The sequence below is a fragment of the Lissotriton helveticus genome, chromosome 4_1, assembly GCF_964261635.1.
Source record: "Lissotriton helveticus chromosome 4_1, aLisHel1.1, whole genome shotgun sequence".
Taxonomy (NCBI): Eukaryota; Metazoa; Chordata; class Amphibia; order Caudata; family Salamandridae; genus Lissotriton; species Lissotriton helveticus.
In genome coordinates, this window is record NC_136063.1 from 409,517,070 (window position 1) to 409,661,248 (window position 144,179).

A 144,179-nucleotide genomic window follows, 5' to 3' on the forward strand; every position below is an offset into this window, starting at 1 on the left:
TCTCTCCAATTACTGCTTTGTAACTCTTTTTCCTCATCTCAAGGCTAAGATGGGTTAGTTGTGTTAGTATCCCTAGGCTCCTCCTCTAGGTCCCTTGTTGTTTCTCTTCACCCATCCCTTAATCCCCCTCACCGGCTTCTGAGGGTCGGGCACTTTCAATTCAGTCTCTTTCGTTGATTCTAATGCCATATTCACCAACAAAATATCCAAGGTGTCCATTGGTGATTCCTTTAGTTGACTACCCAAAATGCGTGCTACCACTGTCCTGTCTAATGACTGACGTGATATATTCTCAAATTCAAATGCGAAGCCAAAGGAGAAAAGCCAGGAGTAATATGTTTTTCATTGCCTTAGCTTATCAATTATAGGCCGAAATTCCTGTCGTCCAGCTAGTGTGGTCATAGCATGTCTTGGAATAAGGAGAAATCAAATACATTGTAACTTATTTGAGCCTTTCTCCTTGCAGCTTTTAACCCCTTTGCCTCGGGGGTATTTCCCCCACAGCGCGGGGGCGGGTGCCATGGCGCCGCAGTGCTCGTGATGAGCCCAGCTCGTCATGACTCACAGCAGAGCTGTGCTCATGACGAGCTGGGCTCGTCACGACTCTGTCCACTGATTAATTCTCCCGCACAGGCGGGGAATCAATTGCGCGTGTGCAGACCACGACCGTTATGACGAGCCCAGCTCGTCATGAGCACAGCTCCACTGTGATTCATGACTAGCTGGGCTCGTCATGAGTTTAGAAGAGGTTAACACTTTCTCTTTGACTTGGCAGTCACATCATTTTGCCAATACATTGTGAATCTGCTTGCTTCTGCGCTTCTTCATGGTCTACCTCTGCATACACTGTCTAGAGCACGGGTACTCATAGTACGGCCCGCAGGCCGCTGGCGGCCTGGCAAGCCTTCCTTGGCGGCCCGCGGACCTTGCAGTCATCGTGCCCGTGTATTTAAAAAAAATGTAATAGTGTCTTCAAACACTGCCGGGTGCAGCAGCGCGAATCTAAGAGACACTGCTGCTCTGTTGGGGCCAGCTGCCGGGTGATTCCAGTGATAGTCACCGTGGAGCTGCAGGGGCCTAAGAAGAGGTGAAATCAAACAGAGCTTCATTAACGTGCAAATGGTCTTTTGAAAGACCTGTGAAGTGCTCGGTGCGGCTGTGTGCCTGCCCGGGAAGCTGTCTCAGCCCGGGCTGACACACAGGCAGGCTGAGATAAAGGGGGTGACTGAGGAATTATTTGAATCAATGCACTGTACCATATTTACTTGTTTATTTATGTGTTTTGTATCATGGCCGCAAGTCCCCCTACTATTACACTTGAACACCCACCAAGTCATAGAGGACTACAGATTCTTGGGTGCCATGCTCCCACCTCAAGGCATCCCAACGGATAGAAGCATGCAGAAGGTCTCATGCTGCTGCTGCTGCTTGGTGATCTTGTGTGGAGGCATCAGGAAAAGCCTCCTGTAAAATAATTGTTTTCAAGCTCTTCTTGGAGGCGAGCAAGCTGGGCAGTCTACAGAGCCAGTGGTCCTAATATTTGGGTATGGACAAGAGTAACCTGAATTATCTGCGTTATTGGCAACCAAAGTCCAGACATCAGAGAAGGTGTGATGTGAGTGGAAGAGCTTCTGCTAGGGCAGAGGGGGGAACATCCTTTACAACGCAACTGTTACAACGAAGTACCTTTATGACGCAACCATTACAACGCAACTTTTACAACGACTTGCGCTGGGGGGCACTCTAGGATAGGGAATAGTTTCCAACACCTTCCCTACTATCCACGGGGACTGGAGTTGGAATAGTAAATTAAACTATTCACTATCCAGCGCCCCCCAACACAAGTCGTTGTAACAACTTGCGTTGTAAAACTTGCGTCGTAAAGGCATGCGTTGTAATAGCATGCGTTGTAACGTCATACATCCGGCAGAGGCATGGATGCATGAGAGGACGAGGAGAATACATATCTTGGGGGCAGCACTGCGGGGCATAGTCAGTGCAGGAATCTAGTCGAGGTGCACAGGGTCAAACGCTAGGTAGAGTGTGCCCAGGTTTGAGAGAAACTCGTTCAGATCGTAACACTCTTAGATCACAGCAACAAACTAAAGCCTGTAACAACCAAAAGGGCAAAATCAGATCTCAGAGAACTGGTGCAAGCAGCAGCAAAGTAAAGCACAGTCTACATACAGGAGTAAGTAAAAATACTGTACAATGTTTGAAGCAATATAAGAGGAAGAAGAGACACAAAAGGTTCATTTTCGATGTTCCCCGAAAGTAAGAAGGGTACATTTATTCTGTTTCAAAGAGTTAGGCAGTTTCAGGTGGTGACTGCAGCACCAGTAAAAGATGGCCGTGTGAGGTTTACTTTTCATTAATGTGAATCTCTCTAAATGGGAGTGGCATAACAAGCCTGAGGCCTTGGCTCGGTTGCTCCTCTGGACTCAAGCTGCTCTAAGCCGAGGCCCTAAGGCTTAGGGCCTAGGCTTAGAGCAGCCGAGAGAGGGAGGGAGACAGAGAGAGGGAGGAGGGAGACAGAGAGAGGGAGGGAGACAGAGGGAGGGAGACAGAGAGAGGGAGACAGGGGGCGACAGACAGATGGAGACAGAGAGAGGGAGACAAACAGATGGAGACAGAGGGAGGGAGACAAACAGATGGAGGGCGGGAGAGGGAGACAGATGGAGGGAGGGAGACAGAGGGAGGGAGGGAGACAGAGAGAGAGGGGAAGGGGGAGGGAGGGAGACAGATAGAGGGAGACAGATAGAGGGAGACAGATAGAGGGAGACAGAGAGAGGGAGACAGAGAGAGGGAGACAGAGAGGGAGACAGAGAGAGGGAGATAGAGGAATGGAAGGGGAGACAGAGAAACGGAGGGGGAGACAGAGAGGGAGACAGAGAGAGGGACAGAGACAGAGGGACGGAGACAGAGGGAGGGAGACAGGGGAAGGGAGACAGACAGAGTGAGAGACAGACAGAGGGAGAGAGACAGACAGAGGGAGAGGGAGTGAGACAGTCAGAGTGAGTGAGACAGAGGGAGACAGGGAGAGAAAGAGGGAGAGAGAGGGAGAAAGGGAGTGAGAAAGTCAGAGTGAGTGAGACAGAGGGAGACAGGGAGAGAGGGAGGGAGGGAGAGAGAGCTAGAGAGATGGAGGGAGACAGAGAGAGAGTTAGAGAGAGAACAAGAGAGAGAGAGAGAGAGAGAGAGAAAGAGTTGTGTGTATGCCGGGTCTGGTGGCTCAGTGGACGAAGACATCCGCTGCAGGGACCTGTGATCAACCTCATGGTCACAGTTTTTGTTGTAGCTCTAAGCCCGCTCCCTCCCCCACTGACCCCGCCCCCACTGGTGGGGCCCTCAGACACAAACCACACTGTAAATTTGGCCCCCGAGAGAAAGTTTGTGAGTACCCATGGTCTAGAGAAACCTGACCTTGGCCGTCTCCCAGTAATGCAGACAAGAGAACTACCATGAATGTTTCCAAGTCTTATCCTTCAACAACTTCCTGGAGGCCCTGCACTCTAATGGTCTCCCTCCATGTACATTTTTCAAGGTCTTCCATTTTCTTAGTAATTGCATCATTCTGTGATTGTAAGTTAGTGAGTCCTTCCTCCAGAGTTGCGCCTTTGTCTCCAGCTTCTTGATGCGCCCCTCTGCCTCAACAACATTGGTACTAGCGGAGTCTACATCAGCACTCAGCACTCAGCACTGCAGTTATTTCTCCTAGAGAGGAATGGTATAACCTCATTTTTAATATCTGCCTTGAGTCCTTTTCCCAGCTCATTTTTAAATTTGCAGGATAGCAAGGTCAGCTTTCGTCAGAGCCATGTTGGGTGATTCTTTTGTAGTTTGAGCTCTGATGGTCTCCTCTGTTTCTAGAGTTCCTTCACGGCTAATCCTAGTTGACTAAAAAAAAACTGTGATTGTCCATTGTATGTATGTCTTATGCGGCATGGACAAGGGTATCTCTTCTATCTGTTTTCACAGCATTTAGCATATTTGGCCTTCAGAGTCCAGATTAAAGGTTGAATGCACTCAGCAGTTTTATTCAGTTCTCTGATCTGGCATAAAAGGCAGCCATGGTAGGCTGTGTGTAGGTGCCATGCCATCTGAAGATGTATTAATCAGGACACTATGCCCCGGGTCCCAGTATGTGTCTAGACATTCCTTATTCTCTGCTCAATTGGTCAGACCCTTCATGAGGTCACTGTCTATCTAAGCAGCACTGCTATTCATCTAGTTATTTAAATAAGGACTTACTCAAGCACCTCAGTGCCCTAGAGATCTTAACATCAGAGGTTGGGCAAATCCTTAAACTGTTGTGCACCTGCCCTTCTTCCTTCCCTGTCCCTCTGCCAACCCCCAAGCCTCTGTGCCACGATCAACTCCGAATGCGGGGTGCTCCAGCATCAGTCCGCACCCCCCCTTCATCTATTCTCCTTCCTTTGCATCACAGGTGGTGCTACTCATTGGGTCTAGGGGCTAAGGGGCTCAGCGTAGGAACCTTTCTCTCCATACCCCCACCAGTCTCTACTGTCCCGGGCCCTCACAAGCATCTTCCCAATATACCTGGCACCATATTGGCAAATATCCCAGGGGAGAGTTAAGCACCATTGTGCTTCTTTGCGATGTCAGCTCCCTTAAATAGCACTCCACTGTTAACCCACTACCTTTCAGGAACCAGGGCCCCCACGTTATAATGGAAAAGGGTCCCAGCTATGATATTCACAGATATGGTGCCAGTCAACAAGGGCTACCCCAGAGGACATTCAAAACACAGCCATCTTAGCCTGCATGACGGCACAAGAACAATAAGGGTTTTTAAGGGCCAAAATTAATAGTTGAAGGTTATTTGATTTGTTCAACCATTTGAACCTATTGATCTTTGTACTCATTGGAATCATTTCAACCTCTGACTGAAGTTGGCAGTCTCGACTTACAATTGAGAAAATTAAGTTTCACTTTTCTACCATTGTGGACGTTTGCAGATCTATATATTACCCTTAATTCAGAGCCTTGTTCTAAAGCTAACACATGTATCTCTGCATACTCAACTACTGAACTAGCAATGCCTCAACGAAATGTCTTTTAACCTTCAATTAGTATTAGAATATTGGAATTTTGGGACCTCCATTGAAGACCATGGAGTAGGTCCGGATTTATGGCTGGTATAAGCCTTCTGCTTCTACATTCCAATGTTTGTCTTTATGCTTCTCCCTTTAGAACATCCTATCCTCAGTGAGTGGAATGTTCTAATAGCCTTAAAGCCCATCTGCTTCAGACTATCCAGGGTTGTTAAAGGCCCTCTCTCTCATTAGAAACTCATGTTAAGGGACTTTAGCCACTGGTCCAGGCCTCTGCATCGGGCTATAAGGCTATTCTGATATTAAGGGTGAAGCTCAGCTAATATGAACATTTAAGCCAGTCTGGATAATCATATTGTAGAGAGAGAGAGATAGAAGATTGTGCCCTCTCAATTTGTCAATGTTAGTGCAGAATAATTATCAATCGTTCCTGGACCGCAGAGACTAAACGCCTTTCGAATTAGAGAATCACAAACATTACTACATCATGTAATGAAGCTCTGCCTTGAAAAATCCCTTGGCCGATGGGCCACTAGGGCAAAACACGTGTCGGCTGTTTTTCTCACTATTCCTGTTCTTATTTCATGTAGGAAATACAAATAAATACTACGCACATGAGAAACATCAAAGAACAATTGATAATTCTTCTGCACTAACGTTGACAAATCTAGAGGGCACAATCCTCTATCTCTCTCTATACATAACCCATAATGGCTCTTGGGTGAAGCCATTTGTGAGGAATGTGCCACCACTATAAAATTGGATCCTGACAATTGTAGCACCAAAGCCCAGAAATCTCCACCCATTACAGTTACCTATGGATGATCATATTGTAGTTTGCACACATCATGACCTGTGGTTAATAGGAATAATTCTCCACTTAAATATTAAATAATGATTGAACCTTTCACAGAGCCTTACAGTCTTTCTCAAGGCCATTCACAACAATCAAATGAAACTCACGTTAGCTATTCTCATCTGATTTACTTCAGTGCTAAGGCCAATGAGCATTTGGCTAAAAATCCCAACTCCTATGCTTTATGACCCTTCACAAAGGAGGCTAACCTGAAGAGAGGTACCCCCAATGTACCCTTAAACCTTCACGATAAAACCAAATAAATCCACGTAGATTCATCATGCCACATATAACTAGGTCATTAGACAGGCAGTTCTAAACTACATCAAGGCATGATCTCCCAGGTGTCTTGGTGCTATATTTGCCTCCGGGAAACATAGGAAGCTGTTGAAGTGCCCTCTGTCATAGCGTTTGACTCATCTTGTTTTAGTTTCTGTCTTATAATATCCTCCAGATTCATTTAGTCTATGCTCCTACATCAATGCTTATTCAGACTGGCAATCTCAATCTCTCAAAAACTAAGAACATAAACTTTATTCTTAATATTTGACCATTGTAGATCCTTGGTATCTGAATAGTTGCAAGATTATCTTTGGACTTAATGTCTCCCAGTCAATTTATAAGTATAAAAAATGATAAAATAAGTCCTCTGCTAGGGTACAATTCTCATGCCTCATGGCCCTAGTTAAGTATATCACAGAAAGAGAGGAAATAGAATCCTGTTTGCCTTCTCCCTCCTCCTGCTTTGTCATCAGCCCCTCAAATCTGGGATTGGCATGGAGAAGATATGCCTAACGTGTCTGTCATCAGCCGGCAGTAGGAGTACCTGCAGGGCGGTGACGTGGGGAGGGGGAGGGGCAGGGTGGGGGGTAGTAATGTATGGAATAAGGAGCTTCCCAGGTAAGTAAAAATTTAAATAAATAAAACGAATTTCGTTGAGTGCACTGTATCTCCAAATGCGATGCAGTGCGCGCAACGAAATTCGTTTTATTAATTTAAATGTTTACTTACCTGTAAAACTCTGTAATCCATAAATTACTGCCCCTCCCCCTCCCCACGTCACCGCCCTGCAGGTACTCCTACTGCCGGCCGCGGCTGTCTGTCAAGTCCAGGATAGGTGACGTAAACATCTGATTGGCCAGAGACCTGAAAGTATGATCACAGTTATGTTATGTTATGTTATGTTATGTTAAAATGGAACTTTTATAGCGCAACGGCTACTCCAAAGGAGTGTCCCGGCGCTTTGAGCTCCTGACCAAAGAAAAAGAGCTGAAAAAACATAACAATAAAAGTAAAAGAGCAGGGGCCTAGAAGATGGGACAGATTATCCAGCGAATAGCCAAGTTTTTAAGTCTTTCCTGAAGGCAAGCAGGTTTGCGGTGTTTCGCAAAGACACCGGTAGAGTATTCCATAGCTGAGGGGCAAGGAATCTGAAGGACCGGCCGCCTAGCCGAGCCCTTTTAACGCGTGGCACCCGAGCAAGAGCCAAGGCTTCTGACCTGAGGGATCGTGCAGGTCGATAGAAGTCCAGCCTCCTCTGAAGATATTTGGCACCATTGCCATGCAAGGCCTTATGGGCAAGCGTCATGGCCTTGAACAGTATCCTCTTCCGCACCGGAAGCCAGTGAAGGGATACAAGGAGATTAGAGGCACTGGTGCGACGGTGTAGGCCAAAAATTGCACGCGCAGCAGCGTTCTGGGTGACCTGCAAGCGCTGGAGGAGGTATTCAGGCAGACCCAGATATAGGACATTTGCATAGTCCAATCTGGACCCTATGAGTGCCTGGACAGTGATCCTCCGATGTTCCACCGAGAGAAGGGGAAAGAACTTGCGTAGCATTTTAAGGATCCCAAAGCATGTTCCCGTAAGAGTAGAAACCTGGGATTTGAGCGAAAGCTCGTTGTCAATTTTAACTCCCAGGTTCTTAGCCCACTTAGAGGACTGAGCGGGAGGGAACATGTCAACAGGCCACCATCCCTGCCAATCTGGTTCCGATGGGCATCCGAAGAATAGTATTTCGGATTTGTCCGAGTTGCACTTAAGGCTGTTGTGTGAAAACCAGCTAAAAACAGCCCCAAGGCACTCACGGATCCTTTCTCCATCGAACTCTTCGCTCTTACAACAGGTGAAAAGGAGCTGGGTGTCGTCAGCATAAGAGACGATCCGGGCCCCGTAGGACTCCGCCAATGTCGCCAGAGGGGTCATAAAGATGTTAAATAGAGTGGGGCTCAATACAGAGCCCTGAGGCACTCCGACTCCCAATGGCGGCATCTCGGCGGACCCAGGTGGGACCCAGACCGTCTGCCGGCGGTTGGCCAGAAAGGAACAGAACCAGTTGAGCACCGTCCCCCCTAGTCCGATGTCATGAAGTCTAGTGAGGAGATCCTCATGGGGGACGGTGTCAAACGCCGCCGACAGGTCTAACATGACTAACATCACCCTGCCTCCCGTGTCCAGCACCTCCTTAACGATCTCCGAGACTTCCAGGAGCGCCGTCTCGGTGCTTAGGTTGGAGCGAAAGCCCGATTGGGATTCATGAAGTAATTCATTAGACTCCAGGAAGTTGGAGAGCACGCAGTGCACGTGCTTCTCCAGGATCTTAGTCAGTGCTGGAAGGAGCTATATTGGCCTATAATTGGAAGGCGCCTCTGGGTCAAGATTGGGCTTCTTGATCAGGGGGATGACCATGGCTTGCTTCCAGGCCTGGGGCAGGCAACCCTGACTCAGGGATAGATTAAGAATAGGATTAACTATGGGGTTGATGACGTCTGCCATTTTCGCTAGGAATTTTGCTGGGCACGGATCTAACGGTGAGCCCGATTTAAGGTTCCTCATCAAGGCTAAGGAAGTAGCAACCGGAAGGGAAGGGAAGTCTAGCAAAGCTAGGCCTGGGGGAGATAAAGAGACTGTCTCAGTCGGCACCGCAGACAAGTCATCTGGAGATCTCGACGAAAAAGAGTCCTGAATTTGCTTGATTTTGGTGGTGAAGAAGTTGGCAATAGTATAAGCCCAGGTCTCCACCGGGGCATCCTGAGTAGAGATTGACCGGGGGCTGGTGAATTCACGCACGATTGAAAAAATCTCCTTACAGGAGCTAGCTGCGCCTTCAATCCTCTTGGCGTAATAACATTTCTTGCCCTGAAGAACTAGTCATGAGTTCACTCCCGAGCCCTGTGTTGGGTTGTTCTGGTAGGTCATGGTTTGATGTACTTAACATTGGAACAGCAGAACTGCCTCTTGTAAATGGACAACTCGAGGCCATGCTTCTGCAGGTGCTTGAGGGCTTTCAGCAGCAGTTGCTCATGTTCCTTCAGGATTTTCTTGAAGATGATGCGTGTCATCAAGGTACTGTAAGACGCTGAAAAGACTCATGCCTCCCACTGTCTGTTGCATGAGCCTTTGGAATGTCGCTGGAATGCCAGCAAAGTATTGGGACATATGCATGAATTCAGAGAATCCCAGCGAGCAACTGAATACAGTTTTCCATTGGTTTTTCTTCCTCATTTAAATCTCAGGATACACTTCCGTAGATCAAATATGGAGAACCAGTGGCCTTGGGCGAAAATCGCAAAGACATTCTCTGTTAGAAGCTTCACGCGCTAGTAAGGGATTGTCCATTAAAAAAAATATATGGGAGCATAGGCACATTATCATTTCGTTATTTTTCTTCCTGAGTCCCATAAAGTAGGGGTGCAAGACCTTTAAATGACTCCTGCTGCATTGACACCCTCAAGATGCCTGTACACACCCTTCACATCTGCCAGCACAAGGTGTCCGGATCATTCTGTGAAGGAGATTTGATTCTTAGGGCTGTTAGTAGGTTTGACCGCTCCCCCTCTCCAAGGGAGAGAAGACGTGCCCGCGGAGCCAGCATCACCATCGGTTCTCCTCTGCAGATCCTGGCATCAGGGAGTCGACAAAGTCCTGCTCTCTGGGGTGTACTCAGCACTTCTTGTGCGGAGAAATGTGGCTTTAAGAAGGCAAGATTGCATTCATAGTTTTCTTATGAGTTCTGCAGTATAATATTTGATATGCTTTTAAGTAACCTAGCAACACACATACAGTAGAAGGGAAGACGCGTGCATGATCATCTCATAAGCAAACATGTTAATCTGTCACAAGGCCTCATGCGTTGTCCCTGTTGTTTCAATGCTATAAAAATGTGTGCAATTATTAATACTGTGTCGTGTTTGTTTAGTGTTTCAAGCAGGTAAATCATTTGGGCTATCTTTGAGAGAATCTTTAGGTAAATTTGTGTGAATGCAAACAACCCTTTCCAACTCTCAGGATACCTGAGGAGTGTTTCCTCGTGATACCTGTTGAATAATGCTGCCATGAGAATGCAAATGACATGGCATGTTCTACGATTTTAAACCACCCTTTCTGATTGTAAAGGTGTAAAGTGGCCGCTCTCATAAAAGTCTTAGACGAAGTGATGTAAAATCTTATAATAAACTGTGAAGCGAAATATAGACAATGTATTGACAAAGCACTGGCATCTCAGTGGGATCAGAATGAAACCTCCATGCTAAAACCACCTTGTCTAGCATCTCCATGGATGAGGCCTGACCTTTGACCTGCAAAGGAAATTTCGCAGCATCTTTTCCATTACATTGTCTACCTGTTCAGTTTTTGGGAAGGCGAGTCGATCCAGCGGTAGTCAATAGCACTAAAAGTTATCACCGAAAAGGGGAGGCATTGTACTATAATGGAAGACATTTCGAGGTACTTCTCGAGATATTTTAATCTCATAACTTCCATATGTTCGACGCGCCATGTGTTTATAATACAGTTTGGGTTTATTCCATATTCAGAAAATATCCTGTGTATTTCTTGCTTTCGCAGTGTGCCTTAGGGCACAACATGTAAAAAACCCAAGCAAAGCACTCATCCAGACATATCTGGACCATGTTGTCTAACCACGACCCATCATTTTTCAAACAGAGGTGAAATTGACATGTCAGTGGGAGGAGGAAGGAGGAGACCTAATGATATCTCCTCATTAACCAATGGGTTACCTGGTATTGTAAAACGTTTGGACTTGGAGAATGAGGAATGGATAATGTACGCTAGAAAGTACTAAGGGAGCTTACATTTCTCATGAAAAACAATATATTTATTCGCAGATGCTCTGAGCCCAGCTAAGAAAAATATGTCAAGCTTACAAAAATGTTATACAATTTAAAAAATGCCCGCAAGCAGATTTGGGAGTTTGTGCTACAAACAATAAAATATATGATTTTGTGCTTAGTGACTACGGTGGTTGGATACAATAGGCCGTCATATAGCCCTAGTGGGCAGGAACAGGGGTGGGAGCACACCGTTTCACCTCCACAGCAAGGTTTGCTCCTGGCATTATGGTAAATGCAATCTCATGTTGCTTGCTTTGCTAAATATTTACGAGTGTTTCGCCAGATAGTGCTGATCTCTAGACACGTGTTTCTGGTTCTTTAACCGTCATCAGTAGTGATTACAGGCTTAAAATTTGCGGTTTGCTGAGTAGGATACCAAACATCACATCAGGTCAAGTACCTCTCACTGGTGCGCAGGTGCTTCTTCTACGAGCTTGTCAGCTCAATGACTCACCGGAGTACTTTTAAACAGGTACAGGGGTGGGAGCACCCGGCTTCATCTCCTCAGCAAGGTTCGCCCCTGGCGTTATGGTAAATGCAATCTCATGAGTGAGGCATCGAGAACTGTGTGGATACAATGCTCATGGTGTGGCTCCAAGAACTTGACACAGTAATCAAGAGGAGCGCTACAGCAGACCACACGGTTTTCCAGACTGTGCAAAGTGCCCTAGATGAGGATTTTTAATGGTGCGGATGTTGTGTAGTTGTAACCCAACCCAGTGGCGGCTCCTCCGTTATGGCGGAGGAGCATCGCCCCACTGCTTCACAGCAGAGCCAACTTTAGAAACCTAAAATTGATAATAGCTTAGTTATTATCATTTTATGGTTCGTGTCCATCTGCGTTGCTGGAGTTTGGGTGGGAGGCGCTGCACTGCTCTGGGAGCAGGGGAGGAGTGGTTTGCCCACTTCTAGGTGCGCAATGACTGTTTGGTCTGCCCTTTCGGGTTGCCCAAAACAATCATGTGCACTTCACTGTTATCCAGGCAGGCTGCAATACAGCCCGCATGGGGAACATGCCCACCCCTCCAATCACAATGCTACATTGCAGTGTTGTGATTGGCTTAGGGAAGAGAGTCTGGCTGCCTGCTCCCTCCTCCCCTCCGCACGACACTACCCGCAACACCCTCCCCAGCTTCCCCTGCAGCCTCCCCTCACAGCCAACCCACGAGTCATGCCGTCTGCCCAACCTCAATATCCTGTTGGTCTGATTATCTATCTTGCTGCACCCAACAAGCCTGTCTGCACTGTCATATTCACAAAATATAGTGGAATCCTTGGACCTAAAAAAAGCTAAAAAGAACATACCTCGAAAGCCAAGTATGGAGGCACTGACAGCCCAAAGTGCTGTTGAATATTAGGTAGAGCAGGGAAAGGAAAGAGGAACAGAGAAAATGTACTCAAAAACCACCTAAGGATAGCTGGTGTCCCATCAATACACAATCATGTGCCCAGTGTCATCATCTGGGATTCCAAACAACCCTCTCCCGTCCTTCTTAATTCTCAGAGGGAAAAGGGAGGATGAGTTGTATCTTTCTGTGCGGTTCTCACAAAAAGAAAAGATAGATACAGGTGGTAATTTTACTTTAAGAATTAGTGATCAGAATAATTTCTAGAATGCAGTGCAGAAAACTGTGAAAAAGATGTGATTAAAAAGGATAAACAACAGAGATGAAATACAACCTTTTCTAGTACATTTGCTAACAATCTCTAGTATGGTCTCCTATTAAAAACAGTGTGAAGGTGAAAAAAGAGGAAACAGTTAGGATTTATTCACTGTTTCAATGGTCAACATGTTTCAGCCACTAGGATTACTCTCCCTGGCTTTCTTCAGGACCTAAACATACCTTTGTCACTGCAAAAACACGAAAAAGTCATACATACAATACTGATGCGCTTGTATTTGTATTCTAATCCTTGATGCAAGCATGATGTCTGGACTGCATCTAGTAAAAAATGATAAATGAACATAACATCTCTCAGTACATCATAGCTTTCCGATGTCATCATACCTAGTCAAAATTACTAGAAAAAACTTTATTGAAAAAAGGCTTACCATTGCTTCTCAAGGGATGTGCCTCACCTCTCTTGGCACCAGCTCAAGTTATGTTTAGAGGCCCCGCTCTGTGGGATAAAAAATCCAACAACACTAGTTTGTGGAAAAACATCAATATATGTAATTATTACTGTGTATTGTATGTAAAAAAAGAGACCGAGCATACTATTTAAAATACTTGTCACAATCAAAACTGAGTATAGACCCAGCATCCAAGCGTGAAATACCTGAAATAGGGAGTTGACCCAAAATCAGTATTTCCTTGGAGATTAAATGTTAGATAGTTATTAATTTAGTGTTATAGTGACCTATCTTGGGTTCGAAGAAAAAGGGAGGAACCCATGTATATGCCTTTTGTATGGGATCTATCGAGCAGTGTATCACTATCAAGGGTACTTTGTAGCATATGTAACAATCCTCATCCACAAGAACAACAAACATTATCCTGTAGATGAACCCTGCTATTCATTTAGATATTCATAGAGTAATACAAAAGGATAGATAATAGCTCGTCCATTGTCCCATTTAGTGCAATAAAGCCGCCGCGATTGACCCGCACGGCAGAAAAAGGCAAAGAAACTTCATCTTCCCGTTGCTATTGCAGGAATACACACTACTAGAGATAGGATAATAAACTACTTGTTCCTGCACTCACACGCATAGTATGTATATAGACAGCATGTTTTATTCGTGATACATGTCACCACTGGTGTCTCGTCAAAAGATAAGGTGCCGTGTCTAGAAAAAATGATAATAATAAGTCAAATAACTTCGACCTCTCTATCATCATAAAAACAGACATAGGCGGGTGATAACGCATATGTGAGTGTTTGTCCAAAGGTGCTGTATTAGACTTAGGGCCCAGAACACAACAAACTGCAATGGCACATTGCTGCCTTTGTATCTAATCTTGAAAAGGGCTGACTTGTAACAGAGTTTACACATCCTTATAATAGTAACAACACCAAATTAGTGATACCCCTTGCGCACACACAGGTCAAAATGTAAAAAGCCAAGATTTAAAAAAAGCAACAAACACACACAGCCACGTTATCTAACCTCACCTGTCCGTCGGTACCTCCAAGTGGAAATTTCACTGGAGTGGAGGTACCGGACCGGTCGGCGGGCAAACAATATATTGTGGACTCTGCAGGTGCTCGTCATCAGCGCACAATGGACGCATGCGGATGACATCATCTAAAAGAACAACCCGGCTGCCTGCTGCCGATGGGATTTGTAGTTCTAGCTAGAGAGCGAAAGTTAAGGATAACTGGCATTTGTGAGGAAAATAGTCAAGTCTAATCCATATCGATTCTAAATCCCTAGAGCACAGATGACACTGTTCCCCATCTTATGCCAACCGGACCAGACCAGTCGGCGGGCAAACAATATATCATGGACTCTAAAGGTGCTCGTCATCAGCGCACAATGGGCGCATGCGAATGACAACATCGAAAAGAACTACCCGGCTGCCTACTGCCGATGGGATTTGTAGTTCTATATGGAGAGCGAAAGTCAAGGATTACTAGCATTTGTGACGAAAAAAGTCACATCTAATCCATATCGATTCTAGATCCCTAGAGCACAGATGGCAATGTTCCCCATATTGTGCTAACCTTTTTCTCAAGTAGAGAGGCGGAAAAGGTAAATTTATACTGTTTTTTGTTAGCCTAAAAATGATGTCTGTTGGCCAAATGTCAATAGAGTTGGAACAAGGCTCATCTAGCTGTTAAAATCAGCCGTGCAATTTCATGAGCTAAGTTCCATATTTAAGGTTAATATTTGATGGCTACTACTTACAACCCTAACTGGAAATATTAACACAGCCAAATGAGAGTACATCTCATATTTATAACAACAGTACTATGTAGAAAAAACGCATATTGCTAAAGCTTTCAGACCAACTTGTGAGCAGAGTATCAATGGAAGCAACTATCTTTACATAAATGAAATATCTTCTGTTAGAATGAACATATGGCTTAACTAGAAAAATGTATGTCGAGCAGAAGAACAGAATTTTATCATATGAGAATGTATCATTGTGATTATCAGTATCTCTGTTCTGCTCTAAATCTCAGTAGTATGGCTTACAAGAAGTGTTCTGTGTGATTATAGACTCGTGTAGCCAAACTGACAAATGGCCTACAAGCCTCAATGGGGTTACCTAAATACTTATAGGCATTAGCAAAAGAAGAAGATTCTAAATACATATTGCCAATTCCATTGTAGAAAGCTATAGACATTCGTACATTCCCAGAAATTATCATGCTGGAGGCCACTTCATTAATCCGAAAGTGCCATCCAGGGATTCGCATCATTTAGACCTGTAGTGTCACTTGAACACCTGAAGACCCATCGTTGTTCTCGTTGGAGCAACAAAGTTGAGACATCGCTGATGTGTGATGGAATAAAAGGTTTCTCCAGTACTGTCCATGCAAAGTCTTCTGGTTTGTGATTTTTCTCAATGAAATGTCTAGTAAGTTTGTTCATTGTTTTTTTGCACCTGAACGTGCTCTTATGTTCCATCATCCGAAGTTTCACTTTTCTTGAAGTCATGCCCACATATTTGTTGTTGCAAGGGCACGCGATTAAATAGACAAGGTTTTCACTATTGCAATTCGTGAAGAACCTCTGTTCCCAAGGATTCGCACTTCCTATATCGACACGCATCTAAAACACCTGCATAAACGCTACATATCGTGGCCAACTGGCGTGCTCGGACCCCACTGCTAAGCCTCACGTTATTCGGCAACAGCCCCGGCAGGCTCCCAATACCAGTTTATTGATCATTTGAATTTCGCACCAAAATACATCTCCCCAGCCTACGTCGGGAGGCACCGGTGGGTGGGCGGTGAGCGACCGGCCTCCAACTTCTGCGCCATACTGCATCTGAAGCAACGACATCGTATCATACCCGACCACTCTATTGCTCGCAAACATGGGTAAACCGGACAGACAGCAATCTAAAATAAACTTTGAAGCGCGCAAAACCCCAAAAGGCCAGCCTGAACCTATGGACGAAGACACTGCCGCGGGGGACTCAGAGGAATGTAATATGGTGGACATCCTCAAGGCCATCAAAACCAATCTTCAGGATATCAATGGAAAGTTGGATGGCCTGACGGGGCGTATGGATAAAATGTCTGCCAAGATGGAGAAACATGGGGAAAGATTGGACGAGGCCGAGAAGCGTATCTCCACGGTGGAGGATGACACCCGCACCACCACCACCAAATGCACGGGCATGGAAAAAGTACTGGAAGTCATTAAGGCAAAGGCTGAGGAGTTGGAAGCGCGCTCGCGCAGGAACAATATACGCATCGCAGGCCTGCCGGAGACCACCAACACAGGGCGCATGGAGACATATGTCGAACAATTATGCAAGGACATATTCGGTGAGGATGCCATGTCACCTATTTTTATTATTGAACGTGCACACAGATCTCTGGCGCCAAAACCTCCAGTGGGCACACCTCCTCGACCCATAGTTGCACGCGTCTTGAATTACAGGGACAGGGACACCATCCTATGTCTCGCGAGGGACAAAGGCGACATCACCTACCAAGGTAATAAGTTAGACTTCTATCCGGATTACACGTTCGCAGTTCAACAGGCAAGAAGGGAATTCGCTGTTGCCAAGGCCAAACTTCGAGAATTGCAGATACCCTATGCCATGCTCTACCCATCGCGCCTGAGAGTTACATGGGAAGAGAAACCGGTCTTCCTAACAACACCTAAAGCAGCCATGGATTTCATCAAAAGAGCCACGTCCAAGGGTAGAAAGACAAATGGCAAGGAGAGACAACAGGACTCTGAATGGCGGTAAGGTGTCGACCTACTAAACTGAACTATGTGGTGAGCGACGTCCCGGATACAAGGCTCCCATCTCCCTAGCTTCACGGTGATAGCCATGCAGGATCATGTACACTCGGCGGTTGCTGGCACATAAACTATCCCTGCATGGGTGGTGCCTATCTGGCACCTCACTGCATTATCACGCTATTATGTTTCAAATCGCACCTCCCTCTTAATGTACATTGCGGTCTGCATATAGCTATGATGTGAGGGTGAACATGGAGTCATTCCGGTGCATGTATGGCAAGGAGGGCAACCGCGACTGTCACAAGGTATTTTCATACAGACATGGTCGCATTTTTTGCTCTGAGGGGTGAAGCAAGGTTTGTGTGCTCGTACACTGCTGGATCATCTATTCACATTTCAACCTACAATTTGCATTTTTGTAATTGATCTGCCCCCGCCCTTTTAGTAGGGTGGTGAATGTGTTTCCCCGGCCGACCTCCACATGGGAGTTCCCCACAAAGTTATGGTTATCGAAGGAGTTTTTTGGGGAATCTGGCTTCGGCATGGTTGGGTTGCTGAACTGGGTGGGTACGGGACAAGTTGGGGTTTTGTTCAACAATCACTGCCAGGATATTTAAGATGCATTGCTAATTCCCAATTTGAGTATCAAGTACAGAATATGTATACATGCAGGTTATTTGTGACGAGTACTCTGTCAATTGACCCTTTGGTGAAGCTATTACAGTTACATTACCTACAATCCCACAGATATGGCTGGCACTAGAAATTTGAACCTATTGTCTTGGAATGTACGTGGCATCACTAATCCAAAAAAAACAGACTGATTTTTGCGGGGTTTGACAGACATCACATAGACATCGCTCTATTACAAGAAACTCATATAGCCCCACCTATGTGCAGGAAAATCGGGACGAAATGGGCCGAATCCTGTTACTCCACCACATACTCCTCTTACTCCAGGGGGGTGATGACGTTAGTCAGAGAGGTATTAACTACAAGATTAATAGATCCATCCTAGATCCTAATGGCAGATATGTGATCATCTCTGGTGTGCTGAGAGGCCAACGCTTGACGTTAGTAAATGTGTATGGCCCTAATACAGATGCCCCTGACTTTTTTCAAGAGATTTGGAATCATATGCTGGAATTTGCTGAGACGAACATTATATGGGGGGGAGATTTTAACGTGGCATTAAGCGACTCACTAGACCGTTCTGGACCCTCCGTTGAACCACACAAACGTGCTAGAGGGAAAATATGGGACATAATGGATAACGTTCCCCTCAAGGATATCTGGAGAGTTAGGAATCCAGTAGAAACTGTTGCCACTCATGTCAATGTGACACACGGTAGCTGGTCCAGAATAGATTATTGTATGGGATCTGATAATGTACTCTTATGGACGAAAACACTAACGACACTACCGAGGACTATATCTGACCATAACCCGATCACATTGCAATTACAGATACCACATTACACGCCACCACCATTTCGCTGGAGATTTAATGCTAAATCACTTTTAGACCCACTATATGCAGACACCATTGCCACCGCAATCAAGGAATACTTCCAGTTGAATGTAACCTCAGTGGATGACCCAGGTATACTATGGGAGGCATTTAAAGTGACTTTGCATGGGGTTTGTATCAGCACCACAGTTGGGATACTGAAGGATATAAGAACCCAGATCACGAAATGCGAAGCCAAAATGAGAACACTTGAGAAGGAATATGAAAGGACACAAAATACTACTATCATGGGTGACCTTAGACAGATACATACTGAATATCAGACATATGCCACTGATGAACTAAAATATATCACTAAACGACCTCTAGCTAGGCAGTTTGGGGAAAGTGGTAGACCGGGCAGGGTACTTGCATCGAAAATCTGTGAGGGCAAGAAACTGCAAGCTATCACGCAAATACGTGATGCTGGGGGCACACTATTGACCTGATCGGAGGACATACTCCGCTGTTTTGGAGACAATTATAGCGCCCTGTATGAATCCAAGCACACACCACCCCCCGAAGAAACATTCGAATACCTGCGTGATGTTGCCATTGCTTGGCTCTCAGATCAACAACGTGAATATTTAGCAATGCCCATAACTGTGGAAGAAGTAACAGATATAATTAAGTCACTTCCTAATGGTAAAGTGCCCGGCGCAGATGGGTATACATGTGAATTTTACAAGACATACGTGGATATGTTAGCACCACATCTGGTAGCCATGTATGGTAACACCTTCGATCAGGGCACTTTGCCCCCATCGCTGCGTGAGGCCATGCTGAAAACGCTCTTAAAGCCTAATAAAGACCCAGATATCTGTGAATCCTATCGACCTCTATCTTTACTAAATGTTGACTCCAAAATACTAGCAAAACTACTAGCGGCCAGATTACAACCTCTAATGGCTAATCTCATTCTGCCGGACCAAGCGGGGTTCATACCCACAAGGGCAACATCCCACAACACCAGGACGCTGTTCGCTGTCTCCCATTACTTAACACCTAACACTAAGGCCGTAGCAGTCATGCTTGATGCCGCCAAGGCATTCGATTCGATCGAATGGTCCTATTTGCTCACAATGCTCAGACGTATGGGTTTCCCCTCTAGATTCATATCATGGTTCACTCTCCTCTACACCACTCCAGTGGCCAGGGTACGTGTCAATGGCTACATTTCCGACTCCTTCCAGATCGAACGTGGCACTAGGCAAGGGTGCCCTTTATCACCCCTATTATTTGCCCTTGCGCTGGAACCACTTGCATGTATCATTAGGCAGCCGCACAATCATTCAGCGCTTCATTTCCCTGGCCAGCCTTTGCATATATCCATGTATGCCGATGATATGCTTTTATATATCAGAGACCCCGATCAGAACATGAATCCATTACTCCGCGAATACATTAAATTCGGCAGACACTCAGACTTACAGATTAATTGGGATAAATCTTCCATAATCCCACTCACCGACACCACAACGCGCCACGATACAGACTTCCCGCTAGATTGGCACACCGACCCCATCAGATATTTGGGCGTGTGGCACAGCAGAGACCCCGAGGAGATTATCCGAACCAATTATGGTAATGTATTAGATAAGATAGCGGAGAAAATTGATAGGTGGATACAACTGCCACTGTCATTGGCAGATCGCATTGCCATAGTCAAAATGAATATCCTGCCTAAACTACTGTATATCTTCAACAATACACCGATCCCACCTCCAAAAGCAGTGTTCAACAACATAACTACGTTGGTTCTCAAACTCATATGGGCAGGTAAACAAGCGCGCATAGACCTGCGCACACTGACATTACCATATGAAAAAGGCGGCTTTTGTGTCCCAGACTTCTACTTGTACTATCTTTGTGCACAGGCGCAGTATGCAACATACTGGTACCACAAGGTCCCTTATCTGACGCATACAGCGGTCGAGGAGGGGGACGCCTCTAAGATACCACTAACAGGACTATTGGATTTATTTCACAACTTATTTGCAAGACAATGATGTCACTGACACACTGTGAATTTGAATATGCCAAGCATTGCACTGTAAAGGTTGAATACTTGACACAGGTACTATATTATACTGCCTATATTTGAACTGTACTGACCATAACGATTTTGTCTTTGTTCTTTTGTATCATACAAGATGGGATGAAGAATGCAGAAATGTACTGGTATTTGTTGTATTTCCATTTTTCAAATGGTTGTACTTTATTTGTTTCTGAAACACAATAAAAAGAATTTAAAAAAAAACTTTTGCTCTCTAGATAGAACTACAAATCCCATCAGCAGCAGGCAGCCGGGTAGTTCTTTTCTTTTCATCCTCATGCGTCCATAATGCGCTGATGACGAGCACCTGCAGAGTCCACGATATATTGTTTGCCCGCCGACCGGTCAGGTACCTCCACTCCAGTGAAGTTGCCACTCAGAGGTACCGAGGGACAGATGAGGTTAGATAGCATGGCAGCGTGTGATTGTTGCTTTTTTAAAATCTTGGCTTTTTAAATTTTGACCTGTGTGTGCGCAAGTGGTGTCACTAATTTGGTGTTGTTACAATCATAGGGATGCATAAACTCTGTTACAGGTCAGCCCTTTTCAAGATTAGATACAAATGCAGCGATGTGCCATTGCAGTTTGTAGTGTTTTTGGGCCGTAAGTCTAATACAGCACCTTTGGACAAACACTCACATATGCGTTATCGCACGCCTATGTCTGTTTTTACGATGACAACGAGGTCGAAGTCATTTGACTTCTTATTAACGTTTATTTTAGACACAGCAACTTATCTTTTGACGAGACACCAGTGGTGACATGTATCGTGAATAAAACATGCTGTCTTTATACATACTATGCGTGTGAGTGCAGGAACATGTAGTTTGTTATCCTATCTCTAGTAGTGTGTATTCCTGCAATGGCAACGGGAAGATTCAGTTTATTTGCCTTTTTCCGCCTTGTGGGCCAATCGCGGCGGCTTTATTGCACTAAATGGGACAATGGATCAGCTACTATCTATCCTTTTGTATTACTCTATGAATATTTATATGAATAGCAGGGTTAATCTACAGGTTAATGTTTGCTGTTCTTGTGGATGAGGATTGTTACATATGCTACAAAGTACCCTTGATAGTGATACACTGTTCGATAGATCCCATACAAAAGGCATATACATGGGTTCCTCCCTTTTTCTTCGAACCCAAAATAGGTCACTATAACACTAAATTAATAACCATCTAACATTTAATCTCCAAGGAAATACTGACTTTCGGTCAACTTCCTCTTTCGGGTATTCCACGCTTGGCTGCTGGGTCTATACTCAGTTTTGATTGTGACAAGTATTTTAAACAGCATGCTCGGTCTCTTTTTTTGACATACAATACACGGTAATAATTACATATATTGATGTCTTTTCCACAAACTAGTGTTGTTGGATTTTTTTATCTAAACATAACTTGAGCTGGTGCCGAGAGAGGTGAGGCTTATCCCTTGAGAAGCATTGGTAAGCCTTTTTTCAATAAAGTTTTTTCTAGTAATTTTGACTAGGTATGATGACATTGGAAAGCTTTGATGTACAGAGAGATGTTATGTTCATTTATCATTTTTTTCCTAGATGCAGTCCAGACATCATGCTTGCATCAAGGATTAGAATACAAATACAACAGCATCAGTACTGTATGTATGACTTTTTCGTGTTTTTGCAGCAGTGACAAAGGTTTGTTTAGGTCCTGAAGAAAGCCAGGGAGAGTAATCCTACTGGCTGAAACATGTTGACAATTGAAACAGTGATTAATTCCTAACTGTTTCCTCTTTTTTCACCTTCACACTGTTTTTAATAGGAGAACATACTAGAGATTGTTAGCAAAAGTACTAGAAAGGGTAGTATTTCATCTCTGTTGTTTATCCTTTTTAATCACATCTTTTTCACAGTTTTCTGCACTGCATTGTAGAAATTATTCTAATCACTAATTCTTAAAGTAAAAGTCCCATCTGTATCTATCTTTTCCGTTTGTGAGAACTGCACAGAAGGATACAACTCATCCTCCCTTTTCCCTCTAAGAATTAAGAGGGACGGGAGAGGGTTGTTTAGAATCCCAGATGATGACACTGGGCACATGATTGTGTATTGATGGGACACCAGCTATCCTTAGGTGGTTTTTGAGTACATTTTCGCTGTTCCTCTTTGCTTTCCCTGCTCTACCTAATATTCAACAGCTCTTTGGGCTGTCAGTGCCCCCACACTTGGCTTTCGAGGTATGTTCCTTTTAGCTTTTTTTTGGTCCACTGATTCCACTACGTTTTGTGATTATTAGAATTAGGGGATTGAATCCATCCAGGACTTTAAACATTCCCTCAGACCGTCCCTTCTATTATATTTGCACTGTCATATTGTCATCACCTTTGGTGGTCACTCATTATATAAGATCTAAGGTGCTAACGGATAGAGAAAACTTGCACTGCTGACGTCTTTGCTGCAACTGTTTTCTGACTGTAGGAGAACCTTGTGCTGGTGCTCTCTTTCACCTGCAGGTATGTACATATAAAATATCAAACATCTCAAAGATAAAATAAATGTGAGATAATGAGTGGGAAATGCACTATCATACTTTATGGAACCTTTAATAATTAATGCACTGCAGAAGTCTGCGTCTGTAAACAGAAAGCCAAGGAAATTAATCTTGGTTGGAGCAGTGGACAATAATTAAGGTGTCAACTCCTTTCCAGTACCATCTGTGTCACCTGGAAGCATCAAGTGATTCCACTAATTAAAGCTGATACCGGCTTCCGAGTTCCCTTTACATTTGCAGATTAACCGCTGTGCACATTTACATTTCTTTCAGGCAGCAGGCACCCGGGCAAGAAGGCTTGTTTAGCTATATGCAGCCCTCGGTTTCACAGCACAGGCGACTTCCTGCCATGATGCTGAAGCTGAAGCATTTCAGCTCTCGGAATTAACCATCCCGGGACAGTTATGTTTTCACAGAAAGTAGGGGAACTGTTTTTTTTTTTATTAAAAAAGTATGGGCACATTTAGCCCCTCTGTTCCCGTCCACTTCGACCACTGTGCTACTCATACTGTATCTGCATGTTAGTGAAAGTTGCTCAAGAATCTTTTCGTGCACAGAACCAAAAACGATTTGTTAACATTTATTTCCAAAATAATCTTGACCGCAGGATTTCCGCCAACCACCACTGCAAATATTGGGTTCCTACTTCTCTGACTTTCTCCGTAAAACGTGGAACTATGGAAACATCATCCCAGAGCTGCATTTGGTTCCCAGTCCAGCGCCCAGTATGTAGTTACATTTAAGAAAATGGACAATTACAACCTGTGTGCCATTTTCGTGATATACATGCAGGTGTGTAGCTTAGTCAATGAAATTCGGGGGGATGGACCTAAAATGTTCCAACTAAAAAAGCAATGGGCTGCAGGGTAAATAGGTAGGGTGATCAGAATTCTGGATGAGCTGTTTCCATGAGAAGCATGGGTCACTAGTGATTTCCATGAGGTGGGGCTCTGGGGCTGCTTTAGAGTTTGGCAGGCACTGTACCCTGTCCACCAAACTCAAGGACCATCCATCTGATTTTGAGTCAGGCAGACTGCAACATTTACACAGACTGAGTAAAATTTACTCCACCTGGGTAAAACTTCCTGTGACAGCCTGCCGGAGTAGGGCCATCAGAGGTAAGCCATCCAACCATCAACCCTATTTATAGTGGAGGTTCAGGTGGCCTTTTATTTGTTACTATCCGTCATTGCCAGGTTTATCCTGTATGACGGTTGGCTGTCATGTTTGTCAGAGTATTCCATCAAACATTTCCTACTTTGAGGAAAGCCACCATGATGGAGGTTCCTTTCAATGTATAAAGATGTCCGCTGGGCAGGTTGGACACCTCTAAATCTGGTGGGTGGTAGAGGTAAAATCTTTTGCCAGCCTGTCAGTCTTTACTTCGTCCACCAAATCCTAAATCTGGATCTATCTAGAGTGGCACAGTGGGCAAAAAACGATGGGATGGAATGCTACCCTGAGCGATTGCTAGTGGTTAGGCAATTCTATTACAGGACCGGAGGCTTCAGATTATGCTTCTCAATCTTTACTGCATAAAACACAGCAGCCAATGAAAATGTATATTTTCAGTAAACAATAACAATAAAACTTCATTACCCATGAACACCCATGAGTATAGGCACGCCCCCACAGTCCATAAGAACCCCTTGCGTGCTCCCATCCTCCTCTTTCTTTGCTGCTCACAAGCCAGAGTTAAGTGCACTTCCCTGTCCCCTCACTCTGCTTGTCGGTTTGGGGGTTGCTTTGAGGGATGTTTGATTAATTTTGTGTTATTAGGCATATGGGATTGCTGCGGCGCTGTCCGCTACATAATTGAGGACTTTATTGTGTATTTTCTGGCTCTGTGTTTGCTCCTACGTTTACTCGGTAGCGCGCGAGGGTTGCACTCACCTCGCCGTACTTTCATTCCTGGGCCGTGTGACACTGGGGCTGCTCTCGCTGGGAGCGCACGCACTTTCAGTGCGATTGCGACGGTCTTTGACCGGCAAGGGGCCGCCGCGTCTCCTCACAAGGGCCCGTTACCGGCAGCCTGGGGGCGCGCAGAGGCTCCCTGGTACGCCCTGCGTTCAGGCCGGGTGGCTCACGGCCGACGCGCGCGCCCAAAAGCGCTTACCAATTGGGCTAGTTTCTGGTAGGTTTTGGTAGCGTTTTGGGCGGCGCGCCTCGGCGCGTTTCCTTGGCTTTCAGGAACGCGCGTTTTGCACGTTCCACACACCGGCTTGCTCCTTGTTTGATCGCCAGGCTCACTGGTTGTACAAATTTTAGGGTCAGGAGTGGGCAAACGCTCCCTGTATTTTCAGGACCTGGGTCTCTGACTTTGCTGATTACAGCCTTGCTGAGGGGGTTTGGGTACAGTTGCCTGTCTATTGATTATTGTGTGCAGTGGGTTGACCCCCCCCACCACCCCCAAGTACTGCCAGGGTTATTCCCTTGTGTTCTCTTACCATTTCAACACCATGGAAGAATGGGTTCAGTACCCTGAAGAAGGAGAGGCAGATGGGGAGGAAACTAATGAAGGACAGCAGGAGGCTGTCCTGGAGGATAACATTGTAGAAGCTTTGGATGCCTCGGTTCAAGCTTCAGTTGATAAGGCCTTGGACAGGAAGGTCCCGCAGACTGTGCAACAGGCACTAGCAGTGGCCCTGCGCCCCATTCAAAAGCAATTGAAAGGCTTTGCTAAGCGCCATGGTTATGATAAACGCAAAAAGCAGAAGCGCGATGTTCCCTCTACCTCGGCTTCAGTTTCTGAGGGGCGGCAAATGTGGCCGCATGCGCAGTCCTTGGCTTCCCTGCCGGTTAAGGATGTCCCTACTCAGCCACGTTCTGGCGGCAAGGCGAAAAGTAAGCGTCTGGTTGTAGTGGACACGGATACCACCACCACCACGAATACGGATACCAATACGGACACTGATTCTTCGGAGGAGCAGCCTCCGCCCCCTAAGAAGGCCAGGCCGGCTCCCAAGACGGTGGAAGACAAGACCCCTAAGGCCTTTCACTTCGATCCTTCTGACATCGTTCACCCTCGGTCTTCGGACTGGGTTCCGCCAGCGGACGTCTCGGATTATATTCATGACCACCTCCGGAAGAGCTTCACTCGGGAGGTGCGCAACCGACTGCGGTCGGAATGCCCGCGTCCTGATATTCCGGACAGTGTCGCTGACACACCGGAAATAGACGCAAGTATGCTGACATTCCTTAAGAAATTTTCCAAGGATCCTAAGAGAGGGCTTGACAGGGCCTGGCGGGGCTGTCAAGACAAAATGCTTGATGTCATAGGGCCCCTAGCGAAGATCCTAGAGATGGCCTTAGCGGCCAAAGAAGGGGCGACTCCTGTGGATCCTGACATCTTGGCTGAGTGGACTCAGCGCGCCATTTGCTTTCTGGGTAATGCGAATTGCGCTGTCTCTTCGGAGCGGCGCAAATCCTTACTAATGCGCATGGACAGCAACTTAACGGAACTGGCGGAGGCAGAACCGGGCCCTCTGGCCGGTGGGTGTCTCTTTGGAGACAGGTTCGTGAAGGATGTCACCAAGTATGTGGGCACCTTCACCGCATTGGATAAGGCCCAGAGTGGTATTAAGCGCGCCCTCACGCAGGGTGTTTTCAACAGGGCCGGGCGAGGCGGGGGTCGCTCGTCAGGCCGAGGGTTCCAGAGAGGCTCCCAGAGAGGTGATTTTGGCCGCGGCCGCGGCGAGTGGGACTCTACCCGCGGAGGAACCTTCTACCCATCGCGAAGAGGCTTCAACAAAGGCCGTTTCCAGTCGGGAAACAACAGGGCGAATTTCAAGGCCCATCAAAGTTCCGGTGAGTCTGACAGATGTGTCTTTCCTTCCTTTGGGGGGTCGCACGCAGCATTGCCTGCAACAATGGCAAGTGTTGACTCAAGATGTTTGGGTCTTGCAGACTGTTCAGGGATTCAGGCTGGATTTCTACTCTCCTCCTGCGCAAGCGTTCCCCCCGCCACCTCTCCATTTTTCCCAACTAGATCACAGTTTTATAGAGGCAGAGGTGGCAGACTTGCTGAGGAAGGGCGCGATCGCTTTTTGCCAGAGAAGTCCTCGCGGCTTCGCCAGCAATGTCTTTCTGGTCCAAAAGAAGGGAGGTGGCAACAGACTTGTACTCAACCTCAGAGATTTCAACCAGCACCTGGTGTACAACCATTTCAAAATGGAGGGTATCCACATGTTAGCGGATTTGTTACAAGAAGGAGATTGGTTAGTGCGTTTAGATCTGAAAGATGCATATCTTTCTATTCCAATTTTTCCTCCACACCGCAGATTCCTGCAGTTTCAGTGGAACGGCCGGTGGTACGAGTACTTGGCTCTTCCTTTCGGTCTCTCCTCGGCTCCCTGGTGTTTCACCAAGGTAATGAAACCAGTGGTGGCCTTCCTCAGAGAGAGGGGTGTGCGCATGATCATTTACCTAGACGACATTCTGATCATGGCTCAGGACCGGTCAGTGTTGCAGCAACACTTGACCATGACTATTTCCTTGTTGCAAAGCCTGGGGTTTGTGATAAATCTAGCGAAATCAGTGGTGATTCCGGCCCAGGTGATAGATTTTCTGCGGTTCACGGTCAACTCCCTCACGGCGCAGCTGCTTCTTCCACAAGCGAAGTTGAGGGACCTGAAGAAGGAGATCAGGAAACTGTTGGACAGTCAATTGGTCTCGCTCAGAACCCTGGCCAGGATTGTAGGAGTCCTGGCGTCCTCTATCCAGGCGATATTTCCAGGTCCTTTGCACTACAGAGCCCTCCAACGTCTGAAGATCAGTCACCTTCAGAGGGGTCTCTCGTATACGGACTCAGTTCCGCTTACGGACGAGGTTCGGCACGAACTCCAATGGTGGCTAGGCCACGTGGATGCCTGGAACGGCAGAGCGATCTTCGGGTCGCGACCGGATGTGGTAATCGAGTCGGACGCCAGCAGATGGGGCTGGGGCGCGCGCTGTGGAGAGGTCTCCACAGGCGGCAGATGGTCATCTCAGGATCTGGAACTTCACATAAACTGTTTGGAATTACTGGCAGGATCGTTCGCGGTCCGCACGTTATCCCCGAAGCAGACATCATGTTGCATCCTCCTGCGCCTGGACAATGTGTCCGCAGTGAGGTATATCAACAAGTTGGGCGGCACGAGGTCGTCTCTTCTTGTCCAGATAGCCAAAGAGTTTTGGCATTACTGTCTGCAGAACCAGATATCAGTCATAGCGGAGTACATCCCGGGTCAGGCCAACCAAGTGGCAGACTGGCATTCCAGACACTTGAGGGATTACAGCGACTGGAAGCTGCTTCCCCAGGTCTTTCTCTGGTTGCAGGCGATTTGGGGTCCTTTTCAGACGGACCTGTTCGCATCCAGGTTGACGTATCAACTTCCCCGGTTCTTCAGCTGGAGACCGGATCCGATGGCAACGGCGACGGACGCATTTCTCCAGGATTGGTCGGAGGGGACCCAGTATGCATTTCCCCCCTTCCTGTTGATTCCCAGAGTAATGACTCATGTGATACGGCAAGCGGCGGAGATTGTCATGGTGACTCCGTGGTGGACATCACAAGCGTGGTTTCCCAAGTTGTTGCAGTGGAGCTGCGACCGCCCCCGGCTACTGCCGGATTTGAAGTGGTTGTTGCAGGGCCCTCGTCAGGAACAGCACCCGTTGCTGTTGGAGGGCAGATTATCCCTGATGGCATGGAGGCTTTCAGGGAACAGTGGCAAATGCCAGGAATTTCGGACAAGGCTGCTGACTTTATCAAGCAGGCTTGGGCACCTTCCACCAGGAAGCGATACTCCGCTGCCTGGAAGAACTGGGTGGATTGGTGCGTGGGACGACGTCTGGATCCCGTGGGGGCAGGATTACCCCAAGTGTTGAACTTTCTGTCCGAGAAGGCGGCAGGAGGCCTAGCGTATCGTTCGGTCAACAACTTTCGCTCAGCCCTCTCGGCGGGGCATGCCCTGGTGGATGGTAAACCAGTAGGCATGCATCCGGTTGTTTGTAAGTTGTTGAAGGGCATCAGGGTGGCCAACCCTCCCAAACCCAAGTATACGGGTTTGTGGGATGTCTCAGTGGTGATTTCTTTGCTCGACAGATGGCCGGTTAATTCTCTCCTGTCTAGGAAGCAATTGTGGGCTAAATTAGCCATGTTACTTTGTCTCTCCTCTTGCAGAAGATCTTCGGATGTCAGAGCGCTCGACGTAACAGGTAGAGTGTTTACCCCGGAAGGGGTTTCTTTTCATATTACGGGTCGTACTAAGACAATGTCTCGACATATATCTTATAATGCTTTTCCTGATAATGAAAAACTATGTGTGGTCCATTGTTTGAAGACCTACGAGGAATGTACGAAGGCCTTGCGGCCGCAGGGCTGTTCACAATTATTGATTTCTGTTCAAAAGCCCTTTAAACCAGTGGCGGCTGCCACTATTGCTAGATGGCTTCGGTTCATTATGAAGGAAGCTGGTGTTGATACAAATATTTTTGGTGCTCATTCAGTTAGAGGCGCGATGGCGTCCAAGTCATATGGTTTAGGATCCAGTATCCAAGATATTATGCATTGTGCAGATTGGTCCTCTGATTCAACGTTTAAGACGTTTTATTACAAGCCGGTGGGAGATATTACTTCTGTGGTATTTAATCAGCGTTAAACTAGCATAATCTGAAGCCTCCGGTCCTGTAATAGAATCAAAAATTTGCTAGCATTCGCGACAAGAATTTTCAATTCTATTAAGGACACGGAGGCGAGGATTATCCCACCCGGCTTAATGTACTGTATGTATTAAGCTTGCCCACCCTTTTATGCAAGAATTACGGGGTGTTATTTCCTTTATTTCAGGATCTGATAAGAAGTCGGATTGATCGACTCCGGATGTCAGGATGTTCCGCCTGAAGATGTTCTTCCACGTTGGAGGATTGTGACTGTTCAAGTTTTGTTGGACTTGTTTCGCCTCAAAGAAAGAGGATGATGGGAGCACGCAAGGGGTTCTTATGGACTGTGGGGGCGTGCCTATACTCATGGGTGTTCATGGGTAATGAAGTTTTATTGTTATTGTTTACTGAAAATATACATTTTCATTGGCTGCTGTGTTTTATGCAGTAAAGATTGAGAAGCATAATCCTCGCCTCCGTGTCCTTAATAGAATTGAAAATTCTTGTCGCGAATGCTAGCAAATTTTTGATTTGCAACCGTTCATCCCATCACTTTTTACTGCGTTTCATTGCCAGTAGTATGGGGTCGATTATGATGGCGGTGAATCCGCATCCTCTGGAACGGTGGAAGCCACCGCCGGCCCGGAGGATGCGGATTCACCGCCGCGGTCCCTGTCAACACCACCCGCCAGATTAGGATGGCGGTGGGATCAGCGGCAGGTCCGCCCGCCACTGATTCGCGGGGTGTAGACCGCTATTTGGTGGCGATGTCTGCAAGACACCGCCAGCCAAATTAGGAAGCGTGTGTAAACATGCTTTTCCGCTGCGGTTTTTCCGCCATGGAAAAGCATGTGGATCTTTGCTTCTGGGGGGCCCTTGCGGGCCCCCAGGGTGAAGGGGGGTGTGGGGGTGCACATGGGAGGTACGTATGGTACCCCCCTGCATGTGCATGCACTAAGCGTCAGGCACCGCGCGGTGCCTGCCGCTTTGTGCATGCAAATGCAATGCATGCATTTTTAACATTGCGGCGGGTGCTGCTTGAAGCAGCACCCGCCGCAATGTTAAAGATACAGGATGTGACCGCCAGGGTGGCGGTCACATCCTGATTGGCATGGAGGGAACCCCGCTGCCCTTGCGGATGGTCCCTCCACCTCAGGGGTGGCAGACGGACGCAAGTCCGTCCGCCATCCTAATCGACACCTATGTTTGGAAAAGCTAGACAGGCCCACCTTTCCAAAACTACTATTGCCAATATTTGTGAATCCAAGAAAGTAATACATTTGCATTCATTAAAAGAGTACATTTACGACTGCAAATTCACAAATTATTTGGTAGACCGTTCACTATATATATATTCAAGTTGATGATCCTAAAAATGAACAAGAAAAACCCTGTTGATGAAATCACAGTGACAAGAAACAAGAGAGACATAACAGACCCAACGCAGACCCAACCACCAAGCCAAGAATGCATTTATTTGGAGTGTCACACCTCAAACAATCCCCCCATCCTCACCTCTGTATACATGTCATGGCAAAAATTCCTTGCAAATACCTTTACCAAGTGAACATACAGGAACATCTCCTAGGCTCTGACCTGGTAATTTCACAGTTCGACAATCTGCCTTCTTTAAAGGGTATCTTGAGCATTGAACCCGTTTATTTTTGTTCAATAACTATAAAGTATGATTTTGTTGTTGACTATATTTTAACCAGTAGATGGCGCCAGTTCTGTATTACTGCCTTGAACGAATATTTCACTGTTGCAAGGTGTTAAACCAGTTTTATTTTGTGTTGGTGACCTCATAAGAGATCTACAAATGCTGAAAAGAATTATCATAAATATAATCCACAATCAAGTAACTTAATTTAGTGTAATGCTAAAAACATTTGACAAGAGTTAGATACGCGATAACATTCTGTTTCAATAGAAGGAGCCACGTTAGAAGATAACCCTTCTTTAAAGTCAGTATGTGACGCATTATAAATTAGACTCCGACTTCCGCTTTTTGGAGATAAAAAGGCTTCATTCTGGCTGTCTCCGCCTCAAATTGCCTCTCCTTCAATAGAAGTCAGTGGGATAAAATACATTCTCCAGATATATATATATATACATATATATATATATATATATATATATATATATATATATATATATATATATATATATATATATATATATATATATATATATATATATATATATATATATATATATATATATATATATATATATATATATATATATTTTAATCTCTCACTTCCCTCTTCTAAGATGTTGGCATGTACAGACAAGTGGAATGTTTAGAACTCTTTATTTAAGTAATTGTGAGATACAATGGACTATAAATAATCAGTCCTTCCTTCTTGCAAATAACTGGTTTCAGAGGCGAGCCCCCAGTCTCCGGCAGGAGGAGGGATCTTGGAGTGCAGTGGTCATTCAGCTTCCTGATCAGTATTGGACTGGGACAGAAAGTAGGCCCGGGCATCAACATAAAAGTGGTCCCCATTAGCAAACAAGGCAACTAAAAAAAAGTGGCCCATGTTTACAAACTGGTACAGTTTTGAACTTGTAAAGAAGCTGGATAGGTGTTTTGTAAGGTATGGAAGCATTTGTGCTTGCTGCAGGCAATGTCTGTGATAACATCAGCGGAATCAACAAAAAACAAAATGTCACAGCAGACCATAAAACAGACCCAGAAACAGCCCAAAAACTAGCCCACACCAGTCAGCCCTTGGGCAACTGTCAGATTCTCCTATAGGCCAGTCTGATCCTGTGAATCCTGGTGCATCCTTGAGCCCTCTTGAGGGTGCTGTTTAGGGCACCATGTGTTACTACGAGGGCATCTTTTTCTTTAAAACAATTTCCTCTGACTTATATAAGTCCAAGACGAAATATCATTAAAGGAAAAGTTTAAATTTAGGGTAAAGGTAAACTTATTAAGAAATTAAGAGGAGGCTATGTGAATCTGTGAATTAATCTCGCAGGTTGTCACATGGGGGAATGCATGGATGGTAAACTCAATATGCCTAATTAACGACAGCCCAAGAGGTTTAAAACAGCAAGTAACTAACCTAATCTCTAGGTGAAATGCTTCCACAGGTACGGATTGATCAAGACCACCAAAGCGTTTCAGTACTGTACCCTCAATTTAATAAAAAATGGAAAAAATATTAACATTTACACACATACCATCTAAGAAGTGCAAAATATATCTTCTCCTCAAGGATCCATAGAGTGACTATCACATCATGGGCTTGTGCTTTTGATGGCACCCAACGATCCGTAGAGTGGCTGAGTACCACTCCATGAGCTTGTACTTTTGGTACCACCCAACTTTCCGTAGAGTGACTGAGCACCACCTCATAAGCTTGTGCTTTGGATGCTACATGGCTTATATGCAGGTATTCAGGTAGGCTCCTGGAGAAAACATTGCCTGGATATATGTATTCAAGGGATTCTTTACCGAGCTGTCAATTGAAAGAGGAGGGTCTGTTCTTTTAGAGAAGAGTGCAACTTCCGTTTACAATGTTTATTTTTCAAAAGTACCTCTCTGCATACTCAGATAGTGTCTGAGCTTCGCTGTAGGCCAACAGAGTATGGTCGACATTTATACAAAGCGTATGGATGGATTTCTAGATGAATATGAGTAGGAATGTTCTTAATTCTCAAAGATTAAGGGAAAATCATGCAGATAAAGAGAAAAGAGAAGAGGAGCCAGTAAATAACCCCTACTTTGAGGTTATTATTCTTTCTTTGCTCCCCTAAGTATTTTGCACCAAGTGTTGGACTTGGGAGCAGTCAATAGAATTAATAGACTGGGAAGAAAGCTTCATGTCTACTGGTGTATGCCAGAGTTGGCCTATCTAATTATTTGAATAAAGCTGATAAATCTATAAATGCAGCGTAGACCGTGTGAGAAGTTGGTCTGGCATATGATGTCCACTATTCTAGTGAGCACCTTGCACCAGTCAAAACGACCCTTATTGATGGTAGGTTTGAAGTCAACCTTATAGAAAGCTATCCTAGTAGTAGCTGTGGAGAGCAGCCTTCAGGCTAAGACTTAGAAGCGAGTTAATCAAGTTGTTTTACCAGTTTATAATCTCTTGAATGATCAAATGAAAGTACACCACACAAGGTATATATCAAATATATATATATTTATTCTAAACACAACCCCTCTGGACTCTTTATGAGGTCAGAGGTCAAAGTACAATACAAGGAACTTAATTAGCATACGATAAGTTGCACAGTATACGTTATGCCTTAGGGGCCTCACAAACCATATACTAAAATAGTGGTATAAGAACCACGTGAGAGATAGAAGTCAGGCCTAGGGCCTCAAGAACCGCTGGGGCAACTAGCAACCACCCAAGGTAGGGACACAGGAGACCCACGGGAGACGCGTGCAGTGTCTAAACACGGCCGCGAATCACCATTGACTTTCTATGGAGAACAAACAAGTTACAATTTTCAAGATTAAGGACACTTAGAGGTAAACTACGATGGAACCCTTTTAGACTAGGACACTTCAAGAGTCAAGACCCACGGGAGCACCGGAGTACTCGTGTTACCTCACCCAGGGAAGCCAGGTGCATAGGTGTCTATTGGTGTTGGGTTTCGTCATCGATTCCTATGGAGAGCTGCGAAGAAGTGCTGCAGGCGACCAGAGGAAAAGTGTCCAGGTGGATCCAAGGGTGGATCAGAGATGTGAAGAACCTGAAAGCAGAGGGGACAGAGTCTGTGTCACTAGCCAGTGACCAGGATGACGACAGGAAGATGCCAGCCGATGTCTGGTGCTTTCAAGTGAAGTAGATTAAGCTTGACTCTTCAGCCACGAGGACCAGGAGGCGTCGATGATGACCAGGAGCTGAATTCAAGCTGTTCCACAAAGGATGTCGAGTGCTGCAGCATCAGAATCCGGATTGGACCCAACAAGCCTGGGCAACAGCAACCCACGCAAGATGACAAGATTGGCTTCGGTGCAGACCAGCAAGGTCTGAGGGACTCACCCTTTGGAGGGGAGTCAGAGCACGTCTGGAGCAACCAGGAAAGCTCAAGAAACAAAGGATTGTCCTTCGTAGCCAACAGACTAGGAACCACGAATGAGCCACGAGCAGCAGTAAAGAAAGGGGACTCACAGGTCACTCGTGGAGTGCTGGCCTCTGTACTTCGGTGCAAAAGGTGCTCAGGGCGGGGGCTTCAAATACCCCAATGCACAACTTCGGGAAGTAGGTGCAGTTGCAAGAATGCAGGATGTCCAGGAGTTCCTGTTCCATGTTTCTCGTGTCAGCTATAGGTCTCAGCTCTGCTGGGAACTCGTGTCAGCTTCAGAGATGTCTGGAAGTCTGTGTCCTGTGTCGCAGATTCTTCGGGATCCAGTGGGAGCCTAAAAAATGCAGACAGGCAAAGATGCTTCTTTGGTGCCTGTTCATTCATTCATTCATTGATAACTTTATTTCGGCCAATAGACCATAAAAGTGCACATAAAATACATCAGCACAATCAATAAAACAATAAATAATCATATAATGTTAAAACAGCATTAAACTATAAGTTATCAAGGAACAAGGATAAAAGCAGTAAATATAACAATTGATTTAGTTTAAAAAAGTTTGTCTCCTATGCCACATGCCTAAAAGATAGCGTGAGACCGCAAACACAATCGGGGGATGGGTGTCATAGGTTAATATCCTGCAAGCCTGTGAAAAGTGCAAAAATCCCAAATTCTTACAGATAGGGGTCAGCCAGCATTTCCTAATGGCAGAATAGGCAGGGCAAAACAGCAGTACATGGGTTACATTCTCTTTTTTATAATTGCATGCAGGGCAAACTTCGATGTTAGTTTTTGCCCACTTAGATGTAAAATATCCAATAGGTAGAGTACCATGCCTTAGCGGAAGATATAATTTTCGAGCAAACAGGGGTTCAATTGTGTCCAAGAATTCCTCACGTTTGGATTCAAGTTTCACTTGGAGGAATTCAGAAGTTAACCTATCAATCAATCAATCAATCAGTGGCACTTATAGAGCGCGCTACATACCCGTAGGGTCTCAAGGCGCTGGGGGGGGGGGGGGGTGGGGGGTGCCGCTACTGCTCGAACAGCCAGGTCTTCAGCTTCTTCCTGAAGGAGAGGTGGTCTTGGGTCAGGCGTAGGTCGGTCGGGAGGGAGTTCCAGGTCTTGGCGGCCAGGTAGGAGAAGGACCTTCCTCCTGTCGTCGCTCTTCGGATGCGGGGGACGGCGGCGAGGGCGTGGTTGGCTGATCGGAGGTGGCGTTTCGGAGCGTAGAAGTTGACTCGACTGTTGAGGTAGCTCGGGCCTTGGTCGTGTAGGGCTTTGTGTGCGTGGGTGAGGAGGCGGAAGGTGTTTCTTTTGTTGACGGGGAGCCAGTGAAGGTCTCTCAGATGTCCGGAGATGTGGCTGGTTCGTGGGATGTCGAGGATGAGTCTGGCTGAGGCGTTCTGGATCCGCTGGAGTCTCTTCTGGAGCTTGGCAGTGGTACCGGCGTAGAGGGCGTTGCCGTAGTCCAGTCGGCTGGTGACGAGGGCCTGGGTGACGGTCTTCCTTGTCTCGGTGGGGATCCACCAGAAGATCTTCCGTAGCATGCGTAGGATGTTGAAGCACGACGAGGAGACGTTGTTGACTTGCCTGGTCATGGAGAGGGAGGAGTCCAGGATGAAGCCCAGGTTTCGTGCATGGTCTGTCGGTTTGGGTGCGGTGCCCAGGGCGGGAGGCCACCAGGAGTCGTCCCAGGCGGAGGGTGAGGAGCCCAGGATGAGGACCTCCGTCTTGTCCGAGTTCAGCTTCCCAATGATGTAGAGCTCGCTAGCATCTGAGCACTCTGCTTGCTTATATGGAATAAAAGTTCCTTCTTGGATATCCCTGGGCAATAAGTCTCTGGGTTTTCCCACAGATCCGATAGACCTAGCCCGGTACTAACCGCACGGATGTGCTGGAGCCATGGGATCTTTTTGTGTATAAGAAGGGACAAAATCTCAGAGAACTCAGCTCTATATGCGGCCAGTTCTGGAACTGACCACAGCCTCTTCCAATACATAATTGGTCTTGCACTAATAATCTCTTCTAGTGGGACCATGCCCAGATCGAGCCTAAGAGGAATCAGAGGCGTACTGGGCGGTAACCCAACTAAGTTTCTAAAAAAAAACTGTTCTGCCTTTTTGAGGTTCAATACCTGCTTGTGCCCCCAAAGTTCAGCCCCGTAAATTGTAGCCATTCTCGCCTGGCGGCAATATATTTCCAGAGCTGGGGACACTGGCCTAAATGTTGACTCCCTAAAAACTTTACTTATACCCCCAGCAAGCTGGGATAGCTTCAGTGTGGATTTGGCAATCTGGGTGTTCCAGTCAAAGTTCTCAGTTAGAGTAACACCCAAGTAAACAAATGTTTTTACTCTTTCAAGGGGGGTACCATGTAGGACTGGGTTTGGACGTACCCGCTTAGGGGGATTAAAAATCATAAACTTAGTTTTTCCCAGATTGATTTCCAATCCCCGAAGCTCACAGAACTCAACAAATCCATCAAGAGTTTTTTGAATGCCCGAGGATGTTCTAGACAACAACAATGTGTCGTCTGCGAACATCAGAGCGGGCACTCTACCCGTGACCAGTTTGGGGGCATCGTTGTTAACCACACCATTTAAATGTTCCACAAGGTCATTGATATAAAGGCTAAAAAGTGTGGGTGCCAGCACACACCCTTGGCGAACTCCTTTTTGGACTAAAAACTGGTCTGTGAGTTCACCATGCCTACCACACCTGACTTGTGCAAAATATTTATATGTAGCCTGGCTAGTACGTTTAATAGGTATGGAGGAAGTCCTAGTTCTGCCAACACCTTCCACAATTTGGTGCAGGGAACCAGATCAAATACCGCCCGCAGGTCCACAAACACAAGGTAGAGGCTGCCACCCTCCACCTTTACTGTTTTCCAGTACAGGACCTGCAGGCGAAATATCTGGTCTAGGATAGATGTTCCAGACCTAAACCCTGCCTGCAGTATAGAAAGGATCCCTTTATCTTCGATCCACCCAAGGATCCTATCAAGGATAACCCTCCCCATCAGCTTTTGTGAAGTATCAATTAGACTGATGGGTCTATAATTAGAAGGGATAAGCGGGCAGCCCTTTTTTAGAATAGGGACAATTTCTGCTCCTAGCCAGGTAGGGGGCGGGTTCTCCCCCTGCACAATGCCATTAAATAAAACGACCAGATAGGGAGCCCAGATTTTCGGCTGGCCCCTAAACAAATCCCCCGGCAGTTTATCCAGTCCTGGGGCCTTGTTGGTGCCTGTTTGAACAGGGAGATCACTCCTTGACCCCAAGGGAGATTCTTCAGCCTTTCAGTTGAAATGAAATGTCGAAGGTCCAGGAATTCTTCTTCAGAGTTTCGTCCAGGGTAATCTAAAGTCCTAGGGACTGGGCTCCTATACTTATACTAAGTTTATGGGTTGGGCTAACTCTAAGTTCCCACCTATGGGTGGACCTGGGGAGGGGGTGGTTTCACCCCTTCCCCTTTGTCCAGTTTTGTGCTAGAGCAGGAGCTGAATGCCTCAGCAACCGGTTTGAACTGGGAAATGCATGGAGCCCCTTGTGTGCCCCAGGCAGTGTCTGAAAAGCATTCACTGAATGCAACCCACCCTGCCCCAATACACTAAAGCCTGCCTGGGGAGGGGCTGGCACCTCCCTGGACAGGAAACCTATTGTCCAGGCCTCCCCTGCCGGAGTTTCGTCCAGCAGCAGGAGGTCAGATTCGTGTCTGTGGCAGCAGCATCCATTTTGTGATGCTGGGGTTCTGTTTAACTTTAACCGGGTATACCAGTGTGTACATGTCTTTTCCCTTTAAAAGGGTGGAATGCTACCCCCGCCGCCTGGCGAGGGGGGGTGTGATAGTATTCCAAATCGTTTGACACCTTAGACGGCATGTTAAAGAGTATATGGTATGGCTATATCATAGAACAGCTATAAGGAGATATTTCCGAAAGCTGCAGAGGGGCTCAACTCATGCTAGGGCACCCTCTCACACAAAACCAAGCACTCTGCCTTCAGGATTGTCAAGGCCTGCCATAGGAGTGACTTATAGGTTAATATGTGTCTATATTTAAGGGTAGATATAGGTATACTATATCTAAGTAAGGGGTGCTTACACCACCTTACCTAAGCTGCAAGTGCAGACCTGTGGTGTCATTTTGGAAGGCTAACCAGGGGTGGCACAATACATGCTTCAGCCCCTGGTAGGTCTCTGGGGTCCCTATGCCCTGGGTACCTAAGGTACCATATACAGGGACTCATAAGGGTGACCCAGTAACCAATCTGGTATGTACCTAAAGTACATGGTATCAATTTAGAGAGAGAACAGCTAGGCTGTGGTCCTGATTAGCAGGACCACAGCCAGTCTAAAGTCGAAAAACCAGTGAAACACAGCAAAAAGTGGGGGTGACCAAAGGAAGCAGGCCCTACTCTCCTACAAACCAGCTGATGCCTTACTGTATTTTCAAACATTGAGTAAATTACAGGTAAATTGTCTCCATTTCAAATTATACTTAGGGAGATATTTACCTAGGCACTTTATATGTTTCCTATTATAATATTTGCTTCATGCAAGATACAGTCCCTTCAGGCTGCTTCTGTCACATTTTAAATTGCCATGTAACTTTTTTACGTACCTGATTATACTGTTTTCATAGAGCGAGGTGCATACACTTTGGACATCCCTATTGAAATTTGAACTAGCCTTGTTCCATTTTTAGGTCTTGCCTACGCAGCGCACATGCGCTGCTTTGGCGAGACTTTTGGGGCTTCAAAAAGCTCACCAAACGCTTGTGCGTGTGTTTTGTTTTTGGTTACAGGCTATTGGGCTAAGAAAGACAGCACGCAATTGGGCAAAGGCGGGTGCATGTCCCGCCTTTGCTCCGACCACGGCCTATTGCTTGCTGTTACCGGCATAGGCATCATCTGTTTTGAATTATCGTGCTCAGACGCGTGCGCGATAATTTCAAACAGATGTTTTGCTGTGGCGGGCGCGCACTACTAGGGTGCTTGTCTGCACTTTGAACTGGCTTTCTCCAGTTTTACTGTGTAGGGCGCAGAAGACACAAATCTCAGCAAGCAATGTGTGCTGCTGATGGAGGGACTTCGGGTGTGAACAGAATGGCACTGTAGGTAAGGCGTAAATCTCCATTTCAGAAGGGGAATCGATGGTGACTATTTTCCGCTGAATCAGTGTGTCCTTTTTCACGAAGATGCATGCTGGAAGCCGAGCACGGCTCTGATAAATGAGCCCTGCATCGCTCAGTGGAAACGCTTTTCAGATTCTCAATCTGCTCTATATCAAGCCTCGACCGTATACATTTCCAGGGAGGTTGAAAGGCCATCCCCAGAAATACCATCTGTTCTCCTCCTGTGCTATTATGAGGGCGGTTATTGGTTGCAGCAAGTTCAGCATGGCACCCCTGCAAGTGTGTGGCTGTTTGTGATTGACATCAAATACTTGTCAATCTGAGTGTTCGCCCCCACTACCGCGCCATTACCAGTCTTAAAATGTGCATTACATCGCTTTTATTCCACACCATCATCTACCATAAAATGCACATTAAAGCCTCTGTTCCACTATCTTGTGTGTCTTAAAAGGTGCATTACAGCTTACTTATGCCTTTCACCACCCAGTGTTAAATATGCCTGCAAACCCCTGGTCGAAGAGCTATCCCGACTTAAAAGGTGCGCTAAAGTTCACCCGCACTACCCAACATCCTGTCTGAAAATGTACATGGCTGCGAACGCCTACAGTGCCATCTTCTGTGATTTCAAATATGCATTACAGCTCACCTTTACTTGTATGCCATAAAACGTGTATTACAATTCACTCTTTCTTTAGCGCAAGCATCTGTGTTTTCAAATATGCATTTCAGTTCTATCTTACTCTGTCCCATCCCCAGTCTTAAAACATGCATTACAGCTCACCCTTACCCAGTGCCGTCTTCTTTATCTTAAAATGTGCATTATCACCCACCCTTGCTCAGTGCATCGTCTGTATCTTAAAATATGCGTTACAACTCATTGCTGCTTTACGCTTTCCGGTCTTACGATGTCCATTACAGCTGATTCTTACTATGCTCAATACTCTGTACTCAAATGCACAGTACAGCTCCCCCTTATCTCAGCCATCATGTCTTTAAATTGTGCATTTAAACTCATCCTTACTACTCACTTATTATCTTAAAATGTGCTTTACAGCGCACCCTTATTAAGTGGCATCATGTGTCTTTCAATATGCATTATAACTTGCACCCTTGCTCTCCTGTCCTTAAATGTACATTACAGCTCACCCTTACTAAGCGCCTTCATTTCTTAAACCATGCATTACAGCTCACCCTTACTAAGAGTCATCATGTGTCTTAAACCATGCTTTACAGCTCACCTTTACTAAGCGCCATCATCTGTCTTAAACCATGCTTTACAGCTCACCTTTACTAAGCGCCATCATCTGTCTTAAACCATGCTTTACAGCTCACCCTTATTAAGCGCCATCATCTGTCTGTGTGCTCTTGTACAATTAGGCATCTTAAAGTTAAATCAAGCATTGGCATAGCCAATAGGTCTCGCCTTTGGGACCTTTTAAATATTTGATTTTGCAGCACAATATCATTGGTGCAACATCAACTGTTGCATGGCTAAACACTTATAAAGTCCCAAAGGCGAGACCTATTGGCTATGCCAATGCTTGTATTTATACATTTATTTACCTATTGCAGATGTTCTTATGCCACATTCTAGCGTGAGCTATATAGTAAATCAGTGGTACATTAATGCGACTTGTGTGTGCCTAATCTTGCTTGTAAAATACTTGCCACTTTGGTGGATTAATGTTGCCCTCGAGTCGGTTTGGCCAGGGATGTTGCTGAATACAATATGTCATAACAAATGCCAGGTTATGACTGCTACTTCACTTAACGTTTCTTCACTATTCCACAAGGCCTACTCATGAGGAGCTAGCCTCCTCACATTGTGCTTTGTTCTTCTTCTTAAGGTCCTCTGCCCACTTCCTGGCTTCATCTTGCTTGCACAGGAAGTTCCTGTTCCTGGGTAGCTATACATCTGACCTACTCAGCATTTGGTCGTTTATCAACAACATTACAGCTCCGCCCCACTTAGAACAAATGTATTCAATTTCCTCTATGAGTCTCTTGGGCTTCTAGGTTGGTCTCTTTGACTTGAGGATGCTGGTGATGGTTTCTGTTGCTGGGTGTGCATTACAAGTGAGCTCGTCCACACTCTCCCACTCAGCATCCGATTTTGAGAGTCTCCTCCTCATCATACTCTGCGTTAAGGTACAGTCTGAAGTGTGATATGTTTATTTGCTTGTCTTGGCTTTTGGTGGTGAGCACTGTCCCGTTCCTCTTTACTACTCGAAGGGGGTACGGATCGTACTTTGTGTTAGTTTTCTTGGTTTGATGTTGTCTCATCAACACCCAGTCACCAGTGTGAAGGTTGGAGTCTTTACGTCATCTCCAATCATCTGCATTGTCTTTCTTTTTTTCTTTTGCTTTTGTGTCTCTGGCTTGTATCTGAGAGTGTGTTCAGTGTGTGTGATCTTGGTTCAAAAGGTGGTTCCAGCTCAGTTTTGTGGTACGAAGTTCCCGCTCGTATATGAGTGTGGCCGGACACTGCCCTGTGGTGCTATGCAGCGTTTTCCTCTGAATCTCTGAAGACTGTGCCGAGAGCTTGTTGTAATGGTGTGTGAGCTTGCTCTGCTTGTTGTGCAGCCTTCTTTAGAGTTCTCATGAAGAACTCCATCATGCTATTTGCTTGTGGCTTAAGGGGGTGATCATTCGGAATTAAAGGTCACATATTCAGCAAAGTCTTGTCACCCACCCATTGTCGGTTTGAACCCTCTCTAGCAAACCACATTCCGCAAATATTTAATCCAGCTTCAGGATCACAGATTATGCAATGGTAGATAGGATGAATGTATTTTCCACATGCTAGAGGTCCAAAGAAGTCTATTGCAACAGTGTGAGAAATCACTTCAGGTAAAGCTGACATTTGGAGTAGTGGTGATTTTGACTTGGTTGGTATTCCTTGAATCTCTCTTCCCCCTAGCTGATCCAGTCCTGGGAACCACACCCAGTTGTGCAGTGCTCTCCTTGTTGCCAGTATGCCTCCATGTCCCTCATGTGCGATATCTATAACTTTTGGCTGGAGAGATCGGTGAATAACTATCCTGGTTCTCTTAGGATTATTCCTTTAGGGGGTCACAATTAGTTCCTCATTTGCCTGCCGAAATGCTGATAAGCCTTTCATGTTTGTTCCTTTCACTGATTTTTTCTTCCAGGTGCCTTCATTGCCCTTGTTGAGCCTATCTTTTCATGGTGATGTCTGTTTGAGTGGCTTCTTCAATCATGTTTTCCGACAGAGATGATGGTACTGTACGGTTCATCAGAAGGTTTAAATATTCTTCAACGGGGGATGACGTGTTTATCTTGCTCTGGAGGGGGTGGTGAGATATGTAATCCACAGAGTTGTTGTCTTTTCCAGGTCTTTGTCAAATGGAATAGGAGTGTTCTTGAACATGGATTCCCCAGCGCTATATCCTTGACAGCAGGCCGCATTTTTGCTCAGTAATTTCTGAAGATCGTCACAAGTGCTTGATGATCCATTATCATGTCGAACTGCTTTCCAAAAACAAGATGTTGATATTGCTTACATGCCCAGACTTCTGCTAGACTTTTCTTTTCTGCTTGGGAGAAGGATCTTTCAACGTTTGACAAATTGTGATTGGAATATGACACTATGCTTCTCTCATTGGTCTGTGGATACTGGCAAGTATATGGCGTTGCCCTTGAGACGTATGATCAGTAAAATTCATCCTGATCTACGAATACTAGTGAAATAAAAGTGAACAATCCAGCCACGATTCTCAGCAGTGCTCACATTGGTGCATTAGACAGGGGTTCTAATAGTAATGTAAAAAAGGCTGTGACAATTTGAATTCAAATATTGAATGAGTACTAAATACAAACCATAGCTGCAACCCCCCTGACACCAAGGCATACATGTGAGTAATACATCTCTGCCACTCATATGATGGCTTTAAGCACATTTTGAAAATTTGACTATATTTCTCCAAACATCAGTTTATGAGTTCTGAAAATACACACAATTTTTTGTCTTAAATACATGCTTTTTAATTTTTTATACATATAATCAACAAAGTAAAAGCTTCCATAGTAGTTGCCTGGGTTGCACGCAGGAGAGCTACTCACAGGTAGATGGAGAGCTACTGGGGGCTCACGAATGACTCATTGGGAGACTTCTGTTCTAATCTACCCCAGAAAGCTTCTCAGACTCACAGAAGGACTTCCAGGGCAAATATATCCAATCAATCATGTCCAATACCCAAAATGGCAAGAAGGTATACCCTTCCAATTAACCATTCTACAATTATGATCAAAAACATGCTCAAAGCACTTTAGTATATCAAGCTAATAGTAACTCTACATTTACAATAGTCATTCAGGGTGAGGCAAATGAGAGGCCAATAAATGTGCTTAACACCTAAACGCTCACTGTCCTATCAAAATACATGCATGTGCTTGAAGCTGATTAGGTGCATATCCTTAACATTGTCGGAAAGAGTATTGGTGTGAATAAAAACATTGACAATGCGGCACAAAGGTAGAATTTGGACTAAGAGAAGATTGAGATTGGGATACAAATACACTTGGAGTTAAGAATGCCTTGGATGCAGAAGGAGAATAGGGGAATCAGGGATTAAGTGATAAGTAGGAAGATACTGTCATCAGGAAGTGAGAAGAGAGAAGTTGGATACATTGTGAAGAAAAATGGCTAGACACAGGAGAAAACAGGCACTGTGAAGAAAAATCTGATACCAGATGTGAGAAGAAGGAAATATATTTCACATGACAAGGAGATTAGATAATAGGAAAAGGAATTGATGCGGACAGAGAACAAGGGGAACCATGAAATCATTAAGGTTAAAGAGTAGTTTTCAACAACATAGGCACAAGCTAGAATTTCATCTCACCCAAAATATTCCTGTCACAACAAAGTTTTAGTACAGATTGAATTTTAAATAATTGGCAGTAAGTGTCTGCTTAATTCAAGAAAAGCACTCTGCTTCATTTGTGCCACCACGTGTAGTATGGGCATGCAAGTCTGGTGCAACCTGTCTACATTCGTAGCATGTATGTGCTCTGAAGATTGAGTGGTGGTAACACTGCTGCTGCATGAGTTCGTATGGTATGTTTAGCTCATCTGTCTATGGCCCGTGAATACGAAATTTGAAAAACCTTTGATTTGTCCTACTTCCGCCTTCCAAATAGAGTGTCCGTCACAAGTACATGATGGGGAAACTACCTATAAGAGGCAGAGTGAAAACAGGAAAAGATGTAAAAATAAAAAAAGATGCCTTATGTATTTTGAAAAATAATAACCACTGTGGAAATGCATGTGCAGATTGTTTTTTTAACTGTGGCCACTCTTTAGAGAAATTACTTTGAAAAATGTACTGTTACGCTAAAATTCTTAGTTTCCTAAAGGGTGTGAACCACCAGCACTAGCCTTTCTGGTACTCCCTGGGAGTAGTGGAACAAGTCATCAATGCCCATCGAGAGTCTCTTTAATTTAGCAAATTTGTGTGGCACTGCAAAAGGGAACAAATTTGCCAATTTTCCCCAAATTTTAAGAAGAGCCCCGCTCACTGTGTCCTGTATAGGAAGGTTGCTCAGTGCATTTTTAAGAAGGCATTTGTGCCATACACCATTGAAAGTTTATCAGAATCTGTGTCATAAGCAGTAACTCTCTTACCTATCTACACAAAATAAAATCTGTGATCTGCATGTTGCACAACATGCTTTACAGCATACATATTAACCCCGCCATGCTACTTTATGAGTCAGAGGTGTGACTAGACCAAACACACATCTCTCCAGAGAGGGCATTAACGTCGATAGTCATCAATATTATTATCCCCTTAAAATTGCTGAGCATACAAAAAACTCTGAAACTCTGCAGCAGGTGCTTTAACCCCTTAAGATATTTTAAAATGCAGCATCTTTGTGACCAATTAAGTAAGCTACAAAAATGTACTGTCACGCCTCTTATCATTGCCAATTTCTTCGTGGCAGAGTTTTTAAAAAAATGCATAAGTTGACTGTCATACTCTGCTTTTAATGCTGCTTTTCATGTTGCCCCCGTTACCTCCCCTTTTTGCTGCCACACCCTGACCCCCAATGTATGGGTTCCCAGAGCAAATTTGTTCCAATTTCAACACTGCTGAAATAATTGTTTGGCACAAGACCTGGGTGACAGACAAAATTTTAAAAAGCTTGCAACATTACACAATAATGCCTTGCGCACAGCTCTCACAGTCTAAGGAAGGCCACTAATATGCCATCCTTCCCACCAATTGAAATCTGAACCGTGTTAATACAAGAACACATGAGGAACCTTCTGATAGATGACATGATATCCTGGCAGAATGCAGAAACAGAAGCTAGACACTGCATAAAACACGTGTGCTTTAATTAAGAAAATCACAATAAGCATTGGAAATGCCAATAGGGCTGGCGTTGAATGGTAGTCTGTTGGCATTGTCAAAGCTTGGTTGGTTTTCTCATGGTTTTTGCAAAACTTTATTGTTGAGGGAACTGCTGGGCCATTATCCATCTAAAAAAAATGACCAAAACCAAAAATATGCTTTTGGTTTCCAAAACACACTTTGACATAGTAATCCCTGGCATTGAAGAGAACTACTTTATGAGTGGATGTGTTCCTTGTGAAAGGGAGAAATGCCATCCCTCACAATGAACTTAGCGAATTGCTAAAGTGGGCTGACCCATTGTGCCATGTTGTATGCTGCAGTTGGTGAAAGAAAAGAATTAATGACTCAATAATAAACCAGTGGACAAAGAGGGGTGGGTAAAAGAATCTGTAAGAAAGTATATGCATATCATTTTAGTAAAATCAAATGGTCTTGGTTAACCATGCCTAAAAATGACAGCTGCTGCTAAGACAAGTATGTTTCCGTGGCTGAGGAAGCTCGTCTAGGTCCTGGTGACTGATAGACCTTGTGCTGATAGTAGCACCACAAATCACAGCCACATAAACTGCCTTTTTAGACGCCAGGCTATGTCGTTTAAATAATACGAGTGGAATTGTTCCAGCCTCGTGGTTTACCACCGACCTCAAAAACTCCAAGAAAATCTGCCGCACCCTCAAGAAAGCCTGGCGCCACGACCAGACAGCAGAACACATGACCGCCCTCAAGAACGCCACCCGCAAACACCACCAGCTGATCTGCACCACTAAGAAGACAGCATTCAAAGAAAGACTGGACAACAATACCCACAACAGCAAGGAGCTCTTCAGCATCGTCAAAGAGCTCTCAAATCCCAGCGCCTGCAACACCGACATCACTCCCTTGCAAGACCTCTGCGACTCTCTCGCCTCGTTCTTCCACCGCAAGATCGCCGACATTCACAACAGCTTCGGCGCACAAACCACGCACCCAACCGCCGAACCAGCGCCCCCTACCACCACCCTCTGCAACTGGACCCCGGTCAGCATCGAAGACACCGCCCGCATGATGAACACCATCCACTCCGACTCCCCTACCGACCCATGCCCACACCACATCTTCAACAAAGCCGACTCCATCATCGCACCCCAACTCCGGAACATCATCAACAGCTCCTTCGCATCCGCCACCTTCCCAGAAAGCTGGAAACACGCCGAGCTGAGCGCCCTCCTCAAGAAACCCACCGTGGACCCCACGGACCTGAAGAACTTCCGCCCCATCTCGCTCCTTCCCTTTCCAGCCAAAGTCATCGAGAAGACCGTCAACAGACAACTCTCCGCCTTCCTCGAGACCAACGGATCTCTCGCCCCTCACAGTCCGGCTTCCGTGCAAACCACAGCACCGAGACCGCCCTTATCGCAGCCACCGACGACATCAGGTCCCTGCTCGACAACGGGGAAACGGCTGCCCTCATCCTCCTGGACCTCTCAGCAGCCTTCGACACCGTCTGCCATTGCACCCTGATACAGCGCCTCAACAACACCGGAATCCAAGGAGCGGCCCTGGAGTGGATCATCTCATTCCTCGCCGGAAGAACCTAGAGAGTCCGCCTCCCCCGTTCCGATCCGCGGCCACCGAAGTCATCTGCGGCGTCCCGCAAGGATCCTCACTCAGCCCAACCCTCTTCAACGTCTACATGAGCCCTCTCGCAGCCATAGCCCGCCGACACAACCTCAACATCATCTCCTACGCCGACGACACCCAGCGGATCCTCTCCCTCACCAACGACCCCAACACCGCCAAAGCCAACCTCCAGGAAGGAATGAGAGACGTCGCAGAATGGATGAAGATCAACCGCCTAAAACTGAACTCAGACAAGACGGAAGTCCTCATCCTCGGACCATCACCCTCCACGTGGGACAATTCCTGGTGGCCCTCTTCTCTGGGCAGCGCACCCAAACCAACGGACCAAGCATGCAACCTGGGCTTCATCCTAGACTCCTCCCTCACAATGACCAAGCAAGTGAACGCAGTCTCATCTTACTGCTTCAACACCCTGCGCATGCTCCGAAAGATCTTCCGATGGATCCCCATAGAAACCAGGAAGACGGTCACCCAGGACCTCGTCACCAGCCGTTTGGACTACGGGAACACCCTCTACGCTGGAACCACAGCCAAACTCCAGAAAAGACTCCAGCACATTCAGAACGCCTCAGCACGACTCATCCTGGACATCCCTCGCCGCAGCCACATCTCTGCCCACCTGAAAGACCTGCACTGGCTCCCCGTCAACAAGAGGATCACGTTCAGACTCCTCACCCACGCACACAAGGCTCTCCACGACACGGGCCCGAAGTACCTCAACAGACGCCTCACATTCTACACTCCCACCCGCCAGCTCCGAACCGCCAGCCTCGCCCTCGCCTCCGTCCCACGAATTCGGAAATCCACCGTCGGAGGAAGATCCTTCTCCTACCTGGCAGCCAAGACATGGAACTCCCTCCCCACTCACCTGCGGCTGACCCTGGATCACCTCTCCTTCAGGAAACAACTCAAGACCTGGCTGTTCGAGCAATAGCTACTCCCCCCCCCCCTTCAGCGCCTTGAGACCCTCACGGGTGAGTAGCGCGCTATACAAATTCCTGTGATTGATTAATTAATGCAATAGAAATGCAATAAAAACTGACAGTGTCTTGTCCCTTTAGTCTAATTTAAAAATGGGGTGGTCTTCATCTTCAAGGCTAGATTTCTTTTGAATACAACTTATAGGGGCCTTCTTTCGCAATTCATCTTTTTTTAAAACAAAGTTTTATGGGCAGTTTTGAAAGGGTAGTGGCAGACATTCAACATTATCGCCAAAAATACTTATTACATACCAGTCATCAAAAAGGATGGTATACAGAAAAATTATCAGTTTGTAAGGATTCATCTCATTTCAATAGGTCTAATAATGTACATGAGCTTTTTAATATTATGTTTGCACTGTGCATTGTAACAGCCTTTAGGTGACAGTCACAATCAAGTACAACTTAAAACTGTAACTCTCCCTAATGGCTAAAAAAAAGGGGAAATGACACTCACGTAACTAAGGATTATAGGTAGGCCTGGGCGGTAAATTCCGTCCCGCTTGCAGAATTTGGGTAATTTTGCGTTCCGCGGAGAGCGCGAAATTGGCCAAAATTCTGCTTTCCGCGACTTCGCAAAATTTTTTGCTTGTTTGCATTCTCAAAATGCGTGTTTGCGAGATATTTCCCACCGAGCACGCAAACAGCAATTGCGAACAGGAAAAAAGCATTGCGAACAAGCAATTCTGCGTGTTCGCGGAGATTTTTTACCATTTCGTGGAGATTTGTGTAACGCCATTACGCAAATTCCGCCCACCCGTAATTATAGGATGCTACTGTGAGCCCCGGCTACACCACAACCTCAAGGGATCTAATCATATATGCATTCTATATTAGCAATGGACCAATACAGAACAGATATCCATGTCCTTGACAAGAAAGAAGAAGGGGGGGTCCACTTGGCATCACAGACATCTTTAAGGTCCCCGGGTGCGGAATTACTAATTGGTATATTAGGTAGATAAATTGTTTAAGGGGGGTCTGGTTTAATATTTTCTCGTGTCAGACAATATTTGGAGTAACTCATACCATTTCTGAGCTATGGGGCATTTAGGTAACCCATGGGCCTCATGCCTTCACAGTGCCGTGCTTTCACTGGTTAAAAAGCTTATGAACCACTGGCAACCTTTGGTTTGTATGCGGGCCTGTTACTGATTTCCAGGCCATGGTTATGGCCCTTTTAGTCAATATCAGTAGGAGGTAACAAACTTAGTTTGAGCCCTACCATGCTTGGGATGGGAAGCTGATCCCGGGAAGTATGCCTCTGCGGTCGTGTACGACTCACGGCCAGTTACTTGATTGAGTTGGGTCTGCACCGCACGCCAGAACTGGGAAACGCATGGACAACTCCACATCATGAGGAAAAAGTCGGTCTTTGCCGCATGGCATTGAGGGCAACAAGCTATTCCATGGGGCTGCAATTTGCTTACCAAGTACAGAGACATATAAGCCCTATGTGCCTGCAAATGCTGGCTGTTGTAGTGTAGCATTTCTGGAGACTCTCTTGGGGTATTCGAGGACCTTGTCCCAATATCCTTCTGCAATTCATCTTGCATAGTTAGCTGGACATGGTATTAAAAATACCAACCCGAGGGTTGTTCTGGAGAGCCATGGCCAGCTGTAGTGTCTATCAGAGTTCCGCTCTTTATACTCCGGATCCGGCTGATCTGATACGGAAACGGAACCATGGATCACCGCTCAGCACAGGAGTCTGATATATGAGACACAAATCTAAACTTAAACGTGGCATTGTGTTTACTTATGTGAAGGGTCAAAGTGCGGGGGAAATATGTGTATTTAAAGATCGACTCCGACCTGGGAGGTGTCACAGGGAAAGAGTTACATTTCCGGGGAGAACGTCTAATTTCCGGTTCTGGCAGGCATTGATGGCCCTGAACCGTGTGGGGTAGAGGGCAGGTGAGTGGTTAATGGACCAGAACGTGCCCTGGCGGATGTGTGAACACCAGGATGCAGAGCCCTGGAACTCGATGCCAATGGAAGCTGCTGTGCATACAACCTTGCCAGCTGGAAGAGGGTGCGGGCACTGTCTAACCTTTAAAGAGTTTGTTTTGACAAACTCTCCGCCTCCTCCCACACATACAGCAAGGCACAGGAAAACAAAGGGAGTAATTATCACACGTCAAGGCCTTTTTGTGATTTATAACACATCTGCAGAGGAATTATTCTTATTTTAAAGTTAGACTTTTTAACCTTCTGCCCGAGAGAAGACATAGCCACTTGCTCATTTTTGTAAGTTCCCATTTACACAATGACCTTCTTATAAGTTCCCAGTAACACCTTGTTAATATTATTATTATAATCATATTATATGAATATTATAATCCCTATCTGTGATACGAAGATAGAAAGCAGCAGCAAGGACAATGGTCTTCTATTTTACAGATCTAATGTTTTCGGAAGGGGGGTTTACAACAAAAATACATAAAATCCCTCAATGACTTTTACGTTTCTATGGTTGAAGTGTGTTGTCGGGGAAAGGGCAGCATGTGTCCTACCTCCAAATTCAAGAAATAGCTTTTATTATTACCATATTACAATCCTTCTTTTGGGCTTGTAATATGCTGCCCTTGGTCCTCATCCTGGTGTAGCACGTGTCCATGGGTCCAACAATTGTGTGGCTGGAACATAAGGATGAATGTAATCAGAAAGGCACTGCTTAGACATTTCTGTAAAATGTCTTACATTGATATGCCAGGCAAAGGACTGAGGAGGTGATTACGATGCCGGAGGGTCTGCCACCGTCAGCCGTGCGGTGACGGGCCCTCCGCCATCGGACAGCAATTTCCCCCCTGCCAAATTAGGATGGCAGGGGGAATCGGACCGCAACTGTGGAGGGCGCAAAGACCGCCCGCCACGGATCCGCCCCGGGCAATTATTCTGATTGCCTGGTGGAGCGGTCTGCAGCTGTAAAATGGTGGCTTTGCCTCGCACGATGCTGGCCTCAGCCAGCCTTTCTATGGAGGTAGAACCGCAATGGAAAAGTTGGTGGGGATTGGTTTTGGGGAGCCGTTGCGGGCCCCCTTTGTGTTTTGGGGAAGTGGTGGTGCCCTGGAGTGGTACTCCTGTATTTCCCCTCACTAAGTGGCAGGCACCGCGTGGTGCCTACCACATAGTGCAGGGAAATGCACAGCAGGGCAATTTCACATTGCGACGTGTGCTGCTGCCAGCAGCACCCGCTGCAATGTTAAAGTGCCTGGATGCTACTGCCATGGTGGTGGTCGCATCCTAATGTGGGGTGCGGAACCGTACAGGCGGGCGGTCCCAGGCACCGCTACGATGGCAGGCGGACTCGAGTACTTCCGCCATCGTAATCACCCCCTGAGTTTTTTTATCTAGATTTGGAGATTTATTTTAAGTGAAGTGGCAAAACACATCAGAGTTTTTAAAATGAGGTCTGTTTGTGATTATTGAAATAAACCAGAGCGACTTTAACATTGCATTCCATCTTGCTGCCAGTTTTTTGGGGCATAATATGTGAAAGAAAAAAAAAGAATCCCTAAGCACCAACTCTGCTGCTCTTTACGCTTCCCCTTGGTGGCACCACACCCCACAGCCCTCCAATTTGTGTACTCCCAGAATATTTTTTCCATCTTCAGTGGCTGGGAAGGTAGCAGGTGGATTTATGCCCATGCTGAATGGATCTGTGTGTACCCTTAGGTTCATGGGTACCGGCCCAAGCTAAGGACCCGTCTCACAAATGGCTGGAGAAGGCCAAAGAAAGTGTAGTGTAAAGTGTAGTCTACGCTGTTTACGGATAACATATACTATGGGCTTGGTGGCAAACTGAGTCGGTACACCACCACCGAATATATCAGCCTATGTTTTTGCATTAGCTAGCTCGCAGTGCTACTAGAATCTCCTGTTATCAGAGAGATTAGTTTTTGCAACTTCAGAACATAACAACCTCAGACGCATGGATACAATATACTACTTTTCACCCAGTCGTGCTTGCTTGTTTTGCTCTCAGAGAGATACACAGAAGAAACAGTTGAGCGTGTTTACAATAAGAATTTATTGTACTGTAGTTCTTCTCATGTAAAATAAGTGTGCTGATACAACTGTAAAACAGTAGCAGAGATATAGAACCAGCAGTACAGTGAATAAGAAGAAATCGTATTGTTCTACCATTTTACAATAGTCATGAACACATAACTGAATATAAAATGCATTTGTAAAATAAAGTGCGTACTCCTAAGATGCTAGTCTAGATGTACCTAAGTGTACCTAGCATGTGAGTAGGTGCGAAAGAGCCTAAGCCTAAGAGCCTAAGTCTAAGAACCTATGTCTAAGAGCCAAGAATCCCACTAGGATTTAGTCGAACCCCCATACCTGAATAGTGAGAGCGTGGGACCTCGTACTGGACTTGAGCTGGACAACCCGCAAGGGATTGTCAGACCACTGTCAGCTGGAGCGATGGCATGCCAGAGCTGCAGCGTCTCTGGTCAGTGTGTCGGCCTTGAATTCTCAGTCCCTCCTGCTTACTTATAGCAAGAGGTGCTGTATTTATACAGTTTATGTGTGTATGTTCCCCATTGTTCAGTATGAGGATGCCGTTAGACCACGGTGGGTGCCAAGTAGTGTCGCTCCGATAGTACCCTTTCATGCAGGACCTACGCTGTTTATGAATAACATATACTGTGCGCTTGTTGGCAAACTGAGTCGGTACACCCCCACCAAATATGTCAGCCTATATTTTCTCATTAGGTAACTTGCAGTGCTACTAAAATTTCCTGTTATCAGAGAGATTAGTTTTTGTAACTTCAGAACATAGTAACCTCAGACGCGTGGAAACAATATACTACTTTTCACACAGTCACTCGTGCTTGCTTGTTTTGCTCTCAGAAAGATACACAGAAGAAACAGTTGAGCATGTTTCCAATAAGAATTTATAATACCGCAGTTCTTCTCATGTAAAATAAGTGTGCTGCTACAACTGTAATACAGTAGCAAGGATATAGAACCAGCAGAACAGTTAATAATATTGTTCTACCATTTTACAATAGTCAAGAACACATACATGAATATAAAATGCATTGTAAAATAAAGTGCCTAAGCCTAAGAGTCTAAGTCTAAGAACCTAAGTCTAAGAGTCAAGAATCCCACTAGGATTTAGTCATACCCCCATACCTGAATAGTGAGAGTGTGGACCTCGCCCTGGACTTGAGCTGGACACCCCGCAAGGGATCGTCAGACCACTGTCAGCTGGAGCGATGGCATGCCGGAGCTGCAGCATCTCTGGTCAGTGTGTCGGCCTTGAAGTCTCGGTTCCCTCCTGCTTACTGATAGCAAGAGGTGCTGTATTTATACAGTCTATGTGCGTATGTTCCCCATTGTTCAGTATAAGGATGACGTTGGGGATTAAACCTTGTGCATCAATGGGAGAGGTGAAGTGGATCTCCTGTAGAGTGTACTCATAAATAATTCATATATGCTAAGGATGACATCCTAGCGATATCGATTGGGAAAAACCCACCCTCGGCATGGAACTAGGTGAAAGGTTTAGTCCATAAAAGGCTACAGTCCTTATAAGGCATTCTATCCATAAAAGGCAGTCTGTCCTTATTTGGAGTTATGTCCTTATAAGGCTCGTACATATGAAATGATGGGGAGATGATGTAAGGAAAGTGTACGATGTTCCCTAGACCTATATCAGGTACCGATATGAAATATAACACCCACTCCACCTTATACTTAACAATGATAATACACATTTGAGATACACATTTATAACGGTGTCACTGCATACAATTATCAAGCAGTCATTTAAAATGTTTCTAAACATGTTAAAATTTAATTCTAAATACTGTTTAAAAATGAGGAAATAAATGTTCTTTTTGAAAATATGTTGAAAGTTAAGGAGATAGGCCCCGGGACGTGGGGTAGGCTGGACCGTGTATAATTTTTTGAAAAACAAGTGCCACCCCCACCAATTTTCAATGCTCTTTACTGCGAGCAAACAAATCAAGAAATGAATCACCGATCTGTTTGGTATATTTATTTTTACCTGTTGTTTACTAAGTTCAACATATAAGCTTCAACGAGTTGTCCGAGGAAGACACTCAACATATAATTAATACTAGACAAAAAAGGAGAATATATATAACAAAATTCACAAAAACAATTTTGAACAAGAAAAAACACACGATTAGTGTAATACATATTTCATAGTGAATGGTCATTTAGCAACATTCATTTCATAGTGAATGGTCATTTAACATTCATTAGATTGATCGGAACATTTGCTCATCCAAAAACAATATGGACTCAATGAAGGAGACACGTTCTAGGAAAACAATGGGAGAATGCAGACGAATTAATCAAATAGCCAGTTAGACCAAGAAAACAATTATGTATTCTCTATGCATTCCTCCAATGATGCCGACGCGTTTCGAGTCCGTGAGACAATTTAACGGACTCTCATCAGGGCTCATTCAATCTGGATCTGAAAGTGGCTCCGGAGGCCTGATCTCGGGGATCTGTGTACACCAACACTTGTAGTAGGACCTTGTTATCTGGGACAGTACCGGGATAAATCCCTGCCCCTTTCTTATTTCAAATGTCCCGTCATTCCGTCTTTAGACCTGGAGACTCAGCGTTTTGTCCGTGGTCTCCGGTAAAAGGGCGTGCTGTTCGTTCTTAGCTTCAATTTCTGTGGATCTCAACCAAATCAGTAATCCTTCGTGCGTTAGGGTGAAGCAGGTAGTGGCCAAGTGGCATTTAATCCCATATAAATGTCTGTAGCCAGCTCAGTAGGCGCTCCGTTGTCAGTCTATTCAGGTTCGATTCCGAATCCAGATTCGGAATCGAACCTGAATAGACTGACAACGGAGCGCCTACTGAGCTGGCTACAGACATTTATATGGGATTAAATGCCACTTGGCCACTACCTGCTTCACCCTAACGCACGAAGGATTACTGATTTGGTTGAGATCCACAGAAATTGAAGCTAAGAACGAACAGCACGCCCTTTTACCGGAGACCACGGACAAAACGCTGAGTCTCCAGGTCTAAAGACGGAATGACGGGACATTTGAAATAAGAAAGGGGCAGGGATTTATCCCGGTACTGTCCCAGATAACAAGGTCCTACTACAAGTGTTGGTGTACACAGATCCCCGAGATCAGGCCTCCGGAGCCACTTTCAGATCCAGATTGAATGAGCCCTGATGAGAGTCCGTTAAATTGTCTCACGGACTCGAAACGCGTCGGCATCATTGGAGGAATGCATAGAGAATACATAATTGTTTTCTTGGTCTAACTGGCTATTTGATTAATTCGTCTGCATTCTCCCATTGTTTTCCTAGAACGTGTCTCCTTCATTGAGTCCATATTGTTTTTGGATGAGCAAATGTTCCGATCAATCTAATGAATGTTAAATGACCATTCACTATGAAATGAATGTTGCTAAATGACCATTCACTATGAAATATGTATTACACTAATCGTGTGTTTTTTCTTGTTCAAAATTGTTTTTGTGAATTTTGTTATATATATTCTCCTTTTTTGTCTAGTATTAATTATATGTTGAGTGTCTTCCTCGGACAACTCGTTGAAGCTTATATGTTGAACTTAGTAAACAACAGGTAAAAATAAATATACCAAACAGATCGGTGATTCATTTCTTGATTTGTTTGCTCGCAGTAAAGAGCATTGAAAATTGGTGGGGGTGGCACTTTTTGAAAATATGACATTTGCAGTAAAGTTCCACAAATCACAGTTCTAAATGAGGTCGATCACACAAGTTGAACTACTTTAAGTGTACTTAGAAAGCCATGCTGTGGAATTGAAAGTGTCAATTTGAAAAAAGTTCTTTTGAGAAAAAGAAGGGGAAAGAGAAAGAAAAAAAGCGTAATTCGTTCCCAGCACACGGTTTGCCAGATTCAGATTATATGTCCTGGCTGGGAGACATAACATTGTCGTTGCCTGATGTCATAGGGGACAAACATTGTAGTACCTCGCATAGCACGTCAAGTGTGCATAGATGAAACTCCTCAGTGCTGCCAACAATTATTTGTGAGGCACCCGTTGCTGTATTTAATACCTCAGTGCCAAGGGTGGAGCTGAAATCCAACTCGGTCAAGGGCACCTGTGGATCCTCAAGGAATGCATGAGTTAAGATGGGAATACGCAGGGGACAGAGTCAAGCATGGGACTGCAGTGGTTCCAGCCTGGAGTCTAAGTCCGCTGGATCTCCGTTAGAGTTGTCAGACAGATGTCCAACTCGCATTCTCCTTCGCAGAACAGGAATCGAAACACAGGTACGATGCAGTCTTCATAGACTGGTCTGAACGACAGGAACCAAGAAGCACTATGTTCTTGAAGGCAAGAAGCACCCAGATGTTGTACCATACATTCATGATAATATCTTTTCAGGAGAGCTTTTGCAATCTCGCTGGCGGATGGTCCGTCCATTGCAAAGCAGGTAAACGACAATCAGGATTCCAGTGATAGCAAGCAGGATCAGAGGTAGCCCCCGAAAATGCTTCAGAATACGAAGTGTATAAAGTTAGGAACAACTCCGAGGATGGTCTGGAAGGTGCTAAGGAATCCCGACCCTATGGTTTTAAATAGGTGTACAACACCGCTCGTATCTGACATATTTACAATACGACCCACCATTTCTTTGAAATGTCGGGGGCAGTTTGTACGGATAAGTGCCTGTGTCTCTGTCGAGGTCCTCGCAACTTGGAGTTCAGAGGTTTCTCGTGCAGAGGTCAGTGGCACGGTTTGTTTAAAAAGCATGGCTTTCATTCTGCTCAAAGCATCAAACTGTATAAAAGAAACATTCAGTGAAGGCCATTCCGGTGTCTCCCTGACTGTATTTGTCGGAGGACAAATACTTGCATACAGCAAGTAACCCTGGTGTTCACGGTGACCAAATAGGCATATAGATAGATAGCATCCCCCAACAACATTGATCGTTCGGCATCAAGTAACTCCCATTCGAATGTAACTCAAACGCTGGTGTGATCATGGCAGCTGGAGTTCCTTTCATGTGGCAAGACAGAATCAAAATTGAACCACTACAGGCGCCGTGTAAAACGATATCTTGGCACATGAGAGAACCGCTTAAAGTGCTCTTGCAGTTAGTACCACTAAGAAACACTTCTTGATCCCCACTCCGGCATCGAAATCTATATGGTAAATGCCAGGATTTCTTAAGGTATTCTTTACCCAATTTTTCATATTTGCCTACCTGCCTTTGTTCAAGGCAATAGTGAAACTAAAAGGTCGTGACCGGGAGAGTGGTTAGGCCGTGGATTAGCCACTCTGTGGATGGTAATTCAGCCACTGTGAATGGAAGCCTGTCAAGTTTTTAAATTTGCAGCATTGTATATTTAGCTCCCCTTTGTGCCATTTCTATGTGTGTATCATTTATATTGTATTCTGAAAACAGAGACGTACTGTTTATAAAACGCCAATGCACAAAGCCTGCACGCAAAGATTGTAGCTTCCAGCTCAATAACATAATAGAACGTAACTGAGATTGCCCATGTTGTAATATTGCCAAATCCTGGTCCAGTATGTCTACAGCAGAAGATACAATGTTGCCAAATGAATATACTCTGGAGGTCAAAGTTGTTAACACATTATCTACCACAGCTAAAGCTTTTTCCAAGTTTATACAGTATATTTCCCGTATTCTCTCTGCGGCTTCTTGTTGGGAAATCTTCCAGATTTCATTATAGGCAGCATAAATGCCAGCAATATGAAACGTTTTTGACGTTGCTTCCTAGGTCCTAATAAAAAGTCCCTAAAAAACCAATTCTTTTGAGAGTAAAGATAAGTGGTATTTCACTTTTGCAAGTGTTGAGGATTCTAGCTAATCTAGGCACAACTTCCCAACACTATAGAATGCCACTACCCCTGGATGTTCTCTTTGCACATATCGTGGATCTAGCCTATGCATACTAAGTCCCTCAGTGATGTGCAGGAACCGTTTATGACATGTGTTCGTGTCTAAGGGCCAAACCACCCACTCCTTCCAATTTGGGACTGATCTATTGTACTTCAGTATGTCATCAACTGTTGCCCCTTCCCTTGTAGTAGAATTTTGCCACCCCTGTGATGGTGTAGGAAACTTTGGAGTGTTCCTGTCCTTCATCTTGTTTATTCCAAGACAGGATGTCGGATGCACAGTCGCGTTTAAAAAGATCACCTGCTACGGACTGAGGCATGCTCTAAATAGTGCCTCTGTACCCTGGACTTGCCAGTTCCTTGAACCCCCAAATCGATTTTGAGTCAATTTCGCCTTTGCATAGGTTGAAACCCTGTTTAGACAATTGGGCTAAAAAGGCAGCAGAATCAATTTGTTTGGTGTTTGTCAACATAATTTTAAGTGCTGATTTTAGTACAACCTTATAATAAAATGAGGCTGCGTCTGTGGTGTTGGACCCTGAAAAGTATACAAATTTCTGTGTAAACATTTGTGAACTACTTTTTGGTGGCGTTGGGCAATGTTCCCACTGATTGTACTCAAATAAACTCCTAGGTGAAATGGATTTGTGCAGAAAATGATGACCAAAATGTTAATAACAATACAATATGTCATAGTCTAAGGAACCCTCTAATATGTCATTATTAGAAAATGCAGCAGGTATCCCTAAATCAGACAACATGTTATTTACTGTTTCAGTGTCCCAATCATCAGAAAATGTACTGGAGATAATGAAACCACTTAATGATATTTTAAATACATGATTACTTTTTAAAAGTTCGGTCAGTCCGAATATGTTGAAATCAACCTTTTCCCATACTATACCATCGGTTATAGGAGCAGCTGTGATGTTCACTGATGACATGTCGGTTTGATCACAATGTGATGATGTATGTGGCTTCAGTAGGATGTTGACCTTTTGGGCTGTGGAACCTTGTTGAAGAAAGTGTCCATTGATAAGCATACTAAAAGTCAATACTAAGCCTACCCAGAAAACAAAAAACAATATCCCAGAAATTACCCAGAGTTCAATCCAAGGTGATACCAGCTATGTCTTTTGAAGAAAGTTTTTTAGTTCTTGCATGAATGGTGTTTTGGCTGGTGTCGTTTCCGGCTCACTTGGATCCAGGGAAACGTATAAAAGTTAATGAAATAGCCAGAAGCTGTTCAATCAATTGTAGGCATTGCATCTGGATTAGTTGAAATGTTGTTGTCGTCCTGTAGACTGTCTGTATTCGGTCTAATTGCAACTTCTGAATTATTCTGATTTTCATTTTGAATTTCTGTTTCAAGTGGAACAAGTTCCATAGCATTGTTGCTTAGTCCTTCATTCCTTACAGGTGACTCTTCAAACATGATGAGTCTTTCTGTTTGAACTTCTTGGATTGTAGCTAGAGGAGGACATCTGCTACAGCGGAGTCCACTAGGCCTACTGTTTAGTATCGGCCACATAGTGTGGTTTGATTAAGGCGATTGAGACAAATCTTTTCTCCTTTTTTCCACCAAGAGACGGCAGCAGCACAGTTCTTGTTCTGTGTACTGCAAGGACTGGTACAGGTTTTCTGTAAGAGGGTCCAAATTCCTTTTTGTACGCTATTTTCTCTCTGACCAGAACCTCGACTTTTGGGATCCTGACAGGTCTTGCAGTGCCTACCTTGACTTCTTCAGTGGCTGTCTGCTTTAGATGGACATTGCTTTGTTTTGTTACCCACATTCATGTCCCAAAGAGGACCTTATGTGGTGTGACACCCCCTAAAGAGCTTCTTGGTTGGTTGTTTAATGAACCCCATAAAGGTATGTGACCCAACTACCACCCTTGCCTAATACCCTAGTTGTTAAAGATTGCTTTAAGTCCCATTTTTTTCTCTCCACAACCGAATTTCCCTCTGGATGGTACAGAGATGAGAACCGCAATGCTACGCCCATTCCTTCCATGGCCTCTTTGTAAGCCCAAGAGCTAAATGCAGGGCTCCGGTCAGAGTGTAACGTGCTAACTGCGTATGTACCGATAAAGACTCACAAATCTTTTATAACAGTTCTAGCGTCAGCAGAACGCAGAGGCCATACCCATAGGAATCTTGAGCATGAATGCACTGCTACCATGATATACTTGTAAGCCCCGTATGATTGTAAGGGGCCGCAGTGGTCCAAGCACACGCATGCAAGAGGTTTGTCTGACTTTAGTAATGGCGTCTGTCCCGGGAGTGTAAAGTGGGGCCTTTCATCTTCTGGCAGATGTCGTATTTCAAGACATAGGGGTCTATAATAAGGGTGGGCGTAGTGTGCGTAGTGGGGCTACGCGAAGCTTCGTTAAGTGGGCAGGAAGCTACGCCCACCCACACACTTCGCGTAGCCCCACTACGCTCTGCCCGCCTCCTTCCCGCCCTCTTCTACACAACTAATTTAATTTAAAATAGTGTAAAAATAAATTAAAAGCACTTACCTGCTGAAATGCGGCGTCCCGGGGGCTTCCTCTTCTGCTTCGTGCTGACTTCTTCCAGCAAAATGCGCATGCGCGGGCGCCCGCGCATGTGCATTCCTTGCGAGAAATGTGCATGCGCGGGCGCCCACGCATGCGCATTTTGCTGGAAGAAGTCGGCGCGAAGCTGAAGAGGGAGCCTCGGGATGCCGCATATCAGGAAAGTGCTTTAAATTTACTTTTACACTGTTTTAGATTAAAATAGGCATTTAGAAGAGGGCGGGAGGGAGGTGGGTGGCGGGCAACTTCGCTCCGTCCATGGAGTGTGCATAGTAATGCCTACTATGCCTACTTTGCGAATCGCAAAGTAGGCAACACTACGTGCACTCCGTGGACGGAGCGAAGCACTGTGCCCAGGGTTAGTCTATAAGGATTGCGGGTGGACTCCAGTCTGCCCGCCACCCTAGAGGTGCCAATTAGGATGCGGCCGTCACCATGGCGGTCGCATCCTGTACATTTAACATTGTGGCAGGCGGTGCTGTATTCAGCACCCGCCACAATGTTAAACAGGCATGTTGTGCATTTGCATGCACAACGTGACTGTCACTGCACGGTGCCTGCCATCTTGTGCATGCAAACGTCGGGGGTACCAAGGGTATCCCACACGTGCAGCCACCCACCACCCCAACCATCTGGGGGCATTCTCTGCATGCCTTTGCATGGGGGAGTGTCCGCCATAGAAAGGCATGAGACCGCCATCATCGTAATATGGATGGCGGTGCATATTGCAGGTCTTTTTCACCCGGTAAACCAGCGGAAAACTAGCGGACGGCCTTTCTGTCCGCCTGGGTTCCCAACACCATCGTAATATGGCAGGGGGAAATGTTAGGTGGGCGGGGGAACGGAAATGGCGGGCGGATTGCCACTGCCATACGGGCGGTGGCAATCCGCCCGCCATCCTAATAGACCCCCTAGTCTTTAGTTTGCTTAGTTAACCCTGGCCACCAATAGTGCTGTTACAGTAAAGAAATAGTCGCTGTAACGCCTGTGTGCGCAGAACCCAAATCCTCGTGTGCAGCTAGCATTAAACCTTGCCTACAATCCATATTTGGTAATACCCTAACCCCCACTCCGGGAATCTGAGCATATGTAATGTTTTGTGCATCTAACTTGTAGGAGTATTTGAGTGGAAATTTGTTAGGTACTGCTGTGCTGCCTTTGCTTGATGCAATAACAGCTATCATTATATCTCCATCTATTCTCGTTTTTGAACGAGTCAGCACAGCAACGGAAGTCGTGCGAACAACCCCCTTTGCGGCTTCATCAGCTAATTAATTCCCTTCAACGTGAACGCTATTACGTTGATGACTTAGTGTATGGATCATGTGAGTCCTCGGTAGCTCCGATTTCAATTCACATACCTGTTCCCATAACATTTTGTGTTTATTTGTGCCACCTTTTGCATATTTAAACCCTTTTTGTTCCCAATGCTGTAAGTATTCATTGTACGACTGTACACAGTAAAAAGAATCACACATGATTAATGTGGGGAATTCTCGATCCGTATTTATAAGTGCCAGTATAAGTGCTTTTAATTCTGCCAACTGAGCTGTGCAATCTCTTAGAGATTGCGCTTTTGTGCAGCTAGGATGGAACTTGCCATCACGCATGCAACCTTTAACAATAGCACACGCCGATATTATTGTTCATATTGCAGGAATGCCTGTGTTTTTAAACTTGAATCAAATCTGTATTCAACGTCTGTTGCAGTAAGAGAGTTGGCCCATTGTATCCATCTTGGATGTAACGCTTTCGCATTTGGGATGCTGGCCTTTGTAACAGCTTCTGAAGCTGGTACTGGGGTTGCGACAATAATGCGTTTCCCCTGAGTCAGTGCTCTATCTCTTGCTGAACTGCTGAACTGAGTCTGAACTGCTGTCAGGATTTTTTCTGTTGAAGTGAAACGCATTTCTGCATTTGTGTACAGGTGTGATTTGTAAGCGATTGTTACAGTTTCTCCTTCATTAAAGGACAAATAACTGAAATAAGTGTACCCGCATTGTCCCGCGATTATTCGGATCACTAAGTGGCGTACGTTTACGCGTGTTTGGAAGCAATCATGTCTTCCTGGAGTAAACAAAGAATATTACTTTGTTCTTGTGTCCAATCTCTGGCTGAAAAGTCAGGTTTTATTAAGTCATAGAAAGGTTTTACCCTTTGTGCGTAATCTAAAATGTATGTCCTGCCGAAATTTAGGAATCCAAGTATTGATTGTAAATTTTGTTAAGGTTTTGGAGGCTGGAGCAGCGCACACTTTTCTACAAAGTTAACTGCCAGACTTTTGCCTTCACTTGACAGCTCATATCCCAAAAATAGGACATTGAGGCCGGCTTTCTTTGATTTTTTAAAGTTGAATTTGTAGCCTTCTGCGGCAAATCCCATAATAATTGCGCTTACCCTGGTCAAGTGCCTCTCTAAGTCGTCGTCTGTCAGATAAATATCATCCACATAGGACAACGCTTCTTTATCAAATTTTTGAAGTAACTCTGTAACTCTCTCCTTGTAACCACCCGATGAGTTTCTGGGGTATGTTTGCTCAATATCAAGCTGCACAACAAGCTGCAGCTGACACTCCTGAAGATTAGTAAATGACTGTGTGGATTTTTTTCTGTACAATCAATGTCCTAGAATGTTTCGGCAGAATAATTGTATTACCCTGAGATATTCTTATGCCCATTAGCAACCTGTATAACAGAATTGTCCCCGCCTGATTATCTCACTGCTGGTTTATTATTTCTTCAATCGTTATGTCACCTGCTCTTTACCTGCCCTCCCTCTAATTGTTGCCATGCTCTGTATCGATATTAATAAGTTCACATTTGCTTTTCATTTCAGTGATGCATATTGGTGTTATTTTTTTAAAATGTTTGGCTTATTGTATGTATGTTGAGTTTCATTGTATTTTCAAAAAGCAATAAAATACAATACTTTTTTTAAAAAAACCTCTTTTACTCTTGCTGAAAATACACCCAGGCTGTTTTTTATACCCTTGTGTTAGACAACAGAATTGTCGTTGGGGCTCCAACGCAGTGAATGCGGTCAGATACCTGCTTTCAGGTGATATATTTTGTCAGAAAAATCAATTTGAGATATCAAGAGTGGTTTTGTATTTTTTGCGCACAGTGTTATTCATTAATGCGGCCCTATGTGCATTTTGGACAGCAAATGTCTTTGTGAATGAGTTTAAATGTCTCTAATCTAAAACTAGACGATATGTAATGTCGGGTTTAGCGACAGGAAAAAAAGGATTGTTCATAGGAGAGGCACATTTTTCAATGAGCCCCTGGTATTCAAGTTGATCTAGGATCTCCCTGACCTGTTTTTTTAGCTTCTTGCTTTATTGGATATTGCCTCTGGGCATTAGGTGTTACTTTTAACGGGATCACGTGGTAGGTTGAGTTCTCATGCCACCCTGTGTGATTTTTGTACAATGCCAGAGCTTGGGCTACTGTCCACCAATGTTCCCTCTAATTTTTTTCCTCTGTGTGCGGCAGCGTGAGGTCTCTGTGCGCTCCAGCCACAGCAATGTGCGCCAAGAACCCAACCGCATGTGTGGGTGCAGCGACACACATTACCCAGATTAAAAATAAATTAAAGGAGAATGCTATTTGCAATAATCTGTTTAAGTATTATTCAAGGTCATCAGGGCAAGACTCTGCAGAACAGAGCTGGCTCTACCAAGGCGGGGGTTACTCCACTCTTTAAAACTGATAATCATGAGTTCACTTATCCGCTCTGAAGATGGTTTTTGGATACGCAGGGGGGGAATGTACATAGATGTGCATTCAGAGTCACTAATATATGTTAGTGATTCTGAAAGCACGCGTGGTGCTTTTAGGCTTGCTCAGGGCTTTGTGTGGGATGAAAAAACTGGGGGGTCTCTCAATGGGGCATGCTTGATGTAATTGATGGCATGGCGTAAAAACAAGTAAGCTAAAAATCTCTGCTTAGTATAGTGAGCCCCCGACCGTTAATATGCTGCCTCTGTCATTGCATCCAGATATATAACCCAATAAGTAACATTATGCCTACAAAAACCCAGGACTATTGACTTTGTCAATGGTTGTTAGTTGCAAAGGATAAATAAGCAACAACTACAGCTTTGTTGAATATATTGAAAATGCCTCAGTTCTGAAATGATCTTTAAAAAGTTCTCTGAAGTTACACCAAAGGCTTTCAGCAGTTGAGATTTTTTTTTACCCTAAGGGTGAGGGCAAAAATAAAGAGCCTGATTGGGACCTGTCTTAAAAACGAAGCATCGGCAGGACCCAGTCCACTTAAAGCCCTGGGCTTGCTGCATGCTTTTTGTTAATAGAGCATGGCTGCGGGAAGATTGTGTGCATTTTTGAAAGTTTTCATGTTAATTGCAGCAATTAACATGAAAACTTTCAAAAATGTACATAATCTTCCCGCAGCCACGCTCTATTAACAAAAAGCATGCAGCAAGCCCAGGGCTTTAAGTGGACTGGGTCCTGCCGATGCTTAGTTTTTAAGACAGGTCCCAATCAGGCTCTTGGCTCTATTAACAAAAGGTGTGCAGCATGCCTAAAAGCACAATGTGTGCTTTACACGTCTTTCTTTTGTGCTGGTTGCATGTCTTAATAGACCACGGCTACTAGCTGTCTGTTGACCATTGTAAAAATATTCCTGTTAATTGCAGCACCGTCGTGCGCTGCAATTAACTTAAATATTTTCACAATGGCCCACAATCAGCCCGCAGCCGCGCTCCATTAAGAGAAGACATGCAGAAAGCCCAAAAGAACGACGTGTAAAGCACACGTCGAGCTTTTGGACTTTCTGCATGTCTTCTCTTAAAGGAGCGCGGTTGCGGGCTGATTGTGGGCCATTGTGAAAATATTTAAGTTAATTGCAGCGCACTACGGTGCTACAATTAACAGGAATATTTTTACAATGGTCAACAGACAGCCCCCAGCTGCGCTCCATTAAGAAGGAAAACCCGCAGCAAGCACAGGAGCCACCACCAGCCGGTAATGAAAAAGATTTGCGCAGCTCCTGTTCTGAAAGCGGCGGTGCAAATGTTCTCCTAAAATGTGCTGTGGATGCGCGCTCCACACGCACTACTGCGCGCTCGGGGGATTAGACGTGGGTGCCCGCGCGGCCGCGCATATTACTGGGAACACTGCTGTCCACTCCTGCGCATATGTATGTTTAAGGTGAACGGGAACCAGGTTGGAAAATGCAGGAAAAATTATACTTTCTCCCGTGGGGCACTCCATTACGGATGCAGGCAGCTAATCTTGTTCTGCTAACAGGATGTCATAACCAGATGATAAGTTCTACCAAAAAAGAGCTTTTACTTTCCTGGGCTTGTCCCACCTCCAACCGGAGTGTTATTTCATATAACATGTGTGGGACGCTCACCCTGGTGTCTGGTGTTTCCACTGTGATGTAATCATTCAACTCCGCTGTCACCAGAAATTCCTTCAGGTTCAGGCGAGCTATTGTTACTTCTGCCGCACGGTCTAGCATCGTCAGAGCCCATTCCTCGTTCAGAAGTTGTGTCCTCAGAATTCTGGTCATGTCTGATTTTCAGACCAACAACTTTCTTTTTCTTAAATTGAGGTTTTAGATTTTGCTTATCTTCTTTTTTAGAAGTAAAGTCTTGAGCGCACTGTTAGTCTCTGGACTGTGTGCGCTCCTCTCTATTTTCTGACCGTCCTTCCCTTTCGGAGCTTTTCTATGAGCCCTGAAAGGAACGAGAGGAACATATATCAGTATCCTGATACCCGTCAGGTTTCCTAATGTAATCCCTATTCCTAAGGTTATGCCTCTTTTCAGAGGGCTCCTGTGGAGGAGACCTACCTCGGGAATGAGATCTTGTGGCAGGGCGGGTCAGATAAACAGACGAGGAGGCTGAATATACTTTCCAAAAGGGCTTTTTTTTATTTCAGTAACAGGGGTATGAGATGTTGTATTTGGCGTTTCTTCTCTCTCTTCTCATGATCCTTTTTCCGCAGAGCTTGGTTGGGAAGTGGAGATGGTGGATCCCGGCTCCTCCGTCTCATTGGTGTCACACTGGAGGCTTATAGAAAGGAAAAAGGAGAGCTGTCAATAAAATGATAGGAAAATGGATTATATCTGAGCCATCACCACACCAAGAAGTGCTTGTAAGGTTCGGGTGTTGACGATTCTTGTCAACCCTTAAGGTAGTGTCGGGGTATGGGGTAGGTGAAGGGAAGATTGAATGAAAATCGATCTAAAATCGGGATTGAGTTAACCATGGTATAACAAGGGTTTCACGTAAATGATGAGAATCAGGATTGGCGGAAACATACATACAGAGGTGTGTCACATGCAAGGGTTTTTTATGGTGTTGGAGTTCATACTTATGCTACCTGTGCCCGTTAATGGATGTACCTACAACCTCCCTCTGACTTTCCCTCCTTGTCCCGGGGACGTAGGCACTCACCAGCTCTGCCGCAACTCTCCTGAGTTGCAGCCACTCTCCAGTCTCCCTTTCCAGTGGGCACCACCACTCCTCCACTGTTCATCTGGGTCTTCGTTTTCTCCAGTGGCACAGTCATTGCTTGATTCGTCCTCGTCTCCTCTCCTGCAGTCTCCGTCTCCTCTCCTACTCATTCCTTCGTCCGTCTTCCAACTGGGTTTTTCTCCGTAGTTGGTCCAAAACACTTCCTCTTAGTGTCGCCCTCTTTTCATTGGATCCTGGAAATGACTTCCTGGTTCAAATCCTCCCACTTCCGGTCTCGGATTGTAGTCCCGTTGTGGATAGACAGAAGGGGTGGGCGTGTTTCGTGGTTTCACGTTGATTCCAGCCTTCCAAACTAATCCTCTTGCTGACCGGTTGTCGAGGAAACCCCTGTGTCTATCGATATGGTCCCTATATGAAGGTAAGAACGGGCCTCCAGGGTTCTCTTTCTCACAGATCTCTTGTCTTTAGGGTTTTCTTTTTTATTATCCCACTTATTTTTAGAAGAAGTAGGTGCCTGCTTAGAAGTGTCTTTTTCAGGACTGCCCTGTAGTTGAGGTTTTAAAGCTCTTCCCCCCAAACTATCTCTTCCTAATTCTGCAGCCGCAGTTTCAATTATTTTGGGTAGTTCAGCCTCCTGAATTAATGGTCCGACCTCCCTTAGGCGTTGGCGGATTGCCACTGATGCTGCTTCCCCTTTAATATTAGCTAGTATTATGGCTGACACCTGGTTGTAGTTATATAATAACTTCATCCTTAAGTGTAGGGCCATTTTCTCTGAGAATAAGCATGACTGAGCCACTCAGATTCTACTGCTGAGTATGTGTGCCATGTATTTACCATTTTGGGCAAACCATGTTTGACACGTGTGCTGTTAGACTACTTTGGGCGCCATGTTTGACACTTTGTGTGCTGTTAGACCACGTTGAGCGCAATGTAGTGTAGCTCCGAAAGTACCCTTTCATGCAGGACCTACGCTGTTTACGGATAACATATACTGTGGGCTTGGTGGCAAACTGAGTCGGTACACCCCCACCGAATACAGCAGCAGAGATATAGAACCAGCAGTACAACGAATAATATTGTTCTACAATTTTACAATAGTTATGAACACATACATGAATATAAAATGCATTTGTACAATAAAGTGCGTACTCCTAAGATGGCTGTCTAGATAATAATAATAATAATACTGAGTCTTATAAAGCGCGAGCAGCTACCTCCGGAGGAAGTGTCCCGGCGCTCGGTGAGCAGTAAGGGCCAAAAAATAGGAGTTAAGAGTATTGCGTGAAAAGCTTTCAGTAATCTCCTAAAACTAGGTTCAGAGGATGCCTGTTGTATTTCAGGCGGCAAGGTGTTCCAAAGAAGTGCCGTACTTGCGGAAAAAGTTCTGCCGCCCAAGCGAGCCCTTTTCACTCGAGGGACGCAAAGAAGAACCTGGCGGTTAGATCGGAGGAGTCTAGCCTGGGAGTATCTAGGCAGTCGTGTTTTTAAATAGTTCGGGCAGGTACCGTGTAAGGCTCTATAGGCCAGAGTGAGAGCCTTAAATTTTATCCGGCTGGCTACAGGCAGCCAGTGTAACATGCGTAGGTGTGGAGAAATGTGGTGTTTAAAAGGAACATGCCTTAACAATCTCACAGCAGAATTTTGGACGGTTTGCAGTTTTGTATTAAAAATTTTGGGAGGCCTAAATAGAGGGCGTTGGCATAATCAAGCCTCGAGGTAACCATGGCATGGATAACCGTCTTTCGGCAGCCCTCCGGAAGCAATTGAAGTAATCTCCGTAGGTTTCTAAGTTTACTTAGGCAGCCTCCAGCGACCTGCTGTACGTGAGGGGCAAAAGATAGACCATCATCCCATGTAACCCCCAGGTTTTTGCCTTTGAGCTGGAGAGCGGTGCTGGGCCCATCTCGGCCGGCCACCAAAACTCAGCAGGAGGGTGGTCACCTTTCCCAAAAAAGATGACCTCCGTTTTCCCGCGTTCAATTTCAGTTTGTTGGTATTCATCCAGCAAGCCACATCGCGAAGGCAGCCCTTGAAATTAGCAAAGGCTGCCTCCGATATTTCAGAGTATGGGAAAACCAATTGGGTGTCGTCAGCGTAGGAAATTGCAGTGACTCCCCAATTGGCAATCAGCGTGAACAGCGGAGACAAATAAATATTAAAAAGCAGCGGGCTGAGAGCCGACCCCTGTGGGACCCCGCAGTTCAGTCTCCTGGATTTAGACGAGAAGGCGCCCAGGGCCACCTTCTGAGATCTGTCGGACAGATACGAATGGAGCCAACCAAGTGCCTGATCCTGGAGGCCGATCTCTGCTAAACGTTGTAGCAACCTGCCGTGATCTACCGTATCAAAGGCGGCCGATAGATCCAGGAGCACCAGCATTGCCGATGCTCCTGAATCCAGCGACCACCTAACTGACTCGGCTACCTCGATCAGGGCGGTCTCGGTGCTAAAACCTGATTGAGTTTCATGGGGAACATTGCTGTCTTCCGTGAATTTGTTTAGTTGCCGCTGAATTAATTTTTCTAACATTTTGCCCGGAGCCGCCAGTAATGAGATGGGGCGAAGATTGCTCAAGTCCTCTGGAGCACCGTTCGGCTTTTTTTTCAGTGGGACGATGGTGGCATGCTTCAACTCTCCGGGAACACACCGGAAGAGATGGACGTATTCCATATGTGTTGGAGAGTGGGCGCAATGAATTCCGCCATCAAGCTCCATAGTTTTGGTGGGCAGGGATCATCCGGGGAACCTGATTTGCACCTATTTAACTCCTGTATGACCGTCTCCAGTGGGACAGGTTGGAGTTGGCATAAGGTCGTTTGGGGAGCCCTAGTCTCCACTAAGTCTGACTTAACAGTGCGACCTGCTGGGGTAAATATGCCAAACACTTTCAAAATTTTGTTCTCAAAATATTCTGAGATATTGTCGCATAGTTTGTCTGACGGGGTAACATCCAGCTCAATACATCTCGGTTTAAAAAAGGACTGCACTATCTTAAACACTACTTTACTGGAATGTTCTGCTTGTTAAATGGAGGTGGTGATGAAAAGTTTCCTTGCTTTTTTTATAGATTTGTGAAATTCGCGGATGGCGGCTTTATATCGGGCCCTCGCCTGAACACAGTAACTCACCCTCCAAAGTCTCTCTAATCTCTTGCAGGCTGACTTCTCCCCCATTAGCTCCAAAGAAAACCATGGAGCAGAGGGAGAACCCCTGCGGGACATTGCCCGTTTTGCAGGCGCAATAGATGTCACCATATCCCCTATCCATTGGGACATAGCCACAGCATCCTTATTTGCATCGGAGGAAAGTGCTGGGAGATTACGAGCCAGGACAGGGCCCATCGTTTCAGGGACTAATTTTTTCCATTGTCTCTGCAAAAAGGAGCGCCTCCCCGCCTCTGGCCCCCCCCCTGGTAACCTGACCATAAACGGGATCAGAGCATGATCCGACCAGAGCAGCAATTGCGGTGTATCCACCGACAGATCCCTGATGTTCGAAAATATCAAATCAAGCATATGGCCTGCTTTGTGTGTGGGACCTGTGCTGAACTGAGTGTAGAAATAAGCCGCTCCGCCAGCGGACAAGCTGCTCTCTCAGCATGAGCATTGAAATCCCCTACCACTATAAAGTGAGAGTGAAGGATGGAACTTTGGACGATGGCGTCTATAAGCGCCATAGAAGCCCCCTCTGAACAGTCTGGGTGACGGTAAATAACCAGTCCTGCCAGAGACTGGCGTGGGTTAACTTGTAGGGAAAAATGCAGGCCTTCCACCCCTGCGATCGTAGAAGGAATGGAGGATGTGAGTGTGTAACGATCTCTAAAAATAAGGGCCACCCCCCCGCCCCTTCTTCCATCCACCCGATTAGAAAAACTCATTTTGAAGCCAAGTGGCACCGCTAGGGCAACAGCGGACATAGTGTGGTCGTTCAGCCACGTTTCCGTTAGGAACAGCGCATCCCACTCACCGTCCTCTAGCAATAGCCAGATGTCATCGGCATGTTTTGCCAAGGATCGGCAGTTTAAAAGACCCGCCTTCATGCTGCAACAGCATAGGTCAGGCTGGTCACGAGGCTTATGAGGAGAGCACTGTCTAGAGAGAGTAGCCCAACTCAGCGAAATGCCACTGTGCGGGCAAGCCTGTGGGCTAAGATCAGCAGCTTGATCGAGTGTAAGGACTCTACAAGGCTGTCTTGGTTCCAGCATCAGTAACTCCTCTCTAGACCGGACAATCCAGTCTGCACCTGGCCCCAAACTGGCAGCATGACGGGCCCTGGCCGCGTTCCAGTCGCCGACGGGCGCAGACGGGCTTGCCTTTGGCGCGCCATCGGCGAGCCCGCTGTGCACGTCCGCTGCGCGGCCGTGGACACATTTCCCTTTATCGGAGGGCACCGGAAGTGAATCTGCAAGGGGGAGGAGTTGCGTCCCTCTGTTCAAGCGGCACAGATAGCCGTGACGGCACGGGGACCGACCGGGGAAGTGCAAAGAGGCAAAGCGCAAAAGATACAATGTGCAAAGTTCTGCCAGCAAATCACCCACACTGTTTTAAAAAAAATAATTTTGTTATTAAAAATCCACAAGGGTTGTACAAATGATTAAAACGAATGGTGGTTCTCAAATCAGCCACGCAATTGCCTATGTGCCTCCAAGAAAAACAATCGCTCGCAAACCAGCGCCTCACTCATGCTGCTCACACCAGCGAGGCTGTTTGAATCTGGTGCCTTTGTAGCCTGCGAGGGGGAGGAGTCGTGTCCCTCCGTTCAAGCGGCACAGATAGCCGTGACGGAACGGGGACAGACCGGGGAAGTGCAAAGAGGCAAAGTGCAAAAGATACAATGTGCAAAGTTCTGCCAGCAAATCACCCACAGTTTTAAAAAAAATAATTTTGTTATTAAAAATCCACAAGGGTTGTACAAATGATTAAAACAAATGGTGGTTCTCAAATCAGCCACGCAATCGCCTATGTGCCTCCAAGAAAAACAATCGCTCGCAAACCAGCGCCTACGTGTACCTAAGTGTAACTAGCATGTGAGTGGGTGCGAAAGAGCCTAAGCCTGAGAGTCTAAGTCTAAGAACCTAAGTCTAAGAGCCAAGAATCCCACTGGGATTTAGTCAAACCCCCTTGCCTGAGTAGTGAGAGTGTGGGACCTCGTCCTGGACTTGAGCTGGACACCCCACAAGGGATCGTCAAACCACTGTCAGCTGGAGCGATAGCATGCCGGAGCTGCAGCGTCTCTGGTCAGGGTGTCGGCCTTGAAGTCTTGGTTACCTCCTGCTTACTAATAGCAAGAGGTGCTGTATTTATACAGTGTATGTGCGTATGTTCTCCATTGTACCCCATTGTTCAGTATAAGGATGATGTTGGGAATTAAACCTTGTGCGTCGATGGCAGAGGTGAAGTGGACCTCCTGTAGAGTGTACTCATAAATTATTCGAATGTGCTTAGCAATATCGATTGGGAAAAACCCAGCCTCGGCATGGAACTAGGTGAAAGGTTTAGTCTATAAAAGGCTACAGTCCTTATAAGGCGTTATGTCCATACAAGGCAGTCTGTCCTCATTTGGAGTTATGTCCTTATAAGGCTAGTTCATATGAAATTACGGGAAAATGATGTAGGGAAAGTGTACGATGTTCCCTAGACCTGTATCAGGGTACCGATATGAAATACAACAAGAGGGGCGTCTAGCAAGAGCATGTGAGAGAGCAGAGGTGAATGGCATAGAGGTAATGAGGATAGACTGGGATGGTGCTAGCTGGTTGATAAAGTATTAAGATGGAAGGTTGGGGAATAGGCAGCTAGGTCAGGGGTGAATGATGGATATAAAGGGATAGCCGGGTGATGGAAGGTAAACAGAGGAATGTAAGGTGGGTGAGGTTGGGTGTGTCAATTGAAAGAGGTTCATGGAGTGAGTGGGAAATATAACAAACAGAGCAAAGTGAAGTTTAAAAGCTATAGCAAGCTGAAACAAAGACATGAGTTCCATCCAGCTGGGTGCCGAGGTTACCGAAACATAGAATATAAATTTTCTGCCATGGGGATACAGCACATATGAATCACTGATAAAATATCGACTACAAAAACCTCGTCCTACAAAAATATTGCAGTAAACATATCGTAAACACATATATTGACACCATATATTTAAACTAGGATTTACTAAAACATCGATAAAAATATATTGTCAACAAAAATATAGTTAACAAAAATATAGAAAACATAAATATAGCTCACAAAAATATTGATGACATTAAAAATAACACACATACACCATAAATATCAATATCAACAATATCGACCACACAAATATCGATAAAATGTATATAAACAACATGGAAAAGAAGATTTAACATTGAAAACAATATTTAAAATTATAAAATTAAATTACATATCCCAATTACTTAAAATAAAGTTTAACAACACATATGAAAAATATTAAAATATTTAAAAAAATACTATTATAATACTAACACAAATAAACATATTTATTAACTATACAACATAAAATAAATATCCAAGAAACCGAAAATAAACTAGAATTATTATATATCAACTATAATTAAATTAAATGACATTTATTTACAAATACAGTTAAAAAAACATTAAATAACATAAATACAAACATTAGATAAATAACACATATATGTTAAACTAATTAAAAGGTAACTGCTGAAAAATTCAAATAAAGTATCTCAACCAATAATTTTAAACTAAACTAAATCAAACCAACAGAAAACTTTAACTAATTAAATAAACACTATAAAAACAAGGAATTCATTAACTTACTTTTACCGTATATCGGCTAAACAGGGAGGAAGAGCGTTACTTTGCGAGAGAGAGAACACAGAAGAAAGAAGAACTACATAAACAACTACATTGAGTTTTCTAATACACAGGTAAGAATAAAACCTTATAGAAAATTATAAATTCTTCACTTTTTTAATTTAAGGTAAAATAATTACATGCTGTTCTTTAAATGTAAATGTCACAGATAAAAGTTCATAACAAATACACCGAGAAAATATGGAAGAAACATTTTAATGCCCACAATACTTAACTTAACATCATTAAAAATATAACAAACTAAATATATAAACTAACCTACAAATAAACTAAATTAATTGTAATCTTTAAAACGTAATAAAAATACAAAACATAGCTAACAAATGCTTTTCTTTTTACCGCTGCCACAAAATTCAACAAAACATCAACATCAACGAAAACCACTACATCAACAAAAATTAGTAAGTATATAATTTGTATTACAAAATGTTTTGAAATAAAATGTAATTAGCACATGCATCAATGTTATTACGGGTCGCAAACAATCCAATTATCAAAAAAGCCTCATTTATAACAAATAAAAGTGCTTTTAAAATACATCGGCTGAAAAAGCAATAGCAAAATAAGTACTTTCAAACTACGATTTGTTTCTAATTGAATACTATGAACCTCTACACCCAGAGGACCTAATAAAAATATATTATACTCCCTATTACAGATTCTGTATAAATAACAATTTATTTAGTAAATCCTATACACATTAAAAATTGCAACTCTTAAAAAGCAATTCCTTAAACATTGCTATTAAAGATTTGCAATTGTTTAACTTCAAACATGTATTCATAAATGTTGTAAATAATCTAATGAACTAATGACATAACGTTTTCTCTTTTACTTCCTCGCTTACACTTCTATATATATGCATCAAAAAAGGTGACAACAGACAATGTCGAAGAAAACTACAAAATCTACATTAAACAACAAAAATCAAACAATGTAAGTATACAAAGGAACTAACAAATAGAACAAAATAATAAGCAATAAATTAAAAAAATAACAATTTTAACTAATAAACTCTTTTTTCTTCTCAGTTTCTGCAAACTGCACCAAAAAAAAACACCCACAAAATGTAAGTCATCAACTACAACTAGTAAGTATTATTTTTTTTTTCCTACTATAGACAAAACGATACAATTAAATTAAAATATTTGTACTTTGTTAATAACAAAAAATTGGGGGGGAAGATGGCGGCCGGCTAGGAAGCCAGGTTGGAAGCTCTGTGTAGAGCCAACCTCAGAATCAGTAGACACGGCAGAGAAGAAAACGTCCGGACGCGCTTATGAAACAATTCACGTAGCAACTAATGGCGAACTGATGTGACTGGTTCCCCCTCACTTTTTTCACAAGATAACTGCAAGATAACTGCAACTGCAACATAATAAATGAACAATCCGAAAAACGAAGAGGCAGGACTGAGAAAACTCTGCCTCGACACGGGAAAAACAGGCTCTGACATAACACTTGCCCCGGAATGATCAAAGTCAGCAGCGGGGGTCACTCTCACCTCTTCACAGTTGCGGGTCCACTCCATGGAGGAAAGCGGAAAGCAGCGGCGGTCCTGTCCCCGTACACCGGTCTCTGGACGACCGCGCAGGAAGCCCGGAAGAGCTTCCAAAGAGCTGCTAACAGAGTGTCTTTCCTCTTCCGGGGGAAAGAGGGAAGCAACAACACTCGTGCTCGAACAAGCCCTGGAGCTGGAGCAGACACAGAGGGCTTGAAGAATAGCTTTGAGAATAGCTCCAATAACAGGACCGGTAACGGGAGTCCAAGAAGGATCCAGGGTACCAACGGGGGAGCTGGAGGAGCAGAAGCGTTGAGCGGACACTGGCTCGGACACTGACTCGGACGGAAAGAACAGAGAATAGCACAGAAGCCCGGATACACACGACACCCGATACACCTAACACATCATTTAACTCGGACAGTATTCTGGAGGGCGAAAACAAACAGAGCACGAACGTGGCAACAGCAGAGGCGTCATCAAACTCCGCATTAATTCCAAGCCACGACTGTAGACAGAAGTGTGGGACCGTGGAAAAGACCGTGGAAAACACCCCAGAGAGGAAGAGGGGGCTAACGAAGCATGGAGAGGCGGACTGCGAAGAAACCAGAGGAGCAGAAGGCAGAGCAACAGGGGCAGTAGAAGTGGCAGCGGTAGTGTCTGCTTCAAGCGTTGCTCTACAACGGATGAACGGATGAAAAAGGTAAGGGGGCTTGAGGTGGATAAAGACAAGGATGGGGGAGGAAAAGCCCTAAGAGACTGCAGGAAGGAGACTACAGAGGGGGTAATCGGCAAGGAGGTGTGTGAGGCAGCATCAGAGGGTGAAGGGGGCGCTCTGGCAGAAGCAGGAGAAGGCAGATCAAGCTACTGTTTAAGAAATAGACAGTTCTTTAAGCATACCACCCCACTAGCCGCCAAACAGTCTATCGCCCCTCGTAGCACTAAGCGGAAGAACAGGAAATACGCAAAAACAGACACACACTCGCTAACCTCCAAGAAGAAGTCTCTGAAGGAGAAGGGGGTGGCTAGGGAAACTTCAGAACAACCTCTCAAAATAACCCCCTCCCTTAGATCATCCTTCAAAGTCCAGGAGCTGACGCAGGAGCAAGTAAAGATTAAACGGAGGGTCCAAGTTGCAGATGCAGACCAATCCCCAATAGTAGAACACACAGTAACCAATACTACTCCTGCCACACAAATAGGAACAGAACGCAGGATGGAAACTGAACCCAGTAATTCCATAGAGATAACGCCTCAGAATGTACCTAGCTCACCGGTCTCAAGTGTAGATTTACACTCCGTACCATCCCTGCAAGAAGCTGAGATACAAGACAAAGACCTGGGTGTCCATTCCCAAAAGGCCTCTCCTACTTTAAATTCAACGGATCAATTCCTAGCAAAAATGCTGGATGAAATGAGAGCAAAATCTGCAGTCTCGGAGGTAAACCAAAGCAAAATTCGGGAGGTTTGTGAAGTACTAGATACTAAATTTACTGCCCTGAGCGATCGAGTTGCAGTAGTAGAGACAGAAATTGGGACGTTGAGTAAGAAAGTAGAAATAAATCAAAAGGAAATAAGGGTCCTGAGAGAAAGCGATAAAACCACACAAAAAAACTGGAATCACTGGAAAATCAGGCGAGAAAAAATAATCTAAGGCTCCTAAATATACCAGAAGGCCAAGAAGGGACAGACGTCAAGAAGTTTATAGTTCAACTCCTGGAGGAACATTTCCCCTGGACAAAAACAGTAGGGTTGGAAGAGGACATACAAAGAGTGCATCGTGATCCCTATGGAAGAAGTAAAGAAGTAAAGAAAGGAAAACCCCCCAGGAAAATACTAATAAACTTTAAAACCTACACACTCAAGGAGAGAATCCTGAGTGAGGCCCTAAAAAATGGTCCCCAGGATAAAGGAGGTTGGTCATTCAGGATCCGATCGATCAGACATCTGAAAAGCAACCCAGGACAGGCAATGGGAACTTGGCCAACCCCTGCAAGAATTAAGAACCCTGGGAGCCACAGTGCAGATGAAATTCCCAACAGCTCTCCGAATTATGTGGAGAAACAAGATGTATAATATAAGAGAGCCAGATGAAGTCGCCCACTTCAAATAAAGGATCAAGTGAGAGGTCAGATGGAACTGAAGCATTAATCATGAAAATTCAAAACAAAATATATAAAAAGTAAGGGAGAAACAGGTAAAAAAACAAAAAAAACGGCAAAGAAGGACGTTTCACACTACAAAGGTTCAAACACGGAGCTCAAAAGGGGCCATTTATGCAGCCCAAAAAAGACAACAGGGAGGCTTCCCCTGGGTGGGACAGTTTTACTCACTTGGAAAAACAAAACGAAAAAATGCACACAAGGGTGGGGAGCAAAATAGGGAAAAAAACAAAAAAAGTCCTCAAACTGTGAGAAAGGAGAAATCAGGGACTGCCAAATGTCGCAAAAGCCTGGTAGGAAAACACGGCAAATAGGAAATAAAAGAAAGAATGATGAACAGAGTTAACATACTTTCATGGAATGTCAACGGTATCAGAACACCTAGCAGAAGGCGTCTGATTTTGGAATATCTGAAGGTGATAGACTGTGAAATCATAATCTTACAAGAAACACGCCTCATAAAAAAAGAGTGGGAAGAAATCTTAAAAAAACTAAAATGGGTAGATAGTTTTGTGTGCACAAATCAAGATTGTGTTGTAAAAGGGATAGCAATCCTATTCAAAAAGTCTCTAAAAGCCAAAATAGAGGAAGTAGAACTAGATAAAAAAGGCAGGTGGGCGGTCACTAGGGTAAAAATTCACAATAGTTCCTACACTATTGCGGGATACTATGGGCCTAACATGGATGACCCAGCCCCACTTCAGAACTTATACACACAACTAATATCTGCCACTTCCCCAATAATACTAGGAGGAGATGTAAAATTAATCCAAAACGTTAAAATTGACCGTTTCCCCCCGCTGAAACAACCAAACCTACCAAAAATGAGAGACTGGCTGGGTATCTGTAAAAGAGATCTAGGTCTGGAAGACATTTGGAAAGGGGAAGGAGACAAAATACATGCTTATACGTTCAGGAATAAAAAACTAAATTTACAGTCCAGAATTGACTACTTTTTAGTAGATAAATCCCTGGTAAACAACATACAAAGAGTTGAGCACCTGCCGGCCCACTTATCTGATCATTCCGCGGTGATCCTAAAAACTCAATTGGGAACTAACAAGACAACCTCAAGGTGGACGGTAGATCGTACCATTCTAAATGATCCACACATCATAACAGAACTTAAGGCAGAGTCTGTCACCTATTTCGAAAACAACAGAGAGGGAACCTCTCCGCAAACCCTATGGGACGCATATAAGCAGTAATTAGGGGGAAAATACTAAGTCTGGCAGCACACAAAAACAAAACAACAAAACAAGAGATAGGAAAGCTAGAAAACATCATAAATAATTTGGATACACAAATAGAGACTGAAGATGATGCAGGTAAAAAAGAGAGCTGGAAATTGACAGGATGAAACAAAAGGAAAATCTAGCAGGAATATTGGAGGGTAAAGTGAGGGAGAGATGGGAAGCGATCAAATTGTCGCATTATGAGTATGGGGAGGGCTGCAGCAAAATATTGTCCTGGAAAATGAAAACCGACTCAACCAGGAACAAGATAGTCAAAATCCAGCCACAAGGTGTCACAGAATCAAGCTCAGACGACACTGTAATTATGCGAGAATTCGTAAAATTCTTCACAGAACTATACACAGAGGACACTCCAGATCACCCAAAGCAATCCATAGCATGGGAAGTATTCCTTCACCAACGCTTTTGCCGTTGCCAAAGCAGTATTTTCTTTGGTCGGGTAAGCTTCCACCCAGTTACTGAAAGCGCACACCACGACCAGGACGTACTTTAGATTATTTAGGCGCTCCAGCTGGATATAATCCATTTGGAGCACCTCAAAAGGCAAAGACGGTGGTGCAAAGTTTCCACTCAGAACTGGCTCCTTGCCCCCAGGATTATGTCGTAAGCAATCCATGCAATATTGCACCAAATGAGCAGTGGTCCTTGGAATATTGGGATTGTACCATACAGGATCTAATAATGCACAAATACCCTTTGCCCCAATATGAGCTGAACCATGTGCCATTGTCACCACCGCATTCACTAATGCATTGGGCAACAACCACCGCTGTTTTTCTGTCAAATCAATCCAACAATCGTCCGCATCTAATTTCCCCACTTTCTCTTTCCAGTGAGCCAGCTCATTAGGGGTAGCTTCTTTCTGTATTTCTCGGACACTCTCCATGGTGTTATTAAACATCTCTGTTTCAGCCACCCACCTCACAGAGCTAGTCACAAACATTGAGGTCAATTTGGATTTCGCAGTTTCCTTAGCTACTTGATCAGCAAAGGCATTACCTTCTCCCACTGCATCAACCACTGCCTTGTGTGCACTGCATTTAACTACAGCCACCATCTCTGGTAACGTCAATGCTGTCAGCAATCGCAAAATCAAGGGGCCATGCTGTATATGCTGACCATGGGAATTGAGAAAACCTCTTTCGTCCCAAAGTCGGCCAAAACTATGTTATGTTATGTTATTATTATTTTTAATGCGCACAGATGCTCCAGCGAAGGAGCGTCCTGGCGCAGGGAAAGGTGGACATAACACAACACTAAAAACCAGAAACAAAGAAGAAACAGGAGTGATTGAAACAAAAAATTAAAACAAAAAAGTTTTCAGAGCCCTACGAAAAGTTAGTAGATCATCTAGGAGGCGGATTTCTGAGGGAAGCGCGTTCCAGAGAGTCGCGGCTCTCACTCGAAAGGAGCGTCCGCCCATCCGGCTGAGTCTGAAACGTGGGACAACCACTAGGGATTGACCAAGAGATCTTAGTGGGCGAGTTGGAACATAGGGAGAGACCAGTTTGTTAAGTATCTCTGGTGCCGACTTTTGTAGAATTTTAAAGACCAGGCTAAGAGCCTTAAAATGAATTCTATTTTTGATCGGAAGCCAGTGCAAGGACCGAAGAGTATTAGAGGTGGGACAGGTCCGAGGCAAACCGACCACCGCCCTCGCCGCTGCATTCTGTACCCGTTGTAGACGAAGAATCTCAGCTTGGTTTGCTCCTAAAAGGAGTGAACTAGCGTAGTCCAACCGGGAGATAATCATCGCTTGGATGACCAGCTGTCTTGTCGGGGCGTCAAAGAATTTAAGCACCGGTCTTAGCCCGCGGAGGACCCCAAAGCAACCTGCCGCCACTCTCTTGGTATGGGTCACAAAGCTTAATGTGTGGTCAAGCCACACTCCCAGATTCCTAAGTTCCAAGACTGGTGTAGGGGCCGGCCCCAGCTCAGGTGGCCACCAAGTGTCCCCCCAGCGGTCCGCATCTCTTCCAACGATCATCACCTCCGTTTTTTTCGCGTTCAGCTGGAGACAGTTGTTATTCATCCAGCTGGCCACCTCTCTCAGCCCATTTCGGAACCTGGGGGCATCCTGCTCGGCATCCCCGCTGATCGTAACCGCTAGCTGAGTGTCGTCGGCATAAGAGACCATGGTTAGGCCCCACTGCCTGGCGACCTCAGCCAGCGGCTGCACGTACAGGTTGAAAAGCGTGGGACTCAGCGAGGAGCCCTGGGGAACCCCCAGGTCCAAAGGATGGTACTTGGACTGAAAAGGAGGGGTGGCAACGCAGAAGGAGCGATCACTGAGGAAGGAGCGGAACCATTGCAGAGCCGAACCACAGATGCCAATGTCCTCTAAACGGTGTAGAAGGATGCAATGGGACACGGTGTCGAAGGCAGCGCTAGGATCTAATAGAATAAGCGCTGCCGTTTGACCTGCATCCAACACAATCCGCAGGTGTTCAACCATTGCCAGAAGGGCCGTCTCCGTGCTGTGACCAGCACGGAACCCATTCTGCATGGGATCGAGGACATTGGCTCGGGTCATGTGCTCCGCGAGGGCCAGATTTACATGGGCCTCCATAACTTTGGCCGGCCAGGGAAGCAAAGAAATAGGGCGGTAGTTTTCTGGTTTTAAAGGATCCAGAGATGGTTTTTTTAGGATCGGGGAAACCACCGCTTGCTTCCACTTGGCAGGAACAAGGCCCGAGGTCAGGGAAAGATTGATCAGTGAGCACACTATTGTGCGCCCCTGGAAAGCAACATCCCTGAAAAGGGCAGATCTTAGCGGGTCTGCCGGCGAGCCGGATTTGACTCGCTGTGCCCACTTGGCAAACTCCTCGTCGGAAAGGATGGGGAGAGAGTGCATCGATGGACAGCTACTGGGGCCCCTCGAGGGGGTCACGGGTAGCGTCGTACTTGGAAACGACTGGTAGATGTTCTTAACTTTGTCCAAGAAGAAAGCGGCTAAGGTTTCACAGTGGGAGATGGAACTATCCACCTGCGGGGCAGCTCTCTTTGCCATCAGATCTTTTATAGTTTTAAAGATGGTCTTGGAAGGATTGAGGCTGCTGCGGAATTCTGCCGCATAGAACGCCGCCCGGGTTCTGCATATGGCTCGGTGGTAGAGCTTAACAGAAGCCAAATATGCAGTTTTTTTGACGGCGTCATACGTCTTGCGCCACTCCCTTTCTGCCCGTCTACAGGAGGCCTTCAAGGCGCGAAGAGCACTGTCATACCAAGGGCTAGCCTGCCGGGAACTGGATTTACTGGAGATGATAGGTACCAGGGCGTCAAGCGCCTTAGTAATCCAGCCATGAGCTATGAGCCACGCCAAAGGCGTTCTGGCTGTCGGTGTAAATATTTACTCTCAATCCTTCACTTAACTCAGAGACCCGAAGCAATGCCACTAACTCAGCTGCCTGTGCTGATTGATAGGGTACTCGAGAAGCCTCAACTACAGTGTGTAGAGTAGTTATCGCATATGCAGCAGTTGTCGTGCCATCTGGTAATTTGAAACAAGACCCATCTACATACAACTCCCCTTAAGCGTCAGCTAGAGGATTGTCTGTCAGGTCTACCCGTCCCTTCGTTTCTTCCTCCGTTCGAAATATACAATCATAAACATCATTGTTCTTTTCGTTTGAAGGGAGGGGTAGTAACATAGCAGGGTTGAGAGGGTACATTGTTTAATCGCAATGTGGGGAGCAAACAAAGTCAATTTGTATCCTGTAAGACGTTCACTCGTAAGCTGCTGAGTCTTCGTTTTGTTCAATAATGTATCCACATCGTGCGGTACCATCACTGTGAGATCAGTGTTCAGAACTAGCCCTTCTCACTGTTGAATAGCCACTGTGACCTCAGTAGGAGCCCTTAGGAGTGCTCTGGCGACGTTATCCAACACTGCCGAGAAATAGGCACAAGGTCTCTGCTTACCACCAAATCCTTGTGTTAACACAGAAAGAGAGCAACCATCCACCTTGTGTACATAAAGTACAAAAGATTTGTGGTAGTCAGGTGTACCAAGAATGGGTGCAGAGCAAAGCACAGATTTCAAAGAGTCAAAAGCATTTTGGCAAGCTTCAGTCCAGGATAAAGGTTCATGCACATCTTTAGTGATTAAATACAGGAGAGGTTTAGTGAGAAGAGAAAAATTAGGGATCCATTGGCGACAGTAAGAAGTTATGCTGAGAAATGCACAAACATCACGCTTAGTACGAGGTACAGACATGTTTAATATGGTAGTCACACGCTCAGGGGTTAGTCTCCTCCCCTCTTTCGACAGTAGATGACCTAGTTAGGTCACCTCCTGTCGACAATATTGGAATTTAGAAAGAGATACTTTATTGCCATTAGCTGCCAAATGAGACAATAATTGTACAGTGGCTTCCTTACAACCTTCCTCAGTGTCAGAGGCCACTAACAGATCATCGACATATTGCAAAAGCACGTTACCAGGGGGCAGGACCAAATCATCCAACAATGTTTTCAAAGCTTGACTATAAATGCTAGGACTCTCCGTGTACCCCTGGGGAGCGCGACAAAACAGGAAGCTGCGACCAGATAATGAGAAGCCGAAAATATGACGGCTATCAGGATGTATCGGAATGCTGAAGAAAGCATTCTTTAAATCGATCACAGAGAAATATTTAGCAGTGGGAGGAATCATAGTGAGAATAGTAGTGATGACAGAAACCACAGGGTATTGGGGCACCACTATTTTATTAATTTCACACAAATCAATTACAAAACGATAAGTATCAACATAGTCAGGATCACTTCCAACAGGGGCCTTTTTTAAGATCATTAAAATGGGGATGTTGCATACATTAGCAGCAGTCTCCTCCACCACCCCCCTTTTGACCAACTCTTGTATGATGGAGAGCAAAGCTTTCTCGCCTGCCATAGAAATCATGTACTGAGGTACACGTGAAAGCAGAGCATTTTGCTTCAAAGTAATAGAAACAGCTGGAATCCTTAATAATCCTACATCTGTATCTCCGGTGGCCCACAGTGTCTCCGGGATGGCAGCAAACTCAGGAGGGAGGGGTTCATTTTTGGCGAAACACTGCAAAGTATGCTTGCCAAGGGGATTGATAGTCAAATAAACACCATCAGGTGAACAATGAATTTTTGCATGTAATTTCTTCAACAAATCCAAACCCAATAAATTTTCACCACAATGGGAAGTCAAAAGAAGCGGGGAGGCTACCGTAACTGGACCAATTGTAAAGGAATAGGTTCGGAAATGTGGCTCACCACCGGAATTCCCGAGAATTTCACCGAAACATTATTTTGCCCGGACAGAGCAGCCCCTGGGACCTGAGAATGAGAAATAGAACTATTCATCGCACCCGTATCAACTAAAAACTTTTCAGATGTCCCCATAAAATGCGCCTTTACATAAGGACCTTGCTGATCAATGGGTACTGACACCTGGCCCCCACTCTGTCCTTGACTGTCCTATGTATAGGCATACCCTTCGGTTGCATCCATCGCACAGTCCTCATTATAGTACTGCCTACCTCTTGGATTATCAAAATAATTATTTTCTGATTCGACGTGCGTCGCCTCCTCTCGTTGCATATCACTCCGATCCACACCACCTCGACCTCTTCCTTCACCTCTCATAGCCCCATTCTGAGGCAGCAACAAGTGACACTGAAATCGCCAATGCCCTTCCTCCTTGCAATAAGCGCACTGGTTTATCCCCAAAACAACAGCAGGCCCTCCGCCTCATGCGGTTCCTGTCTCCCTCGGGACAAACCCTTTACCGCCTCTCTCTCTGCCTCGTCCTCAAACAACTTGTTGCAACAACACCTGTGTCTTAACCCGTTCAGTGCTGATTGCTGATGACGGCTCCCAGCCGTCATGAGTTACGGTGGGTGTGTGCTGATGACGGCCGGGAGCCGTCATGACCACGCCCGCGATCGGAATGTGCCGCACAGGCGCGGAATTCCGGCCGCAGCCAGGGGGTTAAGATCTTTCGTTTTCTTTTCCATCTTAATCTTACTCTCATTTTCTCCATGTTCGTAATATTGGGCCACACTCGCGCAGAAACTTCCGGTAACAAATTGGTCTCAAAACGATTAACAAATAATCATATACCGCCTTCCAATGATAAATCCTGGCCACTAAAATCAATGAATATGCCTTTAAATCTAGTGAAGAAATCATAAACGCTTTCATCTTTCTTCTGCTTACATGCTGTCAATTTATCCCAATCCACCTTACGAGGCGGAATAAAGGCGTGCATATAAGTAATAATAAGGCCAGGTAACGCCAATAGTTCAGGTTTCGGTTTATCACCAGGCTTACATTCCTTATCCCAATCTTTTATCTGATCCCATGTTCCGCCTAACTCTTGAACGTGGTCCTGATCATGCACCCGACGCCATACATCAACGGGGACTAACAACGCAAAAAATAGCTCTATGTCAGCTAGGGTCATAACGGTTGAGGAAGCCGCTTCTGTGAGTTCTTTATAATAAGCCGTGGGATTCTTACGGGGGTCAGGTAGTTGTGATTTTAGTGAGAGGACTTCACTCCTCTTCCAGGGGGTGTAAACCCATTGTTCCTATACTCGTGCCTCTACACGAGGTCTTGTCCCCTCGTCCCGATAATTTTTTAATTCCGGTATTTCAGGATGAAAAATAGGATGGACTTCTCGCATAGGGTGCTGAGAGTCCCATGAGGAACATTTTTGGTGCATCCGCTCTCGATAACTTAATAGAACCTCAACATTTTTGTACACTTCCTCTGGTCTAAGTTCAGATTTATGAGCCCTGTCCCGACATCACTTGGGGGGGGCCATCCCTCCCGCAAAACACTGTTCCCATAAAGCAATTAGACATGTGGCCATGTGTTTCAGGGCATGTTGCTGCATAACAGGCTCAAAGTCTCGAAGAGTGCTCCATATGTCAGTTATAGTATAAATAGGCTGTCGCATCCATTGGGACGACTGATTTTCAATCATCTGTTTCTCATTTAGTTCTACAGTCGAACGAGTAAACAACTTTTGTGTGCCAAGATCCCCCGCAGCACGAGATGGAGTTGGATCAGCTAGGGATGGGGTCGTGCTCGCGTACTGGGAAGCCCACACAGAGATAGGGGAAGACAAAACAGCTGTGGACCATAACAGAAGACGGCGGTGTAGCATGCGATAAAGTAGCGTCTCAGACACTGAGGTAGATAAAACAGCGGACGTTCCCGGAGAGACAGGGGAAGAGGAAACGACCGTGACAGAGGCTGAAGGGACCTGTACTGGAGTTGGTGGAACAACAGGATATATGCGCTGTGGAGCGCAAGGTAGAGGAGGACGAGTATCCAATAAATCCTCCATCTCATCCTCTGCTTCAGTCCTAGCCACATATGCCTTATCCACTTGCAATCTAAATTGCCTATCTGCACAATCAATTCCCTGTTCGGTTTGAGCTTTATCATAAGCAATGGCTTTCTGTGTAATTGTCTGACCTCCCTTCATTCTGCATACTTTCTCCTCCCGTATAAGTCTACTCTTTGCTTCCTTCTGCCATAGGTTTAGGGAATCAAACATCGACTGTCGACTTCATTTAGAAAACAATGGATCCTGCAGAAAATGTATCTTTTTCTCATCAAAGACCCGGTTAAGGACCATTTCAACTCTACATTATCCTTAGTGTATTTATGCCATAGCGTATTAAACAAGATAGGTGTTATTCCATGCTTTACATACATATCATAACTCGGGCTGCCCTCAGGGGGGCCAGGTTGACTTTCAGCCAAGAGCGTATCATTAGGGCGGCAACAACATCCAAAACAACTCAGTTTGCTAATGCACGGCATAGTGATTGTTGACACGTATTCCTCATTCAATCATAAAAAACAAACTTTCAAACATGGCCATGTTCAAACATTCACAACATATTCAACCTCACTCTTATTCAAACCTACACAGAACAATAATATATGTACATACAAAGGTATTCAAAACGACATGTCTCTTTTTTCTTTCCAAACAAAGAACAGAGCCCGTTGACTGTTGTTCATGGAGAATCAATCAATTCAGATTCCAGACCTACAGATACCAAAATCAAGCAGTCCAAAGACTACCAATAGACCGTCGGACAGGTATAACAGGTATAACCACAGACTGTCCTACAGACCATCCTGCAGTCTTCCTGGGTCACCCTTGGGACTATTCCGACTAAGCCTGCTTCCTTAGCACCGCTTCAGATATGTCCCCAAGGCCACCCAGGTACAACCACAGGCCTTTCAGAGACCAGTCCGGCCGGGTGCGCACCACACAAGCCACACCAGGGCGTCCGATCGGCATCTCTATTGTTCACAAAACCAGTCCGTGGAGCATCTACCCGTGCAGCCACAATGCTGCTCCGTCACACCCCCAAGATTCTCCGAGGTACACCAACCACCAAATCCTACACAGTTAACTGCTTCAAAAGCACTGCTCAACAGCTCGTTCCAAAAGACACCAAAAACAATCCACTCACCTTGAGCACGCAGGTACAATTTCATATTCTCCACTGCCAACTCCTGAAGACCAACACGTTCAGTTCAACTCCGGCTAAGGGTCACTAGCAGCTGGGGCACTCTGATCGCGAGAGCGGAGTAAGTCAAAAATTTCGGTCCGTCCACCCACTCGACCAGAGCTCCCTTTCTTTGTCCTTTCTACCCGGTTACGGGAAGGACGACCCTATCAGGGAGTCCCACCAGAGTCGCCAACTGAAGTACTCTAAAAAAATAACATAAAAGGGCTATACCTACCAATAGCCCCAATCCCATTACCAAATATTCAGTCAGTTGGCAGTGAAGAAGGTTCAATCATTTTTTGAGCAAAATACTCTATAGAGGAGCCTCTCCAACTCTCACCCATCAGGTGCGCGGAGAAGACTATTGGCTCGTATTAAACATGAGGTTATATACTTTTCGGTTCAACACATACAATCACTGTAAAAGGAAAACACCAGTTGGTCCTCGAGCTACAGGGAAGGACCATATATGGCACACATGGTTAGTTCAAAGCTTAACTATTTGTTACTGGGAAGGTCAGGAGGGTTGACTCCCTTTCGTCTTGGTGCCCGGGAGTGCAGGAACCGCGCCTCCAGGAATGCGCTTATCGCACCCAAAGCCAGATGCGAACTTGAGTCTCAGGACAGTCGAGTAGACAGCCTACGTTCAGCTGCTCTCAGTAATTCAGATGAACAGGGGCCTGACAACTACCGGGGATTAACATGTGATCACAGCCCGTGTTCGAGCATAGGTTCGGAAGATGGCACCTGTATGGTTCTCGGCCTACTCTGTTAGCAGTAGATATGCAAGGAGCAAATAAACGTTTTCATCCCTGCAAACGCATATAGATATATTTATATATAGTAAACAAAAAAGGGTACGTATAGATGCATCATGCTAACATAATATTGGTCAGATACACCTTATGCATGGGAAATCTATTTTTTATCCCTCAAGATAAGACCCAGCCATATGCAAATCAGTCTTGACCCTGTGCCTCAGGGGAACAGTCCAGACCAAACTGTCAAGCCAGGTCCTCCAGGGACCAGAAATAAGCATCCTGGGACCGATTTCTGGGTATTACCCTTCATCAACCAGGCTAGCTTGAATCCAGTGGCATAGTGAGCAAGGGACCCACGTCTGGGCATACCCATCCCACTCAGGGTGAAAAGTGCTACGCAAACAAATGATGGATGGAATGCAGATTAAATCATACATTCACCCCCAGTCAAAAGATCTGGGTTAAATCCATTGTTCTTTTGCTCAGCATGCCACCCCAGTTTAGACCCGGCCATATGCAAATCAGTCTTGACCCTGTGCCTCACGGGAACAGTCCAGACCGAACTGGCAAGCCAGGTCATCCCGGGACCGGAAACAATAATTATGTACCGGTTTCTGGGTATTACCCTTTATCAGCCAGGCTAGCTTAAATCCAGTGGCACAGTGAGCAAGAGACCCACGTCTGGGCATACCCATCCCACATAGGGTGAAAAGTGCTATGCAAACAAATGATGGACGGAATGCTGAATAAATTATACATTCACCCCCAGTCAAGAGATCTGGGTTAAATCCATTGTTCTTTTGCTCACAATGCCACCCCAGATAAGACCCAGCCATATGCAAATCAGTCTTGATCCTGTGCCTCATGGGAACAGTCCAGACCGAACTGCCAAGGCAGGTCCTCCCTGGACCGAAAACAAGCATCCTGGGACCGGGTTCTGGGTATTACCCTTCTTCAGCCAGGCTAGCATGAATCCAGTGGCATAGGGCCCGATTCACAGAAATAACTTAAGACAAAATCCTAAACTTACTACTATATTCACAGAAGGCACTTACTCATTTTGGTAGTCACAGAAGGCACTTACTCATTTCGGTATTCACGGAAGTTAGGAGTCCTAACTTTAGGACTCCTAAATGCCTTCTGTGAATATCAAAAGTCTTAAAGTTAGGATTTTTCTCAGTTTATGAGTCCTAAAGTTAAGAGTCCTAACTTTACTACTCCTAAACTGAGAAAAATCCTACCTTTAAGACTTTCGGTATTCACAGAAGGCATTTAGGAGTCCTAAAGTTAGGACTCCTAACTTCTGTGAATACCGAAATGAGTAAGTGTCTTCTGTGAATACCAAAACGGTAGTAAGTTTAAGATTTTGTTTTAAGTTAATTCTGTGAATCGGGCCCACAGTGAGCAAGGGACCCACGTCTGGGCATACTCATCCTACTTAGGGTGAAAAGTGCTACACAAACAAAACACCAGGCCACCACTGTCAGACATCTTGAAGGTAAACTTTTACTCACTGGCATGGAAACATGATTCATGGTGGCCTATTTCGTCTGGGGGGAGGAGGAGGGCTAGCACTGACTACATCTACCAGCAGGCCCTGTCACACACACACATCCCTCCCAGCAACACCAAACACCACACCTGGAACTCTGCTTGCCCTGAGAGTTAATGAAAATGCACTGCCAAGATGGCTAACACTGGGCTCTGGTGTGAGGAGCACAAGGCCCTGTTGGGAGTAGTGCCCAAACAAACACCAGGCCACCACTGTCAGCCATTTTGCCATCACTGTTTCACTCACTCACAGTGAAGCTGAGTCACAGGAAGGAAAGTAGGGTTCGCTGGGAAGGTGGGTATAGCCAAAAGCATGATGGGACTCGCAGTCACAGCTAACAATCCTCCTCCCACATGCCCCAACAAGCACACCTTGAACCGTGCTCATCTCACACAGACTTTGGCCAGTTAGTTGGGATCCTCAAGGATATGCAACAGCAGCAGGCTGCTCATTATGCCAAAAGCGACTCACACATGTCCAGAATGGACTCACACATGTCCAGAATGAAGTGCAAAATGGATAAAATTGATGACCTCACTGCGGTGCACAGGGACATACTCACCTGCCTCCGCCATATTGCTGAGAACATAACCACCCCTCCCTGTGTGCCCACTACATATGTTGCTACTACATCTGCAACTGCCACAGGGAGGGATGAGGATTCTGGCATACAGTCCCCTGCACCACAGCAGCCAGCACACGAAGGTCCCCCTCACAAGAAGAAGAGGGGTTGTCTGAAGAAGGACAAATGATAGACAGATGGCCATGCATCCCCCCAAGGAAGTGAAAACCTGCTCCGGGTCTCCTCCATTGTGCATGTGGCGTTCACTTTGTTGACTGTCATTGAACTCTCCCACATGGGATGGAGGGTCTAAGTTGGATCAATGACTCAAATGATTGTGGACTTGGCTCAGAGAATTTCATCTACTACCACTACCAACTCCTTTGTGAACTTTGGATTTCTAAAAGTAGTACTGCACAATCACTTTCTTGTACTATTTCACACATGCATCGCAATAAAATCATAATCACACAATACTTGCCTCTGTTGTGAATTAAACACTGTTTGTAACATAGAGAAGATGACCTAAAAACCAGGATTTTGCAGGAAAACAAGTACAGCAATGTAAACACTGTCTTGTGAGTAAATAAGATATGATACATATAATATATACACATAACAAGGTCAACACAACACAAATAATACATAGCATACATCCTCACTGACTCTACATTTGTAAACTGAAAACACATTTCAATGCACAAACACTAATCATTGTTAGATAAAGTGAAAATCAGGGCATACATACAAAAACAACAATCAAGTTAAAAAAGAGAGTACATATCGTAGACAAAAACACTGTGTCATTAACAATGTACACATCCGTGATAGAGCAATTTTACAGGCTGGTGCCTGATACTTTTCTATTTTCTTCACAGATTGTGTTATTCTTAAGAATATCACAACCCGTGAATTGACTGTGGCCAATGAGTATCTAACAAATAGATTTTTTTAACTTGACTGTTTTTTTTAATGTGTAATAAATATTTGTAAAAGTGCAATCCACAATAGAGTGTAGGACATTAACAGTGCTATAAATTATGTCAGCTGTTAGTTAATAACTGTGTACCCAAAGGAGTTTTAACCAATAAATTGACTTGTATTTTTCTACAATTTAAGTTGTCACGATTATCTGTCGGGGATATATGGTCTTACTTCACAGGTATGTATAGTGTGCAGTTGAATGAGAGAAACTTGGATTGAATGGAATACACAGAACATATAGTGGATACGGGATAATATATTTTCCAAAAGAAACTGTTTTTGTTATGCAACTGTAAAGTAAATATCATCAACAATCTCAACAATGGAGTGTGTGTGTTGTACAATACTCAGTTACTGTGGATTCACTCAAAATTACTTCACACAATGCACTTTGTAACATACAGTCCAATCCAGCACTTATTATGGGTGCATGTAACTTGTGATAACACAACAGGCCCCTGGGACTGTGTCCAGGCCTAGGAGGGTGATCTGTAAAGTGGTCACTCACTGTTGTGATGTTCCTCACAAACAATGTATTTGGTGCACATGAAGGTCAGCTCATCATGGTAGTGTGAGCTTTAAAGTGCTCTGTCAAATATGACATGTTAATCACTGTACCCAAACATGTAATAAAGCAGAACATGAAGATTTGCTATACTGTCTGACATGCTGATTGATTAGTGTAGGGCACCTGAGCCTCACCCAAAACAGTGTGGATTGCATCCTTTGGCTGTTGACTGAAATGGTGACAGACGCAGATGAGTATTCAAAAGACACGTTTAACACATCCGAACCGAGCCGGGCGGACACATTGGCTATTGGTCATCATGGGGACAGACGCGGGTGAGTATTCAAAAGACGCGTTCAACTCATCCGAACCGAACCTGAAGCACACATTGGCTATTGGTCGTCATGGTGACAGACACGGGTGAGTATTCAGAGGACGCATTCTCCGCATCCGAACCGAGCCGGACATACACATTGGCTATTGGTCGCCATGGGGACAGACGTGGTTTCGCTTCCTGTATGAATCGCATGTAAACCTATTCTGTTGGCTTACAACAACAATGTATCAAACTCAAAAGTGTTATGATGCGGAATATTTGAACGACGCAGTAGGGGTGTCTGGTGCAAGCAATATTATGGATTGGCCACATTCGGATAATGCGACTGTCTCTGACCTATCACTTTGGATGCATGGAATAGAATCCACCTCTGCAGCACAGATATACATCTGTCTGTTCCCAAGAGACTTCACTTGCCTGCACTACATGCTACTTGCCTACATCTCTTCCTACCACTTCTGCTGTCTCTGTATCCTCTCGAATCTACAATGGCACATACTGTGGAGAGGGCACCAGCTTTCACAGAGGAGGAGAACCAGTCCCTGCTGGACAGCCTCCTTCCACAGTACAGCATACTGTATGGAAAACCAGGGGAGCAGGTGAATGTTTGCCTTTTCAATTGACCATATTTTCAGGCACTACTAGCATTGTGATCCCCAAGTGCAAGCATGCACACATAGTTATTGTAAGTGTTACAGTGTGTAGATTCATGTCCTGGACAGGTACAGTGATATAGAAGTGTAGTTGGTGGGATTGATTTTCCTGTACTGTTCTCATGTTATTAAGAGAGACATGCACACAGGACCACTGCCCATGTTGATACTTGTCCAACCTTTATAAATCATCTGCCATTATAACCATGACCTATATGTCCAAGTGTGTGATGTATTAATATGTAGCATGTAGTAATGGGTCACCATGTCATCCTTACAGGTCGACGTCTATCAGAAGCATGAAATTCCTCAGACCATTGTCCGGGCTGTAAGAGCTGTGGGGGTCTTCAAACGCCGCATCTGCCACTGCCAGAAGAGGTGGCAGGACCTCCGTGGCTAGACCTGTAGGATTGCAAGAGTCCAGCTGAAGCTGTCACCTCCTCGCAAAAGGGGTAGATGACAGACTCTGACCCCCCCCCCCCCACATGCTCCAGATACTGACGGTGGTCTACCCTGACCTGGATGGGCAGATGAAGGCCAGACAGCAGCAAGGAGGGGGTGAGTATGTGCCATTTTGCTGAACTATGTTTGACATGCGTGTTGCACTCCCTCAGCCTGGTAACACTCTCACAGGTAGTCTGTCTCCTGAGGCACCCCTCATGTGGCAAAATGTAATGATGCCCCATAATCATCTGATGCCCAGGTGTGTCCCTTTCCGTCTGTGACATATGTCACTTAGGTCCTGTGTAGTTGCTGTAGTCCAAGGTTAATGTGATCAGCACCATATACAACAGGTGCATTGAGTTGACCATCATGAGTGATGTAATTGTCTGACATGTCAGAACATTGAGTGAAATATGACCTGTTCTCTGTGTGGAACATACATACATGTTCAAAATGCTGATCTAAGTCAACACAGGTTTGTGAGAAATATGCTACACTCCCATGCAGCAGGTGAGACCAATGTTGAGGCCTCAGACAAATTAAATGGATAAGTAATCAAAATGTGTGGCCACCTGCATAGTGCTCCAGGTAATGTCATGTTTCACATGGACCACGAACAGGTATGCCAACTCAGGCCATCTGAGACACTGTCACATCATATTTTTGTGGTCAAGCAACAGTTTAACCATTGCAAATTTGAAATTCACGTGTCTGACTCTGTGAAAGTGTGTACAGGCAGAACATTTGTCAATCCACAGGTAGTAAATATATGTAATATAGACAGACATCTAATGTATGGAATGTGGCTCAGATACACAAAACAGAACATGCGTGTGTCATCCCTAGACTCTGCATAATGGTGTCTTCAACATATATGTGTATGCTGCATTGCTTTCTTCCTGAGAGCTATGAAAAAGTTTGTGTTGACAGATGTGTTAATTAATTTACTCCAATGTCTAAGTAGAACAACGTGAGCTTGTCAGAGTCTTTAAATTGTGTGTAGCACAAAGGGGATATGTATACTCAAGCACTACAGATGATGCTTAAAAAGGGATTACATGATTGTGGCACGGTGCTGACTTTAACGTTGTGATTCACTGCCCCTGTAACAAGAGTCAGTACAGACTGTTTAGGCAGACAGGCCAGTGGCCTAGTATGCCACATGAAATTCTGTGAGCATGCAGTATTTGTACTTGTCTGTTGTCCTGCATGCAGACCATTAAAGCATTGACGTTCAGGACATAAGCCCATCATGGTGACTGGGGATGGAAGTATGTTCAACATATCAACTTATCAATTAGTCCATCCCATTTGCTGTGTTGCTTCCAGTCTCCCTTCCATGAGATGAAACATGTTTGTAATGACACATGACACTCATGAGCATTACAGATCAAACAACAGGCAAAAAAGTGCGTTGTTGGACACGTATTTAGTGATCTTTGATATACATCTAACAGATGGTTAGATTGCCAGTATGTGTTTGTGAACCAAGGTTTACTGGCAGATTGACAAGTGGCATGTTCACATATGTGCAATGAGTATAAAAGGTGTCTTTAACATTATGCAAGAGTTTGCTCTGTTATGTCATGTGCTCAAACTCATGTGTCAAGTCTATGCAGATGACTGATATGAATCTGCTTCCCATCCTTGTTCACAGCAGCAGGAGGCAGTTCCACGGACCAGGATGAAGCAGCTAGCCAGATTGGGTCCACTGTGGAGAAGCAGGAGTGCCCCAGTGGCACGAGGGCGAGGGGGGGCCTCACTGAGGGCCGGTCTGAAACATCGACATCTGCTGAGGACCAATCCAGCTCCAGAGATGACTCCCTTCGTGGTGGTGGGTGTTACCAGAGCAGAGTCCACAACAGTCTGTCCCCAGCCACCACCACCACCATCTCCACCCTCATAGCTGCTCCCATTTCAAAGGTCCTTGGACCTTCCTGTGTTAGGGGGCATGTCTCCTTTGTGCCAGGCACCGCACCCCCTGCATCTGTCCCCACTGCTGTCCTGAGTGTGGAGTCTGTGGATTTGCTCAAACAGATACATGTGGGGCAGACATCCATGCTGAGTGTCCTCCATGCACACACCAGTCTTTTAACACAATTGGTGTCATACATGGATAGCATGTCATCAGATATGTCTGCCCTAGGGCGGGAAATCAGTCCATGGCCTCCTCACTGACGGCAGCAGTGTCCCTCCTACAGCAGTCTCTCACCCCTCCTATCTCTGCTCCATCCACAGTCCCCACTAACCTACCTGACCAAAGCACACTCACACAGGCAGATGCACACACCCCAACAAACACAAGCAGTACAAATCCACCTAAAACAAAGTCCAAAAAAACATGCACACACACTCAGGGGACTGACCTCACACACACAGGGGATAGAACAAAAAAACACCCACATGCATCCACAACAACTCCACATTCCTCAGCTACCTCTCCCTCCAAAACCTCTAGCCTTGACTCCTGTAACCCCCCCCCCTTCCTAGAGGGTCGTCCTCTGTGACCTTGGCCTCTTCCCCACTGATACATCAGACCAGACTCGCAAGGGGAAGAGGAAATACCCCCTCACAGAGAGGTGATCCACCCCTGCAAACACACCATCCCCTAAGAGTAGGAACACTGAGGCCCCCACTGTACATCCCCCAGAACAAAAAAAAACAAAACCCCACCACCATCCCCCACTTCTACCACAAAATCTACTTCCTGCCAAGTCCAGGCCACCCTCCCAAAGTTCACACATCACATCCCATCCCAGGTTCACCCACATACCATTACAACATCCCCAAGATGATAAGGTCTTCCCCCCCACCACAAGCACTTACGCTCCCACAACACCAGACCTTCTGTCAGTTACGAACACTGCAGTGGAGACCCTGGCCCACCAATCAGACCTGTCCACTACAGTAGAGCCCCCACCCCCTCAATCAGACATGTCCACTGCATGATGATATCTTTGGATTCCTAAAATATCGGGTAAATACCATAATTTGGGTTATTTTCTGGTATTTGACTTTAGAAACTCATTAATTATAATCAAGACTTTCCAGTTATACTTTAACCAGTCTTTCCATCTTTTGGATCTTTAGACCCGAATATTACTGGTTAATATGTTCTACTGTAGTATAGAGCTAAGTAGCTAAGCACTGTATGAAATGTTAGTATGATGAGATATAAACTCTGTAATATAATCACTTTATTTATTAACAGAATTGGAATTCTGACCCTTCATATCCACAAGGAAGTATCAGCACTGTGTTTCTACCCCATCATCCATGATTCTAGAAAGTATTGAGTCTTTATTTTAAAGATAAAAAAGTAACTGATGTTATATATATACATATATACATCGTAAAAAGACAGAATTCCCTTCGTTATTTTTCAAGATACATAAAAGAGGTAATTAAAACCTCCCCTGGGGTTGTCATCATGAATTCTTTATAAGGGAATGCCCTAACTAAATCTTATGTTAAATGAGCACAGAAATCCAAATTTTTCCGCTCATGTTTATCCATGAGCTAGACTTGTCGAAAAAATAGGCTCTAGATTAATTCATTATAATTAAAGTTTTTTATTGAATGTTGTAAAATGTATTTCAATTGTTCAATTATTTTATGTTTTGTAACAGAGATTATATGTTGTTTATAATTTAGGTTGCCCTGTGGCTTTTCCTGAAGAAGGTGCTGGTCGCCGAAACGCGCGTCGAGAAGATACATTACTGTGCCACTTTTATTATATTGTGTTTTTTATTCATTTATTCTTTGGTTTTTGTATATCTTATTGTACATGCACTGTATGCCCCTGTTAGGGTCTATTTTAGTCTATTGGTTTTATTAAACGACTGTTTTTAATAAATTTTTATGAATTGATGTAATGTTAATAAAATTGTAGTACTATATTCTGAGTGTAGTGTAGTTCCTATTATCCCAATAGGCTCTGCGCATTGGAATAATATCTTCAATAGTATAGACGTAGGACAGAGGTTAACTAGGTCTTCTACTGTCGATATTAGACTTAAAGTTATGTATGTGCCAGCTAGCTCAGAGTTCACTAGAAACTTTCTCGAATAGACAAGGAGGAGTTTAACCTCTCTGGATAGACAAGAAGGGATTTAGTTTCTGACAACCATAGAACATGACAACTTTGCTCTCCCCTAATCAAGAGTGTATCTCTAGAGTCGTGTGAAAACAAAAGACAACTTATTTTACTCAGTCAGTTCAGTGCATTCTTAGTTTCACCAGATGGTAGGGAAGAGACGGGCGTGTTCAATAAAAAGATGTTATTTATTGATCAGTCTCTTTTCTCATACAAGAGAAATGAATCGCTATTATTGCAATACTTATAGTTAAGTAAAGTGCATACAGTAATAACAGAATTATAAAATAATACTGTAAAAGCATTGATATGGTTTCTTAGCCATATGATACTTAAAATGGATAAAATAGATACATACATATATACATTGACTAATCGTACTCAACTGGTGCTTCTAACTACGCCTACCCCAATGTACCTGACCTAAGCCTAATACGTGGGCGGGAGTAGATAAGTAGCAGTTTAAGTTAAGTTTGTTTTGCCAAGAGTCTGCTTCAAGAATTCTCTACAAAGGGTTATTCAGTTCAGTACCTGGGATTTAGAAGGCTGGAGGGCTGGTATCTCTATCTCAGGTCTTGATATTCCAGCTGCCTGCGAGGGCTGCTTGGAAGCGCCGGAGCTGGATTTCTCGGCAGGAGAAAAGCCAGCGTCTCTCTCTCTCAGCGCGTCAGAAAGGAGGGGCAGCGTCTGTGCGCTTGGCTGTCAGCTGGGCTCCTCGGCAAGTCTCGCTGCTCCAATCTTGTCACCACCTCGTGTGTTTGCTTAAGGCAATGTTGGTATTATTTATACCTGAAAGGTGCCGGGATTGACGTAAGGATGGACATAAATACGTCAATAAGGATGTCATACGAACTGGTCGTTCGCACATTCTTTACTGAAGTTCTCGGCTAAATCAAAACAATGGCTGTGGGGATTTCCCAGGTCGTGGTAGGTTTGATTTGTTTTGAGAACACCGTATGCCTATTAGGGGGCTGGAGAAATAGTGCTTGCCTAATGAGATGGCATGCGCTATGACCTAATCAGATAACGGGCTTCTGTGCCGTTGTGTGGCTAATCAGATAACGGGTTTCTGTGCAGTTGAATGGCTGCTAGTTAATTATTAACCAGACAAGGGTCAGAAATAGGGGGATCGATACAGTACCCATAGTAAATACACCACACCCACTCCACGTAATCTATGTCCATATTTACAAGTCTAGGCATAGTAAACAAAACTAGTAGTGCATGTGTATACCGAACCACCCCAAAATACAATCATTTGCATATTGAAATTTGGAAAGGCAAAATACACGAAAAGATGAGTATAGTTACTATATGCACTTCAAGCAGTATAATAATGCTAAATCTAAACGCATATTTTGAAATCAGCATGAACGAAATGCGGAAATTACACATGAAATGGCTCTTAATACAGAAGAAAAAGTCAAGACCATCTCATCACAAAAATCATAATACTTGTGAACATGCTAGAGGGTAGCTAATGTCTCTAGAGTAGCTAAATATAAAAAGTTTGTTCTCTAAGAATAGTTTTACTTTAAGCAGAAGATAAGTGTCCCAAAAAATCGTAAATATTTTTGGAAATGGAAGGGGAGAAAAAAATTGTCTCGCTCTCCGTAAAAACTGGTGAGAAAATTTCTTATTGCTTTATTATCAAAGTTGAAGGCCAAATTCAGGGTGTAGGGAACGCTGTGTGCTAGTTTGCTCAAAGTCATTCTTTCTGCTCTGGTGAAAACATCATATTGTTGAGACTTTCGAAAAAACTGTCAACTGCTTCTTGTGAGAGTTCCACTAACTCAGAAATTTTTTGTAACATGCATTCATGAGCATGATTGCCTTCATTGATGTTTCGATCAGCATAGCTGACAGAAGGTCGTACCTGATCGATGCTGCTTTCATCTTGAACTTCACAACTCTTCAATCGTAGTGGTGAAGTCTCCACGAATGCCGTCATCAGGATTGGTAGCCGCTGGGGACAGCACAATGCATGAGCCGTTACCGGACCCAACAAAGTCTCTGCGTCCATTGGCATATCCGATTGTAGTGTCAGACAGGTGTCCAACACGCATTCTTCGCCGCATAGCAAGCACCTTAATACAGGCATAACACAACTTTGCCACATCGGTCTGAATGAAAGAAACCAAGTCATGTTCAAATCTCGTAGCCGTGCTAGTCCAAGGACTTTAGTTATGCGGTCCCGGTAGCCAATAGCTCGGATTGTTTCTTCCATTATCGCTGGTGTCTTGTTTGTGACTTGGTTTGCCATAGCGAAGTAACAGGATCAAAAATAGGATGCCTGCCACTAGTCCCAAAAGGAGAGGAAGTCCGCCAAAGATGGAATGGACAAAATCAGGAAAAATACCCAGGATGGCTTTGAATGGGGTTAAAGCTCCCGAAAACACTGTCTTAAATACACTCGCGATTCCGCTTGTATCAGAAATATTTAAGATTTCGCTCAGTATTTCTGCGAAATGTATGGGGGAATTGGTTGATAACAGTGAATGAATCTCAGCAGTTGTCCTTGCAACTTGGAGATCATAAGTTTCTTTTGATGACGTTAACATGGTTGGTGTCTGAAGGAGCACTGTCTTCATTCTGCTTAAAGTATCAATTCGAATAGAAGAAATTTTCAAACTGGGCCATAACCTTGCCTCCCTGTCTCGTGCATCGTTTGGGAACAATACTCGTTCACAGCACATGACCTTCGTAGTCACGGTTATGAGATAAGGTTTTCCGGGCAGCAGACTGCAACATCTGCGATCTACAATTAGAATGTAACTCCCGTTCGAGAGTCTCTTAAAGAATGGTTCTATTTGTGTTGCAGGTGTGCCTAGCTGGTGACATGAAAGGTTATTTGAGTTCCCTTCACATGCTCCATGCAAACTAATACCCTGACACAGAAGTGTACCGCCTAGTGACCTTTCACAATTATTGCCACTAAGGAATACACTTTGTCCTTTATTACTAACACATGCGTGTGTATAGGGCAAGTTCCATGTTGACTTAATGTATCCTTTACCCAACTTTTCCTACTGGCCTGCCTGTATATATTTTTGGCAGTATTGAAACTGGAAAGTTGTTATCGGAATATTTATTATCCCATGTATTATCCATTAAATGACAGGTCGTTCTGACATTGTCAATGGTAATCTCTCAAGTTTTTCAATGCTCAGAATTGTATAGTCAGCACCCTTCTGTGCCAAACTGATTTGTTTATCAGTAAGGTTAAAGATATTAAATAGTGACCTTGTGTTGATTAAACGCCAAGGCACATAGCCTGAACGCAGATTTTGTAACGTCCAGCCAAGTTGTACAATAGAACGCAATTGGGACTGACCGTGTTGTAACATCAGTAAGTCTTGCGATATTATATCGATTGCTGAAGACACAATACTGTCCAGTGAATATATTCTGGAGGACAGAGTCATTAACCCATTGTCCACAACAGAAAGTGATTTTTCCAAATTAATACGGTCAATTTCCCGTATTTTTTCTGCTGTCTCAATTTGAGTTACTTTCCAAGCTTCATTGTAAGCTGCATATATAGAGGCCGCTATGAAACGTTTTTGACGCTGTTTGCGTGGTCCCATAATGAAATCACGCAAGTCAGCACCCTCTTGAAGTAAAGTTAGGTGTTGCTTAATTTCTGCCAGTGTGGATGTTTGTAGCCATTGAAGGCAGAGCTTGCCCACACTGTAAGTAGTTACTATCCCTGGATGTTGTCTTTGGGAATATCTAGGGTCTGGCCTGGTCAATTTGAACCCCTGTATTTTGTTCAGGAATCTGTCTTGACAGTTATTTGTGTCTGTGGGCCAGATCAACCATTGTTTCCAATCAGGATGTGTTCTGTTTTGGTTTAAAATATGGTTCACGTCTATCTCAACATTTATAGAGCTATTACTGTTCGTTGTTAGCTTTGGAATAGACGGTTTGTTTAAGTCTTTGATTTTGGCTAAGCCAAGACAGGTAGTTTGTTGAATGGTGTCATTCAAAAATATAATTTGTTCTGGGATCATGCAGGCTCTGAACAATGATTCTATACCTTGTACTTGCCAATCTTTTGTACCCCAAACAGTTTTTGTTTCAATGTTACTGTTCCAGAAATCAAAACCAAATGTATTCATTTGCTCAAAAAACGAATCTGAATATATCAATTTTGTGTTTGTAAGCATGGTCTTCATACCTGTCTTATTTGACAATTTGAAATAAAATGTTTCTGCATTACTTGTGTTAAACCCTGAAAAGTATGAATATTTATCAAAAAATGTTTTGGAACTACCCTTTGGTGGAGTAGCACAATGTTCCCATTGGTTATAATTTAAAACATTTCTAGGTTGTGCAGATTTATGGAGATAATGGTTACCATAGTGGTTATAGCAGAACATTTGATCATAATTAGATGAACCCTGCAAATAATCATGTTCTGTAAATTTAGCAGACATTACTAGGTCAGACATCATATCATTAATACTTTCAAAGTCCCAATCATCAGCAAATGTGCTTGGTTTTACAAAGTCACTTAACGAGATCTTAAATTGGTGTGGATACTTCAGGATTTCAACCGGGCCATAGATTTCATAATCAGTATTGTCCCATGCTACACCGCCTGGTATAGGGTTGGCTGTGAAGTTCACTGAAGAAAGTTCTCTTTTCTTGACGTGTGAAGATGTGTGTGGTTTAAGGACCAAGTTGATTTTCTGGCTTGCTGTGTCCATTTTAGCATATTTTCCCTCAATGAAATGTCCCAAGCATAGTACCATGATGAGCCAAAGTATGAGGATAAATGCACCTAATGTCACCCAAATTTCAATCCATGGAGAAGTCAGATAGGTTCTCTTTAGTTGATGAAAAAGTTCCTTTGCTTTGTCTTTAAAAGTTTTTGTTGATGGCTGCACTTCTGGTTCGCTTTGTCCTTCTGAAGAATCATCGAAGTTGATGAAGTAGCCGGATGCTGTTCTGTCAATTGTTCCAATTGCTTCTGGATTACTTTTTGCTTTTGGCTTTTGCTTTGTTTCATTAGAAAACTCTGTAGTTACATCATCGTAGGTTGTTGTTTCTTGATGAAAAGCTTTGATTTGGGTTTTAAGAGGTTCAAGTTCCATTGCTCTGTTGCATAGTCCTTGTTGTTTCACTGTAGATTTTCCAAATGTGATCAGTCTTTCAGTTTGAACCTCTGTGGATGTAGAAAACTTTGGTGTTCTGCTACTTCTTGGGAGTCCACTTGGCCTACTATTTGTTATCGGCCACATGATTGTGGTTTAACCAGGTCGATGGATATGACTCGGTTCTCCTTTTTACCAGCAAGGGGCGGTAGCACTACTGATCTTGTCCCGTTGATAGACAAGACAGGAACTGCTTTTCTGTAAGAAGGCCCAAATTCCTTCTTTACCGCGATCTTTTCTCTGACCAGATCCCCGACTTTTGGAATCCAGACAGGCCTTGCTGGGACAGGTGGTTTTTCTTCAGTGGTTGTTGGCTGCTGTTTCAACTTTATGTTGCTCAGGTCTTTTCTTGTTTCATTTAAGTCCTGTAAAATAGCCAAGCGATCTTTGATATCAAAGCATTTTTCTTTAACCACTGAAGTCTGACTATCTAAGTCCTGGATTAACATTCTAGTCCCAAACAATAGTTCGTACGGACTGAGTCCTTTCAGAGAATTTCTTGGCAGGTTATTTAGACTACGTTGGACACTTATTAGATGTTTGACCCACCCAACTCCTGAACCTAATATCTTTGCTGTTATAGATTGCTTTATGCCTTGGTTTTTTCTTTACACCATCCCGTTTCCCTCAGGAAGGAAGTGAGAAGAGTCCCGCAATGCAATGTTCATTCTGGCCAGGCACCCCCCATAAGCTGTTTTAGAGCTAGAGTGAAGATTTTGGTCAGAACGTAACATGCTTCTAGCGTATATGCCATTATAGACTCGCAAATCTTTGTATAACAGTTCCGACGTCAGCCGAAAGTTGGGGTCTACATTATAAGTGAAAATAGTCTTTATATGTTAATGTGACGCATTATTCATACTGGTTTTTATTTTGTCGATTTGATACATTCTGGAGTGAAACGCCATTGTATTAAACCGTTTCTCTCGCCACTGCAATCTCTATTGCAGTCTGGGCAGTTTTTTACAAAAATGTGATGATGCAGGCTCATGCCTGGCCACCAGTACACTGATTGTAATTCTTCCAGAGAATCTTTTAGCTTAAGGTGTCTGAGACCCTCACCCATATGTGCGTCTGCTATTAACAAGCCTCTCCTGTCCGTGTTTGGAATTACTCTATCCCCCACTCCAGGGATTCGAGCAAAAGGGACTGAGTTTGCATCGATTATGTATGTATAATTGAGTGGATAGTTGATCTGTAATGCTGAGCAGTCGCCTTTTGATGACGTTTTTACTGCCAGCACAGTTTCACCGTCAATGTATTTTACTGCACGCTTTTTTGTAGCTACGGAAGCCGATTTAGTTGCTACCGCTGTGGCTGTCTCAGCCAATTAATTCCCTGCAACGTGAACGCCATCACGCTGATGACTCAGTGAATGTATCACGTGAGTTTTTGGTAGTTCTTTCTGTAAAAGAACTACTTGTTCCCAAAGTACTTTTTGCTTTATTGTTGCACCTGTGTCATCTTTGTAACCGTTTTAAATCCATTTCTGTAAGTCGTTATTGTATGATCTGACGCAGTAATACGAATCGCACACAATAAGTGTCGGGAATTCGCGATCTGCATTATCTAGCGCCATTTTTAACGCTATTATTTCAGTTTGTTGTTCTGAATTATTTTCCACTGAGTGTGTTTTTGTAAGTAGAGGTCTTAATTTACCTCCGCGCCACACTTCTTTTACAATTTCGCATGTGGCGTTGTAAGCCAGCTCTCCCCAAACTGAGGGTTGAGCATGACCGTCTGTATATATTACACAGGCGTATTCTCGTAAAGGCAGAATGTCGATTGGCAGAGGGTATTCTCTCTCATATTCTAGATATTTTAATTCTTTAATTTCCGGGTCAAAATAGTATTTTACTTTGTCTGTAGCAACAGAATTTACCCATTGTATCCATTCTGGATTCAGTGCCGTTGTCGGTAAATTACATGGTGTTGTTAATGCCTCAAAAGCTGATTCTGCTGTTCTGACTGTAAGCTGTCTACCGTCGGTTTGGTATTTTTCCTTTGCTACAGCTGTTTGAACTGCATGAACGATCTTTCCCTTAATGCTGAACCTTTTTTCAGCTTCTGTGTACAAATGTGATTTGTATGCAATTGGTACCTTCTCTCCCTCATTAGAGGTCAGGTATGTGAATCCGCATCTTCCTGGGATGACTCGAATCACAAGGTTGCGTGTGTTGTCACGTGTTTGTAATTTTGTTTTAACTAACATATCTGTTTGTAAAGATCTCAAAATTTCTGTGTGTTTTTGAGTCCAATTGATTCTTTTAAAATCTGGTTTTATAAGATCATAGAGAGGTTTAACTCTCTCTGCATAATTTATAATGTAAGTTCTTCCGAAATTTAGGAAACCTAGAATTGATTGTAAGTTTTTTAGTGTTCTAGGTGCTTGGATTACAGCACATTTCTCTAGGAAATTGTCAGCCAGGCTCTTGCCTTCACTTGATAGTTCATATCCTAAAAACAGGACAGTTAGATGGGCAATTCTTGACTTTTTAAAGTTGAATTTGTAACCCTCTGCTGCGAACCCAAGTATTATGGTGTTCACTCTCTTCAAGTGAGTATCCAAGTCATCATCTGTTAGATAGATGTCATCAACATAAGATAATGCCTCATCATCATATATTTGTAGTAACTCTGTTACTCTTGCTGAGAATAATCCTGGGCTATTCTTGAACCCCTGGGGCAAACGACAGAATTTTGTTTTGCGCGCCATTTATTGAGAACGCGGTCAAATATCTGCTCTCTGGTGCTATATTTTGACAGAAGAATCCATTAGAGATGTCCAATGTTGTTTTGTATTTTTTGCGCACTATGTTATTCATTAGTGCAGCACTATGCGAGTTTTGTACTGCAAAGGTTTTGCAACATGAGTTAAGGTGTCTGTAGTCCAAAACAAGACGATATGAATTGTCTGGTTTGGAGACAGGAAACAAAGGATTATTCATTTGTGAGGTGCAGGTTTCAATCACCCCCTGGTATTCAAGTTGATCTAGGATCTCTTTTACCTGTTTTTTAGCTTCTTGCTTAATTGGGTACTGCCTCTGAGCAGTAGGTTGTGATTTTAACTGGATTTTGTGAGGAGGAGAGTCCTCATCCCATCCCACATGGTTTTATATAATGCAGGAGCTCGGGCTACTGCCCACTTTCTTGCAAGTGTATATTTTTTATGTATTGGAATATGATTTGAGAAGGCAGGCATAATTATTTCTTCGCCATGAGGGCACTCCCTGACAAACTCTGGTGGCCAGCCTCTTTCAGCTAGAAGGATATCATAGCCCTTGGAGAGATTATCCCAAAAGAGACCCCTTATTTTCCTAGTCTTATCCCCCTCTATACGCAATGTTATTTCATATATTTTATGAGGTTTGCTAACTCTGGTATCTGCAGTTTCCACCTGAATGTATTCATTCGTGTCCACTGTCTCCAGATGATTCATAAGGATCTTGCGAGCTATGGTCACTTCTGCTGCTCTGTCTAGCATTGTCTGAGCCCATTCTCCGTTTTTCAGCTGTGTCCTCAGTATTCTCGGCATGGTTGATTACTTTAATACTGGCTACCTTCTTTTTTGGAAACTGTAATTTTTTATTTTGATGAGCAGGTTCCTTGTCTTTGGACTTGACGTGCTCTTCCCTGTGTTCTGACCGTCCTCTTCTTTCCGATTTCTGCGAGGAAGTCTGAAAAGATTGAGACGGACGTGTATCAATATCTTGATATCTATCAGGTTTCTTCAGATTATCCCTATTTCTAAGGTTGTATTTTTTCTCAGAGGGCTCCCTCTGGGGAGACTTGTGTCCTTGGTCCGGAGATCTTTCTCTCCGCCGAGGAGACCTTCCTCTGGACTGGAATCTTTTTTCTTTAGGAGTGGATTGTTTATTTTTAATAAATATTTTTTCAGGTTTTTCAATAAGTTGGGGTTTCACCGGTTTTCCACCCAAACTATCTCTTCCTAGTTCTTCATAGGATTTTTCTATGATTCTGGCAATTTCAAATGGTTGGTCTGCTATATCTGTCTCTTTCAACCTCTGGCGGATCGCCACATTTGCTGCTTCTCCCTTTATATTGGCTAATAATATTGCCGAGACCTGCTTGAAGTCTTTTAGTAATTTCATACCAAGAGTTAAAGCAGGTTCTGGACCGTATTCATCTTGAATTTGTTTTAGCACATCTGGTATTACTGACATGGATGGAACACCATGTGTTTTTGTGTAAATGGAAGCAAAGACTGTACCCCAAGTGTCACAGTCCTCCACATGTGGTGCGATTCCCATTGGAAGACAGATAGTCAGAATCCTGTGTTTCTCAACCGGGGTGGTATCTGGAAATACCGCCTCTATTTGAGTGATTTTTTGTGCTAACCAGAATGGAATTTGTTCCCGTTTTGTGGGTACTTTAACTAGACAGGACTGTATGTTCTGTGGTGTAATTTTATTTGTGTTCCCCTGGTGAGGGATCAGCTGTGGAATTTTAATAGCTGGTTGGACTGTTGAAGTCCGCATTACATATTGGACTAATTGTCTGTGTATTTTAATTAGTTGTTTTAGCTGTGCTAAAAGATCTGGTGCAGACATTTCTTCAATGTCTGGATGTGGTGTGTATCCGGATAGGACCGGCCACGTTGCTCCTGGTCTACCTAGTGGACCGAGCCTGGTGATGTGATTGTTATGTTTTAGGGCACCATTAAACCAGAGCAGGTGCTCTTGGTATTTGAGTGGTATTTCCACCTCCTCGAAAGGAGTGTACTAATTAGGAGGTTCCTCTATTTTGTAATAGTGGAAGTCCTTTGTTACAGCGTTTGCTGCTGGAAAGTTTATCCATGAATAGAATACCTCTGTCTGCCGATATTCGTGTGCCTCAATTACGAATATGACTGTACCACCTCTCGATGTCAGCCCATTTTCTATAAGTTTTAAAGTTATAGATTTCCTTATGTTGACCGGGATGAGTATTGCATCCGGGTCAGTTTGCAGCAGAGTATTGTCAGCTGCTATGAGTTCAGCTGCTATTCTAGCTGTCTCCCTTTCTTCTTCATTTTCTGACATTCTACTGTCAAGAAGATTTTGTTTATTTGCAGATCAAGTTTCTATGGAAACAAAGATTAGATGCACAATATTTTGGAACAGTGTATCCTTCAACGTTGAATAAACCAAGAACCATACATAGGAGTCTCCTCCTACTAAGTTTGGCGGATTTAACCTTTCACCCACTCCAGACGTCTTTGGAGTATTATGGGGAAAAAGGGGTCTGTGTGAAAAAGCACGACTGAGTTACTCTAATGTCTTACGTTAGTTTTATAGCCTATCCAAACCGTTGGGCGCCATGTAGTGTAGTTCCTATTATCCCAATAGGCTCTGCGCATTGGAATAATATCTTCAATAGTATAGACGTAGGACAGAGGTTAACTAGGTCTTCTACTGTCGATATTAGACTTAAAGTTATGTATGTGCCAGCTAGCTCAGAGTTCACTAGAAACTTTCTCGAATAGACAAGGAGGAGTTTAACCTCCCTGGATAGACAAGAAGGGATTTAGTTTCTGACAACCATAGAACATGACAACTTTGCTCTCCCCTAATCAAGAGTGTATCTCTAGAGTCGTGTGAAAACAAAAGACAACTTATTTTACTCAGTCAGTTCAGTGCATTCTTAGTTTCACCAGATGGTAGGGAAGAGACGGGCGTGTTCAATAAAAAGATGTTATTTATTGATCAGTCTCTTTTCTCATACAAGAGAAATGAATCGCTATTATTGCAATACTTATAGTTAAGTAAAGTGCATACAGTAATAACAGAATTATAAAATAATACTGTAAAAGCATTGATATGGTTTCTTAGCCATATGATACTTAAAATGGATAAAATAGATACATACATATATACATTGACTAATCGTACTCAACTGGTGCTTCTAACTACGCCTACCCCAATGTACCTGACCTAAGCCTAATACGTGGGCGGGAGTAGATAAGTAGCAGTTTAAGTTAAGTTTGTTTTGCCAAGAGTCTGCTTCAAGAATTCTCTACAAAGGGTTATTCAGTTCAGTACTTGGGATTTAGAAGGCTGGAGGGCTGGTATCTCTATCTCAGGTCTTGATATTCCAGCTGCCTGCGAGGGCTGCTTGGAAGCGCCGGAGCTGGATTTCTCGGCAGGCGAAAAGGCAGCGTCTCTCTCTCTCTCAGCACGTCAGAAAGGAGGGGCAGAGTCTGTGGGCTTCGCTGTCAGCTGGGCTCCTCGGCAAGTCTCGCTGCTCCAATCTTGTCACCACCTCGTGTGTTTGCTTAAGGCAATGTCGGTATTATTTATACCTGAAAGGTGCCGGGATTGACGTAAGGATGGACATAAATACGTCAATAAGGATGTCATACGAACTGGTCGTTCGCACATTCTTTACTGAAGTTCTCGGCTAAATCAAAACAATGGCTGTGGGGATTTCCCAGGTCGTGGTAGGTTTGATTTGTTTTGAGAACACCGTATGCCTATTAGGGGGCTGGAGAAATAGTGCTTGCCTAATGAGATGGCATGCGCTATGACCTAATCAGATAACGGGCTTCTGTGCCGTTGTGTGGCTAATCAGATAACGGGTTTCTGTGCAGTTGAATGGCTGCTAGTTAATTATTAACCAGACAAGGGTCAGAAATAGGGGGATCGATACAGTACCCATAGTAAATACACCACAGAGAATGGTCTTTAGCCTTCAATCTTTTTCTTGAGACATGTTATTGCAATTGCCTAGATATATACCTACATACACACTGCAGTGGAACCCCCACCCCTAAATCAGACATGTCCACCGCAGTGGAGCCCCCACCCCCTCAATCAGACATGTCCACTACAGTGGATTCCGACACTCCAGTAGCCCCCATCCCTCCAAAAACCCATACTGGTACACCCTAGTCCTGTCCCTGTGGTTCCAAAGGGAAATGTCCCCTAGTTATGACAGTGCAGGCAAGCAATGGAGGACGACTCATCATGTTTACTCCCTGAAGGGCCCAATAACATGTACTGGCCATTGGCCTTATTGTTCTTCATGATATGTATTTTATGCAAATGCTGAATAAAGCAGTTTCTTTTCTTTTGTAGATTTGCATTTCTTGTACATAATTTTGTTAATGAGTGTTATGAAATTGCATTTGAAATATTGTTTAGTCAAAATAATGATATAGTGATGTGATGGACTGCATGAGGTCCATGCTCCTATTACAGTATGTATCAGAGTCATCATTGACTGCAATTGCAGGTTGTCATGATCCACGATGTTTTGGACAAGGAATGAGACATTCTTTTCACATACTCCTATCTTTGACTTACACTTTTGCACATATGTCATGCTGACATTTGTACACATTGTAGTGTAGTTCCTATATTCCCAAAAGGCTCTGCGGAATAATATATCCTATAGATTAGACGTAGGACTGAGGTCGACTAGTTCTCTATCGAATATACTAGACTTAATTGTGTGTGCCAGCTAGCTCAGAGGTCACTAGAAACTTTCTCAAATTTACAAGAAGGAATTAGTCTCTGACAACCGCATAAACATGACAGCTTTGTTTCCCCAAGATAAAACGTACTTTCAGAGTCGTGGAAACTATAGATAGATATTTCACTCAGTCAATCGTGCATGCTTCGTTTCACCAGAGGTGCAGAGAAAATAGATAGACGGGCGTTTTCAATAAAAGGATTTATTGAACAGTCTTCTTTCTCAAGCATAAGAAATTAACTGCTACAATCGTAAAATTGGTTGTAAAATATAAAGCATACAGTATAAATAGTAGAATAAAATAATACTGTAAGAGTGTTGTATGGTTCCTAAACCATAGATAAATACATACATAAATAACAGAGGCCAAAAGTACTCAACTGGTGCTTCTAAAATACGCCTACCCCGGTGTACCTAACCTAAGCTTAGTACGAGGGAAGAAGTAAGTGAGGTGTAGCATAAATGTAGTATTCTTTTGCCAAGAATCTGTCCAAGATTTCTCTTAGGGTCTAATCAGCTCCGTACCTTATTTTAGAATGAAGAAGGACAGTCTCGGGACTCGATTTCCCAACAACCCGCAAGGGTAGCTTGGAAACACTGGAGCTGGATTTCTCGACAGGAGAAAAGATAGCGTCTCTCAAGGTGCGTCTGCTGGAGGGTCGGCTTCCTTCAGTACTTGCTGTAGCAGGGTGCATCGGGCAAGTAGATTGTCGAACTGCTCCAAACCACCGTGTGTTTGCTTGGGCAAGTGCGGGCATATTTATACCTTGAAGTTGCCGAGTTTGACATAAAGGTGGACATAATAACGTCATTAAAGACTCTCAGTTCTTTGAACCCTCCAGGAGTTCTTCGACAAGTCAGTTCTCGGGCAAGGGAAAGTCCCTTGGCTGCTGAAGCCGAGTTTTCCAAAAATCGTTGTAGATTATCGGAACTAGTGGAAGTAGCCCTGCCGTATTTGGACTGCATGAGCTATGCCTAAAGATGGTTATGATTTCTATACCTATATAAGAGCATGAATCAGGAAAATTACAATAGTGTCCTAAAATGGTTTATAACAACATTGTACAAGTTTTTAACAGCACAACCATCTACAATAGACATGCAGAATAGCTCATTGATGATAAACAAGTCATCTGTCTCATCAGTACAACTTGGTAAACATGGAGTTTGACTACGTGTAGATGACTTTGGTGACACACATGTACACAGGCTGAAGGGAACAAAGGGGTCTATCAGGATGACGGTCGGAAAACCTCCTCAACCGCCATGGTTGCATTAGAAGACCACCCGGAAGGACCGTGGCATAACCGCTGGTCCAATTAGAATACTCCGCAGTAGGAATCCGACCGTGGCGGTTGGATTCTGGCCATTAACATTGCGACGGTCTCTGCTGCCAGCAGCACGTCAGCAATGTTAAAAGGAGCATGTCCTGCATCTCCCTACACTGCGTGGCAGGCACTGCACAGTGCCTGCCACCTGGCACAGGGAAATATAGGAGGGTACCATGGTACCCCCACAGTGCACCCATACCCCCCAAACACTTTGGGGGTCCGCAATGGGCCCCTGGAACATGTCTCCGAAATGGGCCCCCGGAACATGTCTCTGCATGCCTTTCTGGTTCCACCGCCATGGAAAGGCTGGCTACTGCTGGCATCATAATCATCAAAAAACAATCTACCTGCCAGTACTGGGATGATTTTTCCTCTTTTTTATAACACAACCTTTATGAATTAAACACACCGGTCCGTTTTATGTATTACGTTGCTCATTAATTTATTCACTTGACCAAAAGTAATACTTTTTTTCTCTTCACATAGTTTGAAAAACATTTTTTTGTGCATCAAGACTAAAAGACAAATCTTGACGATTTCTATACATTACATACAATTAAATACAAAATTACAACACACCCGCTCGCAAATTTGGCCAACACTCACACTGATCAATCAACCTCATACATACAACCACAACCAATCACAAAAATAGGCCCCCTGTCAAGAAACAATTGGACAGAAAATGAATGAAACAATTTCACTTAATTAACTCTGTTTTTTTCAAAAACTGTATGGATTTATCATACAATCTCGAGTTTATTTCAAATTTTGTGCAAAATCTATTTGACAGTAGGCCAGGTCGACGCGTTTCGAACCCACTGAGTTTTGGGTTCTCCTCAGGACCAATGATTTCTATAAAACAAAACAAAATATTCTAAATTTAGACACCTGCTAGACCAGCTCAAACTTTGCCATACTAGCCGCCAAAACCGGCTTTCAAATTCGTACCTTTTTCTACTCCAGATAATACTCCTCCTTATATTTTCATGTGTGTTCTTACAGATAGCTACACAAAGACAAGACAGGACAAGCGGTTACTATACATGCTGAACTCTTTGTCCTTAACTGTTAGTTGCACGAACTGCCTACTCACCCTTTCTCTGTTGGAAAAGCGGGAGGATGAGACAGTGGTCACCATGGATGTGGTTTCCCTTTATACGCAGATCCCTCAAGAGCAGGCGTTGGAAACCTTAACATTTTTTCTTGAACAAAGGGAACGACCAACTAGGGTCCCTACTAGTTTTATATTACAACTAGCCAAATTCGTGTTACATAGAAATTATTTCCAGTTTGATTCAGAATTCTTTTACCAAATAAAGGGAGTAGCCATGGGCTGCCCCTTTGCGCCGGAATTAGCGGTATTGTTCATGGGCCTATAGGAGAATAAATTCATATATAACAACAACCCATATATTGACTATATCACCAAATACATGTGTTACATCGATGATGTTTTTCTGATTTGGTCCGGGACGCAAGAGCAATTGAACGAATTTGTCAGATGGTTGAATCAGAGAACTATTGATATAAAATTCAGTTGCACTGCTTCAAACACAACTATCACCTTTCTGGATGTAAAAGTGTATTCTCTAGATGGAAATTTAGCTAGAACACTGTTCAGAAAAACGACAGATAGAAACAAAGCACTCCACTACACTAGCAATCACCCTAGAAGCCTTAAGCAAAATTTGCCCTTTGGTCAATTTCTCAGAATCCGCAGGAATTCCTCCTGTAAAGATGAATATTTCGTTCATGCCAATAAACTAGTTGAACGGCTATTAGAAAGAGGATACCCAAAGAAGCTACTTAAACATTCGTTGCGTAGAGCCTGGTGGATTCCACGAGAAACACTTTTGCAAAAGAAAGCACGACCCAACCAAAAACGAATAGTATGCGTCACCACCTTCAGCCCGAATGCCCATCAACTGAGAAAAATGGTTCAGAATGGTTCAAAATTGCAGAATTGGCACTTAGTAAAAGATCTACAGATCTACACAGTGAATTTATGGAACCACTGTTTTTTGCGTTCAAAAAAAGAAAAAAGTGTGACAAACCACATCGTGAGGGCAACTCTACCAAGTGAACAAAAAGCAACATTAAGAAGTATGCTCGGACCAACACCAGTGGTTGGACACCACAAATGTGGAACGTGCACCTGCTGTAAACAAACAGATGAAGGATCTATTTTTACTTTTGGAGGAATACACTGGAAACATGATGTGTTCACAAATTGTAAAACAAGTAATGTGGTGTATGGTATTACATGCCCATGCCCAAAACTATACGTTGGGTAAACAAGCCAGGAGGTCCGCCAGCGGATCACCCAGCATAAATCTAGAATAAGGAGAGAAGTCCCCAATGCACCGTTGCGAAAAATTGAAAAAGATCAAAGAGGGGGAGATATGGAGGCAAGGCTTTGTCAGCGTGAAGCAATGTTAATAATGAAATATAATACTGCAATCAATGGACTGAACGAAGTCTCTGAAATATTCAAGATGAACGCCTGAAGAGGTTAACAGAAGACATTCACTCTCACGGCAAAGCCTCGTGTCAAAAGGTGACAAACTAGGATTCAAACAACCAAAAGTGGACGAACATTAGTATAACAACTCGGTGGTGAGGCACGGGATATTATTAATAGACTGTTGTAGACTCGTTTAAAAAGGACTAACTCCAAGTCACTACAATTCCCAAGCATACCAGCGTTCGCCCACTCACGTGACGCGAGGAAATCTAGTTGAAATAGAAGTAGGAATTTTAAGCCTGCCACTTCCGCATAAACATTGAAGCGAAGCAACGCTGCACGTACGAAGGTGAGTTGGACACTGTCACCTCCAATTGAGATTAATGTGCACACGCGGTTTAGGCAGTGAGATAAAGGACCTGTTTTCCGTTCAAAGGTTTCGTGCTAAGGTGACCGGAGGCACCAGATGACAGCGGAAGATCATTCTCCCCTAGGACACAGTGAAAAACGGTAAGCCGAGTGACGGCCCCCTCCTGGTTACGAAATGATGTCTGTTGAGAATAATAAGCATGACGCCCATTCTCCTCTCCCCCTTTTGCTTTAGGACTCACTGTCTCATCCTCCCGCTTTTCCAACAGAGAAAGGGTGAGTAGGCAGTTCGTGCAACTAACAGTTAAGGACAAAGAGTTCAGCATGTATAGTAACCGCTTGTCCTGTCTTGTCTTTGTGTAGCTATCTGTAAGAACACACATGAAAATATAAGGAGGAGTATTATCTGGAGTAGAAAAAGGTACGAATTTGAAAGCCGGTTTTGGCGGCTAGTATGGCAAAGTTTGAGCTGGTCTAGCAGGTGTCTAAATTTAGAATATTTTGTTTTGTTTTATAGAAATCATTGGTCCTGAGGAGAACCCAAAACTCAGTGGGTTCGAAACGCGTCGACCTGGCCTACTGTCAAATAGATTTTGCACAAAATTTGAAATAAACTCGAGATTGTATGATAAATCCATACAGTTTTTGAAAAAAACAGAGTTAATTAAGTGAAATTGTTTCATTCATTTTCTGTCCGATTGTTTCTTGACAGGGGGCCTATTTTTGTGATTGGTTGTGGTTGTATGTATGAGGTTGATTGATCAGTGTGAGTGTTGGCCAAATTTGCGAGCGGGTGTGCTGTAATTTTGTATTTAATTGTATGTAATGTATAGAAATTGTCAAGATTTGTCTTTTAGTCTTTATGCACCCAAATTTTTTTTCAAACTATGTGAAGAGAAAAAAAGTGTTACTTTTGGTCAAGTGAATAAATTAATGAGCAACGTAATACAAAAAACGGACCGGTGTGTTTAATTCATAAAGGTTGTGTTATAAAAAAGAGGAAAGTTCAGCCCAGTACTGGCAGGTAGATTGTTTTTTGCTGTAGTGACTCAGCCTTACTGGGGTCGAGTCAAGACCCTTTGTTGTTTTCTTGGCATCATAATCATGCCAGCGGTGCTTGGCCCTGATCTGCAACAATTGTAGCGGTCTAGCTCCTCCTGCCAGGCAAGCGGGCGGACTGCAACCGGCGTAAAAGTGGCGGGCAAAAAGTCATATCGCCGCGGTCATGACCGCATTGCTAATCGGACCGGCGGATTTCCGGGTTTTGTTCGCGGCCGGATGGCGGTCGCTGGTATGGCGGTTGCAACAGAACGGACCGGCGGCGGCTATCCGCCCGCCATCCTAATAGACCCCAAAGTATTTTGTGTGTTGAAAATTTTGGATCCATGTCCGAGTCTAATTCTGACATGGCAGAACCCTGCCAAGACCAAGCTTGACACAGCTGCCCTTCCACAGTAGTGAAATCACCTCATGGCAGTGTGTTAATCTGTGACATTTCCTGAGCCCATGCTGTGTGTCATGTGAGCATGAATCTCTGTGTTCAAAGCCCATTTCCTACCAAGACTGTAGTCCCTGCAGATGTTCCTGTTTGCGAAGCTTGCTGTGTGCTGAGTAGTCCAGTGCTTTGTCAACCTATTAGACTTTGAGTTCCGGTATGTGGGTGCACTGGTACAATTGAGTCATTATGGTGTCATCCCTGGTTGGGTTGAGATAAGGGCCTTCAATGTAGGAAAACTCACATGTGACACATTTTTGATTCCCCTAGTAACATTTGTGCTAGCAACATCAGTGTGTTTTTGAGCTGCCTCCTGTTTTTGGGAGTTTGGCTCTTGTATGTGTGTATGACTGCTCACACTCAGCAGATTCTACGGTTCCCTGTAGCCTGATGGCAACATGTCTTATTTGTATGTCTCCTTGAGTGTTTCATTGTTCTGGGACAGTCTTAAAGTTCCTAATGTATATGATACATTTCACGTTATGCACATGTACTCCTCCTAAACGGTGGAACAAATTTCACCATGTGTAACGACTAGCTATGTGCATTGTGTTTGTTAAACAGATCCCACCACCCCCCTTGGAGTTGTCATGGGTGCATGTGCAATATCACCAGTCAATGTAGGCTTATGAGGCACATTGCTGCTGATCAAGGTGTATGTTGTTTAGACTGGCAAAATGTGACTTGCCTCCTGGCCAAGCCCCTACCTACAATGTGGCCTTACATTACATACCATGCCCTGTGAGTAATGTTTAGGTATGTGAGATGACAGTTGTTCTTGCAAGACACGTGACACAGTGCGCAAGAGTGAGTGTGCTCAAAAGTATGGGCCACATCCTAATTTATCATCACAAAGGGTCAGCAGACAGGATACTGTCACCATAGTGTTGTGGCCTTGAGGGTACTGCGGGAAAAAGTCAGTCTCTTGTTGTATTGTTTGGTGTTCCACCAAGCTTGTTCCGCATGTGACTGTTGTGCCCCAGCTCATCAAACAATGCCTGCTTGCCCACACTCACTATCACAATTCTTGAAATACTTCTGGATGTCTCAGTGTAGTTCAGCCCCCCATTGTGTGTGTTGGTCCAGCCTAGAGACACTTCCACACACACACACATGTTGTATTTGTTCTTCAGTGTGTAGCTGGCTGGTTGACTTTGTGCATCTTCACCCATGTATTTCAGCTGGCTTTGAAGGGCATTGAGTGGATGTTTGTTTGAGTTTTTTTCTCTACTGGCCCTGGGGCTCCTACACCTTCAGTCTGCACATTCCTTATGTTTTGAAATTGCCATTGCTGCCACAGTGTGGAACAGGATCTCATCAAACTGTAGTTTCCAATGGAATCCTTTGTATTTGTGCCTGTGAAAAAAATGTGTGTTTATGCATTTTGATGGTCACTTCTTACATTGTCCAATTGAACATTGGGGGCAGTGTTAGCCCCCAATAGCAATGATTGGCTGCACATGGCTGAGGGAATGCTGGGGGATTGAAACCCACACTCACCTTTTTGTCACTACAATGATGGGGATTTGTCAAATATTTCTCTTTATGTGTCAATTTTTCAGACAGTTTCCACACAAATGCACAATTTTGGCATGACAGCAGTGGGGGAGTTTTCGGCCTCCACCCCCTATAGGCTGTACAATGCTGGGAGTGATAGACATCCACCCCCTATAGGTAGGAAATGCTGCTAGTGATGGACATCCACCCCCTATGGGGTAGGGAATGCTGCTAGTGATAGACATCCACCCATATGGGGTGGATAAAGCTGGGAGTGATAGACATCCACCCCCTATAGTTAGAGAATACTGGGAGTGATACACATCTACCCCCTATGGGGTGGACATTGCTGGTAGTGATATACATCTACCCCCTATGGAGTGGACAATGCTGGTAGTAACAGACATCCACCCCTATGGGGTGGACAATGCTGGTAGTGATAGACATCCACCCCTATGGGGTAGGGAATGCTGCAAGGGATGGACATCCACCCCCTATGGGATGGACAATGCTGGTAGTGATAGATATCCACCCCCTATTGGGTAGACAATGCTGGGAGTGATAGCCATCTACCCCCTATAGGTAGAGAATGCTGGGAATGATACACATCCACCCCCTATGGGGTGGATAATGCTGGTAGGGATAGACATCCACCCCCTACAGGGTGGACAATGCTGGGAGTGATAGACATCCACCATCTATGGAGTAGGGAACGCTGCTAGTGATGGACATCCACCTCTATGGAGTTGCCAACTGGTAGTGATAGACATCCACCCCCTATGGCGTATGGAATGCTGCTAGTGATGGACATACACCGCCTGTGGGGTGGACAATGGTGGGAGTGATGGACATTCACTCCCTACAGGTAGAGATTACTGGGAGTGATAGACATCCACCCCTATGGGTTGGACAATTGGTGGGAATGATAGATATCCACCCCCTATAGGTAGAGAATGTTGGGAGTGATAGACATCCACCCCCTATTGGGTGGACAATGCTGGTAGTGATAGACGTCCACCCCCTTTGAAGTGGACAATGCTGCTCCAATTTCCGTAAGCTGCTTAAAACCTGGCTATTCGACAAATAAGATGCCCAGGCGTTGCTTTGTCACAGCTTTTCTGTCTGCGCCGGGAAACCCTTTCTGGGTAGCTGATGCGCAATATAAATTCAAATAAATAAAATAAAATGCTGGTAGTGATAGATATCCACCCCTATGGGATAAGGAATGTTGCTAGTTATGGACATCCACCCTATGGAGTGGACAAGGGTGGGAGTGATGAACATCCACCCCCTTTAGGTAGAGAATGCTGGGAGTGATAGACATCCACCCCTATGGGGTGGCCAATGCTGGTAGTGATAGACATCCACCGCCTATGGGATGGCCAATGATGGTAGTGATAGACATCCACCCACTATGGGTGTGTTGCCTTTCAGGTGTCGTGACGTTTTTGTGTGTGGTAGGTGTCTGATTTACCATCTGTGACAAATGCGTCAGTTATGGTTGTTGATTTGACCGTAGGTGTACAGTATAGGGATGACATGCACGATCGAATACATGGCTGCTTCGTCTCGTATGTGGTGATCGTGTTGTGGCGCGAATCTGAGCTGAAATACAGTTCTTCAAGATGCTGTGATGTGCTGGAGGTTGCAACCTGTTCGGTGCGTAGGATGTACGCATCGTACTAGCCCAGCCAGAAACTGCTGTGGAGATGGCTTCGGACGACTCCATTCAGTGTTTACGGAACTGGGTAGTATGGAAAATGGCGCTGGATTCAGAGCGTGCTTGTCGCTCCGGAATTGGACACATTTGCGCATTGTGCTTCGTCGTTTGGATGGACCGGCTCCCAGAGCGAGTCGGTCGGAAGGTAAGGCTACGGGTGGCTACAGGAGAGCCTTCTGAGCAAGATCGGAATCGACCCCTTTGTGTCCACAATGCCCACAGTTTGTATCAGTCCAGGTCTCTTTCCGCTTCGGAATAAACTCTTTTGTAGGAAAATGGCCCAATCTTTATGATAAAATCTTCACCATGATATGTACTGAGAAGTTGGTTTTGAGGTATTGCTAGTATGTAGGATGTGTATAAGAGTTTAGCATTAACTGGCAGTGAGGCGATTTATCAATTTGTTTTTTAGTACGAGTGGTTGAGATTCCTTTTACACATTTATTAACTTATTTTTTAAATGCCACCGGTGAGACTGGTACCTCCTATAAGTCCTTGAAATTATAACTATGTTAAAGCCTTGTCTAAATACATGGATTGTTAGCACTAGGGTGTTTAATTGAAAGCCATAATTTGATTATTTAACATTCCCTTGGGAAATCTTCATTTCCTGATATATATATACACGCAGCATTCTGGGGCATGTAGTCCTGACGCACTGGGCGTCCTACATGCTCGGACTCACAGCGAATACGGACTTGCGCTGTTCGGGGGGCGGAGCTTGCTCTCACCTGGCAGGAAGGGACTGGGTATTTATACAGGTGGAATCGCCCATATCCTGCTTAAGCAATTTGGCGCTGAAGAAGGCTACACCACAGCCGAAATGCATCCGCCTTAATTTTGGTTTTATTTGCAATAAAGGATCCTCCTCTGTTTCCCTATTGTGGCCTCTTCTTCTTGCCCACGGAGAAGGTTACTTGGATATTATTAGCGTGACCGCCAGAAGCGCGCTGCAAGAGGCCCCGCACTACACGCTGGCGCCGGTCATGCTGGCATCTGCTCCGGTGGGACTGTTCGTACCCAAGTGATTGGGAAGGCTGGGGCCCACCCGTGGACTCGGCAAGGATAGAGGCAGTGTTGGAGTCACTGTACCCAGCGCCGGGCAAGCTGGATTTCCGGTCTTGCCCCTGCTAATTGGATTGCCGGGACTTCGTGGTTGGTGCGGTCTGGGGAGCGGAGTAAGCACCAGCCTTGCTACATTCAGGTGACATTTGCCCGCAATAACTTTAACTACCCCCGTTGTTGTGTCAGACCAGCACGCAGCATTCTGGAGCATGTAGTCCTGACGCACTGGGCGTCCTACATGCTCGGACTCACAGCGAATACGGACTTGCTCTATTCGGGGGGCGGAGCTTGCTCTCACCTGGCAGGAAGGGACTGGGTATTTATACCGGTGGAATCGCTCGTATCCTGCTTAAACCATTTGGCACTGAAAAAGGCTACACCACAGCCGAAATGCATCCGCCTTAATTTTGGTTTTATTTGCAATAAAGGATCCTCCTCTGTTTCCCCTATTGTGGCCTCTTCTTCTTGCCCACGGAGAAGGTTACTTGGATATTATTAGCGCGACCGTCAGAAGCGCGCTGCAAGAGGCCCCCGCACTACAAGCTGGCCCCGGTCATGCTGGCATCTGCTCCGGTAGGACTGTTTGTACCGAAGTGATTGGGAAGGCTGAGGCCCACCCGTGGACTCGGCAAGGATAGAGGCAGTGTTGGAATCACTGTACCCCACGCCGGGCTAGCTGGATTTCCGGTCTTGCCCCTGCTAATTGGATTGCCGGGACTTTGTGGTTGGTGCGGTCTGGGGGCAGGAGGAGGCACCAGCCTTGCTACATTCAGGAGACATTTGCCCGCAATAATTTTAACTACCCCCGTTGTTGTGTCAGACCAGCACGCAGCATTCTGGGGCATGTAGTCCTGACGCACTGGGCGTCCTACATGCTCGGACTCACAGCGAATACGGACTTGCGCTGTTCGGGGGGCGGAGCTTGCTCTCACCTGGCAGGAAGGGACTGGGTATTTATACCGCTGGAATCGCCGGAATCCTGCTTAAACCATTTGGCGCTGAAGAAGGCTACACCACAGCTGAAATGCATCTGCCTTAATTTTGGTTTTATTTGCAATAAAGGATCCTCCTCTGTTTCCCCTATTGTGGCCTCTTCTTCTTGCCCACGGAGAAGGTTACTTGGATATTATTAGCGCGACTGCCAGAAGCGCGCTGCAAGAGGCCCCCGCACTACAAGCTGGCCCCGGTCATGCTGGCATCTGCTCCGGTGGGACTGTTCGTACCCAAATGATTGGGAAGGCTGGGGCCCACCCATGGACTCGGCAAGGATAGAGGCAGTGTTGGAGTCACTGTACCCCACGCCGGGCTAGCTGGATTTCCGGTTTTGCCCCTTCTAATTGGATTGCCGGGACTACGTGGTTGGTGCGGTCTGGGGAGCGGAGGAGGCACCAGCCTTGCTACATTCAGGTGACATTTCCCCGCAATAACTTTAACTACCCCCGTTGTTGTGTCAGACCAGCACGCAGCATTCTGGGGCATGAAGTCCTGACGCACTGGGCGTCCTCCATGCTCGGACTCACAGCGAATACGGACTTGTGCTGTTTGGGGGGCGGAGCTTGCGCTCACCTGGCAGGAAGGGACTGGGTATTTATACCGGTGGAATCGCACGTATCCTGCTTAAACCATTTGGCGCTGAAGAAGGCTACACCACAGCCGAAATGCATCCGCTTTAATTTTGGTTTTATTTGCAATAAAGGATCCTCCTCTGTTTCCCCTATTGTGGCCTCTTCTTCTTGCCCACGGAGAAGGTTACTTGGATATTATTAGCACGACCGTCAGAAGCACCCTGCAAGAGGCCCCCGCACTACAAGATGGCCTCGGTCATGCTGGCATCTGCTCCAGTAGGACTGTTTGTACCCAAGTGATTGGGAAGGCTGGGGCCCACCCGTGGACTCGGCAAAGATAGAGGCAGTGTTGGAGTCACTGTACCCCACGCCGGGCTAGCTGGATTTCCGGTCTTGCCCCTGCTAATTGGATTGCCGGGACTTCGTGGTTGGTGCGGTCTGGGGAGCGGAGGAGGCACCAGCCTTGCTATATTCAGGTGACATTTGCCCGCAATAACTTTAACTATCCCCGTTGTTGTGTCAGACCAGCACGCAGCATTCTGGTGCATGTAGTCCTGACGCACTGGGCGTCCTACATGCTCGGACTCACAGCGAATACGGACTTGCGCTGTTCGGGGGGGCGGAGCTTGCTCTCACCTGGCAGGAAGGGACTGGGTATTTATACCGGTGGAATCGCCCGAATCCTGCTTAAACCGTTTGGCGCTGAAGAAGGCTACACCACAGCCGAAATGCATCTGCCTTAATTTTGGTTTTATTTGCAATAAAGGATCCTCCTCTCTTTCCCCTATTGTGGCCTCTTCTTCTTGCCCACGGAGAAGGTTACTTGGATATTATTAGCGCGACTGCCAGAAGCGCGCTGCAAGAGGCCCCCGCACTACAAGCTGGCCCCGGTCATGCTGGCATCCGCTCTGGTGGGACTGTTCATACCCAAGTGATTGGGAAGGCTGGGGCCCACCCGTGGACTCGGCAAGGATAGAGGCAGTGTTGGAGTCACTGTACCCCACGCCCGGCTAGCTGGATTTCCGGTCTTGCCCCTGCTGATTGGATTGCCGGGACTTCGTGGTTGGTGCGGTCTGGGGAGCGGAGGAGGCACCAGCCTTGCTACATTCAGGAGACATTTGCCCGCAATAACTTTAACTACCCCCATTGTTGTGTCAGACCAGCACGCAGCATTCTGGGGCATGTAGTCCTGACGCACTGGGCGTCCTACATGCTCGGACTCACAGCGAATACGGACTTGCGCTGTTCGGGGGGCGGAGCTTGCTCTCACCTGGCAGGAAGGGACTGGGTATTTATACAGGGCGAATCGCCCATATCCTGCTTAAGCAATTTGGCGCTGAAGAAGGCTACACCACAGCCGAAATGCATCCGCCTTAATTTTGGTTTTATTTGCAATAAAGGATCCTCCTCTGTTTCCCTATTGTGGCCTCTTCTTCTTGCCCACGGAGAAGGTTACTTGGATATTATTAGCGTGACCGCCAGAAGCGCGCTGCAAGAGGCCCCGCACTACACGCTGGCGCCGGTCATGCTGGCATCTGCTCCGGTGGGACTGTTCGTACCCAAGTGATTGGGAAGGCTGGGGCCCACCCGTGGACTCGGCAAGGATAGAGGCAGTGTTGGAGTCACTGTACCCAGCGCCGGGCAAGCTGGATTTCCGGTCTTGCCCCTGCTAATTGGATTGCCGGGACTTCGTGGTTGGTGCGGTCTGGGGAGCGGAGTAAGCACCAGCCTTGCTACATTCAGGTGACATTTGCCCGCAATAACTTTAACTACCCCCGTTGTTGTGTCAGACCAGCACGCAGCATTCTGGAGCATGTAGTCCTGACGCACTGGGCGTCCTACATGCTCGGACTCACAGCGAATACGGACTTGCTCTATTCGGGGGGCGGAGCTTGCTCTCACCTGGCAGGAAGGGACTGGGTATTTATACCGGTGGAATCGCTCGTATCCTGCTTAAACCATTTGGCACTGAAAAAGGCTACACCACAGCCGAAATGCATCCGCCTTAATTTTGGTTTTATTTGCAATAAAGGATCCTCCTCTGTTTCCCCTATTGTGGCCTCTTCTTCTTGCCCACGGAGAAGGTTACTTGGATATTATTAGCGCGACCGTCAGAAGCGCGCTGCAAGAGGCCCCCGCACTACAAGCTGGCCCCGGTCATGCTGGCATCTGCTCCGGTAGGACTGTTTGTACCGAAGTGATTGGGAAGGCTGAGGCCCACCCGTGGACTCGGCAAGGATAGAGGCAGTGTTGGAATCACTGTACCCCACGCCGGGCTAGCTGGATTTCCGGTCTTGCCCCTGCTAATTGGATTGCCGGGACTTTGTGGTTGGTGCGGTCTGGGGGCAGGAGGAGGCACCAGCCTTGCTACATTCAGGAGACATTTGCCCGAAATAACTTTAACTACCCCCGTTGTTGTGTCAGACCAGCACGCAGCATTCTGGGGCATGTAGTCCTGACGCACTGGGCGTCCTACATGCTCGGACTCACAGCGAATACGGACTTGCGCTGTTCGGGGGGCGGAGCTTGCTCTCACCTGGCAGGAAGGGACTGGGTATTTATACCGCTGGAATCGCCGGAATCCTGCTTAAACCATTTGGCGCTGAAGAAGGCTACACCACAGCTGAAATGCATCTGCCTTAATTTTGGTTTTATTTGCAATAAAGGATCCTCCTCTGTTTCCCCTATTGTGGCCTCTTCTTCTTGCCCACGGAGAAGGTTACTTGGATATTATTAGCGCGACTGCCAGAAGCGCGCTGCAAGAGGCCCCCGCACTACAAGCTGGCCCCGGTCATGCTGGCATCTGCTCCGGTGGGACTGTTCGTACCCAAATGATTGGGAAGGCTGGGGCCCACCCATGGACTCGGCAAGGATAGAGGCAGTGTTGGAGTCACTGTACCCCACGCCGGGCTAGCTGGATTTCCGGTTTTGCCCCTTCTAATTGGATTGCCGGGACTACGTGGTTGGTGCGGTCTGGGGAGCGGAGGAGGCACCAGCCTTGCTACATTCAGGTGACATTTCCCCGCAATAACTTTAACTACCCCCGTTGTTGTGTCAGACCAGCACGCAGCATTCTGGGGCATGAAGTCCTGACGCACTGGGCGTCCTACATGCTCGGACTCACAGCGAATACGGACTTGCGCTGTTCGGGGGGGCGGAGCTTGCTCTCACCTGGCAGGAAGGGACTGGGTATTTATACCGGTGGAATCGCCCGAATCCTGCTTAAACCGTTTGGCGCTGAAGAAGGCTACACCACAGCCGAAATGCATCTGCCTTAATTTTGGTTTTATTTGCAATAAAGGATCCTCCTCTCTTTCCCCTATTGTGGCCTCTTCTTCTTGCCCACGGAGAAGGTTACTTGGATATTATTAGCGCGACTGCCAGAAGCGCGCTGCAAGAGGCCCCCGCACTACAAGCTGGCCCCGGTCATGCTGGCATCCGCTCTGGTGGGACTGTTCGTACCCAAGTGATTGGGAAGGCTGGGGCCCACCCGTGGACTCGGCAAGGATAGAGGCAGTGTTGGAGTCACTGTACCCCACGCCCGGCTAGCTGGATTTCCGGTCTTGCCCCTGCTGATTGGATTGCCGGGACTTCGTGGTTGGTGCGGTCTGGGGAGCGGAGGAGGCACCAGCCTTGCTACATTCAGGAGACATTTGCCCGCAATAACTTTAACTACCCCCATTGTTGTGTCAGACCAGCACGCAGCATTCTGGGGCATGTAGTCCTGACGCACTGGGCGTCCTACATGCTCGGACTCACAGCGAATACGGACTTGCGCTGTTCGGGGGGCGGAGCTTGCTCTCACCTGGCAGGAAGGGACTGGGTATTTATACAGGGCGAATCGCCCATATCCTGCTTAAGCAATTTGGCGCTGAAGAAGGCTACACCACAGCCGAAATGCATCCGCCTTAATTTTGGTTTTATTTGCAATAAAGGATCCTCCTCTGTTTCCCTATTGTGGCCTCTTCTTCTTGCCCACGGAGAAGGTTACTTGGATATTATTAGCGTGACCGCCAGAAGCGCGCTGCAAGAGGCCCCGCACTACACGCTGGCGCCGGTCATGCTGGCATCTGCTCCGGTGGGACTGTTCGTACTCAAGTGATTGGGAAGGCTGGGGCCCACCCGTGGACTCGGCAAGGATAGAGGCAGTGTTGGAGTCACTGTACCCAGCGCCGGGCTAGCTGGATTTCCGGTCTTGCCCCTGCTAATTGGATTGCCGGGACTTCGTGGTTGGTGCGGTCTGGGGAGCGGAGTAAGCACCAGCCTTGCTACATTCAGGTGACATTTGCCCGCAATAACTTTAACTACCCCCGTTGTTGTGTCAGACCAGCACGCAGCATTCTGGAGCATGTAGTCCTGACGCACTGGGCGTCCTACATGCTCGGACTCACAGCGAATACGGACTTGCGCTATTCGGGGGGCGGAGCTTGCTCTCACCTGGCAGGAAGGGACTGGGTATTTATACCGGTGGAATCGCTCGTATCCTGCTTAAACCATTTGGCACTGAAAAAGGCTACACCACAGCCGAAATGCATCCGCCTTAATTTTGGTTTTATTTGCAATAAAGGATCCTCCTCTGTTTCCCCTATTGTGGCCTCTTCTTCTTGCCCACGGAGAAGGTTACTTGGATATTATTAGCGCGACCGTCAGAAGCGCGCTGCAAGAGGCCCCCGCACTACAAGCTGGCCCCGGTCATGCTGGCATCTGCTCCGGTAGGACTGTTTGTACCCAAGTGATTGGGAAGGCTGAGGCCCACCCGTGGACTCGGCAAGGATAGAGGCAGTGTTGGAATCACTGTACCCCACGCCGGGCTATCTGGATTTCCGGTCTTGCCCCTGCTAATTGGATTGCCGGGACTTTGTGGTTGGTGCGGTCTGGGGGCAGGAGGAGGCACCAGCCTTGCTACATTCAGGAGACATTTGCCCGAAATAACTTTAACTACCCCCGTTGTTGTGTCAGACCAGCACGCAGCATTCTGGGGCATGTAGTCCTGACGCACTGGGCGTCCTACATGCTCGGACTCACAGCGAATACGGACTTGCGCTGTTCGGGGGGCGGAGCTTGCTCTCACCTGGCAGGAAGGGACTGGGTATTTATACCGCTGGAATCGCCCGAATCCTGCTTAAACCATTTGGCGCTGAAGAAGGCTACACCACAGCCGAAATGCATCTGCCATAATTTTGGTTTTATTTGCAATAAAGGATCCTCCTCTGTTTCCCCTATTGTGGCCTCTTCTTCTTGCCCACGGAGAAGGTTACTTGGATATTATTAGCGCGACTGCCAGAAGCGCGCTGCAAGAGGCCCCCGCACTACAAGCTGGCCCCGGTCATGCTGGCATCTGCTGCGGTGGGACTGTTCGTACCCAAATGATTGGGAAGGCTGGGGCCCACCCATGGACTCGGCAAGGATAGAGGCAGTGTTGGAGTCACTGTACCCCACGCCGGGCTAGCTGGATTTCCGGTTTTGCCCCTTCTAATTGGATTGCCGGGACTACGTGGTTGGTGCGGTCTGGGGAGCGGAGGAGGCACCAGCCTTGCTACATTCAGGTGACATTTCCCCGCAATAACTTTAACTACCCCCGTTGTTGTGTCAGACCAGCACGCAGCATTCTGGGGCATGTAGTCCTGACGCACTGGGCGTCCTCCATGCTCGGACTCACAGCGAATACGGACTTGCGCTGTTTGGGGGGCGGAGCTTGCGCTCACCTGGCAGGAAGGGACTGGGTATTTATACCGGTGGAATCGCACGTATCCTGCTTAAACCATTTGGCGCTGAAGAAGGCTACACCACAGCCGAAATGCATCCGCTTTAATTTTGGTTTTATTTGCAATAAAGGATCCTCCTCTGTTTCCCCTATTGTGGCCTCTTCTTCTTGCCCACGGAGAAGGTTACTTGGATATTATTAGCGCGACCGTCAGAAGCACGCTGCAAGAGGCCCCCGCACTACAAGATGGCCTCGGTCATGCTGGCATCTGCTCCAGTAGGACTGTTTGTACCCAAGTGATTGGGAAGGCTGGGGCCCACCCGTGGACTCGGCAAAGATAGAGGCAGTGTTGGAGTCACTGTACCCCACGCCGGGCTAGCTGGATTTCTGGTCTTGCCCCTGCTAATTGGATTGCCGGGACTTCGTGGTTGGTGCGGTCTGGGGAGCGGAGGAGGCACCAGCCTTGCTACATTCAGGTGACATTTGCCCGCAATAACTTTAACTACCCCCGTTGTTGTGTCAGACCAGCACGCAGCATTCTGGTGCATGTAGTCCTGACGCACTGGGCGTCCTACATGCTCGGACTCACAGCGAATACGGACTTGCGCTGTTCGGGGGGGCTGAGCTTGCTCTCACCTGGCAGGAAGGGACTGGGTATTTATACCGGTGGAATCGCCCGAATCCTGCTTAAACCGTTTGGCGCTGAAGAAGGCTACACCACAGCCGAAATGCATCTGCCTTAATTTTGGTTTTATTTGCAATAAAGGATCCTCCTCTCTTTCCCCTATTGTGGCCTCTTCTTCTTGCCCACGGAGAAGGTTACTTGGATATTATTAGCGCGACTGCCAGAAGCGCGCTGCAAGAGGCCCCCGCACTACAAGCTGGCCCCGGTCATGCTGGCATCTGCTCCGGTGGGACTGTTCGTACCCAAGTGATTGGGAAGGCTGGGGCCCACCCATGGACTCGGCAAGGATAGAGGCAGTGTTGGAGTCACTGTACCCCTCGCAGGGCTAGCTGGATTTCCAGTCTTGCCCCTTCTAATTGGATTGCCGGGACTACGTGGTTGGTGCGGTCTGGGGACCGGAGGAGGCACCAGCCTTGCTACATTCAGGTGACATTTGCCTGCAATAACTTTAACTACCCCCGTTGTTGTGTCAGACCAGCATGCAGTATTCTGGGGCATGTAGTCCTGACGCACTGGGCGTCCTACATGCTCGGACTCACAGCGAATACGGACCTGCGCTATTCGGGGGCAGAGCTTGCTCTCACCTGGCAGGAAGGGACTGGGTATTTATACCGGTAAAATCGCCCGTATCCTGCTTAAACCATTTGGCGCTGAAGAAGGCTACACCACAGCCGAAATGCATCCACCTTAATTTTGGTTTTATTTGCAATAAAGGATCCTCCTCTGTTTCCCCTATTGTGGCCTCTTCTTCTTGCCCACGGAGAAGGTTACTTGGATATTATTAGCGCGACCGCCAGAAGCGCGCTGCAAGAGGTCCCCGCACTACAAGCTGGCCCCGGAAATGCTGGCATCTGCTCCGGTGGGACTGTTCGTACCCAAGTGATTGGGAAGGCTGGGTCCCACCCGTGGACTCGGCAAGGATAGAGGCAGTGTTGGAGTCACTGTACCCCACGCCGGGCTAGCTGGATTTCCGGTCTTGCCCCTGCTAATTGGATTGCCGGGACTTCGTGGTTGGTGCGGTCTGGGGAGCGGAGGAGGCACCAGCCTTGCTATATTCAGGTGACATTTGCCCGCAATAACTTTAACTACCCCCGTTGTTGTGTCAGACCAGCACGCAGCATTCTGGTGCATGTAGTCCTGACGCACTGGGCGTCCTACATGCTCGGACTCACAGTGAATACGGACTTGCGCTGTTCGGGGGGGCGGAGCTTGCTCTCACCTGGCAGGAAGGGACTGGGTATTTATACCGGTGGAATCGCCCGAATCCTGCTTAAACCGTTTGGCGCTGAAGAAGGCTACAACAGAGCCGAAATGCATCTGCCTTAATTTTGGTTTTATTTGCAATAAAGGAACCTCCTCTGTTTCCCCTATTGTGGCCTCTCCTTCTTGCCCACGGAGAAGGTTACTTGGATATTATTAGCGCAACCGCCAGAAGCGCGCTGCAAGAGGCACCGCACTACAAGCTGGCCCCGGTCATGCTGTCATCTGCTCCGGTGGGACTGTTCGTACCCAAGTGATTGAGAAGGCTTGGGCCCACCCGTGGACTCGGCAAGGATAGAGGCAGTGTTAGAATCACTGTACCCCACGCCGGGCTAGCTGGATTTCCGGTCTTGCCCCTGCTAATTGGATTGCCGGGACTTTGTGGTTGGTGCGGTCTGGGGAGCGGAGGAGGCACCAGCCTTGCTACATTCAGGAGACATTTGCCCGCAATAACTTTAACTACCCCGTTGTTGTGTCAGACCAGCACGCAGCATTCTGGGGCATGTAGTCCTGACGCACTGGGCGTCCTACATGCTCGGACTCACAGCGAATACGGACTTGCGCTGTTCGGGGGGCGGAGCTTGCTCTCACCTGGCAGGAAGGGACTGGGTATTCATACCGGTGGAATCGCCCGTATCCTGCTTAAACCATTTGGCGCTGAAGAAGGCTACACCACAGCCGAAATGCATCCGCCTTAATTTTGGTTTTATTTGCAATAAAGGATCCTCCTCTGTTTCCCCTATTGTGGCCTCTTCTTCTTGCCCACGGAGAAGGTTACTTGGATATTATTAGCGCGACTGCCAGAAGCGCGCTGCAAGAGGCCCCCGCACTACAAGCTGGCCCCGGTCATGCTGGCATCCGCTCTGGTGGGACTGTTCGTACCCAAGTGATTGGGAAGGCTGGGGCCCACCCGTGGACTCGGCAAGGATAGAGGCAGTGTTGGAGTCACTGTACCCCACGCCCGGCTAGCTGGATTTCCGGTCTTGCCCTGCTAATTGGATTGCCGGGACTACGTGGTTGGTGCGGTCTGGGGAGCGGAGGAGGCACCAGCCTTGCTACATTCAGGTGACATTTGCCTGCAATAACTTTAACTACCCCCGTTGTTGTGTCAGACCAGCACGCAGTATTCTGGGGCATGTAGTCCTGACGCACTGGGCGTCCTACATGCTCGGACTCACAGCAAATACGGACCTGCGCTATTCGGGGGCGGAGCTTGCTCTCACCTGGCAGGAAGGGACTGGGTATTTATACCGGTGGAATCGCCCGTATCCTGCTTAAACCATTTGGCGCTGAAGAAGGCTACAACAGAGCCGAAATGCATCCGCCTTAATTTTTTTAAATTTTTTTTTATAGAACTGTTTATTGACAGAAAGGCATAGTATACCGTCATTATGGCAGTAATAAGTAGGCATACGTATCTTCATATAACACATTTTCGAGCTCTGAATTCGTAGGCAGCATTTTGCATTTAAATTCCGTTCGCCCTCACGAGTCCTAATGCATTTATCTCCGTACAACCGTATACATGTAGCTGGTATAGAACAATCCCTCCCACTGCAAAACAACCAACATGGGAGACTCTCATATAACTTTTAAAAGAAAGTCTCCCCCCTCCCCCCCAAACTTGGTCATCCCTCAGCGTAAAGTGAATAGTTTGCACCCATCAGCTGGTCATCCTGACCCAGAGTCATATTTCAGATAGGTTATTCCAATATGTCACTATTGCCAACACCAGGAAATACACCCCTCCAGCCCCGGCTATCACTCCTCCTCCTCCTCGGAGTCAAGATCGTCCCCCTCTGGAAGGGGTTCGCATATCTCACCCCTGTAAACATTCCATGCCGTCCACACCTTATTCCATTTACGGGGGGCAGCCCGAAGGGCATATACAGTCCTTTCCGTGATCATCAGGACATCCATGTTTTTAGCCCACCTGTGTGCCGTGGGTAAGTCCGGAGCCCCCCATTTTTGTGCAATATCACGTTTAGCCACTGTCATAGCTAGTGTGGCCCAGATTATACCATATCTGTCTAGGTCATTGGGGTCCCAGACATTTAGAAGGCACTTGCGCGGTTCCGGTGTAATGGAAATCTTGAGTGTTTGAGAAACTGTGCGCAATATTTTTCTCCAGAATTCCTGTATGAGTGGGCAGTCCCACAGTGTATGGAGCAATGTACACTCCTCCCCGCAACCCCTCAGGCAGAAGGGACTGGGCGCTCTGTGTATGTTGTGGAGTAGTGTTCTGGTGTAATAAATGCTGTGTAGTATCTTTAGTTGCACCAGCCTGAATTTCGCCGAGATGCCCACTTCCCTCGGGGAGGCCAAGGCTTCATTCCACTCCGACTCATCAAGCATACCAACGTCCCCCTCCCATCGGTCCTTAAGTTTCTGCGTGGGGTCTGGTGAATTGACCAGTTTCTTGTAAGTAAGGGAAGTGGCGCTCTGTTGCATGAAATCTGTCAGTAGTCTGTCTTCAAGTGGCGAAGATTCCGGCAAATCAGTGCCCGGTGGGATTGCCTGGAGTAGTGCGTGCCTGATCTGTATATATCGAAATGTTTCAGTGGGTCCGAGGTCATACTGCTGCTGGAGCTGTGGGAAGGGTATTACTGTGTCTCTTTCCCAGAGGTCCCCTACCGTAGAGATCCCTCTCAGGTCCCACTGCGCAAACCCTTTACACGCCCTAAGGTTGCCCAGCGACTTCGTGTCCCATAATGGTGTCATCTTGGTGAGTCTACCCTTCCAGCCCAATCGTGCCTGTGCTACATGCCAGAGGGCCGCCGTGTGACGTGTCGGACCACGCAGAGTATTGAGTTGTGACTTATTATACAATACCGATAGCATGCAGTCCGTCCCCAATTGCGCCCAATCTGCCCTGTATGCTGGGTCGTCCCTCGGAGCGTGGATCCACTGGTTAATGATCTTAAGTTGGGCTGCCCAGTAATATAGCTGAATGTTGGGAAGTGCAATCCCCCCTTCATACCAACTTTTCACTAATTTGTCGTAAGCAATTCGTGCTGGACCATTGCTCCAGAGCAGGGTGGAGACCAGCGCCGCAATCTGCTTGAAATAACGTGAAGGAACAGAATGTGGGGTGTTTTCTAGTACGTATAAAAATCTGGGGAGTGTCATCATCTTAAATAAAGCTGCCCTCCCCAGGAGGGTGAGGGGCAGGGTCGCCCAATGTTTCACGTCCGCGCGTAAGCGATCTAGCGGAGGCTTCAAGTTGTTAGCAAAAAATTCCGCTTCAGAATGTGCTATAACAATGCCCAAGTACTTAAAGGAGGCCGTCGGTGCCGCCAGTGGGCAGCTTTCCTGCAGTCTCGGTACCGGACCCCGTAACGTGTATATTACCGATTTTGACCAGTTCAGGGTATATCCTGAGGATCTCCCATGGGTATTACAAATGTCTAGTAGGGCAGGGATTCCGTTGTCGGGGTCTACCATGTAGATGAGCATGTCGTCAGCATAGAGGGATACCTTGTCCTCCCATCCCGCCTCCCACTCAATGCCCCTAAATAGGGGTGTGTTCCTCAGCAGGATTGCTAAAGGTTCGAGCACCAATGCAAAGAGCAAGGGCGACAAGGGACAACCTTGCCTGGTCCCCCTACCCAACGGGAACACCGGAGAGATGTGACTATTCACCACTACGTGCGCCACCGGCTTGGTGTAGAGCAGTCGAATCCACGCTATGTATTTCGACCCAAAGCCCATACGTGCAAGCACTTCAAAGAGGTATTCCCATTCCACTAAATCAAAAGCTAATTTTGCATCAAGGGAGAGGATCACCGCCTGCTCTGTGAGGAGGTGTGATCGAGCCAGTACCCCATGTACCCTCCGGAGGTTCAGTGCCGTGCTTCTATGGGGCATGAAGCCCGATTGGTCAGGGTGGATCAGGGTGCTTAGGTGCGGCATCAGACGAGTGGCCAGAAGTTTTGCCAGTACCTTGGCCTCCACATTTAACAAAGATATCGGACGATACGAGGTGCACTCGCCCGGGGGTTTACCTGGCTTAGGTATAGCCACTATTGTGGCCGTGCGTTGATCTATCGGTAATTCTGACCTCTCCCTACTCTCCAAATACATGGCCAGCAATGGTCCACTGAGTTCTGAGGCCACTGACTTATACCACTCAACAGGCAGCCCATTCGGTCCCAGCGCTTTGCCGGACTGCAGCGATTGTATTGCTAACTGGATCTCATCCTCCGAGGGGTCCTCCTCTAAATCTCGTGCAGCCTCCGGTGATATACTGGGGATGACAATATCAGCCAGCGAGGCTGCCGCTATGTGCGCCATCACGTTACGTTCTGGGGTGTATATTGTTTGGTAATGACGTGCTAAGGTGTGCACAATGTCTTCCGGGTGAGTCAGTATGCGGCCGTCAGCGGCAGTCAGCCTCCGAATACCTCTTGTACCACTTTCCCTCCTGTCCAGCCACGCTAGCAGTTTCCCTGCCTTGTCTCCTACGTCGTAAATTCTATGTGTAGTGTTCGTGATGTGTCCCTGCACCGTCGCCCTGAGGTGTGCCTGGTATTGATGTTGCCGTAACTGTAGTGTGTGTGTCGTAGTCGGGGAGGGGTCCGTCATATGTGCTGTGTTTGCTTTGTGGAGCGCCAATTCCAGTGCAGAGAGTTCTTTTTGGGAGTCTCGTTTGTGCCCCGTGATAGCCGCTATTGCAGCCCCCCGTAGGACGGTCTTGTAGGCCTCCCACAGAATCGACGGCGAGGCCACCGTACCCTCATTTTTAGCAAAATAGTGCTTCGTGGCTTGTTTTAGCTTCTTTCTTATTTTTGGGACTTTCAGGTAATTAGGATAGAGTGGGTAGACCCTGGCGCGTTTCTGTTCCCTGGTAGTAAGGGTGAGTATGATCGGCGAGTGGTCAGATATGCCCCTGGGTAGGATGTCGACCCTGTCCACCGAACCTAGCCCCTCCCCCAGGTACAAGAAGTAATCTATGCGAGATAGGCTGTTGTGTACGGAGGAGTAGTAGGTGTATTGGGTGGCCGCGGGGTGCATGTGTCGCCATACATCTACAATACCCAATGCATCTAAAAAGTCAGGGAGTGGTGTAATCCCTCTCGGACGGTCCCGAGCGGGAAAGGCGTCCAGTGTAGAGTCCATTAATGCATTGAGGTCACCTCCTATGATCGTGTCCCCTGCAGGAAGGTCCAGGAGGAATTTACCCAGTGCAGGTAGCGCTACTGAGTGCAACGCCGGGGGGATGTATACTGATACTACATAAAGCGGTCTGCCCTCCCACTGGCCATGTATCGCCGCGAAGCGCCCCTGATCGTCCGCCACCTGCTGTGTAATTAGAAAGGGTGATGATTTTTTTATGAGTATCCCCGTCCCCCTAGAGCCAGAGGTGAAGGCTGCATGTGATGCCATTTTGTACCCGCGCCTATCCAGCGCTTTGCACGTTGTCCCCGTGAGATGTGTTTCTTGGAGCAGAACCACATCCGGGCCCTGACGTTTAATAGCCTGCAGCACCAGGCCTCTTTTTATCTTATCCCCCAGGCCCCTGACGTTCCAAGGTAAAATACGCAGATGGGGCACTCCTATTGTCACCGTGACATCCCTAGTGGGTGTAGTCTGAAGTGGGACGGCCATAGTGTCGTTGCAACAGTGTCGTAAGTAACATGTCGGTGTCATACGCGACGTGGTCAAGGAGTATGCCGCTATCTAGGGTGGAGGTATGACATGTGAAGTGTGCGATGACCAGAACCAAAAACGTGTACAATAAGAACAAGAACAAGAACATCTTAAGTTCCCTTCCCCCCCACCTCCCTGCTCCCCTGCACCACGGACAGTTCCCCGCCCGCATCCCCAACTTGGCAGAGTGCTTAATCCCGTCCCCAACTATCTTACTTGCTCGTGGGGTTGGTGAGTCCCCTACAGGCACCGGCCAATGCCTACCCTACTCAGCTCCGCCAACTCCAGATTTCAACATGTCTCAAAGACGTGACGAGTCGGCAATGCTCTACTCAAATTTCGGCCGGCTGTCCCGAATCAAATGGGTCTCTTTCCAAATCCGATCCCAGTCCTGCATCATCATCTCCGCGGGAAGGATTCACGGGTCTCTGCTCCGCCGGGCCGCCGCTGTGGTGTTCCTGTCGATCTCTCCGTGGGCGCCGGGGTTGTCCCACCTGTCTCCATCCGTCAAGCCAGTCTCGTGCCACCTCCGGGTTGTCAAAAAACCACGCCTTTCCATCGGCCACAATCCGCAATTTGGCGGGGAACAGCATCGAGTATGGCAGGCCTTTATCTCGCAGGGCTTTTTTGATCTCTGTGAAGGACTTCCGGCGCCTGGCCACCTCCGCCGTATAGTCCGGAAAAAAAGCCAGAGTCGAGTTTTGGATTTTTACAGGCGGTGAACTTCTCGCCGCCTGTAGGATTGCGTCTCTGTCCCTAAAATTAAAAAGTCTGGCCAGTACAGGTCTCGGCGTGGCTCCAGGCTTGGGTGTCCCGCCAGGTACTCGGTGTGCCCTTTCGACTGAGAAAAAGTTAGATAGGCCTTTCGGCCGCAGTTCATTTTGGATGAGGTCCTCGACGTACAAATCCATTGCACCCTTCCCCTCTGTTTGCGGCAGGCCAAGGATGCGTATGTTATTCCTCCTGGAGCGCCCTTCTTGGTCGTCGAGCTTCTCCTGCAGTTGTTTATTGACTTTTTCCATGCGCTCCATTGCTGCTTGCAAGTCCGAAGTGTCCTCCACCAGTGCTTTCGTTACCACCTCGACCTGGGACACCCTTTCCGACATTTTCTGGAGGTCAGCCCGCAACAGGGTAACCTCTGAGGAGATGGATCCCACTGTCGTTTGCACCGCTGTGAGGGTTTTCATTACATCTTCCAAAGTCACTTTTTTGGCCCCCTCCGCGTCCGGAGTAGAGCCCGCGGAATGTCGCCCACCCGCCTGGGGGTGTCCGTGCTGCGAGTAGGCAAATTTATCCAGTTTAGCCTGTGTCGAGGTGCTCCTAGTCCCTTTACCCGCCATGGCGTGGTGTTTCTGGATAGCGGGGAGCCCGTGTACAGCGGCACTCTTGGCACCACAATTCAACTAGCTGCGGGGCTGATTCCGCAGGCCGGGACGAGGTATCCAGTCAGGTCTGTTCGAGCCGGTGTCAGGATCCCAGACCGCTCTACACAAAGTCCCCAGCTAGAGGTCGGACTACAGATAACGTGTCCAGTAGAATGTCCTGCACAGTACACCCGGGTCAGCCACTCCACACAACCCCGGTCGGAGAGCACCTCTCCAGTTTGGTACAAAGCTCGGCCCCTTACTTGGTCAGATGAGAGCGCTCGTGCTGAGTGTCCATATGGTGTAGGGCCAAGCAGCTTTTAAAGTGCAACCGTTCCGGAGGCGGCGGTCCCCAGGGAAGGTGCCCCCCGCCGAGCGGCGGCAAGCCTCTCACCTCAGAGCAGGTTGATGTGCCTCAATAGCCACTCCACGGCGTCTTCAACGCGGAAGGCGTCGCACGCTTCCAGGCGCTAGCCCCTCCTGGTCGCTTCCACTGCGGGCAATCGTGTCAGGAACCAGAGGCTCAGAGTATTGTTCCTCCCCCTCCGACCATCAGCGGGGCGTCGAATATGGGCACCCCCACACAGGGATGTCACGGTCCTCAGTGCGAGCCGCCCGGGCTCAGGATATGTGCGCCGGCTACGCACCCAAGATGGCGGCCGTCGGCGGTTCAGGGTCGCGGACCTCGCACTCCTCAGATCTCCCTTCCAGGCCGCCTATTCCGGCAGTTCAGGGTGCCGCTTCCCCCCAGGGGCCGCCAGGTGTAATGCGCAGGGCCGGAGTGACCCTCGCCGAAGTTCCACGGGGAGGGGGGGAAAGCGGGGGGGTCTCACCTCGCCGAGGCCGGAGAGGGCGCACTTCCGCCGGGACCCCTCCTGCACGCAAGGCCGGTGTCTCCAGGCAGGCGCAGGCCACAAGTCGGAAGTATCGAGCGGAGCAGTTCCCGGTCTCCAATTTGCACCGGGATTGGACCGGGCTGTGCCTCACAGGTTCTGGAGTCGGCGCCGCTACTTCGGGCAGGCGATTCAACGGATAATTGAACGGATTTCACTTAAGGGCCGCTATGCCGTGGGGAGCTCCCGGATCAGGCTGCCACCATGTTCGGCAGTTGGCCACGCCCCCCCTTAATTTTGGTTTTATTTGCAATAAAGGATCCTCCTCTGTTTCCCCTATTGTGGCCTCTTCTTCTTGCCCACGGAGAAGGTTACTTGGATATTATTAGCGCGACCGCCAGAAGCGCGCTGCAAGAGGCCCCCGCACTACAAGCTGGCCCCGGTCATGCTGGCATTCGCTCCGGTGGGACTGTTCGTACCCAAGTGATTGGGAAGGCTGGGGCCCACCCGTGGACTCTGCAAGGATAGAGGCAGTGTTGGAGTCACTGTACCCCACGCCGGGCTAACTGGATTTCCGGTCTTGCCCCTGCTAATTGAATTGCCGGGACTTCGTGGTTGGTGCGGTCTGGGGAGCGGAGGAGGCACCAGCCTTGCTACATTCAGGTGACATTTGCCCGCAATAACTTTAACTACCCCCGTTGTTGTGTCAGACCAGCACGCAGCATTCTGGCGCATGTAGTCCTGACGCACTGGGCGTCCTACATGCTCGGACTTACAGCAAATACGGACTTGCGCTATTCGGGGGGCGGAGCTTGCTCTCACCTGGCAGGAAGGGACTGGGTATTTATACCGGTGCAATCGCCCGTATCCTGCTTAAACCATTTGGCGCTGAAGAAGGCTACAGCAGAGCCGAAATGCATCTGCCTTAATTTTGGTTTTATTTGCAATAAAGGAACCTCCTCTGTTTCCCCTATTGTGGCCTCTTCTTCTTGCCCACGGAGAAGGTTACTTGGATATTATTAGCGCGACCGCCAGAAGCGCGCTGCAAGAGGCCCCCGCACTACAAGCTGGCCCCGGTCATGCTGTCATCTGCTCCGGTGGGACTGTTCGTACCCAAGTGATTGAGAAGGCTTGGGCCCACCCGTGGACTCGGCAAGGATAGAGGCAGTGTTAGAGTCACTGTACCCCACGCCGGGCTAGCTGGATTTCCGGTCTTGCACCTGCTAATTGGATTGCCGGGACTACGTGGTTGGTGCGGTCTGGGGAGTGGAGGAGGCACCAGCCTTGCTACATTCAGTTGACATTTGCCTGCAATAACTTTAACTACCCCCGTTGTTGTGTCAGACCAGCATGCAGCATTCTGGGGCATGTAGTCCTGACGCACTGGGCGTCCTACATGCTCGGACTCACAGCGAATACGGAGTTGCGCTGTTCGGAGGGCGGAGCTTGCTCTCACCTGGCAGGAAGGGACTGGGTATTTATACCGGTGCAATCGCCCGTATCCTGCTTAAACCATTTGGCGCTGAAGAAGGCTACAACAGAGCCGAAATGCATCCGCCTTAATTTTGGTATTATTTGCAATAAAGGATCCTCCTCTGTTTCCCCTATTGTGGCCTCTTCTTCTTGCCCACGGAGAAGGTTACTTGGATATTATTAGCGCGACCGCCAGAAGCGCGCTGCAAGAGGCCCCCGCACTACAAGCTGGCCCCGGTCATGCTGGCATCCGCTCCGGTGGGACTGTTCGTACCCAAGTGATTGGGAAGGCTGGGGCCCACCCGTGGACTCTGCAAGGATAGAGGCAGTGTTGGAGTCACTGCACCCCACGCCGGGCTAGCTGGATTTCCGGTCTTGCCCCTGCTAATTGAATTGCCGGGACTTCGTGGTTGGTGCGGTCTGGGGAGCGGAGGAGGCACCAGCCTTGCTACGTTCAGGTGACATTTGCCCGCAATAACTTTAACTACCCCCGTTGTTGTGTCAGACCAGCACGCAGCATTCTGGGGCATGTAGTCCTGACGCACTGGGCGTCCTACATGCTCGGACTCACAGCGAATACGGACTTGCGCTGTTCGGGGGGCGGAGCTTGCTCTCACCTGGCAGGAAGGGACTGGGTATTTATACCGGTGGAATCGCTCGTATCCTGCTTAAACCATTTGGCACTGAAAAAGGCTACACCACAGCCGAAATGCATCCGCCTTAATTTTGGTTTTATTTGCAATAAAGGATCCTCCTCTGTTTCCCCTATTGTGGCCTCTTCTTCTTGCCCACGGAGAAGGTTACTTGGATATTATTAGCGCGACCGTCAGAAGCGCGCTGCAAGAGGCCCCCGCACTACAAGCTGGCCCCGGTCATGCTGGCATCTGCTCCGGTAGGACTGTTTGTACCCAAGTGATTGGGAAGGCTGAGGCCCACCCGTGGACTCGGCAAGGATAGAGGCAGTGTTGGAGTCACTGTACCCCACGCCGGGCTAGCTGGATTTCTGGTCTTGCCCCTGGTAATTGGATTGCCGGGACTTTGTGGTTGGTGCGGTCTGGGGGCAGGAGGAGGCACCAGCCTTGCTACATTCAGGAGACATTTGCCCGCAATAACTTTAACTACCCCCGTTGTTGTGTCAGACCAGCACGCAGCATTCTGGGGCATGTAGTCCTGACGCACTGGGCGTCCTACATGCTCGGACTCACAGCGAATACGGACTTGCGCTGTTCGGGGGGGCGGAGCTTGCTCTCACCTGGCAGGAAGGGACTGGGTATTTATACCGGTGGAATCGCCCGAATCCTGCTTAAACCATTTGGCGCTGAAGAAGGCTACACCACAGCCGAAATGCATCTGCCTTAATTTTGGTTTTATTTGCAATAAAGGATCCTCCTCTGTTTCCCCTATTGTGACCTCTTCTTCTTGCCCACGGAGAAGGTTACTTGGATATTATTAGCGCGACTGCCAGAAGCGCGCTGCAATAGGCCCCCGCACTACAAGCTGGCCCCGGTCATGCTGGCATCTGCTCCGGTGGGACTCTTCGTACCCAAGTGATTGGGAAGGCTGGGGCCCACCCATGCACTCGGCAAGGATAGAGGCAGTGTTGGAGTCACTGTACCCCACGCAGGGCTAGCTGGATTTCCGGTCTTGCCCCTTCTAATTGGATTGCCGGGACTACGTGGTTGGTGCGGTCTGGGGACCGGAGGAGGCACCAGCCTTGCTACATTCAGGTGACATTTGCCTGCAATAACTTTAACTACCCCCGTTGTTGTGTCAGACCAGCACGCAGCATTCTGGGGCATGTAGTCCTGACGCACTGGGCGTCCTACATGCTCGGACTCACAGCGAATACGGACCTGCGCTATTCGGGGGCGGAGCTTGCTCTCACCTGGCAGGAAGGGACTGGGTATTTATACCGGTGGAATCGCCCGTATCCTGCTTAAACCATTTGGCGCTGAAGAAGGCTACACCACAGCCGAAATGCATCCGCCTTAATTTTGGTTTTATTTGCAATAAATGATCCTCCCCTGTTTCCCCTATTGTGGCCTCTTCTTCTTGCCCACGGAGAAGGTTACTTGGATATTATTAGCGCAACCGCCAGAAGCGCGCTGCAAGAGGCCCCCGCACTACAAGCTGGCCCCGGTCATGCTGGCATCCGCTCCGGTGGGACTGTTCGTACCCAAGTGATTGGGAAGGCTGGGGCCCACCCGTGGACTCGGCAAGGATAGAGGCAGTGTTGGAGTCACTGTACCCCACGCCGGGCTAGCTGGATTTACGGTCTTGCCCCTGCTAATTGGATTGCCGGGACTTCGTGGTTGGTGCGGTCTGGGGAGCGGAGGAGGCACCAGCCTTGCTACATTCAGGGGACATTTCCCGGCAATAACTTTAACTACCCCCGTTGTTGTGTCAGACCAGCACGCAGCATTCTGGTGCATGTAGTCCTGACGCACTGGGCGTCCTACATGCTCGGACTCACAGCGAATATCGAGTTGCCCTGTTCGGAGGGCGGAGCTTGCTCTCACCTGGCAGGAAGGGACTGGGTATTTATACCGGTGGAATCGCCCGTATCCTGCTTAAACCATTTGGCGCTGAAGAAGGCTACAACAGAGCCGAAATGCATCTGCCTTAATTTTGGTTTTATTTGCAATAAAGGAACCTCCTCTGTTTCCCCTATTGTGGCCTCTTCTTCTTGCCCACGGAGAAGGTTACTTGGATATTATTAGCGCGACCACCAGAAGCGCGCTGCAAGAGGCCCCCGCACTACAAGCTGGCCCCGGTCATGCTGTCATCTGCTCCGGTGGGACTGTTTGTACCCAAGTGATTGAGAAGGCTTGGGCCCACCCGTGGACTCGGCAAGAATAGAGGCAGTGTTGGAGTCACTGTACCCCACGCCGGGCTAGCTGGATTTCCGGTCTTGCACCTGCTAATTGGATTGCCGGGACTACGTGGTTGGTGCGGTCTGGGGAGTGGAGGAGGCACCAGCCTTGCTACATTCAGGTGACATTTGCCTACAATAACTTTAACTACCCCCGTTGTTGTGTCAGACCAGCATGCAGCATTCTGGGGCATGTAGTCCTGACGCACTGGGCGTCCTACATGCTCGGACTCACAGCGAATACCGAGTTGCGCTGTTCGGAGGGCGGAGCTTGCTCTCACCTGGCAGGAAGGGACTGGGTATTTATACCGGTGGAATCGCCCGTATCCTGCTTAAACCATTTGGCGCTGAAGAAGGCTACAACAGAGCCGAAATGCATCCGCCTTAATTTTGGTTTTATTTCCAATAAAGGATCCTCTTCTGTTTCCCCTATTGTGGCCTCTTCTTCTTGCCCACGGAGAAGGTTACTTGGATATTATTAGCGCGACCGCCAGAAGCGCGCTGCAAGAGGCCCCCGCACTACAAGCTGGCCCCGGTCATGCTGGCATCCGCTCCGGTGGGACTGTTCGTACCCAAGTGATTGGGAAGGCTGGGGCCCACCCGTGGACTCTGCAAGGATAGAGGCAGTGTTGGAGTCACTGTACCCCACGCCGGGCTAGCTGGATTTCCGGTCTTGCCCCTGCTAATTGAATTGCCGGGACTTCGTGGTTGGTGCGGTCTGGGGAGCGGAGGAGGCACCAGCCTTGCTACATTCAGGTGACATTTGCCCGCAATAACTTTAACTACCCCCGTTGTTGTGTCAGACCAGCACGCAGGATTCTGGGGCATGTAGTCCTGACGCACTGGGCGTCCTACATGCTCGGACTCACAGCGAATACAGACTTGCGCTGTTCGGGGGGCGGAGCTTGCTCTCACCTGGCAGGAAGGGACTGGGTATTTATACCGGTGGAATCGCTCGTATCCTGCTTAAACCATTTGGCACTGAAAAAGGCTACACCACAGCCGAAATGCATCCGCCTTAATTTTGGTTTTATTTGCAAGAAAGGATCCTCCTCTGTTTCCCCTATTGTGGCCTCTTCTTCTTGCCCACGGAGAAGGTTACTTGGATATTATTAGCGCGACCGTCAGAAGCGCGCTGCAAGAGGCCCCCGCACTACAAGCTGGCCCCGGTCATGCTGGCATCTGCTCCGGTAGGACTGTTTGTACCCAAGTGATTGGGAAGGCTGAGGCCCACCCGTGGACTCGGCAAGGATAGAGGCAGTGTTGGAGTCACTGTACCCCACGCCGGGCTAGCTGGATTTCCGGTCTTGCCCTTGCTAATTGGATTGCCGGGAGTTTGTGGTTGGTGCGGTCTGGGGGCAGGAGGAGGCACCAGCCTTGCTACATTCAGGAGACATTTGCCCGCAATAACTTTAACTACCCCCGTTGTTGTGTCAGACCAGCACGCAGCATTCTGGGGCATGTAGTCCTGACGCACTGGGCATCCTACATGCTCGGACTCACAGCGAATACGGACTTGCTCTGTTCGGGGGGGCGGAGCTTGCTCTCACCTGGCAGGAAGGGACTGGGTATTTATACCGGTGGAATCGCCCGAATCCTGCTTAAACCATTTGGCGCTGAAGAAGGCTACACCACAGCCGAAATGCATCTGCCTTAATTTTGGTTTTATTTGCAATAAAGGATCCTCCTCTGTTTCCCCTATTGTGGCCTCTTCTTCTTGCCCACGGAGAAGGTTACTTGGATATTATTAGCGCGACTGCCAGAAGCGCGCTGCAAGAGGCCCCCGCACTACAAGCTGGCCCCGGTCATGCTGGCATCTGCTCCGGTAGGACTGTTCGTACCCAAGTGATTGGGAAGGCTGGGGCCCACCCATGGACTCGGCAAGGATAGAGGCAGTGTTGGAGTCACTGTACCCCACGCAGGGTTAGCTGGATTTCCGGTCTTGCCCCTTCTAATTGGATTGGCGGGACTACTTGGTTGGTGCGGTCTGGGGACCGGAGGAGGCACCAGCCTTGCTACATTCAGGTGACATTTGCCTGTAATAACTTTAACTACCCCCGTTGTTGTGTCAGAGCAGCACGCAGCATTCTGGGGCATGTAGTCCTGACGCACTGGGCGTCCTACATGCTCGGACTCACAGCGAATACGGACCTGCGCTATTCGGGGGCGGAGCTTGCTCTCACCTGGCAGGAAGGGACTGGGTATTTATACAGGTGGAATCGCCCGTATCCTGCTTAAACCATTTGGCGCTGAAGAAGGCTACACCACAGCCGAAATGCATCCGCCTTAATTTTGGTTTTATTTG

The 144,179-nt window shown here is 46.3% G+C and overlaps 1 long non-coding RNA gene across 1 annotated transcript; it reads left to right on the top strand.

Moving 5' to 3' along the window:
- The first annotated feature begins 21,893 nt into the window (after positions 1–21,893).
- On the top strand, positions 21,894–97,696 carry LOC144827171 (uncharacterized). The gene is made up of 4 exons (XR_013610057.1): positions 21,894–21,952; positions 93,634–93,911; positions 95,455–95,631; positions 97,452–97,696. It is a non-coding gene; the product is annotated as an uncharacterized LOC144827171 (long non-coding RNA).
- Positions 97,697–144,179: the final 46,483 nt, after the last annotated feature.